The 107,864-nt window shown below is 41.8% G+C and overlaps 10 protein-coding genes and 1 non-coding gene across 20 annotated transcripts; 4 read left to right on the top strand and 7 right to left on the bottom strand.

Moving 5' to 3' along the window:
• Positions 1-1,490: 1,490 nt before the first annotated feature.
• On the bottom strand, positions 1,491-16,012 carry rfx4 (regulatory factor X, 4). Its single transcript, XM_076142355.1, has 18 exons — positions 15,970-16,012; positions 13,601-13,687; positions 13,377-13,437; positions 10,675-10,798; positions 9,333-9,394; positions 8,933-9,146; positions 8,391-8,468; positions 8,073-8,236; positions 7,688-7,788; positions 7,517-7,575; positions 7,247-7,391; positions 6,735-6,829; positions 6,129-6,246; positions 5,282-5,401; positions 4,909-5,070; positions 4,636-4,801; positions 4,388-4,526; positions 1,491-2,795 (listed from the first exon to the last, which is right to left on the bottom strand). The coding sequence occupies exons 1-18, from the start codon at positions 16,010-16,012 to the stop codon at positions 2,523-2,525; spliced, it is 2,211 nt and encodes a 736-aa protein (XP_075998470.1). The 3' UTR covers positions 1,491-2,522.
• Positions 16,013-18,271: 2,259 nt separating this feature from the next.
• On the bottom strand, positions 18,272-36,473 carry polr3b (polymerase (RNA) III (DNA directed) polypeptide B). Of its 2 annotated transcripts, XM_076142416.1 has the most exons (28): positions 36,308-36,473; positions 35,688-35,720; positions 35,529-35,585; positions 35,379-35,443; positions 35,197-35,272; positions 34,749-34,849; positions 34,419-34,510; positions 34,134-34,251; positions 33,872-33,980; positions 32,916-33,038; positions 31,882-31,998; positions 31,623-31,757; positions 30,269-30,430; positions 29,649-29,849; positions 29,041-29,203; positions 28,034-28,187; positions 27,871-27,945; positions 27,669-27,767; positions 27,421-27,548; positions 26,170-26,379; positions 25,238-25,396; positions 23,114-23,231; positions 22,846-22,988; positions 20,819-20,922; positions 19,862-20,028; positions 19,109-19,222; positions 18,789-18,962; positions 18,272-18,649 (listed from the first exon to the last, which is right to left on the bottom strand). In XM_076142416.1, exons 1-28 carry the CDS (start codon positions 36,377-36,379, stop codon positions 18,520-18,522), a joined length of 3,399 nt encoding a protein of 1,132 aa, XP_075998531.1. In that variant the 5' UTR covers positions 36,380-36,473; the 3' UTR covers positions 18,272-18,519. The 2 variants fall into 2 exon arrangements, with proteins under 2 accessions (XP_075998531.1, XP_075998532.1); XM_076142417.1 differs by lacking the exons at positions 35,529-35,585; positions 35,688-35,720; positions 36,308-36,473 and having other exon boundaries at positions 35,340-35,427.
• A 315-nt stretch (positions 36,474-36,788) lies between these two features.
• On the bottom strand, positions 36,789-40,271 carry endouc (endonuclease, polyU-specific C). 2 transcript variants are annotated; one of them, XM_076141814.1, is made up of 8 exons: positions 40,155-40,271; positions 39,840-39,899; positions 39,650-39,752; positions 39,447-39,558; positions 39,235-39,356; positions 38,236-38,348; positions 37,965-38,115; positions 36,789-37,856 (listed from the first exon to the last, which is right to left on the bottom strand). In XM_076141814.1, exons 1-8 carry the CDS (start codon positions 40,163-40,165, stop codon positions 37,581-37,583), a joined length of 948 nt encoding a protein of 315 aa, XP_075997929.1. In that variant the 5' UTR covers positions 40,166-40,271; the 3' UTR covers positions 36,789-37,580. The 2 variants fall into 2 exon arrangements, with proteins under 2 accessions (XP_075997929.1, XP_075997930.1); XM_076141815.1 differs by having other exon boundaries at positions 39,650-39,749.
• Positions 40,272-41,091: 820 nt separating this feature from the next.
• ppfibp1b (PPFIA binding protein 1b) lies at positions 41,092-58,614 on the bottom strand. Of its 4 annotated transcripts, XM_076142172.1 has the most exons (27): positions 58,429-58,614; positions 53,790-53,871; positions 53,469-53,674; positions 52,568-52,657; positions 52,343-52,456; positions 51,651-51,782; positions 50,847-50,939; positions 49,458-49,575; positions 49,230-49,274; positions 48,332-48,393; positions 48,157-48,241; positions 47,751-47,890; positions 47,258-47,379; positions 46,743-46,803; positions 46,377-46,560; positions 45,591-45,623; positions 44,799-44,940; positions 44,516-44,647; positions 44,133-44,283; positions 43,929-44,040; positions 43,702-43,790; positions 43,026-43,148; positions 42,816-42,941; positions 42,534-42,722; positions 42,230-42,394; positions 42,019-42,084; positions 41,092-41,911 (listed from the first exon to the last, which is right to left on the bottom strand). In XM_076142172.1, the coding sequence occupies exons 2-27, from the start codon at positions 53,851-53,853 to the stop codon at positions 41,831-41,833; spliced, it is 2,925 nt and encodes a 974-aa protein (XP_075998287.1). In that variant the 5' UTR covers positions 53,854-53,871; positions 58,429-58,614; the 3' UTR covers positions 41,092-41,830. The 4 variants fall into 4 exon arrangements, with proteins under 4 accessions (XP_075998287.1, XP_075998288.1, XP_075998289.1 ...); XM_076142173.1 differs by lacking the exon at positions 45,591-45,623; XM_076142174.1 differs by lacking the exon at positions 49,230-49,274 and having other exon boundaries at positions 58,429-58,613.
• A 1,518-nt stretch (positions 58,615-60,132) lies between these two features.
• Positions 60,133-61,805, bottom strand: LOC142992229 (guanylyl cyclase inhibitory protein). The gene is made up of 5 exons (XM_076142590.1): positions 61,555-61,805; positions 61,160-61,292; positions 60,862-61,011; positions 60,614-60,719; positions 60,133-60,291 (listed from the first exon to the last, which is right to left on the bottom strand). Exons 1-5 carry the CDS (start codon positions 61,623-61,625, stop codon positions 60,155-60,157), a joined length of 597 nt encoding a protein of 198 aa, XP_075998705.1. The 5' UTR covers positions 61,626-61,805; the 3' UTR covers positions 60,133-60,154.
• Positions 61,806-63,957: 2,152 nt separating this feature from the next.
• On the bottom strand, positions 63,958-73,840 carry bmal2 (basic helix-loop-helix ARNT like 2). Of its 3 annotated transcripts, none has more exons than XM_076142194.1 (17): positions 73,516-73,840; positions 70,430-70,559; positions 70,271-70,318; positions 70,112-70,153; positions 69,759-69,916; positions 69,572-69,651; positions 68,658-68,750; positions 68,057-68,174; positions 67,829-67,978; positions 67,418-67,661; positions 67,047-67,153; positions 66,693-66,843; positions 66,526-66,596; positions 66,252-66,366; positions 65,963-66,047; positions 65,702-65,801; positions 63,958-65,581 (listed from the first exon to the last, which is right to left on the bottom strand). In XM_076142194.1, exons 1-17 carry the CDS (start codon positions 73,571-73,573, stop codon positions 65,424-65,426), a joined length of 1,908 nt encoding a protein of 635 aa, XP_075998309.1. In that variant the 5' UTR covers positions 73,574-73,840; the 3' UTR covers positions 63,958-65,423. The 3 variants fall into 3 exon arrangements, with proteins under 3 accessions (XP_075998309.1, XP_075998310.1, XP_075998311.1); XM_076142195.1 differs by having other exon boundaries at positions 70,430-70,556; XM_076142196.1 differs by lacking the exon at positions 68,658-68,750 and having other exon boundaries at positions 73,516-73,839.
• Positions 73,841-75,420: 1,580 nt separating this feature from the next.
• On the top strand, positions 75,421-83,812 carry slc17a8 (solute carrier family 17 member 8). Its single transcript, XM_076141831.1, has 12 exons — positions 75,421-75,950; positions 77,433-77,688; positions 77,833-77,951; positions 78,773-78,887; positions 78,981-79,068; positions 79,688-79,774; positions 80,322-80,464; positions 80,589-80,738; positions 80,831-80,963; positions 81,384-81,494; positions 82,059-82,186; positions 82,495-83,812. The coding sequence occupies exons 1-12, from the start codon at positions 75,850-75,852 to the stop codon at positions 82,831-82,833; spliced, it is 1,770 nt and encodes a 589-aa protein (XP_075997946.1). The 5' UTR covers positions 75,421-75,849; the 3' UTR covers positions 82,834-83,812.
• Positions 83,813-85,681: 1,869 nt separating this feature from the next.
• nr1h4 (nuclear receptor subfamily 1, group H, member 4) lies at positions 85,682-94,833 on the top strand. 3 transcript variants are annotated; one of them, XM_076142220.1, is made up of 10 exons: positions 85,682-85,884; positions 86,984-87,154; positions 88,539-88,916; positions 90,243-90,383; positions 91,230-91,372; positions 91,494-91,592; positions 91,795-91,894; positions 91,996-92,142; positions 94,137-94,250; positions 94,352-94,833. In XM_076142220.1, exons 2-10 carry the CDS (start codon positions 87,058-87,060, stop codon positions 94,588-94,590), a joined length of 1,458 nt encoding a protein of 485 aa, XP_075998335.1. In that variant the 5' UTR covers positions 85,682-85,884; positions 86,984-87,057; the 3' UTR covers positions 94,591-94,833. The 3 variants fall into 3 exon arrangements, with proteins under 3 accessions (XP_075998335.1, XP_075998336.1, XP_075998337.1); XM_076142222.1 differs by lacking the exon at positions 85,682-85,884 and adding an exon at positions 87,359-87,558 and having other exon boundaries at positions 87,078-87,154; XM_076142221.1 differs by lacking the exon at positions 85,682-85,884 and having other exon boundaries at positions 87,062-87,558.
• Positions 94,834-96,985: 2,152 nt separating this feature from the next.
• On the bottom strand, positions 96,986-98,463 carry c1qtnf13 (C1q and TNF related 13). Its single transcript, XM_076142224.1, has one exon. It carries the CDS (start codon positions 98,371-98,373, stop codon positions 97,351-97,353), a length of 1,023 nt encoding a protein of 340 aa, XP_075998339.1. The 5' UTR covers positions 98,374-98,463; the 3' UTR covers positions 96,986-97,350.
• A 2,151-nt stretch (positions 98,464-100,614) lies between these two features.
• trnag-gcc (transfer RNA glycine (anticodon GCC)) lies at positions 100,615-100,685 on the top strand. The gene has a single exon. It is a non-coding gene; the product is annotated as a tRNA-Gly (tRNA).
• A 581-nt stretch (positions 100,686-101,266) lies between these two features.
• ube2na (ubiquitin-conjugating enzyme E2Na) lies at positions 101,267-107,032 on the top strand. Its single transcript, XM_076141884.1, has 4 exons — positions 101,267-101,418; positions 105,549-105,795; positions 105,903-106,043; positions 106,273-107,032. Exons 1-4 carry the CDS (start codon positions 101,389-101,391, stop codon positions 106,317-106,319), a joined length of 465 nt encoding a protein of 154 aa, XP_075997999.1. The 5' UTR covers positions 101,267-101,388; the 3' UTR covers positions 106,320-107,032.
• The last annotated feature ends 832 nt before the right edge of the window (positions 107,033-107,864 follow it).

The following is a 107,864-nucleotide window of genomic DNA, read 5'->3' as shown; positions in this document are numbered from 1 at the left end:
CACATGAATCTACCAAAATAAAGACAATTAGTTTACTTGATTTGATTTATTACAAACTGAAAATTACGTGCAGGAAGAGACAACAAGACCATTGATTGTTCTGCGAGAGCGGTCGGTTGTTAGTTGTTGGTTGTTGGTTGTTTGTAGCCAAACTGGCTTTGGTTCCCAGGTGCAGCACTCACCCTATTGTAATATTGTTTTATTAATATTAATCCCGTTTCAGTCATATTTAATATATAGCCTGATCCTCCATCGTGCTACAGCGGGATTTTATTTATTCATTTATTGTGGAATGTTTGGGGCATATGAGTTTGCTTCTTTTACTTCCGTTCATAATTATAAATACAAAATTCACAATAAACTGAAATTAAAATAACACAACAGAAATAAATAAATCCGTATGTTTGAACATTTTTTTGAGCATCCCGTCTGTAATCCATGTGAAAATGTCACAAATGACACAGAAGTACAATTTAAACATTGAGGGGGTTTATGTTTATTAAGTCCTTGTGTGTTTTCTGACCTTCTCTTAATTATCATTCACATATTGCCATAATTTTTCAGCATTATAAAGGGAATGCCTCTTATAAAGTCTTCCTATCAGAAGCATTTTTATGACTTCAGTTCAACTTTGTAACCTGACATTGTTGGGATCACTGATCTTCTTTTCCAGTGTATGTTGCCGTGGACACGCTCTACTACAAGTCGTGAGATGAAATCAAATATTTTTCCAACTGACTTGAGCGGCCCGGTTGTGAACCCTGCAGGATTTTCCAAGCGATGGGTGCCCATAACAGAAGGGATCTATGTTCGGATATATAAAAACCTCAGCAGGGGTCAGAGGTCAAAGGTTATGGTGCTGAGGTGCAATGACCCAAGCCCAGCAGGACGTTCTTTCTATAGAAATGTAATTCTTTCTGCAGTGTGGCCCTTGTGCCACTCACCCAACCCCCACTGTGTCACCCACCCGTCCTGGTCCTGGTGTTTGGAGGGAGACGCAACATTTAGTGGAGACGATTTGTTCCTTTCCCAACATCTAAACGTGATTTAAAAGGCATCTTCTGCTTTGTGTAAATATGCAATTAACACAAAAAGTTGGCCAATAAATTCTGAGCCTGACAAATAAAAAGGTGAGCAATGATAATGTTTTTTAGGAAGAAGTTCTTAGGTGCTTTTGTTTAATATCAGATTACATCCCAGTAACATAAAGGATTAAGGGCACAAGTGTATCAAATTGGAAGGCGGATCAAAAATTAAAACCTATCTTTCCATACTGGGCTCAGAAATTAAAATGTTTTGCACCTGAATCTGCTCATAATGTATCAAATGAACATAATGTTAATATATTTCTGAAGAATATTTCCTGCAGTTACACATTTCCATGACTGTGGATATTCGGACATTAAGACAGAAAACATGACAAACATTACTCACTGCTTTTGATTGTGAAATTATTTATGTGGCAACATTTCTCCCACATACATATCAGTTTATACTGTGATAGTTTAACAGCCACCACAGATGTTTTCCAGTGCTTTTATTTACAGAAAAGTGACTAGACTTCATGTACTGTATGTTACTGTACACTTTGATATTTTCCCTTTTTATAAATACCCATAGGGTAATAGGTCCTCAGTAGCTTTGAGTGCATTAACAAACACACAACCCTAGGTTAATGCGTCCTGTACTAACCATACAAAACAGAACAAAATACCAACTGCAACAGAAAATAAGGGATACACCATGTTACAAAGTTACAGAAAATACATACTATATATATATATTGTCACACAAAAACAGCAAGAAAGCTTGAGACGGAATACACTCGCACAATTGTCAAGAGTCACAGCATTCAATCATTTTTAAAAAAAACCTATCCAATATGAAGATGTAGGTCTTTGATAAGTGTGTGTCCCCTATGATGCTGTACGTTTTGGCGTTGTGCCAATGTGTGTATCAGGTGTGAGGGGAGGACATTAAGGCAGCACAGTGCACCGCATCCTGCAGCGCCACAGTACAGTACACAGTGTTACCCGATTACAGATGGGTCACTGAGGGATTGTACCGATGTCAGTACCGCAGCACACAGATCGGGTGGAGGTTTTCCCGTGCTGACTGAGGGTCAGACTGACGGGGAAACACTGGCTGAAGTGTACATTCCTTAAAACAAAGGCACAGCTTGGCAGCAGCATTGCACTCTTCCAATGATTTTGCTGCAAGTTTTGACGATCTATATGATTTGAATAATAATTTTCCTTCCAACAGTGAATGAAAACACCATTTGTTGAAGAAATGTCATTAAATCTCCATATAAATTACATCACAGTCATTAGAATGATTGATGTAACAAGTCACTTAAAATTGTCAGTACGTCCATACCATGATTCCTATTACCTTGCAGTGGTTCTCTCCACTCTCTGCTCCTCTTTTTTTGTTGATGGAAGTGTTCCATCCATCCACCGCTCTAGCAGGCTCTGGGCTTGTACACGGTCATCCAAAGGAGCTGCTCTGATATCTTGAGTCTATTTGGCCCAGCCTGTGGTGGCCTCTCCGTTGATGTAGGCAAAACCCGGAAAATGCTGCGAGTGTTCGTACTCTGAGTTCCTACGCGGGCCCAGTGGGGAGTACATGTCCCCAGAGGAAGCATAGCGGGATGAATGCATAGGTGGGCTGGTGTAACAGCTGTTAGCCGGTGAAACATCTGGCCAACGGGGGGCGACTGCAGTGGGGTGCAACCGAGGAGTGCTGCTCATCAAGCAAGGTTCCATTCGAGACATCTGGCCGTTGAGCTGATACTGTGGAAGAGATGAGAGATGTTATATGAGCTCCATTCCTGAAGGACTGACAAAAATGGCAAAGTTATTCATCAATAAGTCAATATTTATCATAAAGTCATCATCAATATCATCTCTGATGCATATGATGGTGGATTTGCAACTGTGTGGATTGCGAAATGACCGTTTAAAGGACATTTGAGCCCAAGAGAAAGTTCTGCAGGGTTCAAAATAGAATATGAAGGCGTTTAAGAAAATGATCCGTTGCTGGTCACCCTCTGAAAGACGGACAGTGATAAGTGTTTTTTTCTGTGTTATTATTGTTGCCAATGGTGTCTAAATGACTAAATCTGTCTGCTGACCAAAATATTTCACTCAGATGGTTTTCAACAAGTTTTCTGTTTGATTCAGCTTCATCCGTAACCTTTTGTGAAGACGTACGCAGACAAAGTGCAGGCATTGTGCCCAATTTGAGCTCAGACGGGACTGGGAAAAAAAAAAAAAGTGGAAGTGAGACCGTTTCCCTTTTCTTACTAAATATAAACACACAACAGTTGATTCCATTATGGGGGATCACGGCATGGAAAGAGTCAGTCAGTGCAGGTCAGAGAGCAGAACAGACAGGCTCAGCTGCTTCTTCACACACAGAAAAGAGACCATTGAATAACAATATTTTAATAACGCCCCCTTGCCCTATTCTGTGGCTTCTGGCTCAAACAGATGAAGAGACTATTGAGAGGAGTTACAGAGCAGGGCCCCTCTTGGCCTGGGCCGAGCCACCTTTAACTGTCCGCTTCCGCTGAAGAGGGTGATTCAGGGACTTAGGAACACTGAGACCGCTGAAGCCCAGCTGATCCCCTCCCACTATAAAAGCATCGGAGCCTGGAGGGCCCTTGACAGGAAATTACCATCAAATGGGTAAACTCATACTAGTCGCTACACAGCTTACAGTCAATGAGCTCCAGCATCACTAACACATAACCATGGAATGACCTGCCTGATGCTTTTCTATCAGCTCAACCAAAATGCAGCAGTAGCACAAGAGCCTGAGGTGTTTCAGATACTGTGCACACGAGTACCGAGCAAACATGCATTCATGCCTCATCCATACTTGCTGTCACACCGGCAGCAGTCTCAGCCGACGCTTTGGTTGCATTGCTCTGAGCTTCACTGTACACACTGGTCCAATATGGTCCATGTCAAGGAATATGTGCTATAAATAATTTTGAAAGCACTGATCATAATTTTACCATCTTCTTAAAGTGAATATCCAGTATTGCACAGCTGAAAGTCTTCATTTGACAGGTGCCTGAATGCTCTAGCGTCTATTTTAAACTTGTAAAACTTTGAACTACACAAACAACAGTGCGGATTATTGTCTGGATGAACACAGGGGTTCTTCAGCTATTAAATCTTGCTTCAATAGGCAGAAATTAGCAGCATTTATTAAAAGTGCTTCTTATAAAACACACACTGCTATTACCGCAATACCCATTTTTTGTTATCAGGCTTTTTTAAGTTTGAGGTCCCACTGACTTTCATTAGCATACACTGCGGGCTGTCATAAAGTCTGAAGCCTGAGGACAGCGAGTCCAAACATGATGGAGACTGACCTGTGCAGACGAGCGGTGGTAGGCAGAGTAGTGGAGGGGAGCAGGGATCGCTGGCTCATGGGCCAAACTGGGATATTGGCTCTGGATGGAATGGGGATGCTGGTTGGCGTAGCTCCCGTAGTTGTAGCTACCAGTATACCTAAAATAGATCAACCAAGGGTCAGTACAGCTTAACAAACGGAGAAGCTCAAATTATAAAATCAGAAGGTTCTGAAAGTGTATTTGGTTTTGAAAATGTCCATATTTACCCGTGCTCTTCTCTGTGGGAGTACACTGGCAAGCGGTGAGCAGAGGATGGAGGTGGCGCTGGAGCGCTGTTCCGCATACAGGACAGCTGCTGCCCGGCCTCTGGAGTGGAGCCTCCTGCTGTTGTCACTGTGTATGTAAGGGACCAGGTATATGACTGAACAGCGCCTGGCAGACACATATACGGACACAGAGATAAATGTATTGGCAACAGAAACCTATGGGCTCTGAAACCTTGCTTAGCGACCCACGTGTGGCAGGGCTGCCCGGCTCACCTGTCGTGGCTGTGACTCCGGTGTACTCTGGGGACACCGCTGCTGTGGGGGAACTGGCCGAGGAGACGCCGACAGAGTGGACAGAGCGAGCGGGAGAGTAGGAGCCTGGAGACGGAGAGGTGGGTGTGGTTGCCGTCAGCGGAAATTCCTCCTCTCTCTCTGCTGAAGTAAAGTGGGCAAACCATCACCATTGCATGTCACACAATAACACATGCGTATACAGTACACATATGTATCTGAATGAATGTGTCATAACGGATTGATTTTGAAATATTGCACATGGCCCCAAGTCCAAGGTGGAGAACCTCTACACAATCGTTTTTGCAGTGGCTTTGCCTGGATTAGTGCAGAGACCTACAGGTAGGGTTCTCACCTGTGCTGCCCTCCCCCTTCATGGCGCTCATCAGGTCGTTGGCTCTCTCCTGGCAGTGCAGGGACTCCAGCAGGTAAAGCACATAATCATCAAACATCAGATGGATCAGGTGGAAAGACCCTGTAAACATAAACAGGATGAAGAGCATTAGTGAAGTATATATGGAAGTTATGAACATCATGACAGTTTGGTTATAAGGCCGTTCTGTGTTCGGTAAAAAACATAAACCTAAATGACCATAACGTGTGAATTGTCTATGAAGGCATTTAAGTGCTGACATCATATCCTCCACAATGACAGGGACGCCGTTGGTAAAAAAAGAAGCAAGTGCAGTCGTTTCCGAGTTCCGAGTCGGTGCCAAAAATATGTCAGCTGACCCCTGGGTCGCAAGGGAAGATGAGGCTGTGGCATGAAGGGAGTGTCACAATCGTGTCATTGTGCTGATCACTGTGGCTGCCGTGCCCATAATAAACATGGCTGTGGCTATTCAGAGAGAGGGGCGTAATACTGACCGGTCGTAAAATGGAATGACGGGCAAACACACAGGGACAGGGGAGGGGCGGCTTTTGTTAATTTGCTGTTTGTGCACTAGGAACCTGCTTTATCAAAACACTGCAACCAGCTGTGTCTTTGATATTCACAGGCGGGGCAAAAAGGAAAGAGAAGCCATTTTCTTTGCTCTCACTTTTGCGACTTGGTCATTTCCAAAAGATGGTCATGCGCAGAAAAATAGGAGAATACATTTTCCTTCTTACTCTGGTTATTTTTTTTAATCAATTCATAGAAAACTCTTTATTTCCTATACAGTATCTGGTTGCATGATGGACTTGTGTCATCTCTGACTCACCAAAGCTGGGCGCACTGTGGAGGGTCATATCCCGGATGACTCTGGTACCAAAACACGACCACATCAGCAGGAACTGTTGGGCTACCTTCTTCAAGCACCCGGGCCTCTTCCCTGCCACCTAGAGAGAACATTTCCATGAGAAAAGAGGGGGAAGGGTCGGGATGCTGGGGTAGAATTAACCCCTAAGGTCTGTATCGGGGCTTAACCCTCAGGAACGAAAAACATGTCAACAAGTCAACTATTTAATTTGCCCCCGGGGACACGCCTTCCTATTGAACTATTGTCTGGGCAGTCCAAGACGTTGCCAGGGCGACCAAATTTTACAAGCCCATATCTGGCACATAATGGACGCAAATGGGAAGCTTGAAGACATCATTAACTCAGAGGGGTGCAGCCTAAGTCCCCGTATGAGAAAGACACAGAGGGACTAGTGGCTTTTCATCACAGGTGCGTTTCGAATTCTGCGTAATTCTGAGCATCTCACACAGAATCTTTACTTCATCTATACTGCAACTATGGGATGTGTTGTGTGAATGACCATGCTGAGTCAGAGCAGAAAGCGGCTCTTTGTCCTTATAAGGGAGAAAAATAAACAGCTTTACTCACCTTGACGACACAGCGGTCCACCATGGTGTCCAGCCACTCGATGTAGGCCTCAATTGGAGATTGCTCCTCCAAAAGACGGTCAAACTCCTGGTACACTGGAAGAGGGGGGGGAGGGGGAGAAGGTCAGGTTGTTCAACATTTTACACCACTGTTAAAACTCCACTACACTAATGATTAACCACAGAGAGATTTAGAGTGAATGGAAACGGCATCTTTATGCAGCAACCTCTGCATATCTATGACCTCTGATCCCGTCAGGACCAACTCCGAGGAGTGACACTGGGATGAATTGGAGAAGCTCTGTGGGGTGTGCCAGAGGAGAGTGAACTTGTTTAACCTTTTGGTCTCCATCATTAATGCTGTGACTTTCCTGGTCGTGGGAATGATTGTTCCTCGGTGTCTTATCTGACTGCAGTCTGCTTGTGTGGAAGTAAAGCATGTTTCTGTCTGGGGCGCTGCGGTGAAGACTCGCAAATAAAAGCAAAGCTTGTGTGCATAATGCTTGAGCTTACAGTGGATAATGAGCTGCCTGTGCTCCTCTTGTGAGTCCTCCATGGTGTAAAGTGTCTGCTTGGTGATGCTGTTCAGGTCCACATTCCTCCAGTCCTCCAGCATTTGGAAGGTGATGTCAGCACTGTTTATCACCGTCCGTGATGCCTGGGGACAGATAAATCAACAGGACCAATATTACCTACACGAATACCCATATCAGTCATCTGCTATGTTTTTTGTTCATATAGATTTTATTAAAAACAAAAAAGAATTCACAGCATGATAAGCACCTGACACAGATGGTTTAATGATGTTTGCCGCTTTAGAATCTGAGAGAATCTCCTGGACACTGCAAATAAAACAAGGACAGAATATGAGCTTTATTTTGTACGTTGTCATTGTCAAAATAAAACGCATATGATCTGAAGATGAAATGTGGATTTTATCACGTAGGCACTTACACTCAAACTTGATATTCCTCAGATTTTCGGGAAGGTCGTGAAGTGCTACTTTCAGCCACTCGTCAAGCTGTTTGGCAAATTTTCGGATAACCTGAGTCAAGCTGAGTGGATAAGGGAAAACAAAAACAGAATAAATAACTTAAATTTTCCTCTAACATATCCACACTAATTTTGTAGTCTCACATTTTCCTCTAAACTCCATTTTTGATGAATGTACCAATCTAAGAAAAGCAAGTAGCCCTATACTTAGATCACAGCTCCACAAAATGTTAACTACGATAAGCAGCAGGTTTCATTTACACACAGTCACAGTTGTAAAACACATACACTCATAATTAGAATAAAATGTTCAATGTTCAGCCCTACGAAGAGAGATAACACTCACCTATCAGGCAGTGCTTGCAGGACAGTGGGCATCAGCACCCCAGAGATGGCCTTGTAGAGGATGGAATCACACACACCCACTATGTTCACCACCGTGGTGGAGCCGAGGACAGGAAGCATGTGTGGTGGCATGCCCTGCCAGAAGTGCAGCAGGAAGCTTTGGACCTGCATGAAACACACACACACACCATGATTTTCAACATTATTCATGGTTCTCATGTTCCCACAACATTTTGGTGAAAAAAAACAACCATTTAGGCTTTTACGTGATAAAATAGATGTCAATGCAAAAAATGGTATAACACAGAATCAATCTTGCCTCATCAAAGTTGGCTCGGATGACCGTGTCGAGTATCCTCTGACAGTGCGTTCTGTACATCATGATGAAGGTTGACACCTGTTGGCGAGCGCAGAATATTAATCCATATACATCACTAACGTAACAGCTTTGTCTCTTTCGGGAAGCTAAACCAGTGGTACGAAAACAAGAAAATAAATCTCAAACAAAGCATGTGAACCGATAAATACGTGTTACGGGCCTGGGCAGGAGCAAAGTAATATAAAACAAGCTTTAGAGCTCGGCAACACACAAACCATTTAAAATCATGGCCCCTCTTTAAACGCCGGACAGCTAGTGCCTGTCCTTTGTCTGTGGCTGGATCTTATTATCTCCCCCAAAAGATTAAGAGTTAGTGAGGAGCCAGCGTATAAATCCTCAAGGTCCTTCTCTAAACGCAAACCCAGTGAAGGTCCCGGGGCAGATAAAAGCCAGGAGCCAGAGGGGGCGCAGAGATGGCGAGATGGCAGGGAGGGATGAGGAGGGGGAGGCTGTAAGGATGGACTTTTAAAACTCCCGTTTACCCTCTCTTCTGGCAGGCTGGCGGGCAAATTTAGGTCCTTGACATTTGGAAACTCTGGCAGGAGCGTCCCCAGCTTGGAGCGCGGTGAATACGCCACTGTCTGCTTTGTGACCTCTTTCTTCCCCGTCTCGTTCACCCACGCCGCTCCTTTTTTGGAGTACATCACGTCATAATACTGAGAGGTCTCCTTCACAGCGATGCCATAGTAATGGTACCTGAAGGGGAGGACAGGTGCAGAGCGCATTTTTCCCTTTAGTATCTCCGCACAAAAGACCACAGAAATGTGTCAGAAAAATCTTAACTTGAGTCCAGTTTAATTAGTGACATGTCTGATATCAGCTGGAGGAAAGTTCACATTTCCTTACAATTAGACAGTTACATATTTCAGTGCAGTGGCTTACTTAGACTGGCCTCGTGTCCCCAGTCTTCTGGTAGTTAGAGCTGGAAACTGCTGCCTTATGATCTGTTTAGTAGAAGAGTGATCAAGTGAGAAGTGTGGAATAAAACATCAATAAAGTATGAACAAAAGATAAGGAAATCCTGATAACTGATTCACTTGTGTACTTTCCCTCGGCAGGGGAAACTGTGACACAACTGTGAATAAAACTTTGTACAATAGTGAACACAAAATTCTGCATCTTCAGTACTTTGTCAGCATGTGCTCAATAATGTGTGTTAGGAGAATAATATCAAATTCTCATGGCTTTAGCCACAGGGAGGTCTGCAAGAATAAAAAGGTTTTTGAGAGCCATCCATTTATGACATCCAGGGATATTACTTTTTTTTTCTTATATCAACAGACTCTTAACAATCTGCCTCCCACCCACCCTCATTCCCTCTCTCCCTCTCTCTGTGTCTTTTCTACTCCCTCCTTCCTCCTCTCCCCTCTTTTTGTGCAAGAGATTGGCTCCTTGGTTCAACTCCTGGTGCAGAAACTTTAGCAAACAGTGTAGCTCTCCATTGTGTGGGATGAAAAAAGAGGCCAAGCTGTGAAGTTTCTGTCAGGCCCCGCTTGATAAATGAGCAGACAGGGAGGCAGTCCGGGCCCTCTCTCGTTTTTTTGTCCTGAATCAATGAAGCCTTCCTAAAGGACACCCCACACTGCTCCAGCCACTGATCTAACATTCCGCAACATCTCACCCTTCCAAATTTCCTTTAATTACACATTAATCCAGGCCCCTTCTCTTTTTCAATATCTTCCGACAGGAGCTATGGAGGAGCGGGGGAGGACCGGGTTGGGGGTTGGGGCCAGAGACCAGGGTCCAAGGTACAGGGATGGCTGGGAGCAGGAGGGCTGTGGAACTTCTTGGGGTTGTGGGAACAGAGGCGAGTACATCTGCTTTGGCTCTAGGTGATGTGTTCAGTGGTTTTGAGCTCTGATTCAAACTACAACTTGCTGAATCTTGTTTGCTTTCCTTTTTTCGCCTGCATCTTCTTCAACTTCCAAATTGTTGTGGCCATTTTGTTCTGATAATTCTGAACTTAAAGTAAATGTTTAAATGCAAATTAAAGGCCCTAAAAAATTGAAAAAAAAATCACCTCCATATTCTTTTTGTGAAATAAAGCTCTTTTTGTCACCTTTCTTTTCCAGATGTTTACAAAATGTTTCAAAACATCTTTTGGAGAGATTAACATTGATATTATCTGAGGACTAAATATTAGTTTGAGTTATACTGGATGTATGTGCGGATTCCGAGTTACCAGAATTTTTTACAGTCCTGTTACATGTAGGTTGAGTCTTACTTTTCCAAAGCTGGCCGCATTGACAGGCTGCGTGTCCTGCTTTTCACTGAAGTCCAGGTAATGCATGTAGAGGGCACTTCGGGGGATACACACACCTTCAGCTATCTCGTAGTTCTCTTCTAGCCTGCAAGGGACAAAGAGCTTCATAAGCATAATAACCACGAAAGAGGCGAAATCTGGTAAGAAATATGTGAATCGCAACATGATTCATTTGATCGTGACAGCCGAGGAGACAATGGTGAAACCTTCTCTGTACCAGGAAATTACGATGTAATTTTGTGATAATGTGTTTCTCACTTTCATTTGTAGATGAGTGTAAGCTCTTCAAATCTGAAGTGTATTTACGAAAGAGGGAACAACAAATAAAATGTAAATGTGCCTTAGTGAACCATTAGGTCTCATTTCATTCATCGTTCCTGGGGAGCTGAATGTTTTTAGAACATAATGCACGATAATGCATAAAACCTTTAGAGAGAAAAGTAGTCAAATAAAGCAATATTATTACAAGGACCAAGCACATTAAAGCAGGACAGTATGTACCCTCACATTACAATGAAAAAGCACAAGACATCTCTACTATAAACACATAATGCAAAGTATTATATATTTCGAAACAGTGCAAAAAGGCAAACAGTGATCATCAGGAGGGACAGAAAGAAGCACGACATCCCAATTATCATTATGCAAACATCAAAAGTGACTTCAAGAAATTCAGGGTAAGGAAATTACTACACACTCATAATGTTGACAGTGTCTGATCTCGCCAGTTTCCTAGATTTTAGGAAAAGGTTCTAGTGAATGCAAAGTTTTTTTTTGCACTCACTAAAAACAAAACAAAGTCAAATCAAATGTTTTAAGATTATTCATTGGTTTTAGTTTATGTTTGTTTTATAATACCGACAGACACTCACTGATCATTCAAAGCTGCTTTAAGCGATATTTTTGATATTAACATCAAATCAAGTGATACTGTGCAATGTAAAATGGTAAACTACTCCGATCCCACTCACAAAAGGCCCAATATAAAACCATGGCAGCCTCTCCCGGCATATAAGCTTATATAAACTGGTTGTATGCTGACTGTCTTACGTGAAATAGGCACAGGGAAGCTCAGCAAATGAGTGAAAAAAATATCAAAAACAAAGTGATCTAAATATCGGACTATCATCTGCAAAGTGGTGACAATGCAATGTTGCGTTTTGCTGGCATTTGTTGGCTAACACATTAGCTGCAAGCATTTGTTTGTTTCGTGTTTCTGCCTACTAGCAGTCTCATTGCAGGAAACTAAAACATTACAGTCTCTATAAAACTGACCACAGCAAGTCATGGCACGGCATTGCTAGCGTAGTCCTGACAAATATCAGGATGGGACATTTCTGGTATATTATATGTACACACATATATTACATACATTATTATAACTAAATAAGAAAGGACCTAAAATCAGGCCTTGAGGAACACCAAAATCATGATGTGACTGATTTTTCATTATATGCACACAAACACACTGTTTTCAGTGCTTTAACTATGAGTTTACACACAAAGATATAAAAGTGAAATTTGATCATCATATTAATTGCCTGCTAGTTTCAACAATTTTTGTATACATTTCAAACAATATCATTGGGTCTTGGACATTTATCTAAGGAAATCATGTTCACTCTGGACTGTTTGATTTATCTAAAGAGGAAAAAACACATTATATGCAGTAAACACCTCTCTTGGTATTTAGGTCTGTATGTCTGGTAATGTGTTAATGCTACTTTGTTCCCCTGTCTCTTAAAAATTCAGACAGATCACCAATTACCAGCACTTAGCATGTGCCTTTGTTTCATAAATAATATTGATAATAAATATCTTCCTCACCTTTCTGAGCTCCTTTGTGTCCTCATTTCTGAGTGGCGCTAATAAACATCTCTGATGTTCCACTGTGTTTTTATGGTACATTGTTAGAGTGTGGTCCTGTTGCTTTATTAGCCTAGCCCTAGACTGTTGTTTCAGCGAGCCAGAGAAGGTGACCTCTATGACCTTTACTCATAGAACTGTCCTCTGTTTAATCAAATTCCTGGAGTAATAGTTATTGACAATGTCGTCAGAGGAAAAGTTCCTTTCAGTTGTATTTATAATCACATTGTGTGTTTCAGTGTTTCAATGTGAGATATCCTGGTCAGCCAATTTTCAAATGCTAATATGACCATAAACTATGTGGAAATATAATTAAAAACTTACAACTTACTAAGTCTTACATCACTTTCATTAAAAAACAAATATTCACTTTTTTCCAATAATTTAATTTGAGTTTCATTTTTGAGCCGTAGCATTTTCAAGTTTGATTTGTCACTATGACAACATAAAAAATGACAGCTTCCTATAAAGTATACTTTGTCTTTGATGAATCGTATTAAAGCAGATGTAAGACATAAAATGACCTTGATAAAAAATGTAACAAAATTACATTAAATGAAATAAAGGCATTACTTTAAACGCGACAAACCCTAAACACTAAAAAAATGGCGAAACCTTTTTGATCATTTTGTATAACTAGCACACCTGAACTGCCAGAAGATAAATGTAAAATGTTTCACGGACCATTGTTTGATACAAATATTTGGTGCAACTGAGAATATACATCAGCAATGAGAGATAAAGTAAAAAAAAATAATTTTACATGCAAGCAAAATAAAACATGCTGTAAAACTTACCATTCCAGAGTAGCTGGTGTTGAATGTGGTTTAGAAGCTCTGTTGTTTTCTTTTTCTTCATCTATAACATATAAAACATTTTGGATTTTATGCTAAAATGAAGTTCAAGAACAAAATAAGCAGAAATGTCACTACAGGCACTGATGACAGTATTGTAGAGGAGGTTTTGTGAGAAAATGTCAAATAAATGTTACATTTAAACAGTAACAATGGTCCAGGCTTACGTTCATCGTTAGACATGTTTCCCAGCGATGTGTGACTGGAGTATCGTTTGCTCTCGCTCTCATTGAGGCATCTTTCAATCCAGCTCTCTACAAACACACAGTGGGCACAAAATGAAGCAACTAATGTGACACCAAAATCAGACCATACAAGACCATATAAGGCAATTTTTAGACAGAGTTGTGCAAAGGAAAGCGAAAAAAAATAAGTAAAAAGAAGGCCATTTTACTAAAACACTAGTTCCTAGCAGTATGGTGTTGCTTGTGCTACTTCACTTTAAAACCCAAGAGCTAATGTTGTGGAGTTGTATAATAGAGCCAAACCAGTATTTACATAAACAGTGCAAATCAAACTCTATACAGGATACTTTAAATGTCACTAATGTGACAGGCCAAGTTGACAAGAATCGATTGTATGGTCACTGGTGCAGCTGTGCTTCTATTTGAGATGTTTTCACCAAGACGGCAGGAATCCTGCATTGTTCCCAGGGGACTACGAGCCTGTGCACACTGCTGACCAAGTCTGCAGGAATACAGGCCATTGTCCTGTTTTAATTTCACTTAGAAACAGCTCAACTGGTGTCCTTTCTGTGAACAGCAGCAAAGCAAAGAGGCTTTCATGTATAAACAGCCCGACAGAAGAGTATTTCCATTTAAAATTCATTTTTTTGCTCAGAAAAGTATTTCAAAATGAAATGTAACTAATTAGCAACAAGTGTTCAGCTTGTTTACACCATTAAAAAAAATAAACTTCATTTATGCAGAAGGTAAGCTTGAAGGTTCATTACTTGCTCTACGCTATTAACAAGTAATTTTAAACAATACAATGGAATGAAAAGAATAAGTTTTGACATAAAATGGTGTGAAAACATTATTTACCATAAAATTAGAAGGCTCAAGCTATCCCAACTATCAAAATATACTGAGTACTTTTTCAAACATCAGTAATAAGTACTAAAACATGTACGTTTCACTGTTAGAAAAATCTTTCTACATCATACGTCGTAAAGTCGCGTAAACCCTTTCTTCAGCGTGTGAATTGACAGTCGCCATAGCCGCCGTGGTTAGGACAGAAAGCTGGCAGGGTGAGCTGTTTGGAGGACTTAGTGGAGGCCACAGATAAGAAAAGTTTTCACTTGATGAGAATCTAGATGTAGATCCATTAGTCAGTTAGTGTCCAAACAGGGAAGGGAATTTCCTTTTGGACAAATATGTGACTAACTACATTTCAGTAACATAGATACTCTTAAATACTCTCACTTACTGTAGTTATCATCACTAATAACATTTAAAAGTATAAGAATTATAATGCCAGATATGCTAAACAGGCTTGTGCATTTGCATTTTGGTGTTGAATTTTTAAATATAGATTTTGTCATCACTAATCATGTAACCGTGGGGTCCTGCAGTTTTTGTTGGGTCCATTTAAAGAAGCCAAAGCCTGGATGAGAAAAAGTGAATCCACTGAAGTGAAGCTAATTCTCCACACTGATCCTGAGCTGCATTTGCCACAGGAGCAGATAAGTTGGGATCTAAATAATTGGATTAAATTTAAGCAACAAGTGAAACGGATGTTAGCTCATCTATCGTCACAATTTGTGGACTAAACAACCTTACAGGACACCTGCATAACAATAACTGGATCGTTTTAGTTATTAAGGCTAAATAATCCTTCTGCAACCTATTTCCAAAATTAAAAGAACAACAATGAATGCATTATTCACAAATCATATACCATAAAAATGACTTTCAGAATCATGTCTTATATTGGATTCTGAGCCTTCATGGTTACCAAAGCCAAAGGAAATACTTGATGAGAGATGAAACGTGAGACATTTTCCTGATAAATGACTTCAATTTACTGATAAATGTTGTTGTTGTTTTTGGGTAAAAATGTATATAGTTTTTTTTTGCTGGCTCTTTTCTAAACTCAACCAAAAAAAAAAAAAGAATACAGAGAAAGGAGGGAGTGTACAACACTAGCACTGTTATACACCTGCACCATGCTGCTTGTTGTTTTCATTTATCTCATTTTAAATCTATCTATATATTAATCTGAATAGATGCTTCATGTTTAATTTAAACAGTAACTAGGCTGAGCCAGTGAGAGATTATTTCCCTAGTTTGTTTCTTTAATCACTGGATAAGTGTGGACTACAACATTATCTCCTCTGACAAATAATACTCCTTCATAGATAACTCAAAACGCAAAAATAAACACATTGGGAAAAGACAGCCAAGCTACCAAACTTTTCCACAAATGCTCTACAGAGAAACTTCCAGAGCTACAGCAGCAGGAGCTCATCAATGTTTGTGACCACAAGCTGCTTTTCTCAACACATCCTGGCCGAGTAAAGAGAGCAGAGACTAACCTGTGGAATCCATATCAGGCTCCTCCAGCAGCCCGCAATGCATCCTCTTCCCATCAACGATACTGGCTCCTCCAAGAAAATGGCTTGGTGCACGTTTCCCCCTCCTCAGTGGCTCTTCCCTTGTCTGGCTCTGCGTTTCCGTGACCACTGCCCGTCAGCGGAGATGCTGAGGATCTGAGGTTCGCCCAGAGAGGGGTGGTGTTGGCGGAGGAGAGGGGGAGGTGGGAATAAGGGAGGAAAGGGGGGTGGAGGGGGGGTAGAGACTCCAGAAATCCAGCGGGGGGAAAGCCAGACCCGTCAAAATGTTTGCTGATGTTTCATGGGAAAGGGCCTGATTTTATAGGAGCCCTGATGGGGACATGTCATTGATAGGCTTGGAAGGCTGATGAATGGCCCCAAGTCAGATGGGGATGTGGCAAGGCTCACTGGAAGTCTTTTGTGGGGCTGTTTTGAATAAGAAAAGCTCCCTCCCAACAAAAAAAGAGGCTTAGATCTACGCAGTCCTAACACTGTGGCCTCCCCGTTTTCCATTATGGCATTTAATACGTTTTTATACACCCTCAAGCTCCAAATAAACATACATCCCCACACATCCACCGCTTCTGCCATTCTTTGTCGTTTTAGCTCCCACTTCAGATCCCAGAAACACTTGTTGCCACATTTGCCTGTTTTTCACCTCAGTAACTATGTCCTAACTTTTCTTTCTCTTATTTCTTTTACATATTTGACACGCCATGAGCTCAGCTACCCATCCGCTTGGTGAAATAACACAAGTATGGATTTTTTGGTAGAGTTCTCACCTCCTTTGCTCACTCTTTCGCTGTGGCAACCTTATTTTAGTGGTTCTCTAAGAAGAGGGAACGCTCACAAAGGGGGGGAAGTAAAAGTGCAAAGCCCGAGGCTGGGAGGGCTCTGATGGAGTGCCTGAGAGCTGGAGAAGGGAAAGCTGTGATTAGAATATGAATGGAACCACAGGAGAGGGGGAGAGGAGAGGGAAAGAAGAGGGAGAGGAGAAAGGAGGATTATGGCTGAATTACTCACCACACTATGGATGGCAAAGGAGGACTTTCTCCTCCAGTGCGCAGGCGTGGGCACCACTGCTCACCAACACACCACCCAGCACAAGTTTGATACCTGAGAGCACGTGTAGGACAGAGCAGGGGAAGCAACTAGAGGGAGGCTGTACAGCATACAGTCACACTTTGTTATCCACACATATTAAGACTTGTATGGGAAAAGAATTTTGAGCAAAACAAAGTCTAAAAGAAAACTTACTTAACCATCTCGGTGTTACTGTCATTTTTCACCTTTCTTAAAAGATCCTGAGCTCAACGACAACAAGGGACAACACTACCACATCACCAGCTCAATACACACAGGCCTTAATAGTGGCCCAGTGACTTCAGATGAGGATCTAATTAATTTCAGTCCAGTAAGGAGAAGGTGGAGTCTGTTTCTCCTCCATTTTCCATCCTGCCACTGTCAATTGCTTATTAGAGCCTCATTAAATAGGACAGGTGCAGCTAAAAAAAAAAGGGCCTTTCACTATTCTCACACACTGTGCTGGCACAAATGGATGCATACTGCTTTTGTCCACGTTCCACTTGATCTGTGCATATATGTTTTGAGCTGTGTGTTATTTTACTATGTAGTCTTAATTGCATTGCATTTAAAGGACAACTTTATCTATCTCTACTGCTCTATCACTGTACATTTTATAAAGTCACAAACACGCTTTCAGCATTTTTAACCAAAATATAGCTCTATATATATATATATATATATATATATATATATATATATATATATATATATATATATATATATATATATATATATATATATATATATATATATATATATATATATATATATATATATATATATATATATTAGATCATCAGTAAACATAGAAAACCTTAACCTGAATGACGGATTGAGCAGATCAGTTCAGTTCAGTACTGTCCATTTCTTCAAATGCAATACACAAATCTCATTGATAACGATCAGGCATACTTATCCCTTGATACAGTTTGGTTTGGTTCAGATCTGAGCAAGGATCTGGATCTGTCAGACTAACAACATGCTTGGACCGGGGACACAAAGAGGGAGAAGATGAATGCAACTCATGCAGCTCAGCAGGGGAGCCTCAAAAGTTTGATTTTGGAGCTTCTCCACCAGCACATGAATGCACCACAAGACTGTTATTGTTTCGATGTATGTCTAGTATTAGAAAAAACTAATATCTGTGTAACTGGGGTAAATGTGAAGTTCATTCTGAAATAGCACAATAGACAACAGCTGATTGCGAAATTATTGTTGTGTTTATTATGTACAGTGCATATACAGAGGCAAGTGTATTATTGAAGAGAACATATAAACATGAAGAAGTTTCACACAGTTTGGGTTTTTAACAGCAAAAAAAATATCCGAAATACAATTTTGTATTTCAGCCCGTTTACATTTCTGTTTTAGACAAAATCATAACACCTACTCGAAACTCAACTTTCTTCACTCACACAAGCCTTTGTAAATTCCTTTGCAGCTCCATCACTCGTTGTAGCGCGATAGTTTGAGACGCGGCACGATATTCATGGACTGCAGCTCCTGGAAAAGCAGCTTGCAGGCGTACGGGATACGCAGCGAGGAAACATGGCAAGACGACTTACAGTAGTGACACCTGAGGCACAAACAGAAAAGGTGAAATAGATGAGAAGACTTCCATCTGATCGGAAAGACAGACCGATGGGTCAGACCAAAACAATCACAGACTGTGCAGCTGAAAGATCATGTTCAATGTCCAAAAATGCTAATCTTACCACCCAGAGTATCCCAACAGGCCACATTGTCCACACACATCCACCTCAAAGGCGTCACTGGAGATCATGAGGCGCTCCAGCAGTAACATGCTTGCTCCGTAGCCAATCAGACAGTCGCGTTCCATCTCACCCAGACGCAGACCTCCATCTCGGGAGCGACCCTCAGTAGGTTGCCTGAGCGTTGACACATTCCGGGCCACATTCAGGTAAGACAAGAGCCAAAACACATACAATACTTTTACCCTGGGTAGTAAAATCTGATGAAATTAGAAGTACTGTCATGTTAAATGTTAAATTCCATATCAGACCACTGGCTTTACCTGGTGAGAACGGCTCTGGGGCCACGGGCTCTGGCGTGCATTTTGTCCAGGACCATATGCTTTAATTTCTGATAATAAACCGGCCCAAAGTAGATATACGCTTCCAGCGGTTCACTATGGAAAACACCGGAAAAATACAAACATGAATGCAGGATATGGTTCAAATGTGCAGCACAGGAGCAAATGGGTGATTTAGAGCATTAAATGTAAACTCTGTATATTTGCGTAGAGGTAAAAAAAAACGCGTCAGTGTACAAAAAATATCACTTTAAACTGATTTCCTTGTGTTTTCTTCTGCTGTCCATATTGGTAAACAATTTATAGAAAGTAGATTTCACTTGGTTAATTCGTCACAATCTTTTAGGTTTACTTACTAAATATTGCTATATGACTACATGAGCTGCAACATAGACATGTGGTAAAAACAAGTGAGTGGGTTCTGTTCATTCTGGTGGTGCATTCAGGTGACTGAGGTGGATGTTTGATCATTTCTTCCATTGAAACGACACTTTGCAGAAATCAAATCTGCAATGTTTAATATCAGTTTCGTTCACTAAAGAAGTCCTACATAAAACCGTAGAACCAAGAGAGTGTCATGCAACCTGCAGACAATGTGGTAGATAACAAAATACATTTAAAAACACATTGGCTAATCTCCAGGCTACCCGAAAAAAAACAATCTGAAAAGCCTGATTTGCTTCGGGAATTTCCGAGCATTAATTGAAGTCAAAATGGTTTGCATCACTTTATTACCCGGTGATGCCTGAGGTGACGTAGTCCTTGCCCTGGTAGTTGTATCCATAGCGGATGAGATCCTCGCACACGTCCTTCACCTTGCTGCCACCGAAGGCCGTGCCATAGTGAAAGCGTCCGTCCAGGACTCCGGCCTTCCCGGCCAGGAGTTCAATCAACTTCCCCACCTGACAGAATCAAGACAAGACTTAGAATGTTATAACATAAATCTTTTGTTTTTTATCTGCACTCTTGGCACCACATGTTGACATATAGATAACGCATGTGCTATGGGAGGGTCCAGCAGTCTAAGGATGACTGATTCAACAATTCCACTGAGGTCACAGCCAGAAGACCCCTGACCCCATCACATAAAAGGAAACACCTACTCTCATTTCACTCTCAGGGCACAGAAACATCCTCCTGAGCCAAACATTTTTCTGTCTTTACCATGACAACCAAAACCAGCAAATACACAGAGCGACAACTTGAGCAATAAAGATCATTAAAGTTTACAGTGCAGCGGACAAAAAAAAAGAAGACGTTTCAGAGCCAAGTTTCATGTCTTTTGCATTCAGCGGCGTTCTACAGTTTAGACGCACTGTGCGACTTTGATAAAACTTCCACAAATTGCTAAAGGCGGGCTTCGCTGGCAGCCGTCACCGCGGCAACAAAAATCTGTTTGTGAACAGTAAGATTGCTGCTTAGCCTTGTCAATGGACGTGTGCTGTGGAAGCCAATGATAACCCAGAGCAGAGAGGAGTTGGGATAATGAAGGTTTTGTCTCATGAGGACCGACACAAACTTCTGAAGGGCGACAGTCAACACAGCTACTGGAGTGATTCTGGCTCGGGAAGGATCATGCTGAACTCGGGACATTTAAACTGTCTACAGGTTTAGATGCAGTTGGCAAACACTTAAAAGTTTGATTTATTTAAAAGTTACTCAAGTCAATCCTCCCAAAAAAAAGAGCCATACCGTCATTCTGGAGGGATATCCATGAGGATTCATGATGATATCGGGACAAATGCCTGTGTCACAGAAGGGCATGTCCTCCTGTGGGACGATGAGGCCGCAGACACCTGACAAACACACACACACACACAACAAGAATTAAAGAGGAACAATGCACACATCTGTCAAACTAAACTAGTGGTGAGACTGCAGCTTAAACTGAAATCAGAGAATGAACATCACAAAAATAACAATCTTTAAATTGTTTTGTTCTGTCCATTGGTGTCTTCTTAAGCTTTCTCAAGACCTCCAGTTGAGCTTGACATTTCCATACTCATGTGGACAGACAGTCTTCTTTTGATTCTCATAATATGGGTGACAAGCGGCCTGGTAGCCAGGAGTTTAAGTGTGAGCGCAAATGTTTGCCGAGGGGCCGAAGCACTCTTCCCTGGCCAGGGTAAACAGATTGTCGGCCCATTTGCAAATGAAAAAAAAAAAAAAGAAAGAGGAGAGGAGAGAAGAGAAGGAGAGCAGGAAGTGGAGAAAGGTGCTTAGCTTGACAGGGAGACCAGGATTACACATCCATGACTTTCAGTTTAACTCACAGGAAGTGGAGGGGATCAGCTCAAGAGGAGAAATTGAATCCACGCACGTGGGAAAAATTCACTATTAGCCGACCGCTTGCCGACACAGCATTGACTGTTGATGCCTTACAGGATGCAGTAACAGGATGTTGATTGGGAACAAGTGCAACGATTCACTGGGCAAGCACATAAGAGAAGGAAAGTCATCCAACAGCAGGAAGGGGAGAAGATGAAAAGAGAAGGCAAGAAGAAAAAAAGAAAGAAGAGAAAGTTATTTGTATATTGACGTAATTGTGTGGAAAACCGTCGGTGCAGAGGTGAGAGGGGAAAATGGCGGAAAAAAGATGAGTAGAGGGAATAACAGCGAAGGAGAGAGGGAGAGAGAGACCTGTAGCAGACATCCCCGGTGTTGTTTGTTTTGTGTGAAAGTGAATGATAAAAGAGGCATGAAATCGGCAGAGAAAGGAAAGACAACAGCAAGGATCCAGAGCCCTCCATCACAGCTCATACAGCTCCACGGTGGCAGCTCACACAATGGCCCCCCAACTACTGACAACCCCCCCCACCACACACACATCCTCCCCCACCACCCCTGCACGGCCGCTACAGCTGTGTATGAGCCAGTGTGTGTGTGTGTGTGTGTGTGTGTGACCAGTAAATAATTAACTTATTCTGCTCTGCTGACCAGGACTTATGAGACTAGTCATGAGTAGCTGGACCCGGGGTGGGAGATCTTTTACTGCGGCCAAATTCTCTTCAAATTAAACCCTAAACCCTTGATTTAGGATTCTGAGGATGTCAACGCAGGATTATAATTAAAATATTTGCGAGGCACGAACGTGTAGTTATCCCCGCATAACAACAGCACCAGCAGGAAGAACACAAGACCAAGTTTAACAAGCTTTTCTTGATTCATGACGTCGCTGTGAACATGATTGGAGCACGCTCTGGTGTTATAAGTGACCGTGCATCAGTTACACATCTGGGGCCTTTTGATCCGGATCTCCTCCGGCTAACCCCCCGGTGACCTCGCTCTCTTCTTCACTATCTGAGACAGAAGACATTGTCCCGTCCCGACCTGACCGCCCAGTGGCCACAGTGTTAATGAAGAGAGTAAATTATGCATGGCGCCAGTTAGCTTTTTGATTAAAACATCATACAAGCCCTCTATAGGGGAGGTGCTGCGAAACAATGGAGGTTGTAAACACTTTTCCCAGAAGCAGTGGAATACTGCTGGGGTGTAATAAATTTGCATAGTCTGGCACAGGACAAAGAGCCAATTAATTGAAAAGACCCCTTGAAAGATGTGGTCAGGGGTGGCAGGGGGGGCAGTGACAGAGCAACAACCACAGGGACTTGACTCAACAAATGACCCGGAGCTGAGATGAGCAGAATTGCTACAGTCATCTTTTTTTCCATCCTTCCGGTCGTTACGGCGTAGTGGACCGTCAGTGTTGTGGCGCGCACCTTTCTGCCCGTGTCGGCTGCTGAACTTGTCTCCTATTTCGGGCCTCCTGGTTTGCCGCAGGAGGATCTTGATGAGGAAAGCGTCCTCAGCGTTGGATGAGATCATGACCTTCTCTATGTAGGAGTCTGTTGAACCTTTATAGCTGAAAGGAGGGAAAACGCAGGATTAAAGGAAGCAAAGTGTTGGCTGAAACGACACTTATGGAGGCGAAAGTGAAAGCTGTCGGGTGGTGGACGGGTGTGGCGGTGGGAGCTGATGAGCGCTCACCCGACGGGTACGTCTCTGTACTGGGGCTGGCCTGGCTGGGTACTGCCCTCCAGTGGCGTCTGGGTGACAGTTGGCATGGACTTGTTCACCAACACCTGTTTGTTCTCCACTTTCTCACCTGTGACACAAATGATGCATCAGCATTTCTCAGCATTACAGTGGGTGTGAAATCATTTCTCAAAAACTCAGATCTTCAGGTTGACAAGCAAATAGTGCATTAATAAATCATAATGATGAGCATTCTTTGCACTCATGACACAGTAAGACTGTTCAAAATGACAGAATAGACAGAAAGACTCTCTACTTAAGTTCAAACACCATTATTTTGTCCTTATGCATGGGGTCTTCAACAGGGGGTCCGCGGAGGTACTGCAGGGGGGGGTCGCATTTGCGGTTGAAGACAATTTATTATTATTTTTTTTTTTAAACAATTCTTCCCCCCACAAATTTAAATGTATTTACATTCACATTAACATGAATCCAACATGGGGCAAATTGGGAAATATTGACAAAATTCTGGAAAAGTTGACCCAGCGGTCATCGTTTTGACCTGAAAAACCCATATCTTGGACTTGGAAGGAGTGAGAGAGCTAAAATTTCAGACACAGCCTCCAGGCTGCAATGGCATCATCTAAATGGCACTTCATAGTAACCATGGAGCAATTGGGTCATTTTTGTAAAAGGTCCATATCTTGGACAAGGAAAGAGCGAGAGCTCTAGAATTTCAACCACATCATCTAGATGGCACTGTGATCATTTGCTGCAAGTTTGGGGCAAATTAAAATTTTGGTAAAATTTGGGAAACATGACAGTGTAAGCATGGACCAAATGGGTCTTTTTGTAAAAAGCCTGAGCGCTATGACTGAAACAGAAATATCATAAATAGCTCAGTTGGGAGGGCGTTAGACTGAAGATCTAGATATCCCTGGTTCAATCCCAGGTTTTAGCAGAAATCACCCTTGTCACAAACCATGGACCAATTGGGTGGTTTCTGTGAAAGGCCCATATTTTGGACAAGGTAAGAGCTAGAGCTCCATCTCTCCATCAGTTTGGGGGTCCTTGGCCTTAAAAACGTTGAAGACCCCTGCTATAATGCAAAGTGAAAACAGAATTTCACAAAATAAATGTATAAGAAATTAAAAACTAAATCATCACTTCAACGTTATCATTTAGACCCTTTGCAGTGATAATTAAAATAAAGCTCAGGTGCGTCTAATTATTGTCGATAATCACCAAGATAATTTTGAGCTTGTTTGGAGTCCACCTCTGGTTAATTAAATTGATTGGACATGATTTATGAGGGTGATTTATTCCCACGCATTTTGGAGCAAAAACCAAGCAGTGAGGCAACTCAAACTGAGCAATGAGTTGCCTGTAGAGCTCAGAGACAAGAGTGTGTGGAGGCACAGAGCTGAGGAAAGCTACAACAAAATGTCTGGAGCATTCTTGTAGGTTCCCAAGAACACAGTGGCCGCCATCATTCTTAAATGGACGTTTGGCACAACTAAGACTGTCTCCAGCTGGCTGACCCCCAAACTGAGCAATGGGGGAGAGAAGGGCCTTGGTAAGAGAGGCGACCGAGAACCTGATGGCCACTCTAGCTGAGCTCATCAGAGATGTGGAAATGGGAGAAACCTCCACAAGAACAACCATCACTGCAGCACTACACTAAAATTTGACCTCAACTCTAAACAGCACATCTGAGTGGAAACCAGGCACTGCCAATCAGCTGCGCAATACCATTCCAATGGTGAAGCATAGTCATGGCAGCATCATGCAGGGGTGTTTTTCAGCACAGGGACTGGGAGACTTTTCAGTGTCAACAAAAAGCTCAATGCAGCAAAGTACTTCTGCAATCTACAACGCAAAGTATGAAAATATTGGAAGGGGTGTGAATAGCTTTCTGTGTATATTTGCTGAACGACAGAAGCCTACCATCATCCATGTATACGTCTCAGCTGCATTTTGTTTTATCTAACTTTATTGCCCCCAAGACAAAAATATAAGTACTATATATGTAAACATGGAACAGACTGATATAATGAGTCACATTCATTACAGCATTAGAGCGAGGAGAATAGCAACAAAGCATGCTGGGTGTCCTCATTTCCTGCTGGGACTCACCAGGGGAGCAAATGCCGTCAGCATCCAGGATGCTGTGCCTCCAAATGGGCTTTCGGGTGGCAGCATCCAGCATAGGCCCCATCACCTTGTCAAACGTCTGGTTGGTGTAACGCCTCAGTGTACACTTCGCATTTTTATACACAAGGCACCTGCCAAAACCTGAAAGGAAACACACGTATAGATAAGCATCCAACCTTCTCAGTGGGTGCTGGCTGTCATTACAGGTTGTTGTTTTCTTGGGAAGAAAATTCAGGAATGAGTGAAACCCAAAGAGAAAATGAGAATGAAACTAAATAAATCTTGTGAGGCTGCCAAAATCCCTCTGTAATTTGGATTCTGTTGTGCCAGTTCAGAATTATACACATGTACTTGTATTTGCTGCATCTCATCAGTGTAATCGATCCTCTAAGCATGAGCTTCCAGTTCCTTCCCTGTGGAGAGAATACAATCCACCGAGAGAGTGTTGTTCCAGAATGACTGCAAGTGGATATATTCCCCCAAACAACACAATTTGAGCAGAAACTCAAAATTGAAAATAGGTCTTAAAGGATGCACACGTTTGTGTTTATCTGTGATCTTCACAGCTCCCTGGCTCCTATAAGAACTACGTTGTTAAGGCTGAATTGAGCTCCAGTGTCATATTCGCACACTGAGGGCGGGACTTTAAAGTGATACTACAGTTTTTACAAAACGTGAAACAGGATTCAGTTACAAAATAGATCCATTGAACACATTGAAAACTTTTTAGTTTGAGACAAATATGTTCACCATTGCCTCAAAAAGTGTTTAACAATGACATTTCTGCCCTCTTCTGTCTTTGTGCTGTAATTAGTAATAATACAGGGATCTATTCAAAGTGACCTAGTTTGGTTATAATTACCTGATCCTAATGACATTTATCTAAAGCTGCCGGAGTTTCTAAGTTGTCTTACCCCTGTCGAGCGAGGCTTTGTTGAGGACCAGAGCATCCTCAATGTCGTAGCCGCTGTAGCTCATCACAGCCACAGTGGCGTTCTGTCCTGCGGGAAGCTTCTCAAAGTCAATCAGCTCGATGGTTTTTGTTTTCACCATGGGTTTCTGAGGGTACGCCAGCAGGTACATCAGAGTGTCTATACGGTTCCTCTGGTTGTAGCCAATAGTACCTGTGAAGAGGAAACATGGAGAAAGCAGATGAATGTGACTACGGCATTGCTTGGAAGTTTTATTTCTGTGAGCACATCCACATTAAGCTACACCATACACACACGTATTGTTTAGTTTAGAAAGTACTATTGTAAGCGTGTGTTGCTGTCTATGAATCAATTACTGGAGGATTATATGTGTTAAATCCTCCTGATGGGTGGGTCGGGGTCAGGCTTGGGTAGGGCCATCTCAGAGCAGCGAAGTGGAGGAGCAGGGCAAGTTGTGGCATAATGCCTGGCCTCCCTGGAAGCCTTGACATTTGTCAGATGCTATTACTTCACAATCAAGCTACAAGCACAGAGTGTGTGATAATAGGCCCGGGCCACACAACCAGATTTGCACATGTATAGGGCTGTCCATACAAAACAGACAAGGCAGAGGATATTGGGCCAAATATAGTTCCAGTCTGTGTTTTTGTAAAGATGGGGGGAGCAGGGGAGAGAAGGAACGGGTGAAGGAAAAGCTGTGGGACGGGGGGTGGGGGGGGTTAGGAGTGACTGGGGTTCTTACGAATGTTAGCAAGGCCGTTTGGGGAAGTTTTGGTTACCAAGGAGCTGCTGGTGCGCACTCTGTGGTCTTTCGCAGCTGAGCACACTGACCCCCTGAGCGCCGCCAGAGCAGACACAATGAATTGCTAATGACACTCTGGGTGACTGGCAGGGAAAGGGCCTCCGCACACACATAGCACAAAGGGGAACCTACGCAAGCGCCCCATGTTTGATGTCCACGCACATATACACACACAAATAAGTAAAACCCTCAATCACGCATACAAATGTATTCTGACAAGTAGTGGCGCATATCTCTGGGGTTGTGGGTGAGACAAACTAGCAGGTTTAAGGCGCATAAGAATAGTGTTTATGCAAGATTAAATCACAGTAAGAATCTACTTGAGTGTGTATATCGAAGTAAATACTGTCAGCTTGTGGAGGATGTTTGAGAAGAGATCTGAGGGATTCAAGTTCTAATAATCTGAAGATACCTGCTCAGCTGAGTCTTACCCATGGCTTGCTTGCCCATAGCACACTGGTATGTGTTCCTGGGGGACTGGTTATGGTGGGGGTAGGGGATGAGGCCAGCGCACACCCCTAGCAGTGTGAAGGGCTCAATTTCCAAGTGTGTTGTCACTCTACAGAAGAACAAAAAGGCAATAAAAACAACATAAGCTACCAAGTCCAGTCAAGACAGCACAGGAGGAGGTTTTCCATTTTTTTATATGTCCCCAACAACAGCTAAACCAGACACTTACTTGCTTATCATGTGTTCATAAAGGGCAATCTGACAATCGTTCTCCTCATTGACATCTAAATATTCCACCAAGCCCTCGTGCAGGAAATCTTCAAAGGTTCTGAAGAGAAAAAGATGTCAAAATCATTCAGCCTGCTACTGTGACACAAGATCAATGAGAAACAAAAGACACGACTAACTCAGGTCCTTGTTCCCAGCCTCACCTGTAGCCCTGCGACAGCTCTTCAATATGTCGGTTTTTCACCATCGGCTGCCCCCTCTTCACTATGATGTACGGCCTGATGGAGAAACAACACCATGTGAATCAATCAATTCATTATCACTGATCTATTGAGTTCAAATGGGAAACAACTTTTCGTTCTCTACCTGCACAGTCGTCCTCCATCGGAGGAGATATAGACACAACGATCCGTCAGGTTGGTGGAGATGGAAACAAACTCATTGATGAAACCGGCCCTGCGCATCAGCCTGAAGGTGTTGATCAGTTTATGGTGATCTCGAATGACACCTAAAATGTTACCTGAGGACACAACACAAACAGTGGGTGGACATCCAGACGCTGATGGGACAGGTGCTATGTTTAGTTTACTATAGATATAAAGATAATATAGATAGTGTGGACACATTTTGCCTTTTAAACCAGAGCCCAAGCATTAATTAAAGATCTAAATATCATGTGGCAGCCTTGAAGTGAAAATGTGTTCATCACCAAAAATACTGTGTAGTGCTTTGGAAAACAGTCTTAAAATGCAGAAGAACCTCTTTTGTAGTGAATCGACAACAGCAAACATAAAGCTCAGTATCGTCATTTAATAGTGTCACATTCCATATGCACCTGTTGTGCTTTAGTTTAAAAGCAAAGATCCATAAACTTTAAACACAAAGACAAAGAGCCAAAGCCCCAAACAGACTTGCAAACAGACTTGCAGCTGGTGAAAACACAGTTTCAAATGCCTACAGGTCTGACAGACAAATGACTAAAAAGAGGCACGATGCACCGGCCGTGTGTGAGGGCAGATTTGCAGTGAATGCGCTCCGACACCTGCTGCTAACAACTAATTAAATGGTATGGCAGCTAATATAATTTGACAGTTATCAGTGGCTAGACAAGCATATACAGTAATTAATGGGCCAAGAATAATGCCTACTGGACCCATAAAATTAATGACTTATCAGCTACTGCACAAAATGCTAAATTGCTTTCTGTAAACTGGACAATGTTTTCCCTTCATGTTCATAAGAAAGGCATTCGTAACAGGCCGGATTATAGTTCCTTTTCAAGTGATCAATTACTAAAGCGTCAGAAACCAGCGCATATTCTTTTTGTGTTCATTTATTTATTTGCCTACGTTTCATTTATTTGTGTGTTTTACCATTGAGGAAGACGAGGAAGACGCTCGGGTAGGCGAGCTCCTCTCCGCACAGCAGGTTAACATCTTCTACCCCCAAGTTGAATGCCAGTTTGACGATTGGGCCGTCCTCCATGTCTGTGGTGATGTGGGTCATCAGCGCCAGATTCTTCACCAGACCACAGGCCTAAAACACACACACACACAAATTTTAATGGCAATGCCACAGCGGATCTCTACGAATCATTGTAAAAAAAAATAACATTTCTCTCCACTGTGAAAGTTTACTGGATCATAAATGAATGTTCCTGCAGATTCCATATTGAACCACAACCGCATCATTTGTTCGTTGGAGAACCAGAACACTGATAACTGTGGAATTCATTCATTGGTAACTTATAGCAAGTAACTTAATTTGGCTCTAAACTAGAAATGTGTGTATTCCCTTAATTACACATTGGCCTTTAGTTCATATCTCGTTTACAAATACAACTATTCATGTTGTCCTTAACTTCTTACCATGTATTTTTAACACTGCATTATGAGAACCACATATGTTAAACACATAGTGTTGGTGAGAGTACAACCCCATCATTGAGGCATTGGGGCCTGTCAGGTGTGGGGGCGCTCACCTCTCCCTCTGGGGTGTCCGACGGGCACAACATGCCCCACTGGGACGGTTGCAGGGAGCGCGGACCGCTGACCTTCCTGGTCTTCTCAAACTGGGAAGAGATCCTGGTCATCATACCGAGGGCTGAAATGAAGGAGAGGCGAGACAGGACCTGGGTGACACCCTGACGGTCCATCTTGAATCTCTTTAGAGACCAGTTACCCTGTGGACATTCAAAGAGAGATGATAATCTAAAATGTGTACAAACAATTCTTAACAGGCTACCTGTGCCTGGTGTAATTGTACTGTTGGAAGCTGGAAGAGTTTTTTCTCTTAACAAATAGCAAATCAGCAGTTTTGACTTCTAATGAGCTTTAAATTCTTTAGAAACAAAACAAGTAAAAATCAGCAGGGAAAATTAAATACATAGAGGTTAAGTTTGACAAGAGCAGCTACTAGTTCATTATATAACTTCAAATACTAACACACTTCATTTCCCCTATCAACCCTTTCCATTGAGCCAGAACTACAGGTGGACCAGTAGAGAATCAGTGCCTTGCTCAGCAGCTTCACCTTCACAGAGCATGTTTGAAAAAAAAAAAAGACAAGATTCCTCCACTAGTATCCTTGCTGAGTCCTTACCGTGGATATGGCATTGACCATGCCATTGGTGATCTGATCTTGACGCATGTGTTTGACCACATCAAACTGGGCCGCCCTTTGCTTGGGGATGATCTGATCGGCGATCTTCTTCAGTTCAGAGTTGAACTTCTTAAACAGATCTTCAAACAGCAGAGAGAGGAGCTGTGGTGGGACAGAAGGAAACACAGCAGGAATGAGATGCAACAACCACCTACTGATATCTTAGACCAAACCAGACGATGAATAAGAAACATAAGTCATCATTTCAGAGAGTCATCATCGTATCTGGAGTCACACAGTCTGACTCTCAGACTTCCATCTTCTAATCGGAGTGTTCAGAGTCAGATTTGATAACCAGGTGTGCCGGATCACTGATAGGCCCGACCTGGCCTCCATCCCAGCTCTCTGTCCTCCTCTACCAGGCCTACAGGAGGCAACCTGTCTCATAGCCCCCACCTGCCTTGCGCATTAGCATACATCAAAACAAACAGGCAGCGCTGCTTGAAATTAATAAAGAAATTAAGCTTCCGTTGCACAGCCAGGCCAATTAGTTGAATGTCAGGGAACCATAATTGGTGAGTGAGGAGATTGCTGGCGTTGTAAGCCCCTATTGAAAGAGGCCTCTGTGTTCACCCCCTCCCATCTCCTGCTCCTTAGACAGAGCAGGTTGGGTGGGAAATTAAAGGCCTTAAGACAGCAGTAATTACATTATCAGAGCTGGGCCGGCGGATTAGCTCAATCGCTCCAGTCAAGGCAGCAATTCTATTGTCATGGTGTTGAAAAATCCCCATGCTTCCACAGCCTTGGGATTTTGGTTTCACCGCGTATCTCCTGACAAAACCGGGCTGAAATACAGGGGGAGGGCGGAGGAAAACAAAACAGGGAAAACAAGGCGCAGGAAAATAATGAGGGTCTTATTAAAATGAGGCTGGAACAAAGATGCAGGTGAGAGATCAGGGCTGGAACAGCCTCAATCCTCTGGCCCAACGCTGTGATCCATTCCAACTACAGCATGTGTGTGTGTTATTAGTATGTTTCTGAACACAATGCTAATGGGCGTCTAGCAGGTTTTGTTTCCTGTTCACTAATGGTAAAGAAAAGGTAAAAGAAATGCAGTTCAATGCTTTGGGGACAACAAAAGAAAAAAGAAAATGAGTCTGCAGGGCTAACCTGGTACATATGCAGCCTCCTGTTAATCTGTAGGCATTGTATCACAGCAATTAAGTCACCTAACTTGTTATCTAAATTAATTAAACTTAAACTTGTATTTGTTAAACCTGGATTGAAGGTTGTCATAGAAAAAGGAGCTGACATGATATAAAGGCATCATACGTGCAGTAAATGAGAAGATTACCTGCCCCGCTAACTCCAGACGCTTGTTGCCATAGTAATCTCTATCATCCACTTTGTTGTTTCCCTGTGCCAGGATCACCCTTCGCACCATCACAGCCAGGTAAATACACTTGGCCCGGAAGTTGAACTCTTTCACCTGTAGACCAAATATAAACTGGTTAAGCTGCTGTAAAAACTGTGTGACCGGCCATTTGTGAAGTAAACGTGTTAATCCTGAGTCTAAAGCTCTTATGACAACATTATTTTCTGTGTTTACTTACAGGCACATGTGTGAGGATAAGTGATGCCAAAAGCTCTCTGGCTTCCTCCATTTTGGTCTTCTTGGGCCCTCCCCACATGCGCTGTCTCCGCACTTTATTCCCAATGTACCTCAGAGCCTGTGACAGAAATAATCTTTTTAAACATCTGCTGCATTCAAAGATGTGCGGTGTACACCGTTGATGCTCATATCTATTTTCAAATAATTGTTGTGTCAAGAAAATGCTTCAACTTGCGGGCGGTCCTATAACTGTATGTGCACTATCATGTGTCTGCTTCAATAAAAACAGATACCAAGAATAACTTGCAGGAGGTCAAGTGAATCCCAAGGAGCATAAGGGCCCGCGCCCACACACCCACACACACACACACACACACACGGACACCTGAGTACGTGTTCAGACCCCACGACAGAATTGGAACAGGAAAGGTCAAAGGCTAATAAGATTGAAGACTTTCTCAAAGACCACCCACCCAGTGAAGAAATATAGATTTATCTATAAATAAATGGAGTCTAGCCAACTGTGTTCGTAAAGACAAAATAAACCACTGCCTAATGCAGATAAATGGAGAGGTTTGAGATCAAACTCTTCAAACATGATGATGACATATTTCTAGAAAGGAAGATGTTTCAGGCAGATTACTTCCTATCTGGCAACAATGTTTTTTAAGCTTTATCTGCCTTAAATGATTAAGATTTAGGCTTCATTGTGCACAATACAATGAGCCAATGAATACCATGAAAGGACATGGTGGAGGCTGGCAGAAAGAGTGACATGAGCGCTGCCACGGCTGGTTGCTAGGACGCAATATGGCCTCATCAATGCATCAGCAGCTCCTCTAACAACACAATCTTTATGAAAAACAAATTGGCCTTTTGCATTCATCTGTGTCACGTCACAGAAAACACACCAGCCCAATGAATGGCCCACGAAAAGCTTAGTGAACCGGTCGGTAAGACAAACGCTTAGTCAGCCGATGACAGAGGCGTTGTGTTTGTTTGTACATGAAGGTCCTGTTCTTCAGACTGAGGTACCTGAGTCTGTGTGAAGATCTGGGCTTTCTGGCACTCTTCCAGGCTGGGGGCAAAGCTGGCCATGACGTGCTCCTCTGTGCCGATCATCTGCACGATCTCCTGGTCACTCTCTACACCCATGCCCTGTGCACATGACATGACATATGAAGAGTGTGTGAGTTTTGAAGTTAGCAGAGGTGGTACAAAAAAATGTGGACTAGACTACAATGAAGAATTCATTTCATTTGGCGTAATTCCAAACACGCATAGACATGGCCCCAATAGCAAATTTGTGGGGGGGTAAGATAAGAAGCTTAAGGAGGACATATGTAGAGAGAGAGAGAGAGAGAGAGAGAGAGAGAGAGAGAGAGAGAGAGAGAGAGAGAGAGAGAGAGAGAGAGAGAGAGAGAGAGAGAGAGAGAGAGAGAGAGAGAGAGAGAGAGAGAGAGATAAGCTGGGAGTCATGAGGTTGTCTGACATTTGCTTATGGAAATGTGAATGTGTGGGAATTGATCCGCCCATCCCACATCAAGGCTAAGGTTGTTTCTGTAACCTAACACAGGAGCGACAAGTCACCCAGGATGCACAAGAGCAAAGCAAACAAAAGCAGATACACAACCGTGTCCCGTGTACGTGTTTGGAGAGATCTGCCCACGGGGGAAGAAAGTTAATGATGCCAACTGGCTGACTGACATTTTCATTTAGAGCAAAGGGCGCCGCTGGGTCGGCACACAGACTGACAAACTTTAAATGAACTTATTATGGATACATGTGTTACTGCTGGGAAAAGGGCAGAATTAGAGATCACATTTAGTTATTTTAGAGAGACGAAGGAGGAGGGGGGGGGGGCTTCGGAGTTATCCACTGAGAAACAACCATCATAAACAACCTCGTCCATTACAGTCATCCGGCAGTCTCACAACGCCCCCTGCTGGACACACAGGCACACCTTGAATAACCGTCTCAAACACTGTCACCTTGAATATAATGGCTATGGGGGCATCCTCTGACAGCGTGTTGTGTTTCAGGTAGAATCGTCCCTTTTTAACAACAATATTGGTCCTGCTTTTCTTCTCATGGGTGGAGCTGGAAAATAGGATAATAAAAAAAACAATCAGAGGACACGGCGTGTACCAACATTCAACCAAAGTTTCACGCAGATCGAGACAGATATCCACAAACACACCGGCCGGCCAGCCTGTGTCAGTCTGTGCTAGCTTTGGGCAGATGTTCCTGTACCTGGTAACAGAAGCTCCAACAGTTCCCTTCCTGTCTTGGTCCACAATGATGCGATTCTTCGACAGCTGTTCCTGGATTAGAATGACTTTCTCCTGACCTTTTACGATGAAATAGCCTCCTGTGAATCAATACAAGATGAGGCAGTTAGTCCATCTCTGAGAATAAACGGTAACAAAGTATTTTTGATGTTAAGTCATTAGTGTGCTAATGCTTTCACTTGGTGCCAAATGCGGAGGAGCATGAGGATAATGAGAGTTTTAGGATGATTATATTATGATTGTCTACCTGGATCGAGAGGACATTCATTGAGTTTTGAAAATTCCATGGGCGTCTTTCCTGCGAGAACACAGTTTGAGCTCCGCAGCATGATTGGCATCCTGTGGAAAACAGTTTGGTAATCAATACCAAAACAAAATATTATAGGTAAGATTCCAGCAACTTTATGAAAAAAAAACGGGAAGAATTAAAATACATAAAAAGGAGGGAGGCGTTTCCAGACTGTCGAGGTAAGGGAAACTAAAGGAACACAGGAAATGTCTTTTTGCCCATTGATGGGAATGAACATCTACAATTGATATGTTAAAAAAGTACATCACAGAAGCCAAAGTACAATACCTTCCTATGGGCAGAGCATTGCGGATGATTCTCTGACTGCCACGAGTGTACTCGATGTCAACTGTGATGGGTGCTGAATATGTCATGTCTCTGAGACGACACTGGTGGAAACACAGACAGACGGATGTCACTCTTTATCTCAAGAGAGCAAAGTATTGATTTGAAGTTGAAGTTTTGTTCACATGTTGAATCATGCTCCTGTGACCAATACAATATGTGTAGTCTGTGGATCCCCTTTAATGACAAACATTCTGACATTTGACCTTAATAACATTGTGTTGACAGTTTACTTTTTTTTTGCTTCAGTATTTCATCTTCAGAGGCTGATGACAGGTAAGACATCTTCTAAAATGACTACAATGCAATAACTGCACAACAAAGTAACCTTTACTGCAGTAACAACAACAACAACCTCTGTAACATTATAAAGCACTAAAAACATAATCACCTCGTGAGGAGAGACCGGTCTTGTTACGTTGAAGCTCTCTTCAACATCAGGCATACCAACGTAGATGTTGAGATACCTGTACAGAAAGCATTTGGGTTATTTAGGTCTCATTCCAATGGGTACGGAGATTGAAAGTACAGTACCTTTAGCAGAAGGAGAGGAGAAACATGTCTGTAGCTTACTTGAGGTACCACATGGGATCTGCATCACTTGTAATCTTCTCGTTTGCTTTCATAATCTTCTTGATCTGTAAAAGAATAAAATCATATTTAGGTTACATTAAGACACAACTGAATCAGGGCATGCACAGTGATGGAGGAATCATATTTTACCTCTACGTTTATGAAATAGTTGAACGAGTCAATGTGCTGCTTCACTAGCCCTTTCACCTGGAAAACAGATTAGAATCATTTGGTCAGTGTGAAAATGGTTTAATATACTGTATGGAATATAATATATGATAAAAAAAATAACAATGATAAGGCTCTTACCTTCAAGAACGCAGGTAACAATTTCCATTTTTCCTGTTGATGAAATGAATGAAAATTTATCCGAATGAGAACTGACATACAATACAGAGAAGAGAGTGACGCTTAGCTCCAATCAGACTCAAGACAAATACTAAAATACAAATCAGTGTTGGACAAAGGGCAATCCCGTCCATATATTTTACATATATATATTTTACATTTTACTCATCGAAAAACTCCAATAATAATAGATAAACTCGTAATTTTTATTAATAAATGTGAACGAATGAGTGATACAACACAGCTCAAACGTAGGCTGTTGAATTGTCCGTGTTATCAAAGATATTACTTTTTGTATTTCAAAAGTTTGTGTGAAATGCCCCCAAATCTCAGTCAAAGAGGGCAAAATGGGTAATAGTTTTACAATTCTACTAAAAATGACCAGAGAGGATAATTGTTTCTTTACACACAGTTCCAGTGACAGTGCCGTGTCAAAGTACACACTAACACAGACCAAAAGTGTGTGTTTATGAATTTAAACGTGACTAACGCGCTTGTTGTGTTTCTCTGAGCTGTTAGCCTCCATGTTAGCCGCTCTGTACTCGTGGTGTAACATTAACGCGTTTCTTCTCCAAACCTACCGCCACTGTGTTGACAGGAGCTGCCAGCTCCTGGGGCGTCATGTCCCCAAACTCCGCTCCGAGCGGCTCCATAATGTTCTTAACTATTCAGCCCCTAACACTCTTAACTTATCTGTACTGTCATTGTTGATACATGTAGTCGGAAGCATTGACAGCACGCGCCGCTCTCCTGTGCTACACAGTAAAAGCTCCGTGTAGGCGGAACAATACAAACGTTCCGCTGGATAAAATTAATACAAATATATAATTTAATTACAAAAATATTGTGTGCTATTCTTTTTTCTTAAAATGAAATTGGAAGAAATTCCAGCAACAATCGGCGGTAGAGAATGAAGAGATGGAGGAATTGATGTCGATAGACAGACAATGGCAAGCATCTGAAAATACATATTCAACACATTTTCAATGCTGAATAATGACACAACACAGCAATTAAAGGGAGCTTACATTTATTGCACGTAATATAATTTTTAGAAGAACAACACACCACATTTTAAAACACCAATTTAAAAAAAAGACATTTGTTGTTTTATGTATATTTAAGTTTAAAATTTCACTTTCAAATTCAAGAAATTACTTTTTTTTTTCTTGTTCTTGTTGTTATTATTTTCTGACTTTTGCTATAGTCTTGCCATGTTTCAATCTCAATTTGCCCAATTGTAACTTTGTTCTGAAAGCTGCTATATAAAGGTGCTATGGTTTATTGTCATCCAAAAGTAACATATAAGATATAAGATCACGAGTGTTTGCTGCATATAGTGCTAATTAAACATTAGAGAAACCTCTGCAGATCTATTGCATGTGTTTAAATGTGTAGGTATTAAATTAGCTGCAGTCCACCCGTGCTTCATATTGTTGAGCATAATGATGACATGAATGTGACTTGAGTTATGTCTCATTTTATGGAACACACCCTTCAAGAAGGAAACCTTTGTTCCCCTGTACACTTGTCAATGGGAAGTTCTCATCGCATTGTGACTTCAAAATACAATAATCAATATTAAAACCATTTAAAACTAAAACTATTTATCTCATCTAAATTGTAAAAGAAGAAGAAACAAATTTGGTGTTGGTATTGGTTTCTATGGTTTCTGAGAAAATGTAAGCCCGGGAAGGAAACACCAGTTGTGTAGTTGAAATTCTTTGAAATGATGAGGGCCACATATCATGGTTGCATTTGAAGGATGCTCCTAAATGGGACTTGAATGGGATGCGACCCATGAAATGAGACACAGCTTTTGTATGTGACCTGAATCCAGCAGCCACTGCTACTTTAGTGTGAGTGCTGCCTGAAATGTCGACTGTTGCTGCTGATCAGTTTGGGGTAGGCCGTCCCGAGGGAACGTCCATGTCTGACGACCACCAGCTCCATCTGGCACTGGTCAATGTTCACCAGCACTGTGGTGCTCCTGTCTGTGTTCATGAGGAAGACGATGGTGAAGAGGGCCATCTCAAACTCCGGGCTGGTCCCGATGAAAGCGCTGCCGACAGGCTTCACCACGTTGTGCCAGGTGAACTGCAGGTTAAGAACGTGGTCATCTTGATCAGGCTGGGGGCAAAAAACATTATTTTAGTACCTAGGAATGAGGTCATAGCAACATCTTTACTTTGGAAAGAAAAACATTTTTCAGCCTGATGGACTATTTATCATACTTACTAAGTCATGATCTCGGGCCTTGTAGCCTTTGTAGTCCAGGTGGCTGTTTTTTTCTTGAAAGTAAAACTGGATCCAGTTATGAAAACCAATTATCTCTGTGGCAGATCTCATCTCTCCAACAAAGACGTGCTCAAATCCACTGGTGTCCAGACTGTTGAATTATTCAATTTATAAATCCACAGTACAGTGTTGTATTACAATCAATGCCTTGACTGCTATCACTGATTTCAAGGGCTCATTTAAGGCTGATGTTGGTCCAGATGTTTCTTACCCTGAGGTTCTGTCCCTGTGGTAGAGATGGAACCAGATCAGGTACAGCTGACTCTTAAACAGCCTCAGGTTTGAGTTGGACTTGCCTTTGCTCACCAGGTACCGATGAGCTCTCTGTGAAAACAATCACACATACACACATTCATTCATTCATAAATAACATGTATATATAATTGTTTAATCGTCTGTTAATACATCATTTAGGACATGCTAAGGTTGGAGCATCAGGAATCACTTCCTTAAAAAAAGGTTTGCAACTTGTACATTGGTTTAGGTTCAGAACTTATCAATCAAAACCTTTAATAGTCCTCTTGGGAAGATCATTTGAGAATTTATTTTGCAAAAGCTATGCCTCAGCTATCACCTCTAACAAGCAAAACAACTACATCATTCTTCCACTGGGCCTCTGTGGAGACTCTGCTCAGGAACAGCCAACACAACCGTCCACAGCTGCACAGATGTTCAGCATAAACGAACACCATGAAGAATGTGTTCCATTACAAAATGAGAAGGGAGGAGACAGAGCTCTCTTATGGATTCAGCAGCTGCTCGGACCACGAAAACAATCTGAAATCTGCAACTTACAATATGCAGCCAACAGAAAAGATTCAACAGGGTTGCAAGATTACTGTGATATGAAGTTTGAAACCAAGTTAAATCATGGCACCATTTTAATTCTGTGAAAGTCCACAGATTCAACAGGCATTGGTAATAATCCAAGTTCACTCTGAGCTCAAGTGTTCTCTGTTTCCTTTCTTCTTATACTAATGGTAATGTCACTTTGCACACACAAAAAATCACATAAAAAAACAGCTGGCCTCAACCCACTGACCTGAAGTCAGTCAGCTCTCATATAAACCTTACAAAAATACTTTTTTGTAAGGTTTTTCTTGTTTATAACACTTTGTGTACTGTACCTTGCACCAATGGACACACCCGAACTACTCAATACATGTGGTCAGATGGTTGAATGGTTTTTGTTGTAACATGTCAGCTGTACCTTCATGACTTCAGTCTCTAAGACTGCATCCAGGAAGAGATTGTTTTCTGTCTGCTCCGCCGTTGTGACACGTTCTGTCACGCCTGTGGATCGCTCATAGTTGTCCAGCAGATCCATGAAACCTGCAAACACAGTAATTCACAGTCCCTGATTGTAAAAACCTCGTACATTTCACATGTTAATGCTCAGTGAAGCGTGATGCAGTCACTCACGGGAGGTGGTGGTGATGTTCTTCAGTTTGTTCTCATTAACATTAGAGAACAGAGGCTGTGAGGCGTAATCTCGCACCACTTGGCTGCCTGCGCTCACATAGCCGGCTCTACGCTGGACAGATCAACCAGAAACAAAGTCACTTCTTAACAAAAATAAAAGATGCTATATTAATAAAAAACAACCTGTAGATGTGAGTCCACACCTGAACAGAGACGTTGTAGTCTATGGCATGCGTAAAGCGGTTTACATCCAGGGTCCACAGCTCATTGAACAGGGTTGATAGTTCCTGGTTTACAGTCAGTCTGCTGCAGAGAAGACACAACACTGATAAAGTCTGAAGACACACTCACAAAAGCAATAATTCCTGTGTAATTTTTTATAAGTTTGAGTACCTTGATGCATTTAGTCCATTGAAGAACACTGCCAGGTGAACAAGGAGGACTCCACTGAAACTGCACATTACACATTTCATATATAATATCAAAAAATACATTGCTGAGTTTATGGTCAATGTCCCAAGCCAAAGCCAAATATAAAAGTATAGATATGCACATATGTAACAAACTACACACAAAACATTAACAGGCTTTTTCAAATGTAGTTATCAAAATAAAATCTAATAGTATCTAGAAGTAACCCCACCCTGGTATCAGTGAAGTCTTACAAACTCTTGGTTTTTAGTACTTAATCATAAAATAGGAACACACCTTACAGCCATGACTCCCGTAAAATTCCACGCAGTTGTTTCTTCTCCTGCGGTGTCTGATCTTTCACTCAGAGGAAAAGTCAGGCAGGGTTATTACAAAACAAAGGAGCGCCAATGCACATGCGCACATTCACAGGACGCCTTACAGATGTTTATAACGTGAAATACATATGGAATTGATCAACCAGCAGAGGGCGTTGCGTTAGACCAACACTTTCATGAAATAAATGAATCCATGATGTAGTTGTGTTTTACACTACAACAATAAGAACTTCGATATAAATTCAATAACAACAATACATGAAGCTAAAAGTTAATACATTTATGACATTTATTAATAAAATGCAAAGAAGGGATTTAGACTCTAGATGAGGCTTTGAGAGCATGCATGTACTTTGGATTTCCTTAAAGAAGTGGGTAGTTCTCCACTACAAAAACCCCGGGCAACATTAACCTAATTTTCCTGACAGTTGATATCAAGTGAATAAAAATAGTTGATAGGCAACCTGATGGCTTATTTCAGGTCTTTTGTAAGTCTCAAACTGGCATTTGAGTAGCTGCAAACGCATAACGTGGTTCAAAATGTGGGGTTCATTGTGATCTCCACTATTTTATCTATGCATTGCCTAACTTTCTTTGGTTTGGCAGTTGATCAGCGAGGTTTTCTCCAAACCTGGTATAGCATTGTGGTTGTTTTTTGGTATAATACCTTTGAAATGCTGAGTCTGTAAAAAACAACTCACAACTTTACAGTCAGTCCATTGCGTTACTGTAATGTTTTTATTTACACAATTTCAAAATTTGACCACAATCCCTCATTTTAAACTGCAAAAAGGCCAAACTGATTTATTTATTGATGATTGGAAATGTATAAACATAAAGAACACAGCCTTATGCCAGTCAGCAGGATTCTATTGATCCATTCAAGCAAAGACAAACAAAATGACAAGCTTTTATTTTGAAATGTTGGCTTTCAATATCAAGCATGGATATTCATTAGGCGTTGTATTGTATGATATGTATTGGTGTAAATGCATGCAAAAATATTACTGGGGGGTGAAAAACTGTAAAATATTCAGTTCAGGATAAGATATAAGACATTTATTTAGAAAACTTCAGTTCTGTAGAAAACATAGCAGCTGTTTCAGAGTTACTGTGACTTTACACTAATTTCTAAAATTGGGAACATCTACACAGCATTATCATTACTTCTGAATAAAGTCCAACTCTTTTTTCCAATAGCACTACAGTTAAAATGAATTTTAATAGACATATATTAACTCTTTATTGGCATTTTCTTGGATGTCATTTTTCTGCTGGTTAACACATCAATTACGCCATAAACAGAGAGGAGCCAGAGTATAAATGAGTACAAAACGTCTCCAGTAACCAGCTGGCAGGCAAACAGTGGTGCTGCCCTAAATCTCCCTTCATCATCAGAGGAACGTTGAAATGAAGCGACGTTCCAGAGTCATGGTAGCTGCTGGAGTGACCTCACAACACCACCGTTTATTACCCAGAATAAGAGGCTTTATAATACTTCTGGCTCATTTTTTTGAGTTGCATTAAAAAAAAGAGGTTAAAAAAAATTACTAAAACAAATGTGTGTACGCGTGGAGAGGGTTGGCACAGAGTTTCATTCACAGCAGGACTACGGGTCACGAGGTGTGGACAGCCTCATGCGTTGGAGTCCTCATCTGTTACACTGGGGTTTGGAGAGTTTGAGAGTTTGAAGAATTCGTCCTCTTTCAGCATGCTCTGGTGACAGGGACGACACAGGGAAGAAATGTAAACCTCACAGTTTGAGATACGAGGATACCAGTACAGCACAGTGGTCAACACCCAAACACATTAAAGGTTCTTACAGTCAGGTTCTGGATGCCCTCAGAGAAAGCCCCAATCTGTCGTACAGTTCCCTCCGAGTCGTCCATCTGCAAAAACATAAGCAGCTCTTCATGAGAATCTACAGAGGTGTAGATCATATGCCCTTCACATACATACAAGGCAGAAAGTATTTGTAGATATTTTATTTTGAAGATTCATTCAAGACGTCCTTCGCAGATTATCTGTGTTTACCTGGTCTAACCTATCGAGGTCATCTTCGTAGATTTGGAGCTCGAAGCCTTTCTGGAAGCTTCGTCCCTTTGGCATCTCTACATCCATGGGACACACATACTCCTCATTCTCCTCCTGCTTCTTCTTCCTCAGACTGCCGAAGCCGCCAAACGTCATCTTCCGCGGCTGTATGTGTGGAGGGAAGAAGACAGGAAATCTATGAACTTAACTTTTTCACCTCTCTGACACTAATTATAGTGATTATAGTGAGTAGGGTCCAAATGTTGAATGTTTCTGAGCACCATCTCTACAACTGAGTCCGTACCTTGACCTTGGTGGTGGCAGTAAGCAGAGTGTAATCAGGATTTTCAAGACACTCTTGTTTGAGCTGCTGGGCCTCTGAACCAATCAACAGGTTAAAGTGTGTGCCCAGGTGGCGTCGCAGCAGAGTCTTGTTAGGGGGGATGTTCAGCAGCAGGGCCATCGTCTCCACGTTAAACCGCGGCTCCAGAACCTGAGGAGTGAGGAGAAGGTATATGAGGTGAGCGTATTTGTTGTTTTTGTAGATCTATGTGTGCCATGAAGAGAGTACATCGGTCCTACTAACCATCAGACCTCCGTGCACGCCGCTGCCTCGCAGGTTTGGAGCGTATTCTGCGAGGTCCACAGACCTCAGCCATTCCATCACCCTGTGATTAGTCCACTGGGAAATCTCTGCTGGTGAAATGTTGTTCTATAGGCAAAGAAAGAGACTGTTTAGAAACAGACAGACTGTTGGGTGGTTTCTCTACTTAGGTGATTGTTACAGTGAACGCACATCGTCAGACGGTCTGCGGCGTAAACAGTTGGGCTCGTAGTTGTTGAGTCGGAGCACTTGAATGGCTCTCTTGATACTGAGGTGATGCAAGACACTGCCCACTTTCAGAGAGAGCAGGTCATCCTGAGGGACAAAGAAAACATGGCTGGTTTACTGCCTGACCACTCTTTCTTCAAACAATAAAAGACACATTGAGTAGAAACCATGACAAATTAATGTTTCTGTGTTTATTTGAGTATTTCTTTTAGAGGTCATCTGAAGGGGGGAAAAAAAAAAAAAAATAATATAGAAACTTGTGTGTAAAACCAACTGAAACTCATTTGTGATTTCACTCTCTTCACTTTCTGTCTCTAAATTCTGAGCTCAAACTCTCCACTAGATGTCCTTGTTTCATGTAAACTACAGCGAAAAGCATCTCTGTGCTGGGAACAACAGCTGGATTTCAGGGGACAGAATACAGGTGAAGCACTTTTAACCTTATAATAAATATATGTCTATTTCTTTGGTGAGGATTTGTAAATAATGAGCTCTATCTCTCACAAATCATAATGGCCACGACGCTTTGGCTTTGATGTTGTTAACGTGGCGTCTGTGCCAGAGGCTATGGTTATGGAGCTAATTGTACAGATGACCTACTTATCCACGCAGCTTGTTAGTGTCTTTCCCCAACACTCACCACTGTCATGTAGTGCAGCATGCGTCCATCTACCCTCCCCTCACCAAACTGGGTCTTATACTGGGGCAGACCAATGTCGTCGAGCCACCCTGAAAGGAGGTGAGAAAGAACGGGCAAAGAATGCGTCATGAAAGCAAAGTAAACCTTGTATATAGAAACCACCAAAAATGTTACAACTTTTTACAAGTTCAGTTGTTTCATGTCTTGAAGTGGCAGCTGGTACTCACTCGTCACCCAGTGGTAGTCCAGCTTTCCCTTGTTGTCTTCCTCCTCTGAGCCGAGGGCCTGCAGGGTCAGCTGCAGCTTCTTCCTGTGCAGTGGGTGTTTGATGCCCAGCTCCTAAACAGCCACAGCCACACATAAACGATGACTACACCCGAGTGCCAAACAAGTTGGTCATACTTTTCGAAACACCTTCCGCTCTATCTCACCCTATCCAGGTCCTGTTGCGAGGCCTGGAGCAGCGTCTGTCCAGAGCAGATCCACACCCGCGCCATGTTCACGTAGAGGCCCAAACCCTGCTCCTGCAACCAGTCGCATACCTGATCCTTCGACCAGCGGGCGAATGGAGCGTCCACGTCACTAAGAAGAGCCAATCAGAGAATGAAAACAATCGAAGTGTGTATGTGTTGCCACTGGTTTGCAGCAAATCACGATAACAAACATCTACTTCCACTTTGTTTGAGATTTTAGCTAATAGAGAATTAAGATAAACTTTCCCTACAAGGACAGAACACTGCCAAATTATCTCTCCATTACTACAAAACAATGACACCACATCCTGCCTTGTTCACCTTGTTGAACACACACATACTTATTAGCACTTTGGAGATCCCGGGACCACCCGAGCCGCGGGCCTGCTGTGGCTCGCACGCCCCCCCTCTTGAACTCTCCTTCTGGCGGGTTGTCGTCCAAGTTAAATGTGGTCGACTGACTTCTTTTAAGCCTTTAAAGAAATGCAACTTAAATAAGTCTAAAATCTAAAACGTCCTCACAACTATTAAAAGGTCATAGCAACAAAAGTAGACAGTAAACAGCTTCTCATTTTAAAATCAACGAATTGTGACTCATCGCTTGAAAATAGCAGCAGTACTCACTTCCCAAAGATTTTCAGAATCCCTTTAGATTTCTTCCTGCCTTCTGGGGTTGTCGGAAGTGTGTGGGTGCTGTCACTGTTGGCCGACCTCTGAGGCAACCCGGCAAGATCCAGATGATCGGTGCCCTGCCGCTCCGTTTCAGCTGTACGGACAAATGCCCACAAAACATCATCAGTGTGGCGTCTATGCAGACAAAGAGCCGAGAAACCACGAAACGCTCAGACACACATGTGACGCCTCCCGGACAGACTGAGAGGTCACGAGGGTGGGATCTTCACAGAGAGCCTGCCTGGTATGCATGCATAAGACACTGAGTAGGACTACAAAGACATTTAAAAAAGGTGCTGAGTAGGAATGGAGAAGAATTAAGATGATTCAATAGATAAAAAGGAGGTTTTTAGTGACATCATTCTCCTTTATGTCTGTTGTGGAAAGAAACATTTCAAAAGCTTTTTATCTACACACCATCACCGTCTTAATAAGCAACACACCGGCTGATAACGTGGGTGGGGATACTGATTTGTGATGGGGGAATGGGAGTGTAAACAAATACATGCAGGCACACAGGCAAATCAACATACACAACACGACTCAGCGCTTGTATGCTGTCCAAACATTTGACTTGACACAATGGCAAGTGACACGGGGCAGGGTTGTTAAAGCGCTACAGCTACTGACAGGGTGTGAACAAAACAAGACGTCAGCTGAGTGAATGAGGTTAGAAAAAGGTTCTGATGGTTTCTCCCAGAGAACTTGGTGCAACCCTGCAATGACCTGTGGTCTATACTGTACCTAGCATAGGCGCACTCGCACTCCGGCTGCGGTCTTCATGTGTTACAAAGAACACACGACATGTCCCGACGGGAAAAGAACAAGAACAAGACAGAAGGGCAAAGGTTACGGAGAGAACCAAAAACTGAACCAGGGGAGTGGAGAGGGGGCACAAACACAGACACAGCACACACTTACACGTACACACGTGCAAAGACACACAGACACACACAGACAGACAGACAGACAGACAGACAGACAGACAGACAGACAGACAGACAGACAGACAGACAGACAGACAGACAGACAGACAGACAGACAGACAGACACACACAGACACACACACACACACACACACACACACACACACACACACACACACACACACACACACACACACACACACACACACACACTTCCATAATTAAATAGGGACTGCAGTTTGTGCGGGCTGGAAATTACGGACTTGGTCCATAACTTCCCTGGGTGTGGCTTGACAAAATAAAAAGCTGTCCAGGATGGTAGAAAAACTTCCAAGATTCCAAAACTTCCAAAAATGTAACTTGTAGGAACATCAGGAATAGCTACTTAGTGAAAGTCACAGTTATTGGAAGTGATAGAAGCTTCTTCCCATTTTAGAAAGGTAAATCATTTCTGCAAATCTGTCCGGAGTGAGGATTTGAATCATTTTATCGATCCTAACTGGATTGTTTAATTGTCAAATCTATTCTATGTTTTTCTCTAATATTAATGACAAAACAAGCCTGCGCAAGAGCAGAGGTGCAGTGAGTAGATATGCCTATTTACCCAGGTTGGGGGTGCTGGCTGTCCTCTTGCCCCCGCGGAGCTTGAAGAAACCCTTTCCAAAAGATGAACGAGCTTTTCTAGAACCAAAGGTTTCATCGTCTACTGCGGTGGCCGGAGCGGGAGCAGGAGCGGGCGGACACATGGGAGGCTTCTCTCGGACCTTGGAGATCTCTTCGATTATATTCTGGGACAGCAGGAAACATCAAGAATGGGAAGCAGTTAATGTACTAATAGATAATAATAATGATAATATAATAATATACTAGTAAGATCCTATGAAATGCAGTCATGGAATGCTTTCATTATTCTGAAAGGTCATATTATGAATTTTGCCTCCTAATAATACTAGATTTAGAGTAGATTTACCTTTTCATTGCTGTTCCTGTCCAGGTGCTCCTGGCTTCCAGACTTCGATGTATCTTGGGTGCTGGAATTACAAAAACCATAATAAGCCACGCTTCAAACATGGCAGTGTGCTGGGGATAAAACGCTTTCCCTCACATTGTCACGGGAAGCTGCCGGCTGGGGCTACAGGATATGAACCGCTGCTCCACACATTCCTCTCCTGGGCCATTTCATCACAATCCAACCGACCGACCGGAGTCAATGAACAAAAACTAGACTATACTGCCCACACAGAAATCCTGGGTGTGGCGGCCCTCTGACACCTTGTTGTTGAGGTGAGCCGCATGGACAAAATGAAATATTTCTCTTACTACGTGGGTGTCAAAGGACTTCCTGTTAGCATTTTAATGATTAACACCTCACACTGGACTGATTGCTTGTTGCCATATCCACACACTTAACTTAACCTTAATGAATGGATCTCTTCACTAAACTGACCCAATGCTTGTGAGGATATAAATGAGTCCATAGCTCACCTCTCCTCCTCTGCTGGCGCTGACTCTGACACTCTTTCAGCATCAGGTGATGACGCGGCAGACAGAGCAGACGGACTGGGTGTGGGCGACGGCTCTTCGTTTAGTCCACTGATGATCTCCAGCTATCAGAGAGAAACAAAGAAATAGACTTAATTCAGAGCTCCAAATGTATAACAAATGTGTTTTTACTTTATTTTCTATCGAGAGCACGAGATCAACGAGCTGATATGAGACAAGTTATTTAATTAATTGGATGACGAGCTGTTCAACACCTATTTCATGTGAGTGTGAAACTGCTGTGTGTTGGCTTTAATGAAATCTGAAGTTGCCTGAGGAATTAAAGCAAAAATCACTGCATATTCCAGCAGCTAGTGATGAGTTTTAACATGTCCTTCATTCAACACAACAATAATATTTATCTTTGCAAAAGCCCCCCAGAGGGATGCGATCATGTTTAACAGATCTTAAATCGACTTTACTGTGCTGGACAAACCTCGTCTGGGCTCTTCCTGTTCCCGTTCACTTGTTCGACTTCCGCAATGTCGCGTCCCTCAGCGTCCACGTACACTGGGTTTGCTGGCGAGACGGAACCATCGCTGTGACTCTCGCCGTTGTCATTATCTTTGGCTTTCTCTGGAGGAACAGAGGACAAGTTGAAGACGCAGGGGGAGCTTGCGTCTTTCTGATGCAATTATCAACCGACATGGGAAAGATTAGAGTTTATGAGGGCTTTAAGTTCACTTTTTCTTCTTATCTCATCTGAGTGTTTAAAAGGCCCCTACAATAGCACATCAATTTAAACCCAGATGCAACAGGTTATTAAATTCACTTAACAAATGAATCGCTATAGTCTTTTATGTTTGCAACATTACTCATCTACTGCAGCAGAGTTTTCTAACCTTTCCTTCCTTGCACTGACATCACCATGTCTTGAACCTTCTTGTACCGCAGCAGTGACTGCTTCAGCTCATCAATCTTACGATCCTATGGGGGGATTTAAAACACAGACAGGTGTATTGAAGTGGTTGGCGCGATATCAAAATGAATGAACAGCGGTGACTCCTCCTTGCTTACCTTCTCTTCATTGGCTGCCATCAACGACTCCACCGCCTTTTTCATTCTCTGCACTTCCACATCTGGCGAGGAGGGAGAAAAGTGTTACGAAAGCACAGTTTGTAACCAGAAATGTGGGGATTCCTTATGGAGTCAGCCTGATTGCACAAGGAAGGATTATAAAGGAGGTGGACGCTCACCATACAGGCCACAACACGGCTTTCAGTAAATTCATGGTCAATTGTTTTGCTTGTAAACACATCTATCAAACTGATTAACTTGAGTTGATTCGCTACTTGAGTAGAGTGCATTACTTTAATACGTTGTCGATCTTATCAAACGTCTCATGTTGCGGCCGTGTGTTTAAAGACAATGATCTAAAATCATAAACCATCAGTGACGGGAGAAGGCACAGATACGGAGACAACACTCATGACAAAGGTACTGTCACACTACACACAACACTGAACACGAGGACGTTACGGGTTAGCTTTGGCACACGCTGTGAATGAACAGAGGGGGGTTGAGGATAGACGTTGGCAGGGTCAGGAGGTGATTATGACGGAGGACAAGGGGACGGGAGGAGGAAGAGGATGAGGAGGAGGAGGAGCGCACACAGCCTGAATGGTTATGACAAACACAACACATTCCTCACACATTCAAAACATTCCTTTCTTGCCGTTTCCTGGTTGGACATCTCTCCAACAAACAAACTGATAACAGATTTTCGTTTGACCTTCGTTTGTCCGGTCGCAGCTTAATCAGACGTGTGGCGCTCTGTGGTCAGCGATTAGCACGCCAATGGGTTATAGTGGACAAGCAGGGTTCAGATGGCTCATGCCCATACATGCAGGGGTTGAGATGAGTGCAACAATAAAGTGCAATAAAAAATATATACAGGCATAAAAACCCCCCTTACGTTTCTCTTTCAGCCTCTTTCTAAGAGTTTCGTCTGGATGAGAGACTAAACAGGACAAAGAGTTATTAAACAAAAACTGGTTGCAGTTTCTGAAGATAAACATTGGCATTTCTAGTAGGACTTCACACAAAGATCTGATTAATCCATCTTTTTATGAATATGTGTTCTGTTTTCAAATGTACACAAGTTGAACCATGAAGCGTGAGACTTGACTTCTGGTCGCCCCACCTCTTTCATTGGGATCGGCGCCGCCATAGCCCGCGGCCCTGACGCCCGTCTCGTCATGCATTCTCCTCATCTCGCCGTCTTTGCCCTCCAGCTGCCTCCACAGCATGGACAGCTCGTCCTGTCCAACGGAGGGAAGACAGTGAGGATCTTTCACACGCATGCTGGCCCCAACCCCCCACCCCAAACAAACCAAAACACACACACACACACACAAAATAGATTCACAGACGCTGACGTGGCACACAGGCACTCTGCACCACAGCACACCTGCTCTGAGGGGTAAGGCGTGAAAAGAATGGAAATCAAGCGTGGAGGGGATCTAAAAGAAGCTGCTCGGACAGAAAAGGAACGAATGAGACAAGCATAGAAGAGGAAAGAAGGCTTGCTTACAAGGGAACGTAATCACTTCAAAATAAGGCATAACTGTGGTTTTCAAAATGTGAATGTTTGCTCCGAGTGGTGCCTTGTTGACGTAGCCTAAACAGATGTGGTCTTTGCCACTCCACTCCAGTGTTACTTTTTACTGTATTGCACAATTTCAGTGATTTATACTTTCTGCAAATTGGGGTTATTTTGCATATGAGGGTAAGAACAAAAAAATGCACACCAGACTGAACGATTGTCAAAAATAAAAACAGCACAGGAACCAAAAGGGAGAGGCTCAAAAACCATAATCATACGGCAAGCACTGCAGCCATCCTGAGAGAAGCCAACCTTCATCGCCTGGAGTTTGTGCTCCTTCCTCTGTTTGTCATACTGCATCTGGCCCATTTTGATTTTCAGGCTAGAAAGCTTGGCCATTAGTGACTAGCAGCAGAGAGGCAAACCACAGGAGAGAGAGCACATGCAACAGGTGAAAAGTCAGAAGAGGACAAGAAAGCGCCGTACCCAGGATTCACTTCTAATTATATTGATTAAAGCACATTTAAAACAACACAGTTAATCCAGACAGTTAAGTAAAAGAGCAGGAATGCATATTGAGACAAGTTTCCAAAGAAGCGATGATGAAGGTTTTCCTGGCCAAGATCCCTCACAGATGAAGATGAGAGACGTAGACATGCAGCAGCCCCATGAATGCAGATCATAAGACACATTTAAAAAAAAAAGGCTTAATTCCAGAATATTTTATCTATTTGAAATCATACTGTGTGCAAGTGTAAAGAAGCTGACAAAGACCAGGTGTAATGACTCCCATGGACCAAAACTGAGAAACAGACTAAAGCTGAAGGTGTTCAAGCAGTTGCACTGATCAGTTACGTCGACTTTCTCCAGGCCGGGGTGTAAACTTGGACAAGTGTTGCTGAATCAAAGGATATGGAACGGTTTCGAAATCTTCACAACACAATTTTGCCAAACCTCTTCAATAAAAATGTTCTTGCCCAAACTCACCTTTGTGGATTTCAGTTTCTTTTCGTACTGTAGTTTCTCACTCTCCAGCTCGGTCAGTCTGTACCGCAGTTCATTAATTTCGAGAATCAAGTCCTTTAAGGAGACATTAAAGTAAGTACAAATTAGCACTTAATCACACAATGCATTAAAAACTGCTAATACTTACATGTATTTAAATGCTTAACCAGACTGTCAAAACAACATTTTGGAGGGATTGATTTTGTTAAAAAGTAAAATCTCCAAAGCAGCTGTAGTAATAAATAAGTGAGAGCTGCTTGTAAGAACAGAAGGATTTACGGGCTGTGAGGCCAAATGTGGACAGCAGCTTGTTGTCCCAGCAGGGTGAAGAGACATAGAGACGTCCCCCACTGCTGCTACAATAACACAACGCGTTTGATGACTTTCCAAGTGTCCGGCATCGTTCTTCTGGGTCCACAAATCCTCAACTTCAGTAAAGGAATGACGCAGGTCTTATAGTTTGGAAAGTCTGTTTGAGCAGCAGTAAATTCAAGTCTGGTCAAAACAAAGCTAATCCACTCAGTGAGCTGCAGTTTTTCATTCATAATGATACTTAACAGTGAGAATGTAGGTCCATGGTTCAGTGAATGCTGCCATGACCGTCTTCTTCACTGAGCACACAGCTGCTTTGAAGCTAATGTTAATACAAGTCAACCATTTCCCACACAGGTGTCAGACCACATGAATGACTGTTTGTTTGGTGTGTGTGTGTGTGTGTGGGTGGGTGTGTGTATTAGGGAGAGAGGGACAGGATACAAGCAGAGCCCTGGGCATTATCCCACATACCTCACTGTCCCTAAACCTGTCATCAAAGTCCAGTCTGTCTTTCTCCATGGCGTTCAGCTTCAGCTTTAAGTTGGACACTTCAGACATCAGTTCGAGCTTCTGGGTCTCCAGTGTGGATCTGCACAGGAGCTCCTGCAGAAGAAATGGACGCTGTTACCAAAACCTTTATGCGTTTTAGGGATATAAAATGATCCATGTTGAATTAAACTGTGTGGAACAAATTACAACGTTCAACTGGGCAAACCGGGACTGCTCAGTTCACTCCAAGCATTTTCCTTCATGAAACACACACTGACACCTGCACTGCACTGCTGAAACCGCTCGATAGTTAAACCTGTTATTTATTATCATCATCGTTGTCGTTTTCTATATTTTCCTTCCTTCAGCAGACGTTTCTCTCCTTCATTTGATTATACAGTATCTGTCCTTTGTTTGCTTTTCACTCCGGGACTCCAGGACTGTTAAAAATAGAAAATGAAATCTTTCCTACATTGAAAATGATCTCCATATTACCGGTACACTATCTACACTATTCTGCAAACATTCAGTAAAGCACGAGTCACATTCCACGTGTGCATTACACATAAGTGATCCCTGTACGAAAATACGTCTTTAATCCCCTCATCCCCTGCTCACAACCAAAATAAGGAGGTCAGAGGTCATGTAGCACTACCGGAAACACACACACACACCTGCTGCAGCATCTCCTCAGTGGCGTTGAGCTTCTCCCTGTGCTCTTCCAAACACATGTCCAGGTCTCGAATCTTCTCTCCCTGAGCCTCCACCTGGTCTGTCAGCACGCTCACCTGTATGCAAGACAGCGTTGGATTTCTATGGAATATGAAAACTGGAAAATACAGATGAGAGCAAGTGAGGACTGCTGATGTGAATGCACCGGCATTGCTGGATGTATGTACCTGGAGCACCAGTGACTCCTTGTCACTCTCTATTCTGGTGAGCCTCTCCTGGTAGTGGTCACCTCCACTCAGAGAGATGTGGCCATTGGACTGCAGGGACAGAAAACACTGATAAGCCGAAGACATGTAAACGAGCTCAGAAAACATTATTGGGGGCTGTATCATGAGTGTGTGCAGAAGAACACTTGACTTCTGCTGATAACCAGCTCTGCCAGTAAGGACTATGAAGGTTTCATTGCCTAGGAATGACCTGAAACGGAAGGCTTCGCATGAACATGTGAGCGGCGGAGCTGCTTTGCTCTGCACCAATAACGACCTTACATGGCAGAGAGTGAGCCCGCCTGCTCTCTCACAGCTGTACACAGCCTGAGTTACAGCATTACACACAAACTCTGGCATTTCTCTGGCCCTCAGCCCGCCGCGCTCCCAGAAGCCAGTTTGGCTCCTGAGGAATCAGAAGCTTTCTTGCAGCACACTGGCTGCGACGTTGACAACGTTTGTGTTTTATAACGCGTTCCCAGGGAGCCCCGACCGGCCGGTGTTCTCGCTGAGAAAACAACAGTTGTGAGCTTGTGAGCGGGATTGTTTGGCCGACATTTTCGACATTCACAGGGTTTTCAATGTGGCGCCGGGTGAGCGAAATGAGAAGCAAACCAGATGTGTTGAAGCTTGTTGTACTCGGAAAATTGTGTTCAGCCATCATGCAGAAACTCTCTCTACTTTCTTTTCCTGCTTGTGAATCACATGTTCACTTAGAGAAAAAATGATGATGAATTCCATAAGCCAGACACACTAAATTCCTGCTCCAGTTGCACAGCCAGATCAATGTCTCCTCTCTTTGCTATTCCAACTGATCAGACCCGTGAACCTCATGGTGCATGTGTGTGTGTGTCTTTCGCACCAGATGCCCCTGCAGCCACTCCACCAGGCTGTCGGCCGTGGAGTCGGGGATCTGACAGCGCAGACTCTCCCGCTCCTCCATCTCCATCAGCTCCAGGACGCTCCTCAGGTCCTCCAACAGGTGAAGCGCCCGCAGGTTGCCCATGAAGGGGGAGGTGGGCGACTGGCAGTCGAACATCCCGTTGGTGTAGTCCAGCGCCTTGGAGCCTGCGAAGGGAGCAAAGTGGAATGGAAACAAATGAACAAAAGGAAAGGCAACTTGCTTAAATGAATCACAATTTAGTACCTGGGACTTAAGCTTCATGTTGTGTGAGAACGTTACCTGCAATAATGCCATCCATTTGCTCAAGGGCAGCGGCCAACATGTCGCTGGCATCAGACATCATCTTCACTCACTGACAAAACTGGGGGGGACAAAAAAAAATCAAAATATTAAACCATACCCTTATTAAGTAGCACAGGTTTTTGTATCTTCTTGAAAAACTGAGGTGATGAACGTCTAAACCACTCGGTCTTGGCGGAGGTATGAGCTCTTTGGTTGCCTTCTTCTCTCTGTGACTGTGATTGTTGTGACTACCAAAGCAGCAGTGACAACCACTGTTTAGTCTACAATGCGATAAACTGGGTCTGTATCTCTGCGACGTGAATGTCAACAACCTCAGGAGTAAAGAAAATTGAATACAAAACTAAATAAATCTGGGAAAGAAGGAATTATTGTTTTTTATTTCTTGAGTAGTTACTGAGTAGAGTTACTGTGAAAGAAAAGAAAACTATGTGAGTTACTTCTATCATAACAGACGGGTTCAAAGTGAGGCAGGATCGGGCTCCATGCTGCAGGATTTTTAGAGTATGAATGGTGAATAATGTGTGTCAGAATATCAATTAGGCCATTTGGCTAAAGTATTGGCACAATGACTGAGCTGACAGGACACTGAAGTCTCTGTTTGGAGCCCAGTGAAGATGGATTTTAGTGGCCCAAGCTTTGGACCTCTGCCTGAGCGCCACAGCAGCTCCATTCTCTGCCTGCGTTTCATCAAAAGTCTGTGTCATAACTTCATTCACGCATTCACAAACGCATGCACATCTGCGTGTTCACACACACACACACACACACACACACCTTCCTGTAATCAGCCGCCTCACATCCTGGGAGTTCCCGTCGCTGGGACGCAGCACCGTTTTTCAAACTTTATGGAAACCACCCACAGGCCTAACGCTGTTATTTCAGCATTCCTGTGGTCAGAACTTCCATTATGTGTAAAATAAGCAATGCACTGAAACACAAGGATGATCACAAAACACAGCAGACTGAGGCAGAATCAGAGGAAGTGGCATGCTTTCATTCAGTTCCATATTAAACTGAAGTCTGGTCTCCTACCATAAAAATTCTGATCCAAGCTGCTTTCAAGAAGAGTGTAAGTAGGACACAACATCAAAGGGAAAGTAGAATGGCAGGGACTTATAGTACTCTGCTATCTTTTTACATTTCTATCTTTAATTTGCGGTATGTTGCCCCCAAAACACACCCGGAGAATTAAAGACGTGAAATCCAAGCAGATGTGTTTTCAGTGAGGTCTAAAAATACACACGAGGAAAAAGCAGCAGTGGTGCAGCACCAAAACGTCAACAGTCTGACATCATTGCATATTATCCGCCAGCCGTGCAACATTACACAGAAACGCACCGCAAATGGAGAACAAGACAATCGGTGCTCCATCTGTGCAAGGAACGCCAACGCAAACTTTGGCTGACAAACAATTGTGTTTAAAGAATGAGCAAGATGTTTGGAGTGGATTTCTTGAAAAGCGCTCGACAGTATTGCTGAGACTGCGTATCTCAAGAAGCAATCTGATTCAGCAAAGATCTTGGTTACTATGATATCGCAGCTCAATATCAGATATGCATCCTTCAGAAACAAGTGCAGGGATGGAACGCGGGCTGCGGCAGAAGGAATGAAAGCCTGCAGGGGATCACTTTTCAAAAACCTGATTCAGCTCTTCTGTCACAAAAGACAAACATGACGAAGCTTAACACGCACTGCTTTCAGCAAATATGCTTCAAACACACACAGGGCAGGGAGCGGGCGCGCTTCTGGGAAACCTGCCGCGCACGAGTCAATCAGTGCAAAGGTGTCACGTGAGCCCGTTTGACCGTCCGTGGCATTATCCTAGATCAAATGAACACAAAGCGGAGCCTAATGACAGAGCGCTGCACTCCGTCCTTCGTTCCCCAGTTGCCTCCATGGTACGTTAGCCGCGTGTAAACACAGAGGGCCGTCCGGAGCTTTGAGGCTTTGCTAAACAAAGGCCCATGGAGCAGAGTGAGTTTTCATTTTTCTTTCACTTGAATAATTGAAGATCATATCTGCGCCCACGTTTGGCTTCACCTGCTATCTGTGTGAGCTTCTCAAAAATCCCAACAAGCATCACACTCGCAAACAAAGGTCTCACTGTCTGCGCTTCTATAAGCACCACTCACAGCAACTAGAGGGCATACACTGAAGACCATTGTCCATGCCAGAGAGAAAACAAAGATAAAAACATGCATATACATTTGAACAGCACCTGCAGCACACTTTTCATATTCAAAACAATTTACTATAAAACACAAAAAGCACACTTGCCTTATGGACAGAACAGCCATCTAATTCATGGTGGCATGCAGAGGGTGATGTATACAAAGAGAGAGTGGAGCATTAATGGCTTTACAAGTGCATCATCTTTGCTTCCTCGGGGCAGTGAGAACCATCATGACCGATCCTCTTTAAAGGGCCTGCAGTATTTGTGGTATTCAAAGTGGAATCCTCCTTCCATGAAAGAACTGTAAACTCTACTCACTCAGGAAGTAGAAAACAAAATACAGGCCTTGGGGCCACTTGGCTGGCTTTTAGAGCAGCGAGCCTGTGTTGAGAAGAGCTACACTGATGGAAAAAACAGGGCTCTTGGGAGAAAACAAGAATTTACAATGCGAGTATAGCTCACACGGCACTTTGTCCTACGTGTTCCCTCAACCCGGGCAAAGTCAAAATAAATCTATGACGATGTTGTGGACGTGAGGGGGCAGGTTCCAGTCTGACCACATAATGACACTTTCCATACTTTTGAGTCAGACAGGCACTGATTCAATCTTTACCTTCACGCCCTGTTTCCAAGAGAGAGCCCTCATTCAGGCTGTTACCTCACACAGGGAATGAACTGGAAACTTGTTAAAACAAACCTATTAACCTTTTATACCTTGTAAAACAATGGAAATCCTATTTTCCTTTTGTCTAGACTAAAGCCTAGTATATCTTGGTGTATTCTGGCAATGTGCTATACTCAAGATGCCTTAAATAGCTATACTATGCCCACTATTCTCAAAACGTCTGCTGTATTTGCACCTTGTGACACAGTTAAAGCTATTGTCTTGGAGGTTAAGAGGCAGGACAGTTGGATGTCTGTACGCCCGATGACGCAATGGCAGCAGAGGCGGCCTGCGGGACGGCGCTCTGGAATAACCTGCAGCTATTTCAAACCTGTGTGAGCAGGCAGAATACTTCATCACTAATTTTATACCAGCCAACAACTGGCCTGCAGGACAAGGAGACACGGGTGACGAAGAGGGTGTACAAATGTGTGTACAAATACAAAATCAACAATGAATCTGTGTCAACCTGTGACAAACTAAGCCATGTGCAATGCAGTGTTAACGGATTCATCAAAACAACTGAAACAAAAGATGGTAATTACGTTTTTGGCAAAGATAAATGTGATACAACCATAAAGAAGCGTTCCGGTTTCGCATTAGATCAATGGAAAGCAATGTGCATTCTTTTCATGTTACTCACTGCTTAAAGCTTTACTAGGCTTAGCAATTATTAATATTTCACAATCTTATGATAATCCACCCATCCACTTCTACAGTGCAAGAGAAGAAATGTTATTGCTGTTCTGACAAAATCTGACTTCTGGGAAAGTTGAAACGGGCATCTGTCACCATAAACTAATTCATCAAAAACAATGAGGTAATTGGCCGCAATTCCTGCATCATAAAAATGCTAACAGGGATAACTCCACATAATGAAATTGCCAAGTACAATACCATAAATGTTTCCTCACATTCTTCACTACAAAGACGGCAAAGACAGGGGCAAGCTGTGACATGAAGTCCCTGGGCTTTTCCCTCAAATCTGAGTCATAATTATCACTTTGTGGAGGGGAAATCTGACCCATATTGTAAAGAGGCAAAAATACAAACAACAGAAAGGCAAAGCTTCCTCTGCTTCCACATATTAAGCAGAACTGCAACACATACAGGATTATTGTAGGTGAATAGTGTTAATCCATCGACCAATCAAGCAATCAATGATGCATATATGTATGTACAGTATGTATGCAATCTTACTTGTGCGACTGTAAAGCAATAAAGCAGCTGGTAAACGTTTTCCTTGGTTTATAGTTATTTTACACACATCATACCAAATGGTGGGAGGGTGCAGATTAATGTACAACTGACTTTCTAACTGAACAAAACAACTTTAAATGGACTATCAGCCTAACTGGGAAACTCTAGGAAGAACCTCGTCATTTGGAGGATGTGGATTTACAGTATTAAACGTTATTTATAACAGGTAGATAAGTGGCGTTAATGGTGAAATTGTGGGTTAATGTTTTATCAGCGTCCAACGAGTAAGCAAGTGGTGTACTTTCATGTTTTTAACCGGACCAACACAACAAGGGAGTCATCTGTGCATAGTTAGAGAAGCGATTGGACAGATTTAAGGTCACTTAAGACACTAGAAATTCGATTGTTTCCACACACCCTGCGAAAATAGCCGGTAAGCGTCCCTGCCCTGGTTCACCAAATGCGGTAAACGTGGACAGACAACGTGAACAACGGTGGTTTGTTACAAACTAATCTTAGCCAAAGCGAAATCAAAGTTGGTGGAAACACCTTCAAACAACAACAATAGCGCCACTTACCGAAACAATGTTCGCAGAGAAATCAAAGTTGTCGCGTATTTCGTTTCTTTTTTTAATATTCCCAAAACTCCAGCAGTGGTTTACTTCTTTAAAGTTCTGCGTGCCCACCACAACCCCCATACGTCCACATCGCTACGCCATGATGGTCCCGAGCAGCGAGTCTGGAAGCTGGAAAAGCTGCGACGTCACGGAAGGAACGTCCCGCCCTGATTGGACGACCGCAAACAGGAACCGTCTGTCCGGGAGATGTGACGCATTCAGGGCCACGCGGGAAAGGTGGGAAATTCGACATAATTCTGGACGGCCGCCTTCAAAATATTTCAATTTATAGGAAGTAAAAAAACGTGCTTATAAACGTTAACGCGTCTACGTGTAATGTAAGTTGTGTCACAAACAATTGAAAATTGTTGTTATGTCAGTTGTTCCTTTAATGGTGCATACCCTGCATAGAACCATAATTATATTACTAATCGTATTATCCTGTTTGGGAAATTCCATATTCACAAGTCCAAACAACTTGTTTTTCATATTTTTTTAGTGAAATTAAACAATACATCAGCTTAATTTTGCATTCTAAAATCAAAAAGTTTTTTGTATCCTGGACTAGACGGTAAATGTTAGCGAGAAAAACACGCAACATGATGTGGCCATTAAGAAAAGGACGAGAGATTCTGACTGAATCTTGACCTATAAAGTTACATTCGTAATCTATTGTGGGCAAGCATGAATTTGATTTGAAATCTAATGAACGAATGAAATAATTATTATGGCGTAACTTGTTTGTGATTTTGGTTTTAAAAGTAAAAACCCACAGACTGTCGTGGAACGTGAAGGCTTATTCCTCGAAATCTGTTTTTAAGGACATACTAATGACATCTAGTGGTCTATGAGTGTTAGAGCTCAGATTCATCCATCCATACAGAACTGTGAGGTTTCTGAAACTTTATATTATATTAGTTACACAACAAAATACAAGAAGGGCACATCCACCGAGGCTGGGGGGAAACGAGGGCCCAATTTGGTTTAAACTAGTCTTTTAAGCTTTGTGTGTCAATTCACTCTTAGATGTGAGATGAAACAAAGAGAGCATATATAGAGTTTCCTCCTTCAAACTTCTCCTTTTTGACACACATTAACACCCAAATCTGTGAATATTCGGGGAAATAACCTAGATGTAAATGAGATAATATCAGTAATCCAGAAAAATACTTTTTCTTCAGAGGAGCATCAACAAGGTCAGCAAATGCTTGTGGTTTTCCTTTTTAGTTTAGATTTTAAGATTATACACACTCTCAATATTTCCATGGTTTATTGAAGAAGAGCGTATGCACTCATACACAGAAAAACAAACACGATCGGCAAATGATGCAGCAAAAAATTATAAATATGGAGGCAGTGGCTCAGTGGTTAGAGCTTCCGCTTGGGAACCAGAGGGTTGCCGGTTCGAGCCCCTGCCGAGGCGCCCCTGAGCAAGGCACCGAATCCTCAATTGCTCCCCCCTCTGCGAAGGGTGGTAATGTAATGTAAGTCGCTTTGGATAAAAGCGTCTGCCAAAATGATCGTAATGTAAATATAACCACTGAAGCGAAAGTCAAAATGTTCTATTGTGTGCTACACATAATAATAATAATAATAATTACATATAATTTGTCACCATGAATTGGGACTGTGATGTTGCTCAAATTGACAAAGGTTTGACTCCATTGGTATAATATTCTTCTGCAGTTCAAGTATTTGTCCCTGAATTATCATCCACCTGTAGGGGCTTCTCCACCGTCACAGTGCTTGGATCACATTCCACCATTTCTCTGATCCAATCATCATCCAGAGCTCCCTCGATGAACTCCTCCAGACTGATGACGGCTACAGCAAAGCAAGGACAGAGAGAGATAACAGATGGACAACAGGATTCAGAATTTAGGAAGACACTGTGATCTATTTACATCCTTTCATTCTTCTTCTACATCATCACTGACTTTGCACAACACTGCATATTATTCGTGTAATATTCTGCAAATGTACGTTCATTGTATATGAAAGGAAAGTGAACACAGTTGTTTTATATGAATCTAAGGAAATTGTGCTAAATGCTCAAAAAGCTAGAAAAGGATAAAAAGATATTTACAATCTACACCCCGTATAATAATAACAATAATAGGAGGTATCACATGTTATAATTGCTCACCATTATTGTCCTTATCTAATCTCACAAATATCCTGTTGGTGCATTCTTCAGCAGTGAGTGGGTCAAGGTTGGTTAAAGCAGCTGCGACACCCATCTTATAAACAGCCTGTGAACAAGATGAAAGCACACTAAACTAAGAGATGCAGCATGTGAGGTGTCCTGTTAGAGGTGCATTATAGTTTACATAATATAAATCACAAAAATATAAATAGTATCTACTAAGGTTTTGAATGGTGTGTTTTGTGCACCTTCATAATCTCCAGCATTTCATCCCGTGTTATAGCTCCATCTCTGTCTTTATCGTAGAGCTTGAATGACCAGCGCAGCTTCTCCACAGCTGAGCCTTCAATAAGCAGGCTGATGGCCATGACGTACTCTCTGAAGTCAACCACTCCATCCTACAGCAAAGCACCCTTATAAACATCTATATTTGTCTGAGGACATTTTCAAACATTGAGCATTGTTCACTGTTAACTTGATGCTGCATAATTACAACAGCAGTGTCTCCAAGCTAATCAAATAGTGTAAATCACATACTTGACCTACCCCATTACTGTCCAGTGTGCGGAATATCTGTTCTGCATACTCGGCTGACTCATTGCCCACTGTTCCATTGCAGAAATGCCTCTGAAACTCATGAAGGCTGATCAGTCCACTTGGACATTCATTGATAAATTTTCTATCACAAAAAGTACAAAAGACAATGTTAATGTTAACCATTACCTGACCTGTGAGGATTACACACACTTTGAAAGCTTGTCTACACGCCTGGTACATGAGTGACAATATAATTAAGACAAATCCTTTACTACAGCATGGCAAAGTGAAGCTGATCTGGATATAAAGTAGGACTGAAAACTATTTGACCTTTCCATCAAGGTAATATGACTAACAACACTGCATGAAATTACTGCAACTGTTAAATCATGTTGAAATCTTACCTGAACCATTTATAAAGCTCTGTCACGTAGGACTCTCCTCTCCTACACGGCAGGGTGGCAGCTTGTCCCATTCTGCGAGGATTAACAGCTCTGCATTCACTACTGTTTTAAATACACAACAAATCCCAGCTTATGCTACACTTTGTTAATCACACCAACCCACACCTCATCTCATTGGAAAATTAATCAATCACTCACTACATAATTAATTAAAAGTCAATGAATTATTCTCTGCATAACCCTTCATCTAACAAGCAAAATGTTTGCCATAAATACTAGCAGTGTGACTTATTCCTACACTACTAAATCATTGTGATATTGATTTTTTTTGCAAATATAAATCCTTTGACATCAGAAGATTTACCATGCAATTTCATTGGTCAAATTGCTGATATCATCCTATTCTGGATCTGTCTGCATTACTCTTGAAATTGCTTCATACTGCTGAATCAACACAATCTGCAGTTGGACATATTTGTTAATGTACAGTCAAGCTGAAAATGCAACAATTTGTGCACCATCAAAAGATGAGATGAAGGATACCAAACATGATATTCCAAAGTAATGGAAACTCATCTTAATTTGAAGTTCAGATCCTAAATGTAGCACCTGTAATGATAATAATAGTGTATATTTGATTCAATTCTCATTGTTAAATATGCTCACAAACAAAACTCTTAACAGTAGCAGCAATAATACCTTAGACAAATGGGTACATTATGTTGAGACTTAAAACAAAGGAGGATTAATTTACACCAGATGCAGGAAGTGATACAGCGGAGGCTGCCCAAATACCCTGTGGGAAGAATTTCCAATCATGAGCCCAAAGTAAACATCGTCCTTCTCTTGTATGCACTGATAAGATTGCCAAGTGTGGCTCCAAATCAGTGTGCACAAAATCACCAGTATGTCTAACAAGGCAACCAAACACCCCCACGATTCCACAAAGCAGAAAGACAAACAAGAACAGTACATGATGCAAAAGCTGCATGCAAGTCTGGGAAAAAAGGTGATCCCTTATTTACAGAAACTACTCTGGCTGAAATGTTTATTTCAAAGTTAGACAGAGCAAAAGATGCAACTTTATAAGTTCAACCTCTCACAATCAGTGACTATGCTGAAGTGTGAACAGTTTTTACAACGGGAAAACAAAACTACAAACGGTGCAATGATTTAGCAGGAGAAATGGGAACAAAATAGTGTTACAAAATGGACTTTGCCTTTTAACAGGATCAGCCTACATCTATGGTAAACGGTAAAACTGTCAGCTCTGCTTGTTTGTTTGGGTAGTGAGCAGTGAAGCCTCTACATAAGGCAATCATCCATCCAATTTTCTATCAGTCGATCGGCTCATGCTGTGCACAACTTGAGTTGATCCAATGAGACATTTAAAGATTGCAGAAACAGCCCTAAACTCAAGTTTGTTGCCAGGTCAGACAGGAAATGGTCTCCTAACGCACAAGTGTCAGAATGTCCAAAGGCACTTCAGACACAGGTAGGAGAGTCCTGGTGAGTTTATCTGCCCCAGCCACACACTCATTATTCAAGCATAAGAGACAATTGACAGCTATCTTCACGGATCACAACTTTGTGTGTCCTCCAAATAACAGTCCTTATAGGAAACTCCTCAACAGTCCTCACTACAGTCACAAAGATGAAAATACCAAGTGTGTTTTGGCTTAAGAGGCTATACAGTGAATTGCATATAACATACTGTATGTCTCGGCAGGAACAAAGCCTCGATTTTGCAGAATGATATGGGTATCTGTTATCACGCACAGTCTTAACAGTTTAGTTATTTCATTGGATTACAGGTGAGATTATTTGGGTAAACAAAAGGGGATAAATGCAAGTTACACAGTGTTTGACGGCATAGGAGATAAGACCCAAAGTAGTCTTCCAGTTTCCCTCCTATGCACCCATATGGGATGTTAAGAAATGAACAATCACAAGACAGGTGACATGTACAAACCTATAGTTAGACTGAAACTGTGAACAGATATAGTACTATATTAATTGGCATTGTGGCTTTAACATCCCCACTGCCCATCTAGTTGAAGCTCACCTTATGACGTACTTTGGTAACTTAGACTATTCATTCAATCATCCCATAAGGCCATCTGGCCCCCCCCCGTGAGTCTCACTAGTGCATCAGTTGCCTCGTCACTGAGTGGCTTCAGTCACAGGTCGACATTGTAATGGCTGTTCAAGTCTTGCTTGGATAGTGTAAGTTGTGCAATTGTAATTAGAGGTAAATGGTTATGGCATCCACACAGCTCACTAAATCATCAAAGTTCTCACCAACAATTCACGTCACAATGCCCTGCAGTAGGTCAAGACCTTCAGGTGTTTGATTAATGAATGGTATGGGAGTGACAGGACACACAAACGAAAAAAGAAAACTTAAAAATGAGTGAATGATTTATGGAATGATAGCTCTGCATAGGATAATCCCTTAACAAAAGTATGCATGAAAAACCTGTGTGTCTCTGATGAGCACATTTAACAGACGCCCAGTGTGTGGCAGCACACGGAAAAACTCCACAAAAATATACATCAATGCTAAAAGCTATGGCTTACCTGCAGGATTATACAGCTGAACGATTGACTCCCAAAAGTACACAACACTATTAATCAGTATACAGAATATATGGAAGTTTGTCAAAGCTTCACCTGGAGGCCACAAATTGTGTCGGCGAGTGTTTATGTGGGGCGGCTCATTTCCATCACTCCCTGAGTAATTGCCTCTACTGTCCTCCAATTGAAAGATACACATAAATCATCTGTCGATAACTTGTCACAGGTGTCAAATGGTTCACTTATGGGCTGCCAAACCTCCATTTAATCACCCACTAAAGTGCTGTTTCACTTTGGATGATCCATTTGTAGTGCTAATGCATCCATAGGAGTAGCATGAAGGGTAAACCACCAAAACACAGTTCAACAGTTCAAACTTCCTACACAGTTACAAATATGGATCAAATCACTGTTAATTAATGCTATTAGAAACAAATCCAGGTCAGCTAATGTCGGAGGCTTAATTTTTATGAAAAATATAAATGGACTAACTAAACAAACAATCCCTTTAAGACAGATATGACAAAAGACACCGTGTTTGAGAGTCATACCAAATTCACACATGTACAGTATGTTCAGGTACTGTGTACCACAGAGGTTACTGGGCTATAATCCTTGGTTAATGTTCAGATACTGACAAGAGAAAATGTCTGAGTAGGACACATTACGCGTCTCTCAGGGTCAGAGGTTATGGAAGTGTGGTTCGCAGTGTTGCACCAGCTGCCTATGGTCTTGACCCTGAGGGTTACAGATAGGTCAGGCAGGTTCTCTGTTAAGGGTCTTTCTGGCATTTTTGTAGTATAATTAAACACACCTATGCAAATTAAAACTTAAAACACTTGTGGATTCAGTGCAAGGTTTTTTTGCATTCCAACTTCCAACCTTTGTTTCAACTTAGGAGGGACAACAGAAATATAAGCAGGGATCCATTGTCCATCAAGTCACCGTCTTTGCCTTCGAGGGTTTGACTCTGCGAGGCCTCTTCAGTTCAGCAGAGGACAACAGCAGACGTGAGGAAAGCAGTGAGGGACAGGCTGTGAGGCGTTAGAGGCACGTCCTCCTGAAGAGGAAAAGCGGCCGCCCCTTACTGTCACGGCTCCCCCGCTGCCTGTGAGGGGAGCCGCACAAAAACCACACAGCTCATGTGGACAAACGGTAACCAATAAATAAAGATGATTTAAAAAAAAAAAAAAAAAGAAATAGTGCTGCATCAGGCAGTTCTTGGCATCAAACAACTGATACCCTGTGGGATTATTTCAGTGTGCTACAGAGCCTCACTGTAAGACAAGTTTCTATAAAGACCAATGCATCTCTTCAAAGTCCACAGCGTCACCCAGGTTTGCATCTGTCTCAAGGAGGCTCATGATCACCGCCATGGCTGCTTCATCGCTGCTTAGACTACCAAGGCCCGGTCCCACCACGCTGTCCAAATCCAGCTGTGAATTCTCCCCTGTGGTGGGAAGGAAAAAAAGAGAGAAGGAGAAGATGTTGGCCATGGGGTGGAAGCACAAACACCAAACAAAAAGCTGTTACGTAGAGGCAACGCCTAAAATAAAGCAAAACACCGCACCCATGAGAGCGTCTCCTCCCGAGAACGGAGCTCCCTGGGACTCTTCTCCCGTGCTCGACTTTCCTGCCACCTCCATATCCGTGGCCTCTCCATTTGGCACCTAGAGACCAAAAGAAGAGCAACTTGTAACTCAGGGAGAAATATAGCATGAATTATATTGAATGTGATACTTCACGCACTTCCTACAAAAAACAGAAAGACAAAATGAATAGTGATTTTGTCAGATGTGAACACAGACACAGGAAGAAACAGAACATTTACATTGCTGCTGGCTTGAGTTTGTGGAGATTTGTCCTGTGGTAGACTGAACGGGCTGACGTTACCACTGGAAGGTGATGAGTTCATCCTAAAGCAGAAAGAGAGACAGAATTAAAACATCCCATATTCCTTAAACTGAGCACAAACACACAGAGAAACACTTTGTATCTGAAAGAACACCGTTTGGCGTACATGCACAGAAAGCCAAAAAACAACAACAACTTCCTTCCTCTCAACAATCTACAAATATATAAACCAAAAAAAGATAACTTCTGATGTTGTGACGCCACACCTGTTGAAATCCAGCAGCTCGTTGGCAATCTGGGTCCCTATACATCCAGCATAAATCATAGTGCCAGGTGTTCCGGAGATGCCTGGAATAACGGGAAAGGACTTCTTGCCATCATCTAAATGAAAAACAAATTAAGAGTATGAGGACCCGACAATCTGTGTCAGTTTATCATTACATCATTCAAACAAAACCTCTACTTTTAAGAATGGGATACATCAGACATATCAAAGAGACCATTTCTCAATATATGTTTTCATGTTTGGCACCAACTGACCCTCAGAAGTCTTGGAATTGGTCGACTGTTCAGACTTGTTTCCTGACCGATTTGTTCGACTGTTGTCATACCTTGTCGTAAGATGGGAGAAAAGACAATTTAAAGTAAAAGACATTTACGCGACGGACAAACGCTCCTTTAAAAACCAGGCCATAAAGTATACTTACGATATGACTGTGTTGGTTGACACTATATATTCAACCTCTTTGGTCCAGGGATTTACAAAACTAAACCATTGACTTTGTAGAGTGACAAAAGAGCCCTGTTTCGTTTTGAACTTATAGCAGTTTGTCTCTATTTTCTCTTTACTTCGCAGGACTGTGGAGGAAAAACAGTAGAAGTTAGAGTTTGGAATTGTGGGAATGATCATATATCCGCAATTTGTTTTGTCTTCTGGTCCTGAACATTTTCCCCTCAATGTAGTTAACTATTGTAACTATAAATCAAAATGAGATCTTTACTGGACTTGATTTACTAATGTATGATGCATGTTTAAGACAAATGGATGCGAGGCCTTTCACCTTTTCGATGTCTGTCAGATAAATGTAGCAGGTCATCTTGATGGAAGTATTCATAGCACGACGTCCCGAGCAGCTCTTGAGGAAGATAACCAAGAATTGTTGTCGCTCTGAGCAAAAAGAGGGTCGGTTTTAGGCAGAATAGTAGAAATGGAGGATATTTAAAACGTCTGGTACGGTATCTGCTGAGAAATCACTTATTGCCAATTATCACTTCTGGGATAAACTGCATGGCATCACTTGCAGGTGAACAGGTTTGTCTGGTCACCAAGGAGAATTACACAGCGCCAATTAGCAAAACCAGATATTAACATTTCAGACAGTGGCAACAACATAACATAATCCCCAACCACTCCCTTCCTGGCAATGGCTACCTTTGATCAACAAAGGTGAATTTGCCATCCATGGCAAAGCGTGTGACAAACTCTGTGGGTTTGACCCTGACTTCTCCGTTGAGCTGAGGAGAAGCGTGGGAGTGGATGCGCCCCATAGCCACCAGGCAGCTGAAGTGGGAGCTGTCCTGTTTGTCTGCTTCACCTTCTCCTTCTGCTCCCAACTGACTGGTAGGCCAGCTGCGCATATAGCCTGTACAGTGCACTGTGCAGTACTTCTGGGTCTCTGTAAGTACATGCAGGTATAAAATAAGCAATACATGGAAAATATGCATGGAGAATACACAATATCGTAATAAACCTAAAATCTAAATAATTGCATTCTTTTACACTATCTAGTATCTTAACTGTATATCAGATACATTAGAATTTTGGAACTGAACAACTCCCGACCTTTCTTTTTGGAAGTGCTGGGCTGGAATTCCTTCTCCTCCACTTTGACAGATATTTTGTTGTACTTCATGCGGCAGAAGAAAGAGCGACGTGCGCCCGAACACAGCCGCGCTGCACCCACGGGGAGATCCGCCTGCACCTGCAGACCAGCTGAGGTGACAACACAACTGTTAGATGCGCACGATCGCACAGACACAAAACCACACCGCAACGAAAGCGACTGCTTACTTTTAGCGTCTATAAGCCGTTCACGGGGATACAGCTCAGAGGCCGAGAGCTGTTCCTTCACTTTTCCCATGTCCTTCGGGTGGATGTAATCAAACAAACTCTGTCCAATCAGCTCCGCCTGTAGATGGAATACACACCTTATCAAATCGTTTCCCAGCGAAAACTCGCAAAATGGAAAAAGGTCTAAACTTTTCTGCATCTGAAACAGTCTGAAGTGGCATAAATTTAGTACACTGATTGTTGACTGCCAGTGCCATAACACACCAGATACTGTACGGAGCAAAGAGTTCACCCAACTTTACATTATGAGTAGCAGTTAGGCAGAAAAAGTGTCTTTCTGCACATGGACCTCGCAGCTGTCACATGTATAACTATATGTAGATGAAAGATCATAAGTAACTATGGTATTAATCTGACATGAAAAAAGAATTGAGTCATACTCATGTTTCTTTATCTACATATTGCAAACATCATTAATCATACATTTTCTATAAAATCTGTGCCCGCTGAAATCAAGCTAAACTGAACATGCCATGTACAGCTGGTGTGTCTGTGGCTTGACATGGAAAAGATGCTAAAAAATACTGTATGAAAGTGTTACCCGACTATAATTTAATATCTTCGTGACGGACTCTGAGACAAAAACTATTTTTCCACGATCACAGCCCACTACGAACAGGAAGCCATCTGCAGCCTGCACAAGGAAGAAACATGGGGAATAATAAAACATGTGACAACAAGCTCATGACATAGAGAAAAGAGATCTTGTGAGAAATATGCTACATCTACAAAACAGAATAACTGGATTGTTTTGATGTGTTTTTTTGGGGAACAGCTGTGAATTAACAAGTCAGTGGCTACATAATGAGACATCCTCGGTTAAACTTAAGCTTAACGTGATATTCCAACAATTTTACAAAATTCCTTGATTTTTAGGTCATTTACGTGCAAACAAAGTTGCTTGGACGTTGGGTCATTTTACTGGTCTGTAAGCCTTTGAATGGACCCTTATGGTTCACTGTGCTGATCCTGTGCTAAACACATTGAAAAGCCTCTAAAAGCTACTTTATATGAAGTCATATGTTTAGTTAGAAACAAATGTGTTCACCATTACCTTAGAAAGTGTTTTCCTATGACATTTTGCCCTGAAATATCTGTTGTGTATCTATAATATATATTGTGGACATGCAAGGCATCATAAGGAAAAATAGTACCCCAATGCATTATCATGGCATAACAGTTCTATTTGGAAATCCACATACTGAAGTTATAGCCCAAGGTTACATAAGGGTCCATACAAAGGCCTACAGACCATGTAAATGACCAAATGCCAAATACTGTACCTCAAAACAAAAATGGCAGTGGCATCGTTTGGATGTAAAATGAAATTGCAAAAATTTGGAAAAATCACCAGAGTATCACTTTAAGATCATGAAACAACAGTCTATGAAATTATTTTTTAAGTGAAATTCTGGACTCATGAGCACATACAGTATGAGGCAGTGCTCCCTTTACCTTGAGCACAAGGTGCTTCAGCTCCTCGTCAGGAAGGAATGATGGCTTGTAACTGGCTTCAGAAAATGAGCTTCCTGAACCTAGGAACATTGGAATTTTGATTTTATATGCTGCTTTGAATGTATCAGTCCAGACAAAGTCAAAGAGTACTGTAAATACTGCCCAGTTCCCAGTGACGGTATTGTACCTTTGAGAGATTTGAGGTGCTGCACAGCCATTCTAAGCACAGTGAGTTTGTCCAGTTTACGGGACATGGGGTTACAAGTTGGAATCATGGCTGAGAGCTTGTCAATAAGATGGTTCATCTTGTCCCGTCTTCGCTTCTCTATTTGGCTGTGGGGCTCCCTGCAGAGTCATTAAAAGAGAAAAATGAGAAGAAAAACATGAAAAGAAGAAACTGAAGGTTTGTATTTCTACATGACAGAAATTTATCGTATGTGTAGCTGTAGCATACACACAATTAGAGAACCTCAAATGTATGACATTTTCATCACTACGTTTGTGTGGTGGAGTGTTTGAAAGTGGAAAACAACACCTTACCTGAAGCATTTCATTTTGATGTGCTGGTCATCTCCATCTGACCTGCACACCAGATACACACACTTGCAGTTAAAAAGGTATAAGTGCCAATTGACATTATGCAAACTCAAGATAGTAAACAAGTAAAAGGTCAGCTTTGACCTGAAATAATGCCATTACCCGTCATCTTCCATCTCTTCATCAAGGACGAAAGCAGATTTTGTTTCCCTAGGAACAAAATGCAAATCTACTAAGCAGCCAACAACCATCAGAAAAGATATTCTACATGTCAAATGTCATCCCAAACCATTCACAGTATGCAAACACTACGGCACTTACTGGTTGTCCATGCTGCCCTTGCGCTTCCTGGGCATCTCCATGCTTAAAGACATACCAACAGCTGAGGATGGGCTCATCAAGCCGGGAAGGGAGACAGAACTGCTTCGACTTTTCTCCACCAGCATATCTTCTGAAACACACAAACAGGTGAGCTGTAACAGGTGGTGATATGAACGCACACCACCACAGATGAGGTACTGTACAATCAAAGTGCGAGACGAGTCTGCCCTTTGAGGAGGCAGAATACTTTGATTAAAACTCTTACATGCCTGAATAAATCAATTTGCGTTCGTACAATCTGGGTTTATGGCATTTAAGATAATAGCCGACATTTGCAAAAAGCAGATTAACTGCTTTTATCGCAGTATCATCAAAGTGGCAGTAAACATACTGAGTGAAGCAGAGCACAGAATAGAACACATGCAGTGCAGACAGCTGCATAGTCAGAATTATCGGTTCTGTCAGACAAGACTACTCTAACACAGAAACAAACGTGGCCAGTGTAAACATGCGGCAAAAAACCTCCCGTCTCTCTCACTACTGTTGATGTACCACTGGAGAAAGTACTGCATACTCAATCAGAGCACCTATGAATTTGTTGCCGTAGGGACAATAATGTAAATAGAAATCATTGACAACAAGAGAATGTGCTCGTCTTCATACCACTATCTACTGTTTAGATTTTTTTATGACAAAATATGGGTGAAAGCCATGGCTGCTTATTTTTAACTCAACCCAGTGACCCAAATAGCCATTAAAAGATCAGCAACAACCCAATTTGTAATCTTGCTTGTCCAGTTTCCATTCTACTTCCATCATAGGACAACGAGAAAATGGACATGAGACCACACTTTAGGCCGCTTTCTGATGTCTGCTGCTGGGGCCGCATTCACTGAGCTGTGGCGTGCCAGTCTGCAATGGTTTGTTTTTACTTCCCATTGCCTAATAGAGGCAATGGGAAGTAAAATCAAACCATTTTAGGCATCGATTTTGGGAACTGAACGGATCTCCACCATCCTACTTCACTTTCAGACATTTTTTAACCACTAAATACCTTGTAAGTACCCAGTAAGTCAAGGGTGTTTTGTTTGTTGCCTCTGCTCGTGTTTGTTTTCAAGTTTTCTAAAAAGGCAGAGTGGACACTGCTCTGAAACAGCCCAGTGATCGGTGTACTTCTATTAGTTTTTCTTTAAGTGAACATCAGTGCAACATGTAAAAGGTGGGAGAAAAGCATTGACCTTTAAGCTGTTAGATTGTATTTGATGGACAGTGACAGATAAGCAACTGGGTGACATAGCCACATAAGCACTTTTGTTGCTCTACACATTATTCAGTGACTGCATCTCATTCACTAATATAATAACAAAAATTCAGCTGTACTCTTTTGCTAAATGTTTGATGTTGAATAAATCTAAATGTACAGATTCATCTTTACACTGACCAATATCAGCTTTTCTTGCTGCAGTCTAAAGGAAGGTGAGCTACAGCATAAAGATGAATTGCTAGTTGGAACATGTTGTAAATTAATCAGCCCTCCAATTATACTAAGTGGAAATTCTTGCTCACTCCATATTTCTCCGTTTCATTTTTTGCTGCCCCAATTTGCCGACAGCACAAGTGAGTGAGACACAGGGTTGAGGAAGACAAAGGCAAAATGTGTTGATTTCAGCTCTTACCCACTCTGCTGCTCTCTGGCTTCATTCAACATCAAGACTCATTTATCATCTCCCTGTGGTTCCGTTGTTGGGTGAACTAGAAACACCAGATTGTCCGAATATGTAAATGAGTTTGTGTATCTGTTTGTAACCGCCCTGTTAATGATCAGGGCTGTGTGGGGCAATGACCACCCCAGTGCTGCATCCGTATCTGCCGTCCTCATCCTTTTAGATGTACAATCAAAGCTTTTAACACCGACAGGGACTCTGCAAGACTCTGACTCTCTAAACAATTTTATAAAGTATGTTCCCTATTTTGTGAAGAATTTCAGTTTTAGTTTTTTTTCCAATGATTATAAATATATATATATATATATATATATATATATAGAATAGAATAGAATAGAATAGCTTTTATTGTCATTGTACATGAGAATACAACGAAATGCATTTGTGCCTTGCCTGAATCTTAGAACAGTAACACATAAACAACATAAACAGCAATAAACTATAAATAAACAACTATATATATATAAATGTATTGTGAATTTCCCTGTTGTGGGACGATTAAAGGTTTATCTTATCTAATATATACGTATGTATGTTTGTATGAATTCATCATTTCAAAAATGTACATTATTTCCTTTCATTCTTTTCTAGGCGTTCCATTGAAATTTTACAGGCTTTGCAGAAATACTAAAACACAACTCAAAAAAAATTACCCTTAGCATTAATGGATTAAAAAAAACATATGAGAAGCGGACTCAGATTAAAGGTACTAAATGTCTTTTGACAGCAGATATTTAAGCAGAGAAAAGTTATACTAGCGACACTGTAAACAATTCCAAAGAGCGAACGACACTTGAACACACCATGGATGAACCGACTGACCTATTGAAGCGATTGACAACTATGTGTAGGCCTAGCGGTAAGGGTCAGAATAAAGCAACTGAATCACTACTAAATATAGGAAACAAAAATATGACAAACAGCCAGAGCGACGAGGTAAACTGGCTGTAAACATGAGTGATAGAACAAACCACTGACAGATAATGTTGTTCTGACAAACAGGCCTGGCTAACATGCTAAGCTAACGTTTACGTTCGGTTCATCTCACTAAGGAGAGTACATACTTCACAAATAACGACAATGTCAACATACAGAATTACGTTGCAATTTACCGACATCATCTGCACATTGCGGTTTGTGGTAAACATTAAATGTTGTGCAACATTACAAAAATGGCGTTGAGTTTTTGCTCTACTGATCTACTGACCTAGTTTTGGAATAGCGCAAAGTTCCGGTGTACCGCTGCTTGACGGCTCTCGTCTCTACGCCAATAAATGTCAACACTGCACAGCACTTACATCGACCAGATCGCAAACTGTGTTTATCTTAACTGACAAATATATGTAGCGGTGTGTGCGTTACCTGCCGGTTCGACCGCCGATCTGTCACCGCCACCAGCCGCTGCATTCCTGGCCGACATGGCTGGAGCCGGAGCCGGTGTGCTGTGGCTCAGAACTCCAATGCATGGATGAGGCAGTGAACTACAACCGGGTGTTTCTGTTTTAATGTGGCGGCTTATAGGGCAGATTTGACGGGCAAAGGAGTACGTTCTTATTATTATTTTCAGGCGGAGAAAACAAAGAGTGGACGCATAAGCGGCGCCGTGTTTCTCCGTCCGCGGCGCCCAAGGAGGATTTGGATGTGAGCAAGTCGGGAAACCGCGGAAGACGAGAAGCCTGTCTCCTCCTCCCGCCCCGCCGGACTCACCGCCGAGCTGCTTTCACGGCTCACGGAAAATCTCGCGTCTGTCTCAAGCAGATGCCTCATTTCGATGTCTTTAGACACAAAACATTAAAATGGCGTTGTGAGTTTAAATATTATTTGCATAACGAAATTCCACGGAAACCCAACACACAAACTAGTATTTGAGTCAGATAATCCATCGGTTATGATAATACACATTTGCAATAAAGGCTTATATTAATGCGACGTGTCCTTTCGCCATTATCCTCTTATAGTTTAGTAAATATGATAACTTTACCAAAAGGATGCTGCTGTAAGTTCGTATAACGTTGAATAACGTCTTCAAGATCTCCATTATTTAATTCATTCATTCATTTCATCCAGAGTACTGGTCGGAAGGGGCGGCAGTAGCTCAGTTCATGAGGTCCTCAGTTTAGGAACCGGAGGAATCCAATAAAGTTTCTATTCTTTTCTATCTGAATGGAAATGCAGGTTATGTTGCTGCCGCCCTCTTAACAAGCTTCCCTATATCAAACACTAGATGGCAGACTTGTCATTTTCAGAAATAGACCTGAAGGAACAAACCTCATCAGTTGCACATACACTATATTCTTCTGAGAAGTTCATTTGTTCCTAAAGGTAAATTAAATGCGTTAATCTGTGGTTAACGCAATTATCAATTAATCAAAGAAATGACTGGGAGCAATGGCACAGTCTATTCTGACTGTCATTTAAAAGTAACTTCTGCTGAAGGTTGAATCTGAAAATACAGACTCGTACAAAGAAGTACAGACAGTGCCTCAAATGTCACGAGGGAACGATTCATGGTCGAATCATGACAGTTATCAGTGATAGAGCTGTAATATTTCTGGTACAATGAAATATATTTATATATATAAAAAAACGTTTTCATCTGAAACTGGGTACTCAAGTTTATTTATGATGTTTATTACCTGCTGGAGTACCAGGACTGCCCAGAGCAGCCGCTCTGTAACAACCCATAAGTCCCAGACCATGCAGCCTGCTGTTTAAATTTTAAAATCTTGATTTCTACATTTTTAAAACAATGCATATTTAATGATCTGCATAGAAGGAATCTGACTCTGGAAAATAATGGCTTTGCTCTACTGGCACATTTACATTTTAAGGGAAATACCCAGCCTCGACAGTAGTTAGAGATATGATGATGGTAATAAGTCCATGAACTGTACAGCATTATGGCAGAAGTTATTATTTCTTTAATTGTAGCGATTGGAAATAACTGACATGGAAAATGAGGCAGAGAACAGGAGCGTAAACTTTGAGCTTAATAGCTTTGTCTTAAGTTTCCTCTGTTCCCATTTAACACCGCAGCAGTCCAGTTACTCCTGTCTCTCCTCAATGCAACTTGTCAAGCTCATTCATATTTAATTGGTTGACTGTGTGGGTATCAGATGAACTGCAGAGGTGGTGCTGGAGAGACGACAACGATGATGAAGACGAGGATGATGATGGTGATGATGCATAAAGCAAGGGGCAGGGTTTTGGAGTCCAGTCCCCTCCTTGCCAGGAACAAATGAGTTATGAGATGAAACAGAGATCTAAGCTGTCTATTCAGTTCAGCTGTGCTCATGGGGTTCACAATGCCTAGATGCTAAGAACTGGATGCTACACTCCCTCTCTTTCTTATTTATCAGACCATCTCTTAAAAAGGAGCTTTTGGAAGTGACACCTGTTCCAGAGGCTCTTGGCTTCATGCTTTTTTGGACACTGAGGAATACTTCAAGAGCAAGCACCTTTACCCTCCCCTTCCTCTCCTTCTGTTCTCCACTGAGTCCTCGTTCACACTGGAGAAGTAACCTCTGAGGGAGTCTTGGCACCACTGAAACGTGGAGCCAGCCCCCAGCGCCTCGAACCCAGGAGGATGAGAAAAATCATCTAGTGGGTTCTTTTAGCTCACAGACCAAAGCGCACTGGTGAGATAGGGTGACACCTTTGAGATCAAGGAGAGAGGAAACACAGAACAGCAGGAAAATGCCTTTTGGGGGTTTAGCAGGTTTGAAGGAAAAGGTGTTTAAGCCTGGGAAGGAGGAGGCGAAGAACACAGTGGGGGACTCGCTAGGAAAACTGCAAAGGTGAGAGGATTTGTATTGGGAGTGTTGGTGGTGATGGGGGATGAAGACTGAATGGATGTCTGCTTTCAAACAGCACAGAGTTTCAGATGCTCTTATTGAAACAACTGCTACCTTACATTTACATTTCATTCATTATGCATTAATGGCAGAGAGGCACATTTTTAACACATATTTACAAGAATGCTTAAAGCTGAAACTCCTGCTGTCACAGGGATGTGGAGAATCTGGAAGCAGACTCATTAAGTCCAACAGTAGATCCTGAAGATAAATAAATATTTGATTCTTGTCCTTGCCAGGCTATACAAACGATGTAATCTCAGATTTAATTTTTAGATGTCACTAAATGTTTCATATCTGATACATGTTTCACAGAGGGATATGTGTGTGTGGGTGTGTGTGGGTGTGTGTGTGTGTGTATGGAGGGGTAATATGGAATCTCCATACATAAGGTAGATTGTTCTGATTAAATTTATAAATTAAATAATTTCATTGCATATAATGATCACCTTTTGTCCTTTATCAAACTAATACAATACTTTTATTTTCCAGCAATGGAATATACAGATCAAATAATAATAAGAACAAAATTGGTATTAGAAATAATGAACGGCCTTGTGTATGCAGAACAAACAACATGTAATGTGTAATTCTTCTAATCTAATTCAGTGTTTGAAACTGCTTAAAACACATGAGAGAGGAAGGAGGGAGAAGAGGTCGTTGTCTGTGAGAAAGTAAGACGGTTGTTAGTTTACAGTAAAGAGAGGAGGAAGGAGTAGAGGTTAGAGAAGGAGAACGTCTGGAGAATGAAATAGAGAAGGTATTGTAGTCTTGTTTTTTCTAGCACACATGTAAACAGGTGAAGACTGGCAGTCCCAGACGGGTCAACGATCCGCACTGTCACTGACGACTAATGAGACATTTAATCTCATTTGGTGAGATTTTGTAGTGGTATATCACTGACACAGATTAAAACATTAATGAACGAGGAGTTGGAATGAAAAGCACTGACAGCGACCTGTTAGATGAACTACATGCAGGAATTCAAGATATTTTACACAACCTGTTTATCACACCTTTACTGATTTCCACGTCATGCATTTGAGAAAACACACAAGTGACGATTTTTCCAAAATAGGTGACAGGATAAATAGACTGAATGAAACCAACACAAAGCATTAAATAGATGACACCTGTTTTGTGTTAGTTCATGTCTTGCTGCAGGAGATTCAAGCAATGGATGTCATAGCAACCTGATAATAGGTGTCTTAGCTTGACCTCCTGCCCCCTGACCAGATGGACACGTGTTGGAAATGCTTTTGTATGCACATGTTTAGACATCAAAGAAATATTGGCAAAAATGCTGGGATTGTATATTTAGTCCATAATTTGCAGTAAAGTGACATTAAAAATAGGAGCGTTCAACAATCCGAGGACACTCCTAAATTAAACCAGTATCTGTATTACATCTGATTTGCTCTGTAGGAAAATGGATGGTAGCAATGTTGATGAAGAAGACAACCTTGAACTGACAGAAGATGGCCGTCCGGTGGCGTCGAGAAACCGTCCAGCACCTCTGCTGGACTGTGGCTGCTTTGGTCTGCCCAAGCGCTACATCCTCGCCATGCTCAGTGGTCTAGGTTTCTGCATCTCCTTCGGCATTCGTTGCAATCTAGGTGTGGCCATTGTGGAAATGGTGAACAACAACACTATTTATATCAATGGGACGCCAGTGATGCAGGTAGCTGGACTGAACAGACCATCACAATCTTACTAAACTTACCTTATAACTGATTACCTGAAAGAAACAGGTTATTGATTACTGAATTAAACATCTGAACCTGCACACGTATTCACACTAAAAGCCTTCTCTCTCCCTTTACAGAAAGCCCAGTTTAACTGGGATCCAGAGACAGTGGGGCTGATCCATGGCTCCTTCTTCTGGGGTTACATTGTCACTCAAATTCCTGGTGGTTTCATCGCCAACAAGTTGTCTGCTAACAGGTCACACACTTAACCTCCGTTTGATTGTCAATGCTTACAGGTGACGTGAGATATTAAGAGACGGTCTAGTTAAGACTTTTGTTTGCTATTTCCATATGAAGAAGATCAGTGGATGTTAGGCAGTTGGTCATGTACGTTATATGTCATGAAAGTCGTGACAGACACGCTAGTCAGACAGTACGCTCAGAAAAAGATTACAAGACTAAAATAGGTGATAAAGGTGTGGGGGAGCGTTTCCTCAGCCTGTGTGGTTAAAGGGTTAAAGCCGTATGGTGTGGTGAGCGGTGCTGATGGAGCAGATTGCACTCCTGTAATAAAAGCTTCACAGGAAAGGAGGACACGCCACTGACAGAGTTAATAATGAAAGATCCTGCCTCTGATTTCTCCCTGAAACACCAGCCACTGGAATATTACAAGTGTCACTTACACACTGTTTTGGAAAAAGAGAAGGAAGGGGGGATGAGGTGAAGGAGAAGAGAGAGGGAATCTCAGAAGCATGGTGAAACTTGTGGAGTGAATGGGATGTCTTTATCTCGGTCCATGAAAGGCAAAAGCATGAGGTGTGTCTCATTATAAGGCTGACTGAGCTGCTTTGACCAAGAGATATTTGACGATATGGCCTGCCAATATTACTCATGTAGCTCAGAGACTCGCGTGGCTAGTGTGTGTGTGTGTGTGTGTGTGTGTGTGTGTGTGTGCTGTGCTTTTCACCGTTTATAGACTGATATGAATAATATCTAATATCTAAGGATTAAATGTGTTGTTGGTGGACATTGATGAAATAGAAAAGGTATTTTTTTCACATATCATTGTTTCTATAGGGTATTTGGAGCAGCTATTGTCCTCACGTCAGTGCTGAACATGTTCATCCCATCAGCAGCCAGGGTGCACTACGGCTGTGTCATGTTTGTCCGCATCTTGCAAGGTTTAGTGGAGGTAAGAAGGCACAGCAGCTAACTGAGATATTCTCACAATTCATCCCAGGTTGCATCAGAAGTTAACCTTTGACATCTTTCAATGTGTGGGTAGGGTGTCACTTACCCAGCATGCCACGGGCTGTGGGCCAAATGGGCGCCACCTCTGGAACGGAGTCGACTGGCCACCACTTCATTCTGTGGTGAGAGATGATTTTGTGATGCTGTCAGTCATTCTTTCAAGATACAAAACAAACAAACAACACGGCCCCATTCATGCAGAGCTGCACAGTAAATGGGTGTGAGAGAGCTCATTTTGCCTCCTGAAATTAAAACAGCCATTCTGGACTTTAAATTGGTACCATGACAACACCTGCATCAAAACCCTCTTGACATTGCCTGTAAATGAACACGGCTCATCGGTGCACTCTGAAGGAGTGCCTCCTCTATTCACCTAATAGAGTGTCGTAGTGCCCACTGTCCAAAAGCACACTCATGCTTCCTACTCTATTCAAAGCAGCACTGTTCATGAATGCAGCAGATGATTGAAAATACATTAAACCACCACCTGACAGCATTCATTCAATGAAACTAATGTTGTCTGGTGTCTGTTGTCATTAGTGCTCTGTGTAGTTTTGTCTGAATGGATTAGGACAATTTAGAAATTGTACATGTTTATACCATTCAAATGCTGTGAAAAGTAGATGTAAAGAAGCATTACTGGCTAAATATTACTGAGAATTGATTTGGAACTGAAATAGAAGATTCAAATAAAATGTTTGTAATGGCACTAGTTTGACATTGATACCTCATATTTCCCAGGATCCTATGCAGGAGCAGTGATTGCCATGCCTTTAGCTGGTGTGCTGGTTCAGTATGTAGGCTGGTCTTCAGTCTTCTATATCTATGGTAAGAGAAATGAAAAGAAACAAGAAAGATATCACATAATTTCAAACTCTTCACAACTGATTTTCTGAATTGAATGTCTTTATTACATGTTAAATTACAGAATTGATATGTCACTTTAGTTACATGAAGAGTGAGCCTTATAATTGAGGGGGGGGGGGGGGGTGCAGCAGCTGTAATTTGTATGCTTTGCACAATAAGTGTTATCTGAATTGCTTTGGAGTTTGATTAAATGATTAGCACTCATAGGAATTCATACCTTTCCTAATGTGTTTTAATAAAATGTACTCAGGTTCTCGTGATATAATCTCATGATTTATTGATGTGAATGAGTATGTTCCTGTCTGCGCTCTGACTCATACCTTGCTCATTTCATTTTAATAATGAAAACTCTCCAGCGGTAACTCTAGCCTTGTTTTAATTAGACTGCCCTGCCCTTCATTATTCTGTAGTGTCTCTAAATGCCTTCAGTAGCATAATAAATATGTTTTAAGTGTATCTACACATTGGAATGCACGATCATTGTTCTGACTTGTAATTTCATGAAAAGGTGTTTTTGGGATGTTATGGTATATCTTCTGGCTCCTGCTGGCATATGGAAGCCCTGCTGCGCACCCCACAATCGCAGAAGAGGAGCAGTCTTACATTGAGGCCGCCATTGGAGAAGGGATGCAATTACTGAGCGCCACTGAGGTGTGTGTGTCTGTGTGTGTACCCATTTCAATTCTCATTCTTAATTCTCATTGCAATTTTTGACATTTCAGTGAAGTCCTTGTAGCAGAGACATTAGAATGTGGTTTCTCTGCACCTCTAATAGAAATTCAAGACCCCCTGGCGTCGTTTCTTTACCTCCATGCCTGTCTACGCCATCATTGTGGCCAACTTCTGCCGCAGCTGGACCTTCTATCTGCTCCTCATCAGCCAGCCAGCATATTTTGAAGAAGTCTTCGGGTTCCCCATCAGCAAGGTTGGCCTCACAGTTCCATCCACTGAACGAATGCTGAAAAGCTTCAAGACTTGTGACGGTTCATCGTTTGCTTTGCGGCTTCCTGTGTGCAGGTGGGACTCCTGTCTGCTGTGCCCCACATGGTGATGACAATTATAGTTCCTATAGGAGGACAGTTGGCTGACTACTTACGCAGCAACAAAATCATGTCCACCACAAATGTGAGGAAACTCATGAACTGTGGAGGTATGTCAGGATGTTTTGTCATTTGTTTTTCATTTGAGTCTGATTACCACATTATATCTTATATTTCTTTTGTATGCTGTATGTTCCCTATCACTGTCACCATAATGCCTTAATTGCTTTAGTTTGGCCTTGGTGTGGCAGCTACTGGCCAGCTTGCATGGTATAATGCAAACAATTGCTTTGTCATTTCTTTGTGACAGGTGCAATTTTGCCTTTATTTTTAGAAATTAGAATCAAGGATGCAAAGTTAGACAGCCTAAATCCTTTAAAACCATTTTGCCTGATGACATAGTTCCTGAATATGAAACAGGGGAAATCGGGGGTACAGAACATTTGTCGTAATGGTTAAAAATGATACTTGTGGGTTATTAAAGCCTTGCAAACATTAAACTGAACTAAACTAAATCTGCTGTTTGACAGGCTTTGGTATGGAGGCCACTCTGCTGCTGGTGGTCGGCTTTTCTCACACACGGGGGGTGGCCATCTCCTTCCTGGTGCTTGCTGTGGGCTTTAGCGGATTTGCCATCTCAGGTAAAAACACATCCTTACCAAAGAAAGAGTAGGATGACAATCTGAATTGGTGTGTGATATTGTAATAGTAATGAACATGAATTAAACTTGAATGATTATGATCAGCCTATGTATGGGGCAGATAAGGCAGATAACTGCTTTAAACAAATTGGTTTGTATTTGAAAGGTTGAAATATCCTTACTGTGATGTTTCAACCTGTTTTAAGAAAGCGAGACTTTCAGGATCAAGAGTCAAAAGTGACGTGACAAGACAGACAGGCAGTGCAATTATTATTTTTTAATTCTTTCACAATTTCCACAATGCGGCTAATTTTTTTGTGTGTGTTTTGTTTTAGCAGCTAAAAATGGAATGTTCTTGTCTTTTCCCTTTGGGTCTGATACAGGAAAGGTGCATTAGCCTTCCAAGCCTTCACACTGGCACCCCTACTGAATATTTTATAGACTGTTGTCAGGGCAACCAAAATCCAAAAATGTTCAAAAACATATTTGACTTTCACACAGTATTAAATGCCAAATAATAAACGCCTTACAAGTCAAATTCAAATGGCCCTGTGTACACTGTAGGTTTTAACGTCAACCATCTGGATATTGCACCTCGGTATGCCAGCATCCTGATGGGAATTTCAAACGGAGTGGGAACACTGTCTGGAATGGTGTGCCCCCTGATCGTTGGCGCACTTACGAAAAACAAGGTAAAACACATTGCAATCACTGTTTAGCATATGGAGTCACTGATAATGTCACTGATAATTCTTACAAGTCAGCACATGCAGTAAAATCCTCCTATTTCAAAACAAATATATCATTTGAGGTTTGCTATTTGGTAAAAATGTATTTCATGTCATCCTGCCCCTTCTCAAGACTACTGTTAATACTTTATCATGTCGTAAAGTGTATTATTGACATTGCATGTGTAGCGTCTCACAGGCCATAAATAAGCCAGTGGATTTGCTGTATAAACCTCAGGCCTGCGTCACTGACTGTATTTATTTGCCCACAGACTCGTCTGGAGTGGCAGAACGTCTTTCTTATTGCATCAATGGTGCATTACTCCGGGGTCATCTTCTATGCTATCTTTGCTTCGGGAGAGCAGCAGGAATGGGCAAACCCTGAGAGCACGAGTGACGATAAATGTGGCATAATTGATGAAGACGAGCTGGCCGAAGAGTCAGAGCTCAACAGCGAGATCCTCATGGCTCCTAAAAAGAGTTACGGCACCTCGGACAATTCTTCCGGGCGAAAACAGGGCTGGACAAAGAAGAGAGGGGCGACCATGCAAGAGGAAGAGGACGGGGGTCAACATTATGAGAACGGGGACTACCAGGACAGGTACCAGTGAGAAGCCCTGCGGGGCAAAAAACTCCCAGTTCAGACCAGGTCAAAGCTGAAGATTCGCTTTCACACCTGAGAAAATGCTGGACACAATGGAGATTTTAATGTTTTGGTCAATGCATCAATTTCACTGTAATAACAAAATAGAGATTGGATCCATCCATCCATCCATCCATCCATCCATCCATACATTCATCCATCCATCCATCCATCCATCCATCCATCTATCCATTCATTCATTCATTCATCCATCCATCCACCCACCCACCCATCCACCCACCCACCCACCCACCCATCCATCCATCCATCCATCCATCCATCCATCCATCCATCCATCCATCCATCCATCCATCCATCCATTCTCTAGCATAATGAAACGTGAAAAACTACTGAACTCAAAATGAAATAGATCTTAAATATACAGTAACATTTGTAGCATAGTGACAGATAAAACGCACAAGCATACTGTGCATTACATGAGAATTACTGCATATGTAGCAACCATGGCAGTGAGGACCAGATCAGAATCACTTTTCAAACGTTCTTTTAAATCTTAATCTGTGCAAACAAAGTTAAATGTTGATTGAATTTATACAGTATGTAGCTTCCTTTGAAAGTTGGACATTTTTCAATGTTTTGTGTCAGCTATGCAATGTGAAAAGAGTCGTACTTATGGAATGTAATGGGTTTGATAGCATACCACAGTGTTAATGTAATGAGCTTTATTGTTTTGTTTTGTTTTGCTTGTAAGTATTTGCGATTGCTCCATTGTTGCACTCCTTTCCAGAGCTGGTTTCAGTTCACCATCTCTCTATAAGAGCTCGCAGCATCATATCAGATCAGTGCTGTTGTTTACTCCATCCAGGCATTTAGTGTTAGTCTATTTATTTTTCTGTTTGTCCTTTTTTTGTGCAATCTCTGAATGTCAGATAGATAAGTAGCAGAGCAAAATGGGACCCAAATTCCCTCTTAAAATGATAAACAGGTTTTGTTATTGCTTAAAAAAACGAAGAAGAATATGTTCAGGAACTATTGTTGTATTGTTTGAGAGCATTGATTTGATTTGCACTTTACTTGAACACACAGGCCAGTTTCTTATAAATCTGCTCTGTATAATAGATAGTTAAGAAACATAAAACTCCCTGAAAAACTACTGTTCTGGATTTATTGAGTAACACATCAGACGTCATACATCAGCTCCTCTTTTTTCTCTCGTCTATTTATACTTTATACTGGAACGCATTCTTGTGTAGCCATTTGGTTAGTCGTTTCCTTTGCATTTCGAAATGCCAAATTGTAATTATACAAATGTGCTGAATAATACTCCAACACATCTGCACACACACACACACACACACACACACACACACACACACACACACACACACACACACACACACACTGTTTATATTTTAAAAATAAGTCTTAACACTGTCTGTTTATGTTAGGGGACTCAAATTAGAGGTCTGCATTTTTAAATATTCCAAAGGCAGCTCTGTTTCCCATCATTCTCTGGTAAACATCCTTTGTCTTATCTGTCTTTATCTGCTGCTGTTTCATTTTCACTTTGGGGGATAATTACTGGACGAGATGTCGCTTACTGTGTCAGATGGGCTTTTCTAAACTCCTGCCACTTGTTATTGTGACAGAAAGACTTTGTGAAATAGAGCTGATATTTAAATTAGCAGGCGAGAGCTTTTTACATTTTGTTTTGTGCGTATTTGGTTTTCTATGAAAAGTTGGATTGATTATTCTCGAGCACGTGTGCTGATGACCAGTTTCAAGGTTATGGACTTTGTTGTTGTCCTTACTCACAGAGTGTGAGAACGTGTGGGAGATTATGTCACTACCCATCTTGTGTTTTTGTAATTTCATCTGCACATTGCTCACAATAGACTGTCTGGAAGGAGTAACAGAACACGGAGGTGAAAAGTATCAACCAAATCCAACACCTAATAACTTTATCACAAAGAGTTTGTAGTTGTATTTCAAATGCTTTGAATGAACTTCAGGAACACTCTACTGTGTGTTACCCTTAATCCACATCATCGCCTCAGAGTAATCCATGAGAGCCACGAGTGTGTGTGTTTTATGTTAGCTGGAGCCGTGTCCATCCCGTTCCAGTTGGCCTTCACTGCCAGCTCATTCCTCACATGCTCTCAGACAGAGCAGATAGTCCACAAACAGCCAGCAACCAATGGCAAAGGTTCTGTTTATTCCGGAGAGTCTGTCTGTTGACACAGAAGGGCCTCTTTGGATGGAGCAACAACCCATCAATGATTAAACTATTATTTTTGGATGCATTAGGGATTATAAAGACAGGAGCCATTGATTTGATTTCCAATGTGCACCGTCCTTCAATTTCACACGTTTGGAAAGCTAAACCCTTATGTTGCCACTGTAAACTTATCTTTTGTAGATTTGAAGACATTCTAGCGTTGTGGGTTTGATCAGTTCAAGGACAGATGACAATGATTGCCACACAGTCTACTTTTAGAGGTTTCCTGTCTTCTTGTACTTGTAAACACATAAACTGTCTGGAGCGGCATAGCTGCTTAGCTGATTAGATGGCATACAGTACATCATGCTCAAATACCGTGACGCACTGTTACTATTCGAAGATAGAGAACATAAACTATTATTCTGATAGTTGTGTTTGCTTGTACTCATACCAATTGCTTGGGTCATACTAATGAGTAGATGTATGTGCACTGTGTGTAATGTTGGTGTGTGTGTGTGGGATTCATATGGCAGCCTCTTGAGATAAAGAAGGATTTTTGGGAGGTGGTGGAGGCGGTGGCGGGATGCGAAAGGAGGGGTGGGGTGGGGGATGTTCATAGACAGGAATGGACAGATTAATTAATAACTACCATCCCTTTCTCCCTGACCTCAACTGGTAACACATGCTCTCGCTGGAGCCCTGACACAAGCAGCTTCACGTTCATCAGCAGATATTGATGGTGCTCTGGTTCACAACGTGGATATCAGGAACGCAACTGAAGACTGTTACTGCAACCGGGCCGGAATTTAAGCGACCAAATCTACTCAGCGAGACCAAGTAAGAACTCTGAGATTTAGTGTGAATGTATTTCATATTCGATGGTGATCGACGACCTCCTGTGCCTTTGTGGTGAGCCGTTATGTCTGATCTGCAGAGAGTGAGGTAAGGCTGCAGTGTGGGTTGTGGAGGTTTGTGACTCTTTGTAGGTTGCGTTTAAAGCCCAGGGGAAATTACACCGGGTTAATTAAAAAAGTGACAGACGAAATAATGTTTCACATGTGAACGTGTTATGGCCTGGACCCCAGAAAGGCAGAATACTGTGATTTATGAGCTGCTGTTAAGTTGACTCCACGTCACAAAAGACTACATTTTACTGCATTGAGTAAGAGTGAAGCCTTGTAAATGTTTTGTAAAGGGTTGTTAGAGAATCACAACAAAAATCAATCAATAATTTATATTAAATGTTACAATTTATTGAGAACACACATATCTACACACACGCTTGCCTGTTCCTGAAGACATTATATTCCCTAACTTTACCTTTATCCTAAAAAAATACCTCGACTTTAATATCAAGTCGATGGTTCACAATAGTGTATATATATAGTGTAAATATTGTAATGAATACCTAACACACACACACACACACACACACACACACACACACACACACACACACACACACACACACACACACACACACACACACACACACACACACACATACACAACACACACACACACACACGAACACACAGCAGTTACATCTCATCCCTGTGTAGGAGAGGAGATCTGTCAAACGTGTTGAAGTAGAGACCCACTACCTGATGTTTAATTACTTCCCTGTAGGTCTTTCAGAGGATAATACTGACTGAGAATCACTGAGGGAGCGCAGGGACCACCACAACATGAGTCATGAAATCAAAGGCAATCAGTAGTTTTTAGTCCTTTTTGGTCGCCTATATGGCAAAGCTTTTTGTACCTAAATTTGTGGTGTAAAAAAACAAAAATGGTCAAACTATCGAGAGTCATTGAAGAGCACAACAAATCTGAAGAAGACATTTTGATAGTTTTTTATTTGCCTTAAGTCTTTGAGGCAGCAGTTCAATAAATTAACTGCTTACTAATTGATACCTGCTTCTTCTGCCTCTTACAGAACTGAGCGAAGTCTTTGTTGTGGCGTTGAGTGGGAGCAGTGTTTCCTGATCTGGTGCCTGACGATCGTCCTGAATGAATGAGTGGGTGGGCCCCGACATCAATGTGGTGGGACCACTGCAAATCCCACCCAATGATGGATTCTCCATTTCAGAGAGTGCCCACCTGTTTGGTACGTCTGCCTCACCTGAAGCAGTGCATTGAGTTCACTGATGATGGCGTTACATGCTCACATGCTCCAACACATCACACAGTAGTCCACTGTCCAGAATTGACAACTTTATACATTAGAAGCTTGCTACCTGCGAAGTAATGGGACCGTCAGGTTAATGAGTAGCTATGACAACCTTTGCTCCCAATGGCATTTCTCAAGCAGGTGGTGGCTGAGCCAAGTGGTTCAGAGTGTGTTGTGCTCTTCTTACATCTAAAAAGAAAGCAACTAAAGGGAAGATGATTAGTTAGAGCCAAAGGGACTTCCACAGTGGGACAATCGGGATCGGAGACATTACACACAGTCTCCAAACAGACTGTGTGTGAGGTCAGAGATGGCCATGGTCCAGACCAAGTCTTCAGGAGGTCGGTGTTACATTCTGTACTTTACAGATATTGCGCTGGTCTGCAGCGTGTCAGCTTTCTTTGACAGTGATGAATGTCACAGGATGCTTCTTTACAGCTACGCAAGGACTTGAAAAAGTACTCATAAGAAGTACATATCATATAACACGGTAAACATATCATATTTAGTTTGGAATTCAGCAACGATGACACACTGTGCTTGCCTTTAACATTTCTGTATCAGGTTTAATTGGCCAACTTGTTTAGTGTAGAGTTACATGTCATTCTAACACAGACAGTGTGCTCAAATAAGTTGTTAATCATTTATGGGTTTATAGTATGTGTAGTATGTTACGGTTCACTGTGGACCCATTATCTCTTCTGTGGCCAAAAAGCTTCTGAAAGGGGAGCAGAGACATCATAATTCTTTTCTAATTTGACTGCTTTACAATAGGGAAACTTGTTTGTGAGGCTCCATTGACACCATTCCACTTCTGAGGTCTCTGCTCAATGACAGCTTATTTGTATAACTCATCATACCTAGGGGTTTGTGAAGCCTTTTGAGTCATTTTGTGTCACAACATACAAAATGCTTTTACTACAAGATATGATTGACAGAATAAAACCTCACTTACATTGCCTCTTACTAAAAACCGAGACTCCCTTAAATCTCTTATTATGCCTCAAATTCCCTTGGGGGAATTGCTTATTTCAACATTAAACAAAGCTATTAAATGTGAAGTCTTGACTATTTATGTAAGAACAGAGTGAAGAGCATTAACATGTAGTTGCTTAACCTTCGCCTCATCTGTGCCCATTCAAGGTATTTTCAAGGTGTTAACTACAATGATCACTTGTAAATGTAAAGCAACACTGCAAAAATGTCAATTAATATATTGAAATTAATATATTATAATATTAAGACTCAAGTTTAATAGAATTCAAACTTTTTCTGTTCCAACACAGTTTTATAACCTTTTTCCAATTTTCTCTTATGTTAGATATTCTGGCAGATCAAGGCAGTCCTCTTTTCCAAGACCCTGACATCTTACCCTTTAATAGCTATCCCAGCATGCAGTACCCACCCATGGAACCAAGCATGTCTTCCCCGTCATACTACTCCAGTCAGAACTACTACCCTCAGTATAACAGTGACGAGTGGTACACACACGCAGGGATGTATGAACTGAGGAAAGGACCCCTGGAGGTCAGTTACGATGCTGAGATGGAGGAGGTGTCCGCCGTGGTGCCTGCTGTGTGCAAGAGGACGCGGCACATGTCACAAGCAGGAAGGGTCAAAGGGGAGGAGCTGTGTGTGGTGTGTGGAGACAAAGCGTCTGGATATCACTACAACGCTCTCACCTGTGAGGGATGTAAAGGTGAGACCAGACTTGGTTTAATATTGCAACTGTAATATTTGATCTATAGTAATCAAAGTTATTTGAAGAAATTAATTAGCGCAACCATTCATAAATATTAGCCAAGATTATGGTTTATAAAGGAGACTTCTCCATTTAAATGGCAACGTGCAGAATCTAATGGGCGACACAGGTTCTGCTCTACCCTGTGTAAAGTACACAGTGGAAGCCTGAGCTGGTGCAGAATGACATTTGACCCAGAAAACATTCAGGCTGGGATGTAGAAATCTATACGGCTGTAACAAAAGCAGCTGGGGAGGACACATTTTTTATTAAACCATGTTAGCAAACTGAAGATCAACATGACTGACTGACAGTTCTGCACACTGGAAATTTATTGTTCTGGTTTAAAAAACTGAAAAGAAACTATTAAACTGGTTTGAATTGAGTAAAGCCAGTTTCCTTCCACCGACAAGCAGCTTAGGTGAACTGTAAAGTCTAAATCACCTGTCGGTGTAAATAGGAGGGAGCGAGCTGCGTGTCTCTGTGTGTTAACCCTGGCATACACAGCAGTGAATGCATAAATGTGCAGTATTTCCGTACGTCACAGTCTGGGCTGAGTGGAACTTCTTGACCTGATGAGGAAATTGACTTTGACTTAAGGAGAACAAAGGTTACATATACTATATGTTGTTCTTGCAATGTGAAGAGCAACCTTTACTACCTCTCTCAATGTAAAAGCAGCCACTTGCTTAAAGCAGCTCCACCCAGTGTTTTTATGATGCTGTGTGGATTTGCTGTGATTCTTGCCAAAGCACTGCGTGAATGCATTTGCGTGTAATTCCACACTGGATGCCTGGACAATGCCAAGAGTTCAGCAGCTGGCCTGGGCTGCCATTTGACTGAGAATAGACTAAGACCTACCTGGCTTCTACCTGGCTTCTACCTGGTACGGCTGCCAGATTAGGTTCCCTCTCAGCTTTCTGCTGTACAATGCAGGGGGAACCTGAGCTTGGTTACGCTAATGCATGTCATTGTGCTTAATGTTCTATGTCAGAATGTCTAATAACTGTTCCAAAGTTATTCTGTACATAGGCAGGTTTGTGTGTGTGTGTGTGTGTGTGTGTGTGTGTGTGTGTGTGTGTGTATGTTACTATATTTTGCCTGCCAGCTGAGCTTGTAGGATTTTCTCTGCTACATTATTAAACCAACGATTAAAATCTGAAGCAGCCAATTTCATTTATTCCTAATTATCCTACAAATGTGTGGTAAACTATGCAATCTCTTCGCTTTATCGTGTTCTGCACCAGGCTCATGATACTTTTATGTTTTGCCAACCATGTCCAGGTTTCTTCAGGCGGAGCATAACAAAGAATGCTGTGTACAAATGTAAAAGTGGAGGAAACTGTGAGATGGACATGTACATGCGCAGGAAATGCCAAGAGTGCCGACTAAGAAAGTGCAAGGAGATGGGCATGCTGGCAGAATGTAAGTATCACCGCTGGTCCCTGCTCAGCTTGAGTGGATGATAGTATGATCTTTTAACAACAAAGTACAGAGTGAACGAGATGTATGTCACACATCACACAATAGAGGTCTGTCTTAAAAGGACTCAAATAACCATATCATAAAAAAAATGCTTACTTTTAAATGTGAACATTTAGTCATTGTGTCTTTCCTGAAGGTCTGAGCCTCTGGAGAACATTACTTATCAGGTCTATTAAAGGCTGTCAGTTGAAAAGAACAGGAGGACTGATTGGACTCCTGTTGCTCATTAATAGTGCAGGAAAGTTGTGATAAATATTGCAAGGTGGCAGACATTCATGACCCAGCGTGCGTGGTTCAACAGTGACTGTCTGCGCTTGAACGGACAACGACTTTGTCTTTCTGAAAGTAGCTTTTCGTCTTAATGTGAAAGAAAAACATCTTTGAACTCATCCCCTTATATCCAACATACTGCTATCTGAAGTTTTGCATAGCCTAGGGGGAGAAAATTTTACGTGGAAATGTTAACGATGGAAATTAATTTGTTCCATTCCTGCATTAACACTGGCATATATGACAATGACAAAAACAGTAAGATGAAAATCTATTCATCATTATGAGGGAATTGGCTGTTGTAGCAGAAAATGTATACAATGGCTCAATTACAAAAGAATGTGAACATGCACTGTGGGAGTATGAATCATAGTACAATTTCAAATTTCACCACTAGTGTCGTGCACATCATTAGCAATATTACATTTATGTGTGATATTAGGGCATCATAAATGTGGAATTAAAGAGCTGTGAGGTGTTGAACATAAGAACTGAAGCCTTCATCGTGCTTCACAGGTCTGCTCACAGAGATCCAATGTAAATCTAAACGGCTGAGGAAGAACACCAAGGCCTCCCCAGGACAGTCCACCGCTGACGAGACAGAGGGGATGGACACCACGGACCACAAACAGGTCACCTCAACCACCAGACATACAAAGGTACTCATCACCTGTGCGAAGTGAGCTCATCACATATCATACATAGAAATCTGATAGATTTCTTCTTACTGTACTAATCACAATTTAAGAACTGAACCACTCGTACATTTTTTTTATCCAGGAAAAAATTGAAATCACTCAGGAGCAGCGGGAGCTGATGAGAGTCATTTTAGATGCTTACAACAGACATCGTATTCCTCAAGACATGGCTAAAAAACTGGTATGTTACTTTACAATGTCATCAATCAATGTCATGTCAAACTGTATTATCACAATTAAAAGATCCAACTGATGAGACATCCAGGCCACCAAAAAGTAAGTGAGAGTAAGAGCAATAATATACAAATGTTCCTATGTGTTTGTGCAGCTTCACCTGTTCTTCCATCATGTTTCAATGTTGTGCACTCTTGTTTTCCCTGCAGCTACAAGAGCAGTACAGCGAAGAGGAAAACTTCCTCCTATTGACAGAAATGGCAACAAGTCATGTTCAAGTTCTGGTGGAGTTTACTAAAAATATTCCAGGTATTGTTTCCCAGCCAGGAAATCTCAGAATAGATCATAGATTCATAAAGATGTAACATTCCTATGATATTGTTGTGGTGGAACTGTGTTGCTTCTGGCAGGCTTCCTGTGTCTGGATCATGAAGATCAGATCGCTCTGCTGAAGGGTTCAGCTGTAGAAGCCATGTTCCTGCGTTCAGCTCAGGTTTTCACCAGAAAGATGCCCAATGGCCACACGGACGTTCTGGAAGAGAGAATACGCAAAAGTGGTGAGTCAACAGCGAGTAATCAGAAGTCAAAATGACATTTTGGAATTTTACAAATAGACTTTAAACATGTTTGCTGCAGCTTACCAGTGTAATTGATCCTCCAACTTTGACCTATAAATTCCTTCCCCTGTCACAAGAAGTGAACCCCTATACCACAACCCTACCTGCTGCAAAAAGTAAATGTACCTTAGGGCCTAAAGTGCATTTAATTTTTGCAGTAGGAAATATGGTGCCATATTCATTCACCTAAGGCGGTGTATAGGTGAATGAATATGGCACCATAGCGCAGTTCAGTCTTTATAGTAGTTCTGCCATATTTAAAACTTTTCTTGTGTTGGTTTATTCTTCTGACAGGGAAGGGACACTGTTAAGATGCAGCAAATAAGAGTATATGTGTTAAGTTCCAAACTATTGCTTTAAGCTTCCTGAAATTCTAAAGAATGCATGTGGCCTAATTACACAAACTGTATCTGTAAAAATAACGTTGCCTTAAAAGAAAATCCATCATAATTACTCAAATATATCAATCCAAATAATATCACAGTACCCAAGTGTTAGTGTCTAGCATATATTTATAGCAGATATTTCCCTCGGGATAAATAAATAGATAGATAAAACAAATGTTTTTATCTTATTTACTCCTGATTCCTGACTTTCCTCAGATCATTAGTCCTTTTCCCTTTTATTCCTTTTTTTTCCTGTTACACACCAAATTATATAACATTTGTCTTGGCTGAGCAGCCACGTCTAGGTCCACGATTAATTATTTACCTACCTGATCTGTCTGATGCAGCGGGAAGATGTGTGCTGATCTGTTGATCCCTGCCTTGGTGTAGGTTACACATGCAAACATACCCCCACTGGGTACAGTTTCACCCTGTTTGGGTGTGCGAGGACAGAGATCAAACAGTGTACTGCTCACTTCCAAGGCTTTGGGTTTAATTTACTTTAATACTACACACACGCACTCTAGAGGTTTCTGCTGTTTGTTTTTGCCACCTTTAGTTTACTACTTAGCAGCTTAAAGAGTCATTTATATGTATTTGAGGTGTCATCATGTCAAGCCAGCCTGGACAGTTAGACAGACAGTGACAGTGATGGCAGCAGTGTGTGTGTGTCAACGGGTCCCATGGCGCAGCTCCAGTGTGAATGGTAGGGATGAGAGATATTCACACTAAAGGCCAGTCTGGGCAAACAGGGAGCAAAGCTGTCTGAAGAGACCATTGTTCCTTATCAAAACATCAAGAGAGCTATTGTTCACTTTTCTCCCTCTGAGCCCCGCTGGCATTTCTGAATGCTTGATGATGCTCGAGTAGACAAGCACCCTTGCACTAGTTTCAAGAGTTGAAAGTGGAAATTGTTGCCAACTTGCAGCAGCAGACCGACTGTAACCATGCAAGAGGCCATTTCTAATATTCACCCCACACTTAATATTATATCTTGATCTAAAGATTAAGCTTCGAAAGTTATATGTTTCATACTTGTAGGATCAACCCAAATTGTAATATTTTCTGTTCCTATGGTTGATACTTCTAAGACATTACGCAATCAGTGTGCACTGTGACCCCTTTTTCGTGACAGCAGTAGAATCGGATGCAATCACCTTTAACAGCATCATCAAACTACAACCTCAAAAAGCACTATAGAGTTGAATTAACACCTCTTTGATACCTAAACATTTGACCTTTAACTCAGTGGATGTACTATATGTGACAGTCATATGTATGTATGTGTTTCCTTACTGCAGACTTTCTTCAAAGAACATTTAAAGGCTGAAACATAAGTCATTATTTAGTGCAGCTGTTTCAAATCCGGACCCAGTATTGTACTCAGTGTTTGTATCAGTTAATAAAATCAGTCAAAGCACTACACAGATCAAAGTGACTTGCATTGTTTGCGCATGATGATATTAGAAAAGTTTAGATATAAACATATGTAACACTGTCTGATATGGGTAATATTCATGTTTACGATTGTCTTTCAAATCTGTGCAGGTATATCAGAGGAATTCATCACACCCATGTTCAACTTTTACAAACGCATCGGTGACCTCCAAATGATGCAGGAGGAGCAGGCCCTGCTCACTGCCATAACCATCCTCACACCAGGTGAGCCAGTGTTGCCAATGATCCAGACCCCTTTTTGTTATATGAGTACATCAGCTGTGTTGTCTCTGACCGCCTGCCTGGTGCATCCACTCCCTCTCTAGATCGCCCTTATGTGAAGGATCAGCTGGCTGTTGAGCGACTCCAGGAGCCCATGCTGGATTTGCTGAGGAAGTTCTGTGCCCTGCAGCATCCACAGGAGCCGCAGTACTTTGCCCGTCTCCTGGGACGCCTGACCGAGCTGAGAACACTCAATCACTACCATGCAGAAATGCTCACATCCTGGCGAACCAGTGACCACAAGTTTACCCCGCTGCTCTGTGAGATCTGGGACGTGCAGTGACATACCGGCAGAGGAGAAAGAAGGGCTGGATGTTTTAAGGATGATAACATGAACATTGTCAGCACAGTGGATATTTATATTGAATTGTGTAAGGCTTTGAAATGATACAAGCCCTGAGTGTAAAGCCTGTGAAATCCCTGCACAACCTGTTTGCCTTGATGTTGCCTGAGCTCCATAACAGTGACAAAGCTTTGGTCATGTATTGACTTGTTGGTTGGTTAAGAATAATTATTATGAATATTGTTCCTGTTTATTCTACTTGTCGTTTTTTCCCAGTCTGGCATGATCATGTCCATTTTCCCATCTAAACACTTACAGCTCACTAACAGCGGTGGCAACATGTTAAAAGAACAAAGGTTAAAGTCCGGTAATGTTGTTTTCACGATGATGAAAACCGTGTCGAAAGGCCCCTGCTTGAACAGTCAGACAGACACAAACAATGGAAACTATACAACGCAACTGGTGGTCTTAAGAACTTTAAAGCTGTGAGGCTGAAATGTAAGAGTTTAATAATGTCTTGATTAACTTTTTTTTATCTCAAAACCAGATGACAAAAGTGTAGAAATAGATGGAAGTTGAAGCTTTTTTCCACTCATCTGAGAGCCATTCAGACGAGACCCAGACATCTACTGCACATCTGGATAATGAGGGGCTTTATTCCTCATAATAGTGCTAAAATACTGACTCATTGCAACTAAACTATAAAGAAACTAGATGTTTTATAACATATATGACTACATTAAAAGGTATTACTATGGTGAAAAATCTCATCCATTTCATATCCTGCAACAACCAAAGAGAAAAGTGCATTTATGCCATAATCATTTCTTCTAGATATCATATTTAATCCTGTTTTAGTTTCAGTTACTAGGGTATCACTCCACACACAATAACATAACTACCTGTGTTTTTGCATCATTCATTGATTTGCTATAAACATTATCCTCTGAAAATTGTTATTCATACTATAGTGATGAACATGTATATTCCAGTCATTCTTTATGGAATCCAGCATGAACAGCGCTCCTGTAGAGAACCTTTGTTACAGTAAGTAAGCCTTCACAGAAATCCTCCATGTTTGCTTTTATTTTTGTCTAGGCTAAGGAATCATTGAGGGGAAATGCTGCACCTCATTTCAAATCTTCATCCTCAGTTACATGATTACATGATGATAATGCCACTTTGACAAAAAATAAAAATAGAGATGATGATCATTGTTTTTCAAATAATCAAAATGTTTTTTAATTTGTCTGTGAAGGTTCTTGTCATTGTATATAAGGAAAGTTAATCTTAGGCAACTGGACTGGACCCTGGTGTAACATCTTCTTAGTTCTTAGTTAACCTTAGTTGCCTCAGATTAACTTTCCTTAAATGTTTTCCTCCATGTTTTTAAATCTTCACTCTTTTAGAATTAGCTGAAATCCTCACTACATTTTGATAGGAATCCATGTGCGATCTGTGAGAAACATGTCTGCACAGCGTCTCCTACTGATGGAACCTGATATGGGGGAAAGCCTGAAAAATGCCACCGGCATTTACCAGAAGGGGACCTCAATCGCTACCTCATGCGTCAATCGTGTCTCATGTTCTTGCACGCAGGACTGAGGTACGGCAGGTACGAAGGGACAGTATCTGTCCTTCTTAACAACGCCGCTCACCGGACAATCTAATACAAACTGCTGCATTAAAGCTGCTGGTTTGCTGGTGGGCTAATATCAGTTCTGCAGCAGTTTTAGTTCCAGTATTTGTAGCTGCTGTGGTGTTGTTTGGTATCATTGTAACCCGTTGTGATTTCCAGTATTAAGACCTCAATGACTGAATTATACAATGCACAATGTGTATTTCAGAAGAATCAACATAAATTTCAATGACAGTGGATTTTTAATGCAGGCTCTCACCCAGCACAACATATAATAAATACAGTGGGCTATTAGTCACAGCAGACAAATTGATTGTCATGGCAGGCAAAGCACAGGTGTTAATTATGGTCTTCCATTTAGTTAAGCCTTGCTAGTGAGCCAGAAGGCACAATACAGCTAAAAGGATCACAAGCATTATTTATGTTGTCAGGTCTGCCTGACAGAGAGGAGGGAGAACAATTTTAAATTGCATGAATTTATTGAGATTAAGCTGAAGTAGACACTCAACATACAATATTTTACAATATGAAGATTACATATGTGTAACTATCACTAATTCCACAACCATGTTGAATCTCTAAATCTATTTTTATTCATAACTGAGACTTTACACGAGGTAAACTATACATCATTTACACACAGTAGTACCCATACAACTTAGTGATCAAGATAACAAAAACGAATCTTTGGAGAAAAAAAAAATGTTTAAAAATCGACTTAAAGGTCAGATTACAATACTTTGAAACATCGCACAATTTGAACTGCAAACTTTATATTTAAATATGTGAACCAAAAAATGTATATTAATCAACCAAAAAACACAAATTTATAATTCGTTCTTAGGTACAGTAATTGCACTTTTGCATGCAGACTGGCTTCGCATTGGCAACAGTTCATAAACGTCAGAGTAGCTGTATTCTGGCACCATCTAGTGGAAGTATTTGGCAACACGTTTTGGAAATTACAAATAAAGCTGTAAAAGAAAGCAGTATATTGACGACATAGTCAAGGAGTTTTATTTCTTTTCTTTTCTTTTTTGTTTCTTTTTAATTCACAAATGATGGAGTTTAATTTTTCAATTTTCTAAACACAGGGGTCACACCATGGGGGGTAAAGAAGTTCAGAGGTGAGTTCTGTCCTGGTTGGTTGGAACTGTGAAAGGCTCTGGGTCAGGATATAGCAGGAAACCAGAGAAGGTGGTGTATCTGCCCTGGTTGCTGTACACAGCATAGCGCTCATCCTGCTGACTATACAGCCACACTGTGTCACCCTCGTGGAGTGACAGCAGCAAGCTCTGACTCTGCATCTCCCGCCTCTTCGACGTGTCCTCATCAAACACCATGGCCTGAACCACACCCGTCCCGGTCATCAGCTTCACAGACACAGCCCTGCGAGGATGCTTCCCCACAGTAAAGGCAAAGTAGTACGCCCCTGGGAAGCGACAGGTAAACAAGCCAGCAGTTTTGTTGAAGTGGCCCCCGATGTTGACATACTCCACGTCAAAGGTCAGAGGTGGCTTATCCTGTTTCTTGCTGCTTTGTCCCAGGACTGTGGATGTCCGTGCCACCGAGAAGGCAGACCGTGGTTGACCTCTGTCCCTGCTGTAGTGGTGATCAGGGGGGCAGTTCGGGAAGGAGAGTGCTGACAGGGACAGGTGGTTGCTGGCAGAATAGGTTGTAGTGGTGTCAGGATAGACTAGGTAACCAGAGAAAGTGATGTAAGTGCCAGCATTGCTGTACAAAGCATACTGAGGGTTTTGCTGTAAAAGCAGCCATACGGTGTCCATTGCTTTCACAGTGATCATTAGGCTTTGACTTTGAACTTTCCTTCCTTTCTTGCGGTAGTCATCATACGCTATAGCCTGCACTTCCTCCCCGTTCTTAACCAGAATAACTGACAGCATTTTCTGTGGAAATTTCCCCACAGAGTAAGAGAAGTAGTAAGCCCCTGGGATGCGGCAGCGGAAGTAGCCGGTGTCTGGATTGAAATCCCCTCCAATGTTGACCAGCAGCCTGTTGAAAGTCACCGCCCTCTGCTTGCCACCCAATACACTGTTGGTTCGCGTGGCAGAGAAAGCAGAGTGGAGACTTGTTGTCACTGGAGGGGCATGAAGTGGCAAAACTGGGCCCAAGGAGGAGCTCATGATGCATAAACATGCCAGATAGCAGTATGTTCTCCACTGGGCTAAAGAAGAAAAACAGAGATATTGATTTTAGAGATGAGTGAGATTTCAGAGAATGTTAGAGAAGGGTAAAGAGGAAAGATGAAGAATGTGTTATTAGGAGTACAAAAGAAACTACTCCAATAGAAGTGCATGCCAAAACTCTGTTAGATTGAATCATCGCTGCATGAAATATCATATATTGATAAGAAAGCCTGTCTGAGCCCTGTCAAGATAGATTTTGCCCATCAACTCTAACTCTCCATGGACGCAACAGCCCCTCTAATTCAGCTGATATTGTCTGTTCTTTCTGTGCACTGAGAGAAGGGGCTAAATTAGGTGCTGGTTCATCTGTTCCTGTGTATTTCAACAATGGAAAAGGTTGGAGGGTTGGTGAGATGGTGTGACCTTACTATTGGTTAGGAAGTTCACTGAGTAACTGAGTAAATAATGCAAATGCCCACTAAGGTATAAAATGAAACACATGAAGTACATGAAATCCATTAAGGTGTAGACAAACTGCAGAGGTCATGATAAGGATAATACATTTGTGATCATTTGTTTGGTCCTTTCATTTGCCAAGGCTTTAATTTGTTTACATTCCTGAGATTCTTGCATTACCTTTATGCATAAAAGGGGTGTTCAGGGACTGCTCGCTTTTTAGCAAAAATATTGAAAAGGAATTAAAAAACATCATTTCGAAGACTTGGGCGCATGTTCATAAGTAGATATCCATGCTCACAACATATATTGTTGATATATTAGTAATTAGTACATAAGCAGGAAGCCTGCACCTGTAAAGCCAACAAATATGTTGTATTTATTTCATTTTTTACCTGATGGCTGTAATATACATATTTCATGAAACACTTAAGATAGATATGCACTGTTAAACTAGGTAACTCATTAGGTAAAGCAACGGAATTAATGATAGCTGGTTGAACTAATCCATGGGTTGAGATAAAGTATGGACATCTAAAATAGTGTATGGTTTGTTAGTATACTGTTTACCAGTAGGAGTTATGTACTTTTATGTGGCAAACATGTAAAATCACACTAAAATGCAGTAAGATAGTTATTAGCAGATTCCCGTTCATCTCTATTTTATTTTGTGAACAAAAATAACAAGTAAATGTCCTCCTGTTTGGATAAATGTCTGTACTAAACCTACCTTTATGTTGGGGCAGAAATTGCATACTGGTCTTCTTCTCCCTCATCAGCTTTTCAAAAAAGTTCCTGTTAGTTTGCTATGCTGCTTCGTCCATCTACCAGACCTGACCCCAGAGACATGGCTTTTGTCCAGAAAGAACTGCCAGGCCGGAGGAGGAGGAGCTCCGACACCCCCCACCCCCACCAAAACGTGAAAAATGCAGCTGCACCACTGACCCTTACTAGCCTGTGGAAGTGTTAAGTCTAATTCATGATTTGTTTTGACTGAGACAGGTGGATTAGACGTGGGACACAACTTCAGCTGTGCTTTTGCTCCCCAATCGAGTTAGAATAAACAGATCCAGGAAAGGTGCAAATGTGGGAAAAATGCACAGTCAAGTTTTTGCCAGTCATATGCTGCCTTGCAAAAACCTTTCAAAACCACACAATCCTCTATATGTGCAATATAATGCCAGTATTGAACAATGTGTTTTTGGAGGGTAAAGTGACAGCTCAGTGTGTCAGTTAGCATGTTTGTGCACTCAATCTCTCTTTTATACAAATCTGTGCACATTATAGTTGAAGATAAAACACTAGACACCTGCAGATATTTTGTAAAATCATTTTTGTATATTAATGTATGTCATATATTTTTGGTATCTATAAAGACCAGCAGAAATAGCGTCCTGGATGTCTACTAAATTAATAAACAACATAAATATACAGAGACAGAAAACATATGGTAACAACAAGAACGCCTTTTCATCTGTTTGTAGGGCTCTTACACAAGCACATATACACAAAAAGTGTAATGATTAAAAGTAGAAGCAAATGTCACAATCAACCATCAAATTTATAAACATGGCTAGACAGCAGTTCAAACCTAAATGATTCATTAAAAATACAACGTAGCTGTCAGGAGTGGGTTATTTTCTATCACGTTTTGTGATGTCTTTTGTGTGTCTGGTGTAGTGAATTAGCTGAATTTTTCTCGCATTAAAACCTGAGAACTGAATATAAGTACATGTAAGCATGCGTCGTCAAAAAGCAAACTTAGACACAATTACTTCATAAGCATTGGTGGTTCAGTGGTAGAATTCTCGCCTGCCACGCGGGAGGCCCGGGTTCGATTCCCGGCCAATGCATCATCCTTTTCTTCAAACAAAAACCTGCTTCATTTATTACATTCTACTATAGACGATCATTTTGTTACATTAATTTAATTTCCATGTATTGCAATAGTAAGTTACAATACAGTTGTACTGACGGGCCTGGTGTCTGATAAGTAAGTACTGATAAATTATTAATACTTTGACTCGGTCATGAAAATTCCTAACGATCCCAACAACAGCGCCACTGCCACAGTGGCCAAGGATTTACATCAATTCTGGTCGATAACAACCATGCGGTAGGCCGAGTTTAGATACCCGGTCAATGGAATCTTCTATCTGGGACACACACATTTCCCACAAGTACAATACTGTGCTTTATCATTACAGTAATTACTTAATCGTTTCTCATCACGTCTACCTAATTGTGGCGAAGCACCACACACAACCACCTCCATTTTCAATGTACACTTCTGTATTCACACTTCGCACTACAATGGATTCTAGTGGGAGAACGGAACGGATTCTAATGTGCAGATTCCATAATTAAATAAATTGAACCTTTTTGGATATTAATCCAAGATACGTTTGTGTTTTGCTCTCAAGCTGTCGGTTAAAAATCAAGACGTTCGTGACGTAGAAACTCCGGAACCAGTGTGTGTATGTGAATTTGTACGTACGTGTGTGTGTCAATGCCACCCGGAGCAGGCGCTGAGGCACGGTTGTTCCCGTAGCTAAGATGGCAAGTTTGCCCCGCAGGATCATTAAGGTAATTATTTCACACTTTACACAACACAGCATCAGGAATGACTGATGTGTGCTGCGTAAAACATGACACACACCCTCACACTCACACAGTCTGTCACAGTCACACTTTGAACCTCAAAAGCTGAGCCGGTGCGCTCAGTTTTGGACCTTTTTTGTGAAAGGCTGTTTAAAATACAGAAACGTTATTGATAAATGGCGGGTAAACGTAATATATTCACATCACTGTAATCATAAGAGTGATGCGCCGTTGTAGCTGTTTAGGTTATGATGCTACCCGAGTGACTGGCTAACTATGCTAGTGTGTTAGCCTGCTAAGGTTATTGTATGAATGGTAGCTAGCAAACTAGCCCGATCGTTAAAGCTACGCATATGTGGATTTAAGGTGGAGTGACATTTATTTCACGTATAAACAGATTTATATAATAAGGAAACAAGCGTTTGTATCAGTAATAACACGCAGCAATGCAGAAACAGCTGTATTTTTCATGTATTGCTATTTTGCAGTAACTGGTGCGTTACGCCGCCCCATGAGAGGATGATGCGGAAGTATACATACATGCGGGGCGCTGTGAGGACACAAAGTAACCGAAGATGAAATATTTAAGAGGCTTTAGCGTAATTACAGCGCCACATACTTATACTAGCAATTCATAAAATGCGTTCCTATGTGAAGTCAAGAAATTGTGACATTGCGATGTCCGACCAGTGCATCGTTTCTTCCTTGAGGCCCAAAGTCAGTCAGGCCGGCACAAATGATGACAGATTTAAAGAGTGTTTGCGTTAATGCTGTCTTTCCGCCTGCGTTCTTTATGCTACAGTGCATCCTAGCATTATATACAGAAAATGTATAAACACATCTTATAGTCTGCTACAAATGAAGCAGAGTTTGTATCTATAGGAAAGTGCAGGACACATAGCATAATGCTAATCAATGGATTTGTTCTTTCTCTACGTGTCAAATGTGACAAATTGCCCAACTTTGTGGGATTTACTAAACGTTGGTCGTATTGGAAAAAAGTCTGTAGGTATGCATAAAATTCAAAAAAACAAAACAAATCCGTGTTTACTGTTCTTGAAGTTACAAATTGAGACTTGACATCATGTAAAACAAATGACACCATTGGTCAAATAGATAATAGTCAAAAAGTCATCAATCAATTTTGTTAGAATTATTTTATTCTACATTGCTTGAACCATTTAGATTTCCACACACCATTCTATGCCTGCATCTCCTGGTCTATGTGTGGTCCAGTGATTCAGCACCATGACCCCGTGTCTCTTCCTGTGTGCTGGGTTTCCTCTGGTCAGCAGCAGGAGATCGCTCCCCTCAGTCCCTGAGAGAAGCTTGCAAAATGAGGGATATTACTGGCTTATAGTTTCCCTTTTTTGGATCAAGTTTCCTGAGCAACATACAGTTTGATTCCCTGTCCCAGGGACACCCCCCTTTCCCCCAGCTTCAAAGTGAATTATGGATCATTAAGATGCACTGTATACATTCCAATGTGCAGACTTGGATGATGATCTCTGTCTGACTTGGGCCAGAGCTTTCATCTTAGCGTTATTGTTAGTTGAGAATTAAGGTTCAGGTAATGCTTATGGTTCGATTTTGTGTGTACCAGACTAGGGCTGCACCTAACAATTATATTTTCAACGATTAATCTACAGATTTGTTTTCGATTTGTCGATTAATCTATAGATTATATTTATTACGCAATAAATATCCAATTTATCTCATTAATATTTCAATATTTTCTTCAATCGTCTTCTCGTGGAAACAAACAAATGTAACAAAGATTTTGCGATGCATTATTCCACAAATAGCCACCTTTTGACTGATAATCTCCGTTTTGCAATCCAATATATTGCTTATTCAATTCAAGTAAAAGTGATCTAGCGCAATCTGAATTCAACAACAAAACGTAGGTCAGTTTGCACTGCTGCAGACGGTCTGAGGGGGGGGCGCAGGTGAGGTTGCGCTGCGCTCGCTAGCTGCACGTCAGCCGGCAAAGAGCTCGCGGGACACAAAGTGCTGCCGCCTTGACAACGCGCTCCGCGATGATTTAACTTTACACCGTGGGCGACTTTTTTTCGCCGCAGCTTGTTCTCCGGTTGCGTGCATGCTTCCACCTGGCTTAGCCATCTTACGTCATTATGATGCGTCGGCGCACGATTTTGCAAACCGACGTATTTACGTAGTTGGTTTACGTCGACACGTCACCCCACCCCTAAACCAGACCCCTGTCGGTTAATAATTGCACAGTATCACTGCTAACAGAGCACCACTTTCTACAGTAGCCTACTAACATCAATGTGGATACTTGAAACTTCACTTTCTGTGCCACTGATCTTCATAAAGTAACATTTGCTGTACACACACCATTGACTAAGGGATGATGAGTCCTTTGGGCAGTGCTGCAATCTGCAAACAGGCTGAACTGTTAGAACAAATCAACATCAACAATCAACAACTTGTACTTCTTTTGCCCTTGAGAACAATTACAGTACAGTGAGTGCTGGCTGGGAGATTGTTCACAGGTGGATGATTAAGCAGGCCACAGATTGGCATAATGAGAAAAGTTGGGAGGGCCTGGGAATAGTACTCGGTGGCCCAAGCCTTTGAGCCCCGTGAGTGTGTGACAGGGCACTGGGAGCCTCTCTCCCGTCTGTGTTTGCACTGCATGGTTTTGTCTGTGGGTTATCTAAAACATTTCAGGAATCTCACTCCCTGTTACATCCAGGAGGGTCAAATACAAGAGCTTTGATGTGCACCTAACAAGACCAGCTTATGGAGGACATTTTGTATCATTTCTTGCATACAATGGGCTTGAAAGTTTTTTGTGTGTTCAAGGCCGTTTTAATTCCCCAGGTATGTTGCTTAGCCTGCCACTGTGCTACATGCATTCCACACAAGCCGGATCAGATGCCTGCTCCTCTTTCATTGTAAAGGTGTGGGTTTCTGTAGGTGTCACCGTGAGCTGGGAGCTAGTCTTACTGCGGCGGCGGTCAGACTATAACAGCCAGTTACAAACTGCACTGGCGCTTTGGAGACTCAGCACTGAGTCACCACTGCAGCCCAACCTGTCAGCGTTAATAGATGAAAGCAAAGCAGTGATCCCATCCCACCTCCTGCTTGTGCTCTGTGGTTAGAATCACAATGACACAAACGGTTTGCAGGTATAGGGAAGGCATCTTGTGAAGGTGCATATGCTTTGTGCCAGTAAGATCATGAATAATAGACTTGTGTTTGGTCTTTCCTAAATCAATACGTCACAGCTTTTCACTAAGGAAGGAATTAAACAGATGACAATGCACTTTTAAGGACATAGAACAGTGTAAGAGAGATAAAACACGAATTGCAGGTATTTGCAAGGATATTTTTCACACTTGGCGTACTAAGACTGCATGTTTTGTGTATTGTTCTATGAGCATTTATGCCCCGTAGTGCTGCCACTGTCAGGATGATACTTGTTTACCAATTTTTTTGCACTTATTCAAAATGTAGCAAAATGAGACATCCTTCTGAAGCAGCAGAGAAGACAAAAGGGAGAGGCAGACTCTTCCTAAACTAGCCTGAGGGTAAATATTGCTTCTGAAGACTTACGGGTGTCTTACTAGCTGATGACTTACAAGAGAGCTAAACAATATTTGTCATGGATGAATAGATGTAAAGAATGTCCTGCATGCTCTCGTGATGTCTGCTATTGTTGGAGCAAGATGTGGCAATAGGGTGGTTCCCCTCTTTTCATGTAGGTGCCAGGGTGAGTCATAAATGAGACTGGGACACATTTAAGCACAGTGCTTTCCGTTCAGAGAACATTCTAGAAAGATCCAACATTCAGATCTCTCATCAGGCAGCCACTATCAGGTCACTCAGTGAGGAACAATCCTAACCAAAGGGGGGACTGTTCAAACAATTTGAATGCACCCTTACCAGCAACTAGTTACCATTTCATTTCAAGAATTGCATCTCCTGGCATGTCTGAGTCGGCTTGTTGCTTTGAAATAAGCAAACACTACTCGTTCTGTACCTCTGTGTTGACACAGTTTGCAACCTCTGAGCTCATTTGACGTCATTAACAGTCAAAGCGCAATTTTTTTAACTACTTATATATTTATGTTTTCTGAAACCAGGAGACCCGTCGCTTGTTTGATGAGCCTGTCCCGGGCATCAATGCAGAGCCAGATGAAGGGAACGCTCGCTACTTTCATGTGGTCATCGCAGGACCTCAGGACTCACCTTTTGAGGGAGGCACGTTTAAGCTTGAACTCTTTCTACCGGAGGAATATCCCATGGCAGCTCCTAAAGTACGCTTCATGACCAAAATCTATCACCCCAATGTGGACAAGTTGGGAAGAATATGTTTAGACATCCTGAAGGGTAAGCGAGTGCGGCGCTTGGTCATACATAATTCATTCTCTCTTTCTCCCCTCAATGTCCCTGTTGAAATGTTTGCTCTGTTCAATGTTTTGCTTTGTTTTTATTAGATAAATGGTCTCCGGCTCTGCAGATTCGCACAGTGCTGCTGTCAATCCAGGCCTTACTAAGTGCACCCAACCCTGATGATCCCCTAGCAAATGACGTTGCAGACATGTGGAAGAACAATGAAGTCGAAGCCATAGAGACAGGTGAGAGGAAGCGTTTACTTGTCAGTTTGTGCCGCTCTGACAGTCTGAAAGCAGAGAGGTGAAATTAGATGTGTAGTACAGGTTAGATTTGTTGATGTGATGGAGGAAACAACATCCTGAACAACTATATTTTAATCTTCCCACTTTCCATTCTGAAGTGTACCACCAACAGATTTGTTGTGCTTATTCTTCACTCATGTTTTGTGTTGTTTCTTATTGTTCTCTACAGCTAAGACATGGACCAGGCTTTATGCTGGAAGCAAAAGTGACTGTTAGAGCAGCGTAAACAAGTGAAGACACAAATCAAAGTCACTTGTGAACACAAGTCCGCGATCTGCCAAGTCGTCTTCCGAGATCATTTGCATTTAAAGGATACAGTCTTAAATATATACACATATATACTGTATTATAAAATACTCATGCTGCTGGAGATTTAAATGCACACTATTGGAAAAAAAAAACTTGTCTTTGTCCTGATTTACCACTGCTGAAAATGCATGAGCAGAGGTTTCTCATCTACTCACCTAGCAGCAGCTATTATAAAAAGAAAAGGTGTGTCATGTAGTCTTTTCCTAATTTTTACATATGTTGTATAATCTTGGAAATTATCATTATCTTGTGGATCTTTCTTGCTATTGCCCTACTAATTACTCTGCTTTTCTGTATGTCATCACAGTTAGATGCAACAAGACAAAATGGTATACTCCCTACTCATGTCATGTGATGTTATTTCACAAAACAAGCATTTCATTTAAGATGTTAGTTGTTTGATGATGGTAATAATGATGGTTGTGTGTGTGTGGGGGGTGGGTTGGGGTTGATGATGGGTTAAAGCAAAGTCAATTCAATTCACTCCTTGTAAATACATTCCTTTTATTAATCTGGGTGGGGAAATGTTTTCCTGATCCCGGAATGCTATGGAAACGATCTACCTGCATACTTTTTGTTCTGTAAATCTAATATAAAATAAAGATCTCTTTTCTATCTGAGTCATTTGTAATCATTTTGAATCCTTTTAAAAATTTTTTACACATTATTATTTTCGAAAGAGACATTTTTACTCTTTAAACGCCCCATGGTTTGCGAAACATTTTCCCCCCACTAGAGGGCAGGCTTGTGCTTTGCGACATATGGATTTCACTTTAATGGCCGCACTTCACTCATGTTGCGGATATTAGCTGCTTGAACTTCCATAGGTCTCCAAGAACATGTGAGCAGAACGTTTACTTTAATACACTTTACGTCAAAATAGCCAAGTAATGTTGGTGACACCTTTAGGAACTGTCGGAAATCTTCACACTGTAGTTGCACACAGGATGAGTGTAGCCTGCTAATGCTGGTTTCACTTCAATATGCAGAACAGCAGCCATCTTAAACTTGGCAATGTATTCAAACATTCGCACTTCCGGAATCAATGACTCACAAGCCAAACATTCTAAAAGCACAACGAAAGAGTGTGTGTGAGGTAGGCAACCTCACCACAATCAGTCCACCGTGCTAGGGACATTACGTTGCTCTATGGACTTAACGACGAGTTCTTAGGGACCCAGGACCGGGTTATAGGTTATTTCGGGCAGCATATGATCGTATATGAAACAACTATCAGCTGACCTGAGATTACCAGCTCTCGTTTTACACACACTAAGCATATGGTGTATATTAACGACTACATTAATTCATCAATCATTCATCAGTTGTTTCATGTTGCAGCCTGTCCAGCACGAATGCGATTCCATTCACATGGTTAGTAGTAATTATACTTGCGCGCATCAACAGTTCCTTTATAAATCACTTAGGCTGCATTGTGTTGCTCCTAAGATC

This window comes from Genypterus blacodes, unplaced genomic scaffold (assembly GCF_046128005.1).
Source record: "Genypterus blacodes isolate CSIRO-AG114 ecotype Tasmania unplaced genomic scaffold, CSIRO-AGI_Gbla_v1 ptg000021l_1, whole genome shotgun sequence".
NCBI lineage: Eukaryota > Metazoa > Chordata > Actinopteri > Ophidiiformes > Ophidiidae > Genypterus > Genypterus blacodes.
Note: the sequence above shows the minus strand (reverse complement) of the source record. Positions and strands in the feature narration are given on the sequence as shown.

Coding starts and splice junctions, on each gene's coding strand:
- endouc (XM_076141814.1), bottom strand. Junction 39,559..39,649: donor ACTACAACGTCTCTGTTCAG/GTGTGGACTCAC, acceptor TGATCTGTCCAG/CGTAGAGCCGGCTATGTGAG. Junction 38,116..38,235: donor CACAGGGACAGAACCTCAGG/GTAAGAAACATC, acceptor ATAATTCAACAG/TCTGGACACCAGTGGATTTG.
- c1qtnf13 (XM_076142224.1), bottom strand. CDS start 98,373: ATGAGCTCCTCCTTGGGCCCAGTTTTGCCACTTCATGCCCCTCCAGTG.
- polr3b (XM_076142416.1), bottom strand. CDS start 36,379: ATGGAGCCGCTCGGAGCGGAGTTTGGGGACATGACGCCCCAGGAGCTG. Junction 35,721..36,307: donor CTCCTGTCAACACAGTGGCG/GTAGGTTTGGAG, acceptor TTTCATCAACAG/GAAAAATGGAAATTGTTACC. Junction 27,549..27,668: donor TATGAACACATGATAAGCAA/GTAAGTGTCTGG, acceptor GTTCTTCTGTAG/AGTGACAACACACTTGGAAA.
- LOC142992229 (XM_076142590.1), bottom strand. CDS start 61,625: ATGGGACAAGCTGCCACCCTGCCGTGTAGGAGAGGAGAGTCCTACGTG. Junction 60,720..60,861: donor AAATGCTGGAGATTATGAAG/GTGCACAAAACA, acceptor TCTTGTTCACAG/GCTGTTTATAAGATGGGTGT. Junction 60,292..60,613: donor ATTAGATAAGGACAATAATG/GTGAGCAATTAT, acceptor GCTTTGCTGTAG/CCGTCATCAGTCTGGAGGAG.
- bmal2 (XM_076142194.1), bottom strand. CDS start 73,573: ATGTCGGCCAGGAATGCAGCGGCTGGTGGCGGTGACAGATCGGCGGTC. Junction 67,662..67,828: donor CAGCACTTCCAAAAAGAAAG/GTCGGGAGTTGT, acceptor ATGTACTTACAG/AGACCCAGAAGTACTGCACA. Junction 65,582..65,701: donor GGGAGGAGACGCTCTCATGG/GTGCGGTGTTTT, acceptor TTCCCACCACAG/GGGAGAATTCACAGCTGGAT.
- nr1h4 (XM_076142220.1), top strand. CDS start 87,058: ATGAATGAGTGGGTGGGCCCCGACATCAATGTGGTGGGACCACTGCAA. Junction 91,895..91,995: donor GTTTACTAAAAATATTCCAG/GTATTGTTTCCC, acceptor TGCTTCTGGCAG/GCTTCCTGTGTCTGGATCAT. Junction 92,143..94,136: donor AGAGAGAATACGCAAAAGTG/GTGAGTCAACAG, acceptor AAATCTGTGCAG/GTATATCAGAGGAATTCATC.
- slc17a8 (XM_076141831.1), top strand. CDS start 75,850: ATGCCTTTTGGGGGTTTAGCAGGTTTGAAGGAAAAGGTGTTTAAGCCT. Junction 79,775..80,321: donor TTCAGTCTTCTATATCTATG/GTAAGAGAAATG, acceptor TTTCATGAAAAG/GTGTTTTTGGGATGTTATGG. Junction 81,495..82,058: donor TAGCGGATTTGCCATCTCAG/GTAAAAACACAT, acceptor TGTACACTGTAG/GTTTTAACGTCAACCATCTG.
- rfx4 (XM_076142355.1), bottom strand. CDS start 16,012: ATGCATTGCGGGCTGCTGGAGGAGCCTGATATGGATTCCACAG. Junction 4,802..4,908: donor CGGAGTCACAGCCACGACAG/GTGAGCCGGGCA, acceptor TGTGTCTGCCAG/GCGCTGTTCAGTCATATACC. Junction 4,527..4,635: donor TCCCACAGAGAAGAGCACGG/GTAAATATGGAC, acceptor GATCTATTTTAG/GTATACTGGTAGCTACAACT.
- ppfibp1b (XM_076142172.1), bottom strand. CDS start 53,853: ATGATGTCTGATGCCAGCGACATGTTGGCCGCTGCCCTTGAGCAAATG. Junction 52,457..52,567: donor AGGAGTCACTGGTGCTCCAG/GTACATACATCC, acceptor TCTTGCATACAG/GTGAGCGTGCTGACAGACCA. Junction 44,648..44,798: donor ATTCTGAAAATCTTTGGGAA/GTGAGTACTGCT, acceptor ATTTCTTTAAAG/GCTTAAAAGAAGTCAGTCGA.
- ube2na (XM_076141884.1), top strand. CDS start 101,389: ATGGCAAGTTTGCCCCGCAGGATCATTAAG. Junction 105,796..105,902: donor ATGTTTAGACATCCTGAAGG/GTAAGCGAGTGC, acceptor TGTTTTTATTAG/ATAAATGGTCTCCGGCTCTG. Junction 106,044..106,272: donor AGTCGAAGCCATAGAGACAG/GTGAGAGGAAGC, acceptor TGTTCTCTACAG/CTAAGACATGGACCAGGCTT.